This window comes from Andrena cerasifolii, chromosome 4 (genome assembly GCF_050908995.1).
Source record: "Andrena cerasifolii isolate SP2316 chromosome 4, iyAndCera1_principal, whole genome shotgun sequence".
NCBI lineage: Eukaryota > Metazoa > Arthropoda > Insecta > Hymenoptera > Andrenidae > Andrena > Andrena cerasifolii.
This window is the reverse complement of record NC_135121.1, coordinates 4322492-4457246: the sequence shown is the minus strand read 5'-3', so window position 1 is coordinate 4457246 and position 134755 is coordinate 4322492. Positions and strand designations below refer to the sequence as shown.

At 37.6% G+C, this 134755-nt stretch overlaps 17 protein-coding genes and 1 long non-coding RNA gene across 38 annotated transcripts; 8 read left to right on the top strand and 10 right to left on the bottom strand.

Annotated features, from left to right (window-relative positions):
- Positions 1 to 1589: 1589 nt before the first annotated feature.
- Clc-c (chloride channel protein 3) lies at positions 1590 to 12118 on the bottom strand. Of its 3 annotated transcripts, XM_076811539.1 has the most exons (12): positions 11909 to 12118; positions 11687 to 11742; positions 5625 to 5734; positions 5354 to 5534; positions 4918 to 5267; positions 4686 to 4847; positions 3687 to 3974; positions 3411 to 3593; positions 3125 to 3339; positions 2476 to 3036; positions 1997 to 2374; positions 1590 to 1886 (listed from the first exon to the last, which is right to left on the bottom strand). In XM_076811539.1, exons 3-12 carry the CDS (start codon positions 5721 to 5723, stop codon positions 1796 to 1798), a joined length of 2508 nt encoding a protein of 835 aa, XP_076667654.1. In that variant the 5' UTR covers positions 5724 to 5734; positions 11687 to 11742; positions 11909 to 12118; the 3' UTR covers positions 1590 to 1795. The 3 variants fall into 3 exon arrangements, with proteins under 3 accessions (XP_076667654.1, XP_076667653.1, XP_076667652.1); XM_076811538.1 differs by lacking the exon at positions 11687 to 11742 and having other exon boundaries at positions 11903 to 12118; XM_076811537.1 differs by lacking the exon at positions 11687 to 11742.
- Positions 12119 to 14655: 2537 nt separating this feature from the next.
- On the top strand, positions 14656 to 17173 carry LOC143368631 (exosome complex component MTR3). The gene is made up of 4 exons (XM_076811570.1): positions 14656 to 14984; positions 15110 to 15363; positions 16610 to 16756; positions 16825 to 17173. The coding sequence occupies exons 1-4, from the start codon at positions 14831 to 14833 to the stop codon at positions 17095 to 17097; spliced, it is 828 nt and encodes a 275-aa protein (XP_076667685.1). The 5' UTR covers positions 14656 to 14830; the 3' UTR covers positions 17098 to 17173.
- A 463-nt stretch (positions 17174 to 17636) lies between these two features.
- Positions 17637 to 20870, bottom strand: Tbp (TATA binding protein). Its single transcript, XM_076811567.1, has 5 exons — positions 20210 to 20870; positions 18915 to 19045; positions 18613 to 18856; positions 18342 to 18540; positions 17637 to 18260 (listed from the first exon to the last, which is right to left on the bottom strand). Exons 1-5 carry the CDS (start codon positions 20486 to 20488, stop codon positions 18184 to 18186), a joined length of 930 nt encoding a protein of 309 aa, XP_076667682.1. The 5' UTR covers positions 20489 to 20870; the 3' UTR covers positions 17637 to 18183.
- A 449-nt stretch (positions 20871 to 21319) lies between these two features.
- Positions 21320 to 23690, top strand: LOC143368630 (CDAN1-interacting nuclease 1). The gene is made up of 6 exons (XM_076811569.1): positions 21320 to 21602; positions 21687 to 21791; positions 21866 to 21996; positions 22076 to 22155; positions 23065 to 23114; positions 23186 to 23690. Exons 1-6 carry the CDS (start codon positions 21505 to 21507, stop codon positions 23553 to 23555), a joined length of 834 nt encoding a protein of 277 aa, XP_076667684.1. The 5' UTR covers positions 21320 to 21504; the 3' UTR covers positions 23556 to 23690.
- Positions 23691 to 24484: 794 nt separating this feature from the next.
- Positions 24485 to 34014, top strand: LOC143368625 (uncharacterized). Of its 7 annotated transcripts, none has more exons than XM_076811556.1 (12): positions 24485 to 24746; positions 24864 to 25285; positions 26837 to 27004; positions 27116 to 27478; positions 28320 to 28391; positions 28926 to 29288; positions 29400 to 29711; positions 31810 to 32492; positions 32570 to 32710; positions 32793 to 32873; positions 32968 to 33123; positions 33609 to 34014. In XM_076811556.1, the coding sequence occupies exons 2-8, from the start codon at positions 25270 to 25272 to the stop codon at positions 32214 to 32216; spliced, it is 1701 nt and encodes a 566-aa protein (XP_076667671.1). In that variant the 5' UTR covers positions 24485 to 24746; positions 24864 to 25269; the 3' UTR covers positions 32217 to 32492; positions 32570 to 32710; positions 32793 to 32873; positions 32968 to 33123; positions 33609 to 34014. The 7 variants fall into 7 exon arrangements, with proteins under 7 accessions (XP_076667671.1, XP_076667672.1, XP_076667669.1 ...); XM_076811554.1 differs by lacking the exons at positions 24485 to 24746; positions 24864 to 25285 and adding an exon at positions 25776 to 26778 and having other exon boundaries at positions 26858 to 27004; positions 31810 to 32293; positions 32379 to 32492; XM_076811553.1 differs by lacking the exons at positions 24485 to 24746; positions 24864 to 25285 and adding an exon at positions 25776 to 26778 and having other exon boundaries at positions 26858 to 27004; positions 31810 to 32293; positions 32376 to 32492.
- On the bottom strand, positions 29632 to 30955 carry LOC143368636 (uncharacterized). The gene is made up of 3 exons (XR_013085268.1): positions 30750 to 30955; positions 30254 to 30385; positions 29632 to 29816 (listed from the first exon to the last, which is right to left on the bottom strand). It is a non-coding gene; the product is annotated as an uncharacterized LOC143368636 (long non-coding RNA).
- Positions 34015 to 34800: 786 nt separating the features above from the next.
- On the bottom strand, positions 34801 to 46183 carry LOC143368623 (protein fem-1 homolog B). Of its 4 annotated transcripts, XM_076811546.1 has the most exons (10): positions 46007 to 46160; positions 45540 to 45932; positions 45113 to 45459; positions 41816 to 41976; positions 41543 to 41703; positions 41309 to 41452; positions 40970 to 41199; positions 38269 to 38385; positions 37947 to 38053; positions 34801 to 36007 (listed from the first exon to the last, which is right to left on the bottom strand). In XM_076811546.1, the coding sequence occupies exons 1-10, from the start codon at positions 46019 to 46021 to the stop codon at positions 35850 to 35852; spliced, it is 1833 nt and encodes a 610-aa protein (XP_076667661.1). In that variant the 5' UTR covers positions 46022 to 46160; the 3' UTR covers positions 34801 to 35849. The 4 variants fall into 4 exon arrangements, 3 of the variants coding, with proteins under 3 accessions (XP_076667661.1, XP_076667660.1, XP_076667662.1); XM_076811545.1 differs by having other exon boundaries at positions 45540 to 46182; XM_076811547.1 differs by lacking the exon at positions 46007 to 46160 and having other exon boundaries at positions 45649 to 45948.
- Positions 46184 to 53195: 7012 nt separating this feature from the next.
- Positions 53196 to 58483, top strand: Nmd3 (60S ribosomal export protein NMD3). The gene is made up of 11 exons (XM_076809919.1): positions 53196 to 53412; positions 53815 to 53949; positions 54037 to 54187; positions 54251 to 54385; positions 54478 to 54586; positions 54696 to 54846; positions 55152 to 55294; positions 55395 to 55546; positions 57266 to 57381; positions 57939 to 58118; positions 58254 to 58483. Exons 1-11 carry the CDS (start codon positions 53372 to 53374, stop codon positions 58447 to 58449), a joined length of 1509 nt encoding a protein of 502 aa, XP_076666034.1. The 5' UTR covers positions 53196 to 53371; the 3' UTR covers positions 58450 to 58483.
- A 1486-nt stretch (positions 58484 to 59969) lies between these two features.
- On the top strand, positions 59970 to 74617 carry Arr (low-density lipoprotein receptor-related protein 6). Of its 2 annotated transcripts, XM_076811524.1 has the most exons (11): positions 59970 to 61302; positions 61645 to 61807; positions 62545 to 63570; positions 64539 to 65469; positions 65603 to 65887; positions 66976 to 67256; positions 68890 to 69141; positions 69971 to 70826; positions 71361 to 71596; positions 71709 to 72209; positions 72963 to 74617. In XM_076811524.1, exons 2-11 carry the CDS (start codon positions 61660 to 61662, stop codon positions 73334 to 73336), a joined length of 4890 nt encoding a protein of 1629 aa, XP_076667639.1. In that variant the 5' UTR covers positions 59970 to 61302; positions 61645 to 61659; the 3' UTR covers positions 73337 to 74617. The 2 variants fall into 2 exon arrangements, with proteins under 2 accessions (XP_076667639.1, XP_076667640.1); XM_076811525.1 differs by lacking the exon at positions 61645 to 61807.
- Positions 70761 to 98703, top strand: Mrpl42 (mitochondrial ribosomal protein L42). The gene is made up of 3 exons (XM_076811574.1): positions 70761 to 70773; positions 98024 to 98151; positions 98245 to 98703. The coding sequence occupies exon 3, from the start codon at positions 98245 to 98247 to the stop codon at positions 98602 to 98604; it is 360 nt and encodes a 119-aa protein (XP_076667689.1). The 5' UTR covers positions 70761 to 70773; positions 98024 to 98151; the 3' UTR covers positions 98605 to 98703.
- Positions 75995 to 88633, bottom strand: LOC143368628 (protein decapentaplegic). Of its 3 annotated transcripts, XM_076811563.1 has the most exons (5): positions 88173 to 88633; positions 87830 to 88055; positions 82449 to 82807; positions 79143 to 79587; positions 75995 to 77882 (listed from the first exon to the last, which is right to left on the bottom strand). In XM_076811563.1, the coding sequence occupies exons 2-5, from the start codon at positions 87850 to 87852 to the stop codon at positions 77483 to 77485; spliced, it is 1227 nt and encodes a 408-aa protein (XP_076667678.1). In that variant the 5' UTR covers positions 87853 to 88055; positions 88173 to 88633; the 3' UTR covers positions 75995 to 77482. The 3 variants fall into 3 exon arrangements, with proteins under 3 accessions (XP_076667678.1, XP_076667680.1, XP_076667681.1); XM_076811565.1 differs by lacking the exon at positions 87830 to 88055 and having other exon boundaries at positions 88173 to 88631; XM_076811566.1 differs by lacking the exons at positions 87830 to 88055; positions 88173 to 88633 and adding an exon at positions 83239 to 83324.
- On the bottom strand, positions 91824 to 97747 carry LOC143368613 (uncharacterized). Of its 2 annotated transcripts, none has more exons than XM_076811526.1 (2): positions 97516 to 97747; positions 91824 to 97095 (listed from the first exon to the last, which is right to left on the bottom strand). In XM_076811526.1, exons 1-2 carry the CDS (start codon positions 97541 to 97543, stop codon positions 92750 to 92752), a joined length of 4374 nt encoding a protein of 1457 aa, XP_076667641.1. In that variant the 5' UTR covers positions 97544 to 97747; the 3' UTR covers positions 91824 to 92749. The 2 variants fall into 2 exon arrangements, with proteins under 2 accessions (XP_076667641.1, XP_076667642.1); XM_076811527.1 differs by having other exon boundaries at positions 91824 to 97089; positions 97516 to 97746.
- Positions 98674 to 104142, bottom strand: LOC143368618 (uncharacterized). 3 transcript variants are annotated; one of them, XM_076811534.1, is made up of 8 exons: positions 104019 to 104142; positions 103297 to 103464; positions 102092 to 102253; positions 101775 to 102004; positions 100265 to 101387; positions 99909 to 100016; positions 99788 to 99825; positions 98674 to 99704 (listed from the first exon to the last, which is right to left on the bottom strand). In XM_076811534.1, the coding sequence occupies exons 2-8, from the start codon at positions 103371 to 103373 to the stop codon at positions 98875 to 98877; spliced, it is 2568 nt and encodes an 855-aa protein (XP_076667649.1). In that variant the 5' UTR covers positions 103374 to 103464; positions 104019 to 104142; the 3' UTR covers positions 98674 to 98874. The 3 variants fall into 3 exon arrangements, with proteins under 3 accessions (XP_076667649.1, XP_076667651.1, XP_076667650.1); XM_076811536.1 differs by having other exon boundaries at positions 99909 to 100013; XM_076811535.1 differs by lacking the exon at positions 104019 to 104142 and adding an exon at positions 103599 to 103621.
- Positions 104143 to 105552: 1410 nt separating this feature from the next.
- LOC143368029 (putative ATP-dependent RNA helicase TDRD12) lies at positions 105553 to 113098 on the top strand. Its single transcript, XM_076810369.1, has 18 exons — positions 105553 to 106002; positions 106125 to 106312; positions 106629 to 106903; positions 106989 to 107188; positions 107996 to 108134; positions 108203 to 108353; positions 108418 to 108582; positions 109833 to 109985; positions 110057 to 110209; positions 110285 to 110525; positions 110599 to 110742; positions 111337 to 111518; positions 111591 to 111716; positions 111801 to 111949; positions 112024 to 112194; positions 112289 to 112457; positions 112539 to 112718; positions 112793 to 113098. Exons 1-18 carry the CDS (start codon positions 105975 to 105977, stop codon positions 113021 to 113023), a joined length of 3045 nt encoding a protein of 1014 aa, XP_076666484.1. The 5' UTR covers positions 105553 to 105974; the 3' UTR covers positions 113024 to 113098.
- LOC143368030 (uncharacterized) lies at positions 113097 to 124904 on the bottom strand. Of its 2 annotated transcripts, none has more exons than XM_076810370.1 (14): positions 124767 to 124904; positions 123987 to 124257; positions 121875 to 121996; positions 121697 to 121818; positions 121483 to 121625; positions 118857 to 119025; positions 118355 to 118784; positions 117922 to 118259; positions 117501 to 117847; positions 116119 to 116192; positions 115814 to 116042; positions 115557 to 115729; positions 114485 to 114757; positions 113097 to 113518 (listed from the first exon to the last, which is right to left on the bottom strand). In XM_076810370.1, the coding sequence occupies exons 1-14, from the start codon at positions 124902 to 124904 to the stop codon at positions 113333 to 113335; spliced, it is 3015 nt and encodes a 1004-aa protein (XP_076666485.1). In that variant the 3' UTR covers positions 113097 to 113332. The 2 variants fall into 2 exon arrangements, with proteins under 2 accessions (XP_076666485.1, XP_076666486.1); XM_076810371.1 differs by lacking the exon at positions 124767 to 124904 and adding an exon at positions 124422 to 124544.
- Ntmt (N-terminal methyltransferase) lies at positions 124824 to 127342 on the top strand. The gene is made up of 5 exons (XM_076810444.1): positions 124824 to 124965; positions 126380 to 126569; positions 126646 to 126832; positions 126896 to 127004; positions 127069 to 127342. The coding sequence occupies exons 2-5, from the start codon at positions 126405 to 126407 to the stop codon at positions 127295 to 127297; spliced, it is 690 nt and encodes a 229-aa protein (XP_076666559.1). The 5' UTR covers positions 124824 to 124965; positions 126380 to 126404; the 3' UTR covers positions 127298 to 127342.
- A 42-nt stretch (positions 127343 to 127384) lies between these two features.
- Positions 127385 to 131098, bottom strand: LOC143368058 (heparin sulfate O-sulfotransferase). 2 transcript variants are annotated; one of them, XM_076810428.1, is made up of 7 exons: positions 130817 to 131091; positions 130467 to 130696; positions 130313 to 130398; positions 130101 to 130239; positions 128083 to 128180; positions 127663 to 127820; positions 127385 to 127596 (listed from the first exon to the last, which is right to left on the bottom strand). In XM_076810428.1, the coding sequence occupies exons 1-7, from the start codon at positions 130926 to 130928 to the stop codon at positions 127385 to 127387; spliced, it is 1035 nt and encodes a 344-aa protein (XP_076666543.1). In that variant the 5' UTR covers positions 130929 to 131091. The 2 variants fall into 2 exon arrangements, with proteins under 2 accessions (XP_076666543.1, XP_076666541.1); XM_076810426.1 differs by having other exon boundaries at positions 127385 to 127820; positions 130817 to 131098.
- Positions 131099 to 131908: 810 nt separating this feature from the next.
- Ap-2sigma (adaptor protein complex 2, sigma subunit) lies at positions 131909 to 133038 on the bottom strand. 2 transcript variants are annotated; one of them, XM_076811418.1, is made up of 4 exons: positions 132648 to 133038; positions 132402 to 132551; positions 132159 to 132332; positions 131909 to 132086 (listed from the first exon to the last, which is right to left on the bottom strand). In XM_076811418.1, exons 1-4 carry the CDS (start codon positions 132720 to 132722, stop codon positions 131985 to 131987), a joined length of 501 nt encoding a protein of 166 aa, XP_076667533.1. In that variant the 5' UTR covers positions 132723 to 133038; the 3' UTR covers positions 131909 to 131984. The 2 variants fall into 2 exon arrangements, with proteins under 2 accessions (XP_076667533.1, XP_076667534.1); XM_076811419.1 differs by having other exon boundaries at positions 132739 to 133038.
- Between the last annotated feature and the right edge of the window lie 1717 nt (positions 133039 to 134755).

Here is a 134755-nt window from a genome sequence, read left to right as displayed (position 1 = left end):
GGCCAGCGAGCGTCACGATTCCTTCTCTTTCTCCTCGCGGCCGACATTTCCACTCGGCAGCACCGCGGACAATTTCGAGGACGGCCGACCGCGGTAGATGGTTTCGCGAGAACGCGGGGGGAAATCCCCCAGGCCCATGGGATCGTGAGATCTCACGTACAGCTAGTAAATCGGCTCTGTGCACACTTCTCTTTCGTCTCCCGAAGCCGTCTAGAAAATTGTACACCCAACCTCCTTCCCTTTTATTTTAGAGGCTTTAGTTCCTCCGTTATCCACGGCAGGGACTCATATCCCGTCGCGACAAGTGTAGTGGTTCTTCTATGGTTCTCTCTTTAAACAAATTTATGTCTGAAGTGGAAGGCCCCATTTCCTCGGGCTATGCGGCTTTCAATGTGGACTGGCTTCCAAATATTTATTGATTCGTCCAATGCTTTTCGTCGGGCGAAATATTTCGCTGGTGCACAATTTTCGCCACCATTGAGGCGATATATTCAATCACCCAGTGTTATATGTTAAATCGCCCATTGCCTATGGCGTGGAACATGTTTTGCTTATTCGGCAACTCTGAGATCGATTACGCAGGCAATTACTGTCTTACGCTTTACAGCATTCGTTTGTGCGTTTTTTTTTTTTTTTAAATCGAAATGAAAGTAAACACTCCGCATCGATGCTTTTATGTAATGTATTGTAAATTTATCACTGTTATTTAAACAATATTTAACTTTACATTGGTAGTCTGACATCGGTATATATTAATATTGCGATGCATGTGTGTAACCTCGATATTCATAAAATACTTGTGTGTGTGTACATATATATATATATATATATATAAATTGCATGCTCGCGCACCGTATTTCCATATATACATACCTATATTAAGAATCAACATCGTCGATTACAGATACAAATTTCCCTAATTGCCTGTTGCTAAATTTTTTTAAAATAATTATTCAGCTCCTTAATGAGCCGGAAAATAGATCGTGGACGATCGATCGTTTCATTTTTCAATTGAAATCTTTGTACAAACAAATCATAAATAGTAACTATCGTACGTACAGAGACCCGTGAGCGTGTGAATGTGTATGTATAATACGTGTTCGAAGTATTTTATAAGCTCGTGTATCCGTAACATCAACGATTTATAAAATAAAGTTATCACGATTCTTCGTATTCAAGTATCAACCATGATTACTGTTTTTTTTTTTTTTAATTTCTGACATTGAAAGTGGCTTTGAAACTATTTTAATTATATTTAACAGAATGTGAAGCGCGCCATTCTATGTGCACGACACGTTGTATTATATGCGTGCATTAGAGTTTGGTCTATTGCTTATTCAATAGATCCTCTAGAGAACAGTTACCTTGATTTAAACTTTACGATATGGATGTTCCTCCCCTTTCGTATAGTGAGAGTTAGTAGCCACTAATACTTAATAAGGTCGAACATTTTGCGAGGTGCTCGCACAGAATAACAATGAAAGCGAAAAGTCTATTCGGAACTACGAAAACGTTAAACGAAGAACTCGTTCACGGACACGCAGAATATACGAGTTAGGTCGAATCGTGGCGCAATAAAATATGCGGAATCAGCGTACTGCGGTTAGCTGGAAATACATTGGCTACTCGTTGGTTTATCCTTAATCATCTTATAACTTAAAGTACCTCTAATTAATAATTATATGAAAATATAAAAAGTCACACTGTCGGCACAGTGTGTCTAATTTTCCGGTCGAGACTACGCATTATAAAACATTTTCTCTATCTCTCATATATATTTGTTATATACATTTCTTTAATTAAACAATACAGAATTGGGATCTTCATTGTCAAGCTGCTTCACGTGTCTTAATACGTCCTTTTTCGTGATGACTCCCAGAAGTCGACTGTACGGACAAACGTGATAATGAAATTAGGCAGACGTAAATCAATGAGGGGGGAGAATAATTTTGCACACGGAGGGGGATAACGGGGCTGAAATATAAAATGTACGTACCCATTATGCGTGACAAGTGTTTGCCTCAAACCCAGCTTCCTGAACATGTCGACAACAGTCTCCATGGGTGTTTGGTCCGTGATTGTGATCGGGGCCATGTCCAGAATCTTTTTCAACTTAAGGGGCGGCGGGGAATGACTTTGAATATTATTCCCATTTGTGAATATAACCAGCGACTGCCCGGTGATCTCTTCTGTCATACGTTTGGTATTTGCAATAGCAAGGTTCAGATCTCTACGAAGGACAAAACCAACAAGATACTGCGATTCTTTAGAGACTATCACAGGAAAACCATTGTGTTCTGTTTCTTTTAATAAATTCTCTACATCCTCCACTGTCATCGAGTCCTGAGTAAGCACATGAAGAGCTTCGTTACGCCTAGAAGAAGAAAGTTAAGTTTGTCAGCGAAGGATTGAGCCAAGAGGATATAAGGCGGCGAGAACGTCGGGATATCTGAAGCAGGTGAATAAGGTAATTACTTAGGCTGCATGACGTCAGCCGCTAGAGTGGTATGTTGAAACTCGTCTTTGCTGTCGAGGAACGGATACCCGTTCAGGCCTATGTGGGCGTCGTAGATACCCTGCTTTCCAAGGGCATCGCCGACCCATTTACTCGCCATTGCGGCCGCCATCAAGGGCACGATGTATCGCACTCCTCCGGTTAGTTCAAACATTATCACGACCAGAGAAACGGTCATTCTAGTAACACCGCCGAGGACTGCCGCAGCGCCGACCATCGCGTATAATCCGGGGGTGATGCAGTCCACGCCGGTTGAACATTCTTCGCTGAACATCCAGATACGTGGATAATTGTACGCAAGCTGTTCCATTCCGATGCCGACAATGCGGCCCATAATCGCCCCCAAACAAAGGGATGGAATAAATAATCCACAAGGTACTTTCATACCGAACGTGAATATTGTCAACGCAAGCTTTAGAATCAACGCCAACACCAGAAGGCATATCGCCTTGTAGACCCCAGGCCCAGCTGCTGCGATCTCGATCGCTGACTTTACAGCGGTGAAGTTTCTATTATAATCGCTGCACGGGAGAGAAGCAGAATATTTCTTGTACATCAGAGGAGGAGTACTTAAGTAAGAAACGAGAAACAGGTTGGTTTCTTACGGACCATAAAATGTCTGCGTTGGATCCCCCGCACTGACTGAATAATAGATATATGAGTTGACTTGTACTCATGCGTGTGTACGGGTTTGGATATCCAATGACGGCAGTTGCGACTGTCACTATCAAGACTTCGGTAACCGGGTACTGGCCTAATTTGGAAGTTTTACGATATCGGCACCAGAACAGATTTGCTTTGATGAACAAAGTGGCAATTACCCCCTAAAAACAAAAGTGACATCTTAAAACGGTCCTTTGATCGCGGAAGAAAGGTTAGAGCGAAGAGAACTTACACCAATTATTCCAAGCATAACGAACGGTATTAATTCAAAAAATATCCAAGGCTTGTTGTATTCCACGTAGAAAAGCACCGAGTGCTCATTACCAAAGGGATTTATTGACCGCAGAATGAAAGCAGCTATCAGGGCACAGAAGAACGATCGCCACAACGTCTTCAGGGGAAAGTAATAACTTACCTGTGGAACAAATATTGCAAATTTTTATACAACTACTGGCACTTCGTTCTCATTTTTTGACGTTTCTAAAAATTCCTTTCTTCCACCACGCACCTCTTCAAGACTGAACAGCACACCTCCAATTGGGGCACCAAAAGCTACCGAGACTCCTGCAGCGGCTGCTGCCGATAATATCTCTCTTTTCTTCGCCTCATTTCTACCGTATTTTGGAAAGAGATAAGAAAATATATTTCCAATACAACAGGCTATGTGAACCATTGGCCCTTCCTTGCCCAAGTTCAAACCTGCAGAGACTGACAGAATCAGGCCTACTGATTTAATGATCAGTGTCCATTTCCCCAAATATCCGCGAATAATAAATCCACTTAAAATGGTCTTTATCTAGAAAGCGATTTCAAAGTATGATGATTCAGAAAATATTATGGATATTATTCCGACAGGAACCGGTGGCCGATCGAGATGAAGTTCGGGGGGAGGGGTGGGGAGGGGGTGTGGACTCTAAATCTAAAATTGTAGCTTCGGGTATTTATTAGTTTCCGAAATATTAATAAAGAATATTGTTAATTTTTTGGGAGGGGAAATTTTTTTGGGTGTTAGTGCAGGCCCCCTTACCCGGGAACCCTCCCGTCCCCCAATTTTTCCATTTTTAAATTTTGTAGCCTCAGTCTCATTTTTAGCATCGCCAAACTCACTCACATTCCAAACTAAATTTGAACCTGACAAGTACGTAGCATTATGCAAAAATGTCCGCTGGAAGACTACATAGGGGCGCTGGGTAGAATAGATCCCGGTAAAACAGCTTTTTCAGCCAAAAACTGACCTCCGTGTACTGAGTACACACGCGCGCTTGCCGGCGGGTTAAGGGGGGACCGTGGTAAAGTGATTAAACAAGATCGGTAAGGTCTACCCTTTTATACACAATTACCCCTGTATCTTTTCAATGCATTAATTACCGAAGCTAAAATTTTATATTTGGGGTCTTTCCATACCCCTCGTAATACCCACCAAGTTTCATCCCGATCGGCCACCGGTCCCTTTCAGAAGTAGACCCATTATTATACTCCTCAGTTTTGATCTTTTTCCTGTACGTACCTCAGGTATACCAGAGCCACAAGCATAAGGAGCAAACATTCTTACTAACGAAGCAGAGAGGGAAGCAAACAGAAGAGCCCAAGCGATGTAGAACATGTACGAGATCATGTAAGGCCCTGCACCTTCTTTCGATTGGCTGAATACTTCGGGCCATGTCCACCACTAAAATAAATAACGAACGGCTAACATTCAGGCGGTGTAAACATATTAAAAAAAAATAAACCGGATATACCTGAGAACAGTTACCACCATCAAAAGTTGTCTCATTGTAACTCCAGCAGCATTGTTCTTTATTTAGCCAAAAGGCTTGAGGACATATGCCAAATTTCAGATCAGTCATCCAGGAAGCCCCAATGTCTATGATACCTGCTGCGACTCCTGTAAAGAAGCCAACCAACAAGACACAGAGCCATCCAGACCATGCATCGTGTGCCCCTTGGATTAAACCCCAAATAGAGTCATGCTTTTTCTTCACGATATACCGGTGTCGCATTCTATCCCGGGCAATATCTCGCTGCCAATCAATAGTGTGAAAGTCATCGTATTGACCGATGCCAGGGATATCATCGGAATCAACTGAAACTGATAATACAGAGAACCAGATGAAACACAGACGTTTGGAATCTTTACAAATGGCGCAAGGAATGGCGGCAGGACGCATTACTCACTGTGAGAGGAAGCATCGTCGATACGAACGTGTTCTGAAAGAACAGTATTCTCGCCGTGATGAGAACCTACGTTATTAACTTCCAGCATGTCGTCGTCACTGCTCAAATTGGTATCGCGTCCAGCAGTTCGATTCCGCAATCGCGCATCCTCTACGAAATATGTATCATCCGAATTTTCCACCTGCAAACATCCACAGTGATGGATATAGTATTCCTTTCTATATTCGGTGCTTTATCATTACACTGTTCTGTAGTCCAGCCTTAATCTTACTTTTCTATCAACTGACTGGTATGTTGTTAAAGTATTCTGATAATTCTGTGGGATTGTATTGTTCGACAAATTTGTACCCTTCAGTGGAAATTTCTCCATGGCATCGGAACCTGCAGAACAACATGTTGTATTTAGAGTACGTTCGAGTATAAGCCTTTATAGTTTTCTCCTAATTACTAATTCTTTAGTGAGGATTAAAATTACAGTAGGTCGCACTTCAAATTCAGTATCTGGTAATTTTAGAATAATAATGTACACCTGAGAAGTGCGCAAAGTAATTTATCTGAAATTATTACAGAACAATGCTCTTCTCATTTAATCAAAGTGAAAAATGAAACAATGTTGAATGTGCTCCCAGCATTTTAACACCTGACACTCACAAATCCCACACACTTTCACCCCTACTGTTTTTACAACTTTGCTGTATTTCTTCCACCAACAATATACTGACCGTATGAACCAAACCAAAACTAAAAGAACATTGGGAAATCAATCACGATATACATCATCCATCAATTATTTCAGATGATATTTGATAAAACTCAAAGATAATATTTAATAGGATAGCCTTATCTCGCCTCAATACTTTCAACCTGAATCTGTATCGACTTAATCAATACAAATATACAACCGCTTTGTCCATTTCTCTTGAAATGTTGTCTTTAATTTTCCTCATTATGAATACTAACAGGATACAAATTTTTAATTTAATCTACAGAATTTAAATCGTATTCATTAGGGGTGATTAGAAATCACTTGGTTCCTCTACGAGCTTTTATATAACGAGATAAAATTTGTATTCATCTATGTCGACAGTGCTCTTTCAGAAAGACATATCTTTCCGCAAATATTTTAGTATAAATTCCATTCCGAGTTTCATATTTTTCTCAAGAACGCATGGCTTCTTCCGTGGCTCTTAAAATCTAGCTTATATTTTCAGGTTGAACACTTTTATTCAAACAGTCTTCTTATTTGTGTTTGGCTGCATTTATTCGCCATAAAATTCAGTCTTTGTTATGATTTATCAATGTCTTTCTTGGACTTGGCGTTACAACAATTTTTAAATGTGACTAATTTTTCAAAAATTACTTTAACTTTGTTTAGATTTACTGTGTTCCAGCTTTTACAACGATTAAGGGAAAGATATTGGGATTAACATTTTTGGACTTTGGACTTGGCGTTACAAAAATTTTTAAATGTGACTAATTTTTCAAAAATTACTTTAACTTTGTTTAGATTTACTGTGTTCCAGCTTTTACAACGATTAAGGGAAAGATATTGGGATTAACATTTTTGGACTTTGGACTTGGCGTTTCAACAATTTTTAAATGTGACTAATTTTTCAAATTTTTTTTTAACTTTGTTTAGATTTACTGTGTTCCAGCTTTTACAACGATTAAGAGAAAGATATTGGAATTAACATTTTCCTCCTGTAACTTGAGATAAATTCTATTCTATGCTCTATGTACACACATCATTATTCTAAAATGACCATGCAGAAGATTCTTACTGCGAGCAACTTTAAGTTACCTGTAGAAAATTAAATGTCTGTGTCGATCAACTTTCTTCTTATATAAAATATGCTATTAGTAAGATAAATATGTCTTATATAATTAGTAATAAATACATCACCACGGGTGTGACAGTGGCGATCAAAATAATGTGTTTATCAAATTTAAAAAATTGTTGGACCAATTAATTGATATTCCATGCAGCGCAACAGAATCACCTCCACCCGCGATACTATTAAACATATTGAAACAGTATTGCCATATAAGAGATTCTCTTGCTCTCAAGCTGTACATTGTGTTGGATTATGTTGATGAATAATTCATAACTGCTGTCTAGAAAATTAAACTGTAATTTCTTTATATAGTACTGTCTTACAGTCATTGTACTTTATTTCTAACTAGCTGACCCGTTACCCGGTTTCACCTGGGAATTATTTATGTTTACAAAATAAAAAACGCTAAAAAAATAGTCTATAATCTAATCTAGGACGCATGTAATATATATTCAAAATTTCATTGAAATCCGTTCAGCCATTTAGGCGTGAAAGAAGAACAGACAAACAGATACCGTTTCACGTTATTGTGAGGTTTTATTATAGATAAGAATTGTTTAAATGAAACGAATGTGATTTTACTTAAAATAAGAAATTGACTATTAAATTATTTTCCCTACACCTAAATGAACAAAATATCTACTATTAATGCAGAATATTTGATTGTATGTCTTTTAGCTTAAAAAAAAATTCCATTGCATTTCATTCGCATGCTATTTTGTGTGCATTCAACAATTACAAAAAAATCTATTTCAAATTAGGCTTAAAGAAAAGTCGAAATTTAGGAAGACTAGGACCATTTTTGAACAGCAATAGTATGATATATTAGTATTCTTTTTTTGAATGTTTTTTTAGTATTTCCAATAATTAGCTTCAAATAAAACTATTTTTCAAAAGTTTTAATAATTTTGAAATAATAAATATCCAAAAATAATGAAATAATTTTACATGGTAATGTATTTCAAATATTTTTTTCATTTGAGTGAAAATTTTTAATAAACCTAATATAGGATATCACACAAATTTTATTAATAAATAATTAAACTCTGTTTTGTCACTGCTGTATGAAGAAGTATTTTATGTAAAAGTTTAAAACAGAATTTAAGTATAATAATGACAAAAATGCACTCCTTCCTATTTGATGGAACATGAAACTTATAAGTGATGATATACAGAAATACAAAAATACTATTTTCCCGAGAGTTACAAGGAATATCCAAAAACAATAGTTAAAAATACTTCAAAATTACAAATTGAAGGTGTTGAATGAAAAATGTTGTGGGAAAACAGGGCCAAAGAATTTTAAAATAATCTGGAATCTTTAATGAAAAATTTAATGTACTCAAACATAAATAAATGAACGTATATACATATCATATATATTTACACATGTATATGTGCAGAAGAGTCATCTTGGCTATATATGGTAAAAATTTCTTTCGCGAACTATTTTCGTTTTACCCCATCAGAACAGTTCCAATTCCAAAAAAAGCCCTTCAAGTTTTACATGTAAAGCCATAAATGTGCATGCAACTCATTATCAGCAGCCACTTCTTTGAGTCCTATTCCAAGATTGTACACCTGAAGTACTTAGCTACTTTATTTTTTCTCTCATCTGTAGGTATGTACCTTCCCAAACCCTTTCTTGCGGAAATCGCTTTAGATAACAGAAGCTCTTGCAGTTGTTCTACCTGAGACTACATGACCTAGCCTGGTCGGTTGTTCAGTCTTGGTCTTGATGTTGAAGAGTTAATAGAATAAAGTAAATATCGTTGCACGATTTAAGTATTATTACTCTGGGGCAACGGATTTAACAAATACAATTACAAAACTGTTTTCCTGTTGCAATCCATATTTATAAAAGAAGAAGTCCTGACTAACTAACTGACTCATCAACGTCCAGCTCAAACTAGGAACGTGATGTTTGGAAGGTACATTAGTTTCATGGCGTACGCACCCACTAAGGAAAGATTTTAAAATTCCATCCCCAAGGAGGTGAAAAGGGGTAATAAATGTATTTTCTCGGATACCTCAAAATCTCTTAGGCCCAATATATATGAATTTGGTTTTTACTTCAAAAGGTTACCCACATAAATGCCTAACAACCAATTTCAGGATTTTGTTCTAATCAATCTAAGGGGGTGGTGAAAATGGGTGAAATGTGTTTTCATGGAGTCCTTAATATCTCAGGCCCTAAGCGAAGCGCAGGTGTATTTAGCTAGTTAAGAATATGGAAACGATATTCTTTTACTATTTGTGATAAATACAGCTTCTAATCATCATGAGTTGTCACAGTCCGGCTATTGTGGTTATTTGTAGGAAGAATATAATAGATGCATTGCTCGTTATGTGTTAGAAGTAAAAAATGCATTGAAGCATAAAATAAAATGAAGACATCCTTCTAATATCTTAACTCAATTGCCTGACCCGACATGCCGCTGAATGGTCTTTCATGGAACTATTTAAAGAATAAACTCTATATAAGGCCCGGTGCAGACGAGCGGTTTGCGGCAGTTTGCCGCTGCGTTCGTTCGCGGTGAAGCAATACGTGCGTTCGTCAAAACGAACGCAAACATACCGCCTAGTAGCCGCAAAACTTTGCGTCCCGTGTGAACTGCTTCATATGAATTTATGTTCTGCTGAAATGCGCGCGGCAGACTGCACTGGGCCTTACAGTATTTATTCGAATGAACTCGAATAAAAATTTCGAATAAAGTGAAGTTATTCGAGAATAACGAATAAATTTGTATTCGACTAAATTTTTAGTCGTTATTCGTTATTCGAAGGACTGCCCCGGGGCCCTAGACCTCCGGCCGGGCCGAGGGGGGTATCATGAGGCAAGGGGAACACTCGAGCCGAAGCGGCTTATTCGTGACGCTTAGTCGCCACGGCGGTCCTTCGAATAACGAATAACGAATAACGAGGAACGAATAACTTCACTGTATTCGGAATTATTATTCGAAGGTTAGTCGAAGAACAATTTAGTCGAATAATGCCCAACTCTGCCGTTACGTAGCCGCTCACTGATTCTGCGCTGAACGCTACCGCTAGGTTGCTCACCGCTCAACACGTTTAGTGAGCGGTCGTCATTTAGATAAACTCCGCTACTTTTACGGAACGTGTCGAGTTGCTACAAATATCGCTACCCTCCCAAGTGTCGTTCAGCGGAACCAGGGCCGATCACCGTTGAGCTCAGTGAGCGGCAACTGAGCGGCTACGTAGCGGTTGAGTCCGCTGAACGCACCCAATAGTATGAGTGACGATGCGCTTCAGAATAAAGTAATCCATACAAGTCGCTTACACGTGAAGTGGATATCTGCTATTTTTTTATTAGAATATCAATGTAACATCAATGTGATACTACCACTTCCATTGTTATCTGATACCTACCTACGATTGTTTACATTATGCTATCATGTTCAAACAGATTAGAGCGATGTTTACATACTTGATATTCCATTTTAAACATTTATCGAATTTAAAACTTTGAAGGACTACAAGCCAGAAATAAAGCATTCGTGAACCTACACGATCCACTTTTATCAATGCAACAAATAGAATATTTTCTTAAAGCAGGCCTGCCCTTTACGGTGCAAATACCTCCTGAAGTTCTGGGACCCGGGCAACAGCCCAGCGCGGGACTGTTACTTTGCTAACCACAGCATGGGCTGCGGGAGAACTGCATGATTGTGCGGCCGTCCATGCAGTTCTCCCACAGCTCTCGCAACGGGTAGCATTGGAACAGTTACGTGCCCGGGTTTCAGAACTTCAGGAGGTATTTGCATCGTAAAGGGCAGGCCTGTATTAAAGTCTGATCGTTTAGGAGTACCCTATATCAGGGAATTAAGTGAACCCGGCGGCCGACATTCAGAGGCAACGCCTCCCCTCTCCTGCCACACGTCCCGGCCCCCGTGGCGGCCCAGGTGCTGGGGGCGCCTCAGGCCCGTACCATATGAGCCGCCCGTGGTGCATTAGGGTGACATTGTATCAATAGGTATCCACATCGTCCCAGAGAGCATGATTTTCGATGCGTGTTCATTTTGTCAACGCGCCACGCGCGGTTCACGTGATGCGGACCTGAGGCACTCCAAGCACCTGGGCCGCCACGGGGGCCAAGACCAGCAGTGAGAGAAAGGTGGCATTGCCCCTGAAAAACCTCTGCCATGGCATCATTTAATTCCCAAGCCTACAATATACAATATGCATATATATATATATATATATATAATAAATAAAATTTATTATTAGTTCCTTAAGAACGATTTGTAACTGAGAAACATTGAACGAAATCAATTAAGAGAATAATGAATGGTGAGGGGAAATGTTAAAGGATGGGACAAAAATTAATTAAAGATACAAAGTACTTGATATAATGATTGCTTGGCAGCCTATGGTTATCGTGCTTTTGCAATACAGTTTAGTACATTTATTTACGATTTTTAGAGGTTAGGGTAGACGACAAAGAATAATAGATGTATAAATTGGAAAGTTTGATTACTTCAAATGAATTGGAGGAGAGGTTATCGACATCCAGGTAAAGCGTGGAAAAAGATTCTGAAAAGAAAATGAAATTGAACAGAGCTTTAAACGGAACATTAGCGGAGGTTAAATTGGTTTTAATGCCCACAACAAAATCGTTTTCAATTGATTTTGTCGTCGCAAGGTTAGAGTTAACACCATATTTTCCAGATTGAGATGCTTAAGTACAACTCACACTAACCATTTTTTCCGCTGGTATGCCTTTCAGCTTTCCGTTCATGAATCTTCTTTCCCCTCCGTATCACGTCGACATTGAATCACACCATTCACTTCTCTCGAGGTGGCAATTTCACTGTAAAAATACGAATATTCCTTTTCTGATCGGGAGAAACTGGAAGGATAGAGAGAGCGAGGGGGAACACTTGTCAAAGTGCTTTCTTTCTCTCTCATTCGCTTGGTCCTACTTTCTTCTTCCTTATTTAATTAAAATGTGTCATCGTGCGCCACCTTACTGTGTCCCATCGAACAAGTGGTTCGTTCGAAGCTGTTCGAAGCTTAAAATGTTGCAGGTTTACATACTTGAAAGCGAAAGATACATGTCCAGAATCTATCATGAATAAAAATGTATTCAGGATAAAAAAAAGTTGTCTGCACGATTTCATTTTAGAAATGATAATAAATCAATTTTATACCAAACATAAGTAAACATTTTAACGCTGTTAAGTTTATATATTAAAAAAGGAACGTCTAATACGTACGTAGCATGGCCACGGATGTGTTATAGGATAGATCTGATACCTTATGGGAGTTTGTGACGTACAAACTAAAATACCGACTTTGTGAAAAGTCAATGGTTTTGTCTGGGAACATGTTTAACTTACGCCCGATTTCTTCATCTCTGGACAAAGGCCGGTATTCATAGTCGCTACTTATTCTTAAGCAAATGATTGACTAATCGTTGGACTAAATAAGTGACTCGATTGAAATGCCATCTGTTGGAATGTACGTGCATTCAGAGAAAATAAAAACCTTAACCTTCTTAAGCAAATGCTTAAGCATGCGGCATCCTCTACTAACCTAGTAGCTAGTAAAGGATGCCGAATTCTTCAGCATTTGCTTAAGAATAAGTAGCGACTATGAATACCGGCAAAAGTCGTGGTTAGCTAGCGGCCAGCTATCTGCTATCTACTAGATGGCAGTAGCGCTTGTTTCTTCACGCTTTTGGATCCTATGGTTAACTGACTAAAAGGTTGACACGGCAACGCCGCAAAAAAGGTAAAGCGACAACTTCATTGTGAAGCTGTCATTCATTTTTGCAGAGTCACGTGTCGAAGGATCGACGGCAAACAACGCTAATATGGGAAAAAATTGTGAAAATTTATTATAGCTAAAGGAGGAACTATTACAATTGCAGAAGCAGTTAGTAATCGATGAATCGGAACCAAAAAAAGTTATTCATAAATTGGCATAAAAAAAAAGAATAAACGAATTAACCATTAAAAATTTAGAAGCAGAATTAAAAATAAAAGAGTATAAACTGTTAAAAATAAAGAACCATGGTTCTTAATAATGACATTTTCCTTTTATTTTCCCCATGTTACTGTTAGAAATTTAGTTTCAGATAAGTAGGAGTAAAGTAGGCCTCTTCTTCCTCCAACTGTTCGAAAACGTTAATATTCATGATCACTTCCATTTCTAAACAATTTTTTCGTCGAAGCGCCTTTTTCAACAAAACTAAAATCGCTTGGCGTCGCAAAGTATAGAATGGCGTCCAGAACAGTCACAACCATAACTCTGTTCTCTGTTACACATTTCCTACTCCCCCCCCCCCTTCTGCAAAAACGCACTAACTGGCAGTTCCAGCAGTTATCCGGTGCCCGGACCTCTAGTTAAATTGACCGTAGGATAACTGGCAGATAACTCGAGACTGGAGGTGAAGAAATAGGCATGTGCCAGATATCTGCCAGATAACTCTGACTGGCAGATATCTGGAAGTGAAGAAATCGGCCGTTAATCACGAAAGTCAGTGCAGTTAATAAACTGCTCTTTTCTACCATGTATACATATATGTTGTTCGTGCTGTAAACACTATATATATATATAAATGCATACATATATCACTGGTACCGCCTCCAACGCAGATAGCGCACGACCGTTAACGTGACTGGTTTTGACGATAGAAACGAGAGTCGAGCGTCAGCATGAAATCGCATCTCTACGTTTAGAGGACCGGGATGTTTTCATTGAAATTGTAAATTTTATTTACTTAAAATTTATGCATATATACTACCAAAATGACCGGTAAAGTATCCAAATTCTTAGGTGACCACTATTCAGGGGTACCAAGCCGTTTTTGTTTGGCTGAAGTTTTCCCGTTTAGTTAGCACCGCATTGGTAGGAGGCGCTAGGTACATCACGCACACATACCTACGTGTATCAGTGAGCACGACACACAACCTTTCGCCGTTGGTGAAATGTTACCATGACGACCGTCGTCATTTAGAAATGTTTGGCGCAGACACGAGGAAGTGTCCTCACTTTCCCTGGTTTACCCTTTCTAAGGCCGTCTGACCATGGATTGTCGCGTCAGTGACGCGTATGCAGCAGATAGAAGGATATACAAAGAAATTGAATATATTTTCTTTTCCTAAGAAAAGAAGAAATATTCAATTTCAATGTTTATCCTTCTATCTGCTGCATACGTGTCGCTGGCGCGACGATCCGTGGACAGGTTTTAAAGTAAACGGTGCATTACACGTATACACATACACATACGTCCCGATTCACACCAATTCATACATTCACAGTTTAGTACGCACCTCATTGGTAGGAGGCGCTACAAACTCTGCTTCAACTTTCGTAAGAGGGAAGCTTGGCCCCCCTGGAGTCTATGCACTCAATGCGCGAAACGGAACGCACCCCAAAACGTGCGTCGACGCTGAAAGTTGCTGAAGTCACGTGAACCGATCACGTGACTGGTTTTAACGCTCACAATGCTTACGACGAGTGTCAGCATGAAAATGCACCTTTAAGTTAAATAATTTAACCATCTCTCCACGTGATCTCATATAAGCTTGTTTGTCAACGATATTTAAATATTATACCTTTGTCTGTCTGCCACTCAAAGATACTTTAGGTGAATAATAATCGTTTTCTACCCAAAATGCCCATCGATCAAAGGCGAATCAATGGTCCGGAGGTATCCATACCTTATCATATTTATTCTAAAAATCCTGTCAACGACAAAAGGGGCAAACTAAACTACGATGTCAGTAAAAGATGTGACAAACGTACCCAGAATGAAATGAGAAAAATATGTAAGATTATAAATGACACAAATTCTTTACACTGTTAACAAATATAACTAAGATATTACAAGAAACTTATCTACGCAAGTTCATTAACTTGTTCCTATTATAATAACAAAAACAATTTTTTGCAGTTTTAAAAACTGGTGTCGTCAGTAAAGCTAAAGGTTCTGCATATATAGAAATGGGCGATACAAAAGTAGTTTGCTCAGTGTTCGATCCCAGAGAAGTACCAAATAAGAACGGATATTGCGTACAGGGAGAAATTTATTGTGAGTTCAAATTTGCTCCTTTTTCTTGCCAAAAGCGTAAGATTCACCAGCAGAATGCAGAAGAAAAACAGTATAGTCTAATTTTACAAAGAGCATTAGAACCAGCAGTGTGTTTGGTAAATATACATATATATACGACACATCATAATTTTTTAGCTACTTCTAATAGTAAAAGCACTGGAAATTGCAACAGTATTACTATAGTATTGTTATCATTTAGCGTTGACTTACAAGGAAGGTATCCCAGGTATCCGCCTCTGATTGCTTTGATTTTTGCATATGTTTTAAAGGGCCGAAAAATAAGATATACGTGTTTTTTTATAGCGGTCCATTTGCATGTTTAGGGGGTGAAACCACCCACAAATTTCATGAGAATAGGTGGTGCCTGCCAATTGCTTTGGTCAAAAGCCAAAGCAATCGGAGACGACAAGCTGAAAATTTTATAATTTTGAAGGGTGGTTTCACCCCCTGAACATACAAACAGGCCAAAATAAAAGGACACCCGTTTCTTATTTTTCTGTTCCCTAAAACATATCCAAATACCAAAGCCATCGGAGACGAACACCTGAAAACGTTTGAGGGGTGGTTTCACCCCCTAAACATGCAAACGGGCCAAAATAAAAAGACACCTTTTGTTATTTTTCTGTCCTCTAAAACATATCCAAAAACCAAAGCAATCGAAGGCGGATACCTGGGATACTCGTTGTTAGTAAGACTGAAATATTACGCATCTTGTAATTTGTTATATAAATACAAAGAATGCTCAGTGTTACAATTCTTACAGAACGAGCTCTATCCAAATATCCTCAAATACCATGACATTTTATTCATAAAGTCTGTTTATTGTAAAATTGGAGCAGCTCAGAAATTAGGACAATTAGTACAACTTGTATACACAAGAATGTCGAATAAACTTTGATACTGTCGGCGATGATATTACATTTTACGAAGTAATTTATAAAGTATATAAAATGTAAAACATGAAGTTACTATGGATTTATTTAATTTTTGTACTAAATAATTTTACTGCGATTGTGTTACAGACTAGTAATGATATTATTATAATGTGATATGCAATTTGTAACGACATTACATGTATTATAAAATATTGTAAAAAAAACTAGTGCTGATACATAATATCAGGAATAATACGTAATAGTCAGGACAGTAAAGTTTACAGTGACTTCGTGTTGAATACAGTTAGTTTTAATAAAAAAGATTTATTTTATACTTTTCACTTATCTCTAACAATAAATTCTTAATTTGGCACTTATCAGTTTTTTTACGAGGGGTGAAAAATAAACATCAACTAAAACTCGTACTTTTAAAAGAAAGTGGTGTGTAATTATAGTATCTTTTCAGCATGAGTTCCCTAATTTTCAAGTAGACGTGTATGCAATGGTCTTGGATAACGCTGGATCTTCTTTAGCTGCTGCAATCATGGCTGCTAGTATTGCCTTAGCTAATGCAAGTGTTCCTATGTTTGGTTTAGTCACAGCTTCCACCATTGTAAGTGCATCGATAAGAGATAAAATTAAAAATACTTTGTTCTAATCATAAAATTAATAAAAATGCAGGGCGTGTACGGTAAACACTTCTTAACGGATCCTACGGATGTAGAAGAAGCAATATGTAACACACAACCAGAGAAAGAAGGTGACTTTAACCATGGGATAATTACGCTAGCTAGCCTTCCACAGCATGGTCAAATTTCAGAAGTGTTTTTAGTCGGAAGTGTCGACGCAAGCTCTGTTGTGCGTGCAACAGAAGTTTTAACAGCTACTAATAAAGACATTTGTCCTGTCCTTGAACAATGTTTAGTGAAAACTATTATGAAGCTGCATAATTAGGCAACTAAAATAATAAATATTTTAATCAACAAACAATTTCTTGGTGCAATTAAATATATATTTTTACAGTAGAAAATTTGTATAATTTTAAGTTCTGCTTATAACAGATGTTTCATATACAATGTATCAAAATGCTTTCTAATTTTGACAAGATTGCAACAGTTTTCAAGAATTCAGATAGTCGTACATGTATAAGTACAGGTAGTCCCCCTTTCACCCTTTCTTTCGTTATTTGTGTACACGTAAATTTAAAAAGACATGAATCGCGCTTGGCGCACTAAATAAGACGGAATTCGTTCTAAGCTGATAACGCATAAATTACATAAATACATAAATTAAGAATAAATTCTAGAATGACGACTACCCCTCGACCAAGGCACTACATTATCGAGAAGACACAACGGTTTTTCAAAGTAGTCGATGTACTAACCAACAAGGGGTTTACCTTTATAGGTGCGATTTCATGCTGACGCTCAACGCTCGTTTTGAGTGTCAAAACCAATCACGTGATGGGTTCACGAACTTTGAGCGTCAAACCCAGTCACGTGATCGGTCCACGGAACTTTGAGCGTCAAACCCAGTCACGTGATCGGTCCACGTGAGCTTCAGCATCAAGCGGAAAAGCTAAACTCGGTTTAGCTTTTCCGTGTTTTTCCGCTTGACGCTCATTCACTCTAACTCGCTCGTTCATTGGTTGAGCGTCGGTCACGTGATTGGTTTTGACGCTCAAAGTCCCGTGGACCGATCACGTGACCGATTTTCACGCTCAAAACGAGCGTCAGCATGAAATTGCACCTTGAGGTTTCGAAGACCGCGTTTTCAAAACTTATCTGTTATACTCGCAACTACTCTAATGTACGATCGTCTTTTAGAAATAACTTTAACCAAAACATTTCTTTACGTATACAATTCATGTCATTTTCAATTGCATTTCTCATCGCATGCTTTAATCCCTTTGAGAATTCATTAATACTATACAAGCTTATAACAAAAATTATTCTGTTAGCCTTCCAGGCAGAAACCAAGATATCTTACCTAGGTTTCATTCGAGTAAACTGTAACTGCAACGTGTATTGCAAGATAGAGTCACTGCTTTTTAAAACTCTTTAAAATTGGATAAATATTGTCAAATGCTTCATAAATCTCCTGTCGAACTTTGGCTCCTATTCAAACATTAATTAGCAATAAGTAATTTCTTAGATAAACTGTACATATCGATCAACGTATACATAATAAGTACCCACCTGTTAAAACTACTTTTCCGGAAACAAATATAAGCAGAACGATTCTAGGTTTCACCATTCTGTATATCAAGCCAGGAAACAATTCTGGTTCGTACGAGGAGAACTGTCCGTGCGTGAGCACTAAGCCTTCTAATCTAATTGGAAACTTCACGTCGCAGCTGCCTACCATGTTTTGTATCTTGAAATCGAGGAACTTCGCCTTTATCCAAAAGAAATTATATTCATAATAATAAATCACAAGTATTTAAATAACATCGAAAGTTTTACTAACAGGAAAACCGAGCTTCTGAATAATTCTGGCATACTTTCTTGCAGCCAAGCGAGAGTCCTCTTCGCTCTTCGCTCCAGTGCATACCATTTTCCCGCTACTAAATATCAGAGCGGTAGTCCTCGGTTCCCTTATCCTCATAATGACCGCGGCGAATCTTTTTGGATTGTACTCCGCATTCCTCGCGTGCAGGGCTATTTTCTTTAAATCTAATTTACAGTTTAAGTTGACTGTAGAGACAATATTCCTGCAATGTTAATGCAATTTACTTGTCAGGCTACTTTCCGAATTGATTTTCCACTTACTGAAGTTGCGGTAAGATCCCTGGATCTGCGGAAGCTGGAGTCATAGGTGTCATAGGACCGGGAGTGGACGGTCCTATCGACGGCGGTGCTATGTGATTATTATTTTGTACTAGCGGAGACATCATATTTTGCTGTGAACAAAATAATTCTACGTGAAGCAAAATGATAACTCAATGGAGACATTTCACACCATTTTCTACTTTCTATATACCTTGGGAAAACTCATTGGGAAAATGATAATTTAGTTTAAAAACTGTGATATTTTCAAAAATCGACAAATCGGGTAGTGCCATGAGGATGAAGATCAGGAAATTAAGACCTACACATTTCAGTATAACTTTCAAACATCAGTCCCTTTGAATCTACAGTCGCATCGGAAAGTAAGTTGACACTCTTTAAAATCGCATAACTTCTTTAAAAGTGGTCAAAGCGACTTGAGATTTTTTTTTTAGAAGCTAGCGGAATTAGTTTTCTAGGTGACGTGTTTCGTCATTTTGAAAAAAATTGCAACTGGTCGGAATAACGATGAAAATAGCGAAGGTCGTTTTTTTTCAAATTTTCTTCTGAGCCTGTAATGGAAATTCAAAAAACCCGTTTGTAGTTTGAAGTAAGTTGTATACATGCTGAACATTTCATCTAAATCGGTTAACGTTGCTCCGAGCTACACACGTTTAAAGATCGCAAAATAAGGGCGAAAATCGCTATTCTCGAGAATTTCGCGATTTTCGCCCTTATTCTGCGATCTTAAACGTGCGTAGCTCGGAGCAACATTAACCGATTTAGATGAAATTTTTAGCATGTATACAACTTACTTCAAACGAGTTTTTTGAATTTACATTACAGGCTCACAAAAAATTTGAAAAAAAAAACGATCTTCGCTATTTTCATCGCTATTCCAACCAGTTGCAATTTTTTTCAAAACGTCGAAACACGTCACCTAGAAAACGAATTCCGCCAGCTTCTAAAAGAAACTCAAATCGTTTGGGCCAATTTTAAGAAAGTTATGCAATTTTAAAGAGTGTCAACTTACTTTCCGATGCGACTGTATGTATGTTAAAAGAAGCAAACATTGCAAGTTAAAGTGACCCAATGTGATAATAAATTTAGTAGCTTATATTTCTAAGAATACAACTTACAATCCACTCGAGTGTATTTCAGGTATAACATAAGAATGGTTCCAACTGATTTTTAAGTTAAAACTAATATCGTACGTCTTTTTGCGAGGGTTTCCCAAGGATATATAGGCGTCTAAACGCAGTGCCAGATGGAGAAGAAAGCCTGTTACTTCAACCTACTGGCGTTTGAGGCTGCATAAGGCTCTGAGGTGTCGCGAAAGTAGGCGTTGTTGCATATGCGTGCATAGTTTTTTGGGGGGTTCCGATCATAAGCATTCCGCTTTGCATATTTGAGCTCATGGTATGTAATTGCTGTAGTTGATATTGCTGCTGTTGTTGTTGCTGCTGCTGTTGCTGTTGTAACGCATTTGGTAAAATTTGTTGATCCTCTTCTGGCTGGTGCAAAGGAGTCCCTATACTGGGTATGCTAAACCCAGGACTCGGTAGCATCTGATCCATTTTTGTGTTTTTCTTTTAAAGCCACTCAGCACGAATAAATGTCCTTAACTAATATAGCGCCTATATTAATTTATAATTAAACAGAGAATTCTTTAAGTGGTGTAGGCTCGGAACAACATTTCATGATTCCAGTAAAACCCATATTTTTACGAATGTTGAAACAGTAACATTTGTAGGTTACGTTCTATATAACGCGAAACGTTTAATTTCTGTTGTTGTAACAACTGGAATATTTTAACAGTACACTTCCTACATAAAAATAATTATAAATATGTTTAACGTAACTTAACCGTTGTTTTTACTTTTATACATCGTTCTTCTTGTTTGTTTACAATATTCTGCTTTATAAATAACCATAGACTTTGGAATAGTACGTGATAGTAAGGTTCGTTACTTGTTCATTGGCAAAGGAAACTGCCACCGCGGGAATGGTGGCGCTAGTGTGGCGTAACATGTAGGCGCCAGTAAGGATATGAATATGGGCTCTGAGCAGGCCTACTCTGCTCTAGGTTACAACTCCACTTGTAGGCGAATAAATGACCCACCACAATTAGTAACAAAAATGGCTTTAATAAACTTAATAGCTCCAGGTACAAAATGCTCTCTGAGCGATGCGTGCAATACACGTGACGCCAGAATGGCGTTCGGCGCCTTCTTTCCTACCCGTTAGTTCTAGGGACTTCCGTGACTCTCGCAGCGCCCGTCCCTACAAACAAACTAGGGCGGTATTGTCGGTCGCTACTTATTCTTAAGCAAATGCTCAAGCATGCGGCATCCTCTACTAACCTAGTAGCTAGCAAAGGATGCCGAATACTTAAGCATCTGCTTAAGAATAAGCGACGACTGAAAATACCGCCCTTAAAGCACTGGAGTGCCCACCCCCTGAGTAACCCATTTCCCCACAACGCTGGCTAGAACATCATTATAAAGTTTTGTTACTTATGATTGAAACGAAAATTTGTGGCAATCTAAAAAAACTTATCGTCAACAATTTGAAAAGAAACAATTAATTAACCATGAAGCTGGAAGTATACAACGACATCGTGACAACAATACGAAACTTCCAAGGTTTACCAAAGGACTACAGAAATGCGTTAAAACAAAAATATAGGGAGTAAGATTATTTCAGTTTGAAAGCATATACCTCAGTTTAATTAATCGTCACGATCGAACGCATACTTATCATCCGTCTTTTCAGTATTCCAGTAAATACACTGTACAGCATACTATCCTTAGAAATACAGCATAAAATGAAAGTCAATCACAGCAAATTGTTGGGAAACAACAGGGATTATTATGCCATGTAAGTGTGCATCGTGTCATTTCTTTTTATTGTCTTCAACTCTACGTCATATTATTGCAGTATTTAAATAATAGTTACACGGAAGCTGTGCAAAATGGGAAGCGTATGGGAGTTATAATGGGTATGGCGAAGGACAGTAGTCTACCACCTGCATTATTAGCTAAGCATATTCTTGAGAAACATTGCGACAGGGATGATCCAAACGGTACCATATATTTAATTTCCAATGATTTCTGTGAAAATATGATTTCTCCAAATTTATGAGGCATAATATGTTTTTTTAGTCTCTCGGAATGAAGTTAGTAAATTATTTAAGGATACCACCCTCATTCAGGATGCTCGCCTCTCATGCGAAGTTCAGCTGGTAATAATATGAGATCTTCCACTTACCTAAGTTATAATCAGGGGTTTAAAACAGTTATGATATCGGTTTCGGTTCTTGAAACAGTTATGAAAAATCGATATTCTGGATAACGGCTATACTTCCGAATGGCCCCAGTGGCCGATTGAGTTGAGGTCTGAAGGGAGGGGTGGGGAGGGTGTGTGGACCCTAAATCTAAAATTGTTGCTTCGGGAATTTATTAGTTTCCGAGATATTAATAAAAAACTTTTAGTATGTCTGTTAAGTTATTCCGACATAACGCATTTCATTTTTCAACTTGTTCCGGGTTTTAGCATTGGTTCGGGCTAGATTAGCGCGAGGGGCGCGCGCCCGCCTGAGAAGGTGTGACCACGAAGGGTTAATGATATATTAGTATTACACTTAAACCGTAAGAAAATTGTAGATTATTGAATTTCTTAGTAATATTTCTTCAAAATAAATTCTTAATATACAGTAATCTGCAAGCGTAATATCTACTTATTTCAATTCCTGTAAAATCGATGCGAGAATCAATTCCAGAATCGATATAGAACCGAAAAAATAACAGTTCTAGAACCGTTATAGCCGATACAATATCGGTTCTGTAGAACTGTAACCAAAATCGATATAGTCAGAAATTTCGGTTCCTTATAACAGATATTCAGAATATCGGTTCTTCATAACTGTTTCAATCCCTGGTTATAACCTATACTTACATTGTACTGTGCTCCGATGAGAAGTTCCAAATGGTATTTACAACGTCGACGAATACAAAGTAAGAAAACGGGACATGGGCAGCAGGAGCCAATGTAAGCGAAGTTGCCCTTCTTGCCTCTTGTACCGTTCGGCCGACTTCTCGCCGGAGCACAGTAAATATACTTACATCAACTAGATACACACTTTCGTTTACAGTGTATATTGTATGATGATTTATACGGGCCTCTGGCAGACTCTATGGGAGTGTATGTATCCTGCTATCGAATGGCAAACACAGTAACCTGTTACACATGATCTTATAAGCCGCATTTTTTAGTTCCATAGGTAAGGTGCATGAACGGAAGCTACAGGATTATTTGACAGAACGTGAGATTGCATTTTGTACCGAGGAGCACTTACGATCAAGAGGATATGACAAAACGCCAGACTTCACGCTGGAAGTGCCAATTGCAGTAAATGGTTTTGTAATTAATTGGATAGAGTCTAAGGCACGATTTGGCAACACAGAGATACATCAGAAGTATATTAAAGAACAATTTCTAAGCTACTGGAACAGATTCGGTCCAGGGCTGGTGATTTACTGGTTCGGATTCTTAGACAACTTGAGCGAACCTAGTGAGAAGAGATTCATAATTATGGATCACTTTCCCGAAAACATTACGTACATGGACCCTACTTGCTTGTAACCTGCGGCACGATTGTAATAAGCAGGATTATCATCTACAAGTAATAGTAACAGTTATAATATTAGTATTAAATGACCCTTATACAAAACAGATTGTTAAATACAGAACAGTATTTTTGCTTTTTTATATAAGCCATCAACAGTTTTACATTTTTTTCTTCAAATGAGTGGCCGTTTGTCTGTGTCCTTTCCATTCGTTTGACATGTTCTGTGGGTGTAAGTATTAAGCGGTTATACCTAGTCAGGCGGCCGAAAAGAGGCGAATATTTGTGAATTTTTTTTGAAGAAGCGGAAGCATATATTTTTACAAAACTTTTTGCGCTTGAAAGAGCAACATTTAAAGAACATTTGGTATTTTTTTCGTAGAAAAATATTTCCGTTTATAATAAAGTAACAATCCACATCCAAGAAGCATTTTTATAAATTTGGTTTTGCGGTGAGCACTGCCATTCGGTACCATATTATCTAAAATCAAAAAAACAAACAACATTTCGTTAGTATATTAATGTATCCTCAGTTTGACGGAGAGAATTTTCTGAAATATTAATTTAAAACAAAATGGCGGCTATTTAAAGTTGAAATCCTGATTTTTTTCGTGTGATTTTTGCACGAACAACTTATTTTTCAAAACTGATCTATATTAAGTTTATACTAAAAAAGGGAATATTTTTAAATTTCGCTTTTAAATTTTTAATGAAATTAGCACTATGAAGTGGGTTAAAAAAAGCAATAGGGGTATATTTTTCCTTACCACCCCTCCCCCCTGAAAAAAGTCTCCGGACGCCCTGGATTGCGATATTGCGAAGCAACCGAAATCAATATTTATTTAACGAGTGTCTCTAAGTAGTTATTGGAAAGCTTTTGTTCGTAGTTTCGATTGCTTCACTCGACAATTTAAATTTGGCGGGTTTAAACCATGGACCTAAAAGACGGTGCCCCTCAGAGGAGATATAATATGAGGCGTCATTCCGGGCGGAACCTTTGAAGTTTTTTATTACAGTTTCTTCTTTCATTTTCACTTTCCCCTCTGTTTTTCCCTTTGTCTTCATTTTTTTTACAGCACTTATTACACCAGTGTAATGAGTTCCAAGAAGTGGGGTGGGATTGTATGCTCTTACAAAAATTGTAATTATGCATTTAATTGCCAAGAAGAAGGAACTCATTTTTTTAGATTTCCGTAGGATGAGAATTTGTAAGTATTATAACAAAATTTCTACATGACTTATAAAACATTTAATATAGAAGTAAATATTAAGTGTATTCTGGTGATTGATTTATAGGAATTATGATATATTTGCAATGATTTTAGATGTAGCTTGTGGCTTCAAGCATGCGGCAGAGGGGGCCCTTCAGCATCAGAGTATTTACATTATTATAAAACGTGCAAAGTTTGCAGCAAACATTTTGAGGACCGAATGTACATACGTTATTTCCGCCCCACACTGGTAACCGGTTACGACAGGTTACGCAGTTTGTAGTGGCGCGGGAAGTTACACACGCTACGCATGCGCGCGATGCCACCGTGACGTCAAACCAATCAACGACAAGATGAAAACGAACCGACGCCAGCGCCAAGCCAAGCCAAACCAAGCGACGTGAATGCGAAGCGGATCGAGTGACGCCATCACACTACGCAGGCCACGCTTTGAAATCGCGGTACGTGTGTGAATTGTGCAATTTCTTAGAGTTGTTTTGGATTTTATTAAAGTTCCAGTATGAACAAAGAATCAGGTAAGACAAATATTTAATACTTTCGCATGAGTATAATTATAGAAATGATCATTTCATGAAAAATTAAAGTATCTTCTTGAAAAGGAACATTATGCTCATTACTTTCTTCTTTTAGTATTTATTTTTTTCAATTCTTTTAGTATTGTTGCGCCGGGGTGTTTCTCCGTTGACCATCCCGGCGCAAAGGGTATAAGGGTCAATGCACACGAGCGGTACGCCGTCGTTGCGGTTTCACACCGGTACATAAATGTATAGAGAGATCACGCATGTCGCAATTTTTTGCGGCAGTATTGTGATATCACTCTGCCACAAAAATTGAGTCACGTGTAAATGTCTCTATATACATATATGTACCCCTGCGAGATCGCAACGACGCCGCATTGCTCGTGTGCATTGACCCTAAATAGTGTAAGTTACAGTAACTATAAATTTATACAGTGTTGGGACTAGGGTAGTTGTCCCAATTACCGTGCTTTGACGCCAATTTTCTCGCGGAGGAATTCATTACTGACTTCTCTTTAATTTTGCTTGGTGAAAATTTATATTGGTGTTTTGAACTTTTCTCTTTATTAAGGCATTTTTCGGGTTGAAAATGTTAATTTTTCGTATTTTTTATAATTGAAATAAAAACACACGTTTTTGTCCCAATTACCGTGCCCTGAAAAATGCGTTGTCCCTATTCCCGTGCCCTTTCTTGAATAGCGTTCCCGCGGTTAGGTTGTCTTTGAACTTTGAACTGTTCAAAACAATTTTTTGCTCTACGAGAGGTGTTTGTATATAATTTTAATATTACCTTTTCATTACAATAGCAAAATATGCAAATACAAATTTCTGTTCATCCGTTCTGAGAAAGGAAAGTAAGGTTAGGTTTAGTAGTTACGAAGGGAGCCAGTGGGCACCGAGGGGCACGGTAATAGGGGCAAGCGTTAAATTCCTGTCCCAATTACCGGATTCACTTTAAAAATACGAAAACGTTTCAAAAGTGCTCATTTTGCTATTTTTTCATAAAATTTGAACGCTTTATGATATAATAAACACTTTACATAAGTGCAAGTCAAGATAATTATCAATTTATTCACTTCTGTAAAGTACGTGTTCCTTACCGTTTCCGGCAAGGATTTAGGTAAATCCATCGAAATCTTCATATGCATTTTTGAAATTTGTTTACTATGCTTTAATTGTTTAAAAATGCAACCTTCTCGTTTGTAACACATACATTAATAATTTAACTTAATTAAAAGAATTCCTTTCCTTATTTATTCATGCGGGTTTTTTGTACGCTTTGAGCATAAAGGCACGGTAATAGGGACAGGGCACGGTAATCGGGTCATCTACCCTAGCTATTCTCGAACGACCGGTCGTACTAATGTTTGGCTGAAGATAGACGGATGATAGATAATCGATATCCAGAACGTAGTTGAAGGAGATTGACCGTCTTCTCTCTTCAGATGCGATGCAGGCCATGAACAGGCCTATACCCGGTGCTCGCACCGGTATATATTGTTTTCATGTTAGACATGTACTAATAATGGATATTTTACCTTTATATAGGAATTAATAACAGTTTTGCAGGACCTGGCAATGTAGATATTACAAGCATCGATGCCAGTGTTGCTGGACCCACTGATACAGCTAATATAAACAGTGATACCAGTGTTGCTGCCAGTCTTGTACCTGGCGATACATCTATTACAAGCTCAGATACAAAGAACGATTCAAGTAAGATATATCTTCAATTTAACTATCTTATTTACTTTGTTTTTTCAGTGATTATTTTACTGAAATTGTTTTTTAATAGTTTATGAATAATAATTAGTATCTTCTGAATAGGCAGTGCTGGCAGCTACAGCTGCACCCTTGCGAAAAATCCAACATGTGCAAAGAGATTGAACAGGAATCCATTGAAGCAAGCATTTCGCAAAGCCTGGCTAAAAGACCCACAGTTTCAATTGTGGCTTCAAGAAACTGAGGATCCGCACAAAGCGAAGTGTACAGTTTGCTTCAAATTTTTAAAAGCTGGCAAAAGTCACCTACAGCAACATGGCAACACTGCAATGCATATCATGAATATGCAACGGAAAGCAGGAGCATCAATTGCTGCAGCTAGCAATGCAGCTGCTACAAGCATCGATACCAGTTTTGCTATACCCAGCAATGCAGCTATTAGTAGCTCAGAGGCAGAGAGTGATTCAAGTAAGATATATCTTTAATTTAACTTTCCTTTTTTACTTCCTTTCTTACTTTCTTTATGCAATGATTATTTTCTTGAAATTGGTTTTCAATATTGTATGAATAAAAATTAGTATTTTAATGATCATTTGTTGAAAAATTAAAGTATGCTTTTTAACAAGGATATGCCAAACACTATGTTCGTTATGTTCTTCGTTTAGTTCAGGTTTGGGAATTAAGTGAACTCGGTGGCCGATTTTCAGAGGCAATGCCTCTTTTCTCCCGCTGGGCATCTTGGCCCCCCCCGACGGTCTAGTAGAGACACTATGATAAGAGTCTGGACACGAGAAGGCCACTTTTTGATTGGTCCGCCATTTTTGATCGAAATCCTGCGAGTGAGAAAGAGATATACACCATTTCACTCTTAACCACTCAAGCACCACCTTTCCGCGCGGCTCGTAGAAAACGCTATGGATGCTCGGGCCCTCGGACCGCCCATCCGGGGCATTGCTGGCCTAGGTGCTTGGAGTGCCTCAGGCCCGTACCACGTGAACCGCGCGTGGCGCGTTGACAAAACAAAAACGCATCGAAAATCGTGCTCTCTGGGACGATGTGGAAACCTATTGATACAATGCCGCCCCAATGCGCTACGTGCGGTTCATATGGTACGGGCCTGAGGCGCTCCAAGTACCTATGCCGCCGCGGGAGTCAAGACGCGCGGCGGGAGAAAGGAGGCGTTGCCTCTGAAAATCGGCCGCCAAGTTCACTTAATTCCCAAGCCTGTTTTAGTTAATTCTTTTAAAATTTTGTAGTATGTATTGTTACGTTATTAGAAATGTACTAATAATGGATATTTTATACACAGGTGTTGTCAGCATTGCTGGACCTAAAAGTACAGCTGCAGCTATTACAAGGCCCGATACAGAGAATGATTCAAGTAAGATGTATCTTTTATTGGTAAACTTGCCGATGGACTGGGCCCTTGCCGATTTCGATGACCTTCACATATGTTGTCAAAGTCGTCATTCTGAGCAACATTTCCCTTTAAACTTTTTTGCGGTCGGCTTTAGTTTGCGAGATATTCGCAAAAAAACTTTACTTAACACTAGAATTACCGAGTATAATACATACATCGGTTCGCTACCATGCTTTACGCGCCCCCCGGCTCTATCTAGCACTAACCAATGCTAATATCGTCGGCTGTGAAACAGATTTCAATATATTATGCCGAAAGTTTTTTTATCCATATCTCCGAAACTAAGGCCGACCGCCAAAAAGTTTAAGGGGGAATGTTGATCAGAATGATGACCTTGACAACATATGTGAAGGTCATCGAAATCGGCGAGGGCCCAATTCATCGGCAATTTTACCCTTTTAATTAACTTTCTTTTATACTTTCTTTTTTCAATGATTATTTTATTGAAATTGTTTTTTCATAGTTTATGAATAATAATTAGTATTTTATAAATAGGCAGTGATAGCACATTTGTCGCCCCCGCTGCAATGGAACCAAAAGCAGCAAAGACATTAAACAGTAAATCACGGAAGCAAGCATTTCGCCGAGCTTGGCTGGAGGACCCACATTTCAAACCCTGGCTTGAAGAAACCGAGGACCCGCACAAAGCAAAGTGTAAACTTTGCTGCAAATTTATAATAGCTGGCAAAAGTCACCTACAACAACACGCCATTACTGAAATTCATATCATGAAGATACGACAGAAAGCAGGAGCATCAATTTCTGTACCTAGCAATGCAGCTGCTATAAACATTGATACCAATTTTGCTGGACCTGGCAATGCAGCTATTACAAGCTCAGATACAAAGAATGATTCAAGTAAGATATATCTTCATTTTAACTATCTTTTTTACATTCTTTGTTCAATGATTATTTTCTTGAAATTGGTTTTTAATGTTGTATGAGTAAACAATGGTATTTTATGAATAGGCAGCGCCAGCACCTTCGTTGTCCCCGCTGCAAAGATAGTAAGGATGCAAACATTTCGCCAAGCTTCGCTGGAGGACCCACATTTCAAACCCTGGCTGCAACAAGCCGATGACCCGCACAAAGCAAAGTGCACAGTTTACTCCAAATATGTTAAAGCAGGCAAAAGTGACCTAGAGAATCATGCAAACAGCAAAGCGCATGACATGAACATGGTACATCAAAAAGAGGCACTAACAAGTACAGTTAAAGGGACTTTTGCTGACATCGTAAATGTGACAGAAATGACAATATGCATTGATGCAGTAGAGCATGGTAGATCGTTTCAATCATACTGCCATTTTATTAGAATGCTACAGAAGGCACTGCCAGACCCAAATTTACTCTCACACATGTCTCTGGAACGAACTAAAATGACAGCTATTGTTAACCCTTCGTTGACACACCTCCTTTTTAGATCAACTTTGACATACCTGGGTGGCTCACACCCAGAGCAATTTTTGAACCACTGCCATTCTCCTCTAAGAAATTCAATTTTTGTGAAAAAAATCATGGGTAAATTTCGGAGTCTCTAGAATGTATTCCAATAGATTTTTTATTGAAATTTTATTACCGTTTTTGTAAAAAAAAATTCTAGATTACCACATGTCGAGGAAAAACAAGGAAAATCTTTAAAAAATTGTAACTTTTACAAATTTCAATATTAGAAGCTGAAAATCTACAGAGTTGTTGTTCGGATATAATACTTTGAGAGAAAAAATAGTGTGCAAGTCGGCTTTGGAAAAAAACTATTTTAAATATAGAAGGTACAGAGCGTCAACATCAGTTTATGGGTGGCTCACACCCAGAGTGTCAACGAAGGGTTAAAAATGTTATAAATAATTCCATTATTACAGAAAGATTACAGGGCAAATTCTTTTTTGTTGTGGTAGACGAAACCATAAACGTATCTGATACGAAAATTTTGTTTTTTAATAGGTTATGTCAGGCTTGGGAATTAAGTGAACGCGGCGGCCGATTTTCAGAGGCAACGCCTCCTTTCTCCCGCCGCGGGTCTTGGCCCCTGTGGCGTCCTAGGTGCTTGAAGAGCCTCAGGTCCGCACCACGTGAACCGCGCGTGGCGCGTCGACTAAGCAAAAACGCATCGAAAATCGTGGTGTCTGGGACGATGTGGAAACATATTGATACAATGTCGCTCCAATGCACCACGCGCGGTTCATATGGTACGAGCCTGAGGCGCTCCAAGCACCTAAGCCGCCGCGGGGGCAAAGATGCGCGGCGGGAGAGAGGAGGCGTTGCCTTCGAAAATCGACCGCCGCGTTCACTTAATTCTCAAGCCTGCGTTATGTTTACAACGACCAGATATATACATATTTATTAGATTTAGTTAAGCTTTCGGCTGTACTTCCGAAAGGGACCGGTGGCTGATCGAGATGAAACTTGGTGGGTACTGCGAGGGGTGCGGAAAGACCCCAAATATAAAATTTTAGCTTCGGCAATTAATGCGTTCAAAAGATACAGGGGTAATTGTGCATAAAAGGGTACATCTTACCGTTTTTTTTTAAATCACTTTACCACGGTCCCCCCTGTTAACAATATTTCTGTTGACTTATACCGATACAACGCATTCCACTTTCCAACTTGTCCCGGGTATTAGTATTGGTTGGGGCTAGATTAGTGCGGGGGGCGCTTGCCCGCTCGCGGGCGCGTAAAGCATGGTAGCGAACCGATGTGAGTTTGGCGATGCTAAAAATGAGACTGTGGTTACAAAATTTCAAAAATAAAAAATGGCAGGACGGAAGGGTTCCCGGGCAGGGAGGCCTGCACCAACGTCCAAAAAAAATTTAAAAAAAAATTAACAATAACTTTTTATAAATATTTCGGAAACTAATAAATACCCGAAGCTACAATTTTAGATTTAGGGTCCCCACTCCTCCCCCAAACCTCATCTCGATCGGTCATCGGTCCCTTTCGGAATAATATCCAAGCTTTTCGGATGCTAAAACAGAAAACTTATACACTTGTTTTCTATATTCTTTAAAGAAATACAATTTGTCTCTAAGCAACATAGTTGGGGTATGTGTTGACAATGTCAGTGTCATGGTGGGAGTAAAGAATGAGTTCTTTACTAACCTAACCCGAACCTAACCCAGGCCTAGTTTAGTTTACCGTGCTGGTGGGGTGGCGTGATGACGTCAGAGACCATAAAGGGAGGGGAATGTCCTATCGGACTAGCTACACTCCCGAAGGAGTGCTTCCATTACCCAACCGGGGAGTTTTACCCCACTTTCGGGCGGCAACTCGACTTTTTCTTAACCCAGACCTAACCCAGCCTTCCCGTTTGTTAGTTATGTGAATATGAAATTCAATTCAAATAACAGTGCACAAATAACTAATAATATATTATGCGCAGATAAGAGGCAATGTCAGGTGGATGAAGTACCTTCTACGAGTTCAGCAAGCGAAGCGGCAAGTACTCGTACGCGCAGAAACGGAGAAACACCGGCTACTATACGTCGCATTCATCCGATCGTCCATGATCATCGATATGCAAAAATACCGCGGTCGATGTGGAAAAAGATCCTTGTGCAGAAAAAGCAAATACAAGCGATGAAGCGGGAGAGGCATGTTGACAAGCAGCACATTCTTCGGTTGAAGAAGCAAGTAACTTCTTTAAAACGAATTGTGAATGAGTTACGAAGAACTCGAGCTCTTCCAGACTCGGGACCACGGGACTTCTTTCAGAAGCGATTGCTGATTAAAAATCAAAAAAATATAAGACAGAAACAAATTAGTAAAGACAGTGGAAATACTATATAGAGGTCAGTGCCCTGGGCCCACTGTGCTGCAGTTTTTATTTTACAATATATTATTGTTTGGTACGAGTTCGAAATTACGTTAGTATCAAAGTGCCAAATGAAATAGTGAGAATACTATATTCTTGAAGCATTAAAAGTGTGTAGAACTATGAATTGTTAGTAGGCGTGGTGATACCTGAGTAAAAATGCCTATCTGTATTGTAAAAGACTGCAGAAATAGAATTTCCAGGAAGAATTGTAGGCAGTTGGGAGAAACAACGAAACTAACTTTTCATATGTAAGTATAAAGAAGAGAAAGGTTTCACGCAAAAATATTGTATGAGAAAGCAATTCCTTTTATAATTCATTTGTTAGGTGTCCAAAAAATGGTATGAGACGCCAATTATGGATAAATAGTTTGGAATTAGATGAGTGGTCTTTACCTAAACACAGCATGGAATGTTTCGTTCATTTCAAGAGTGAGGATTTCGATAGGACCTCCTCATCGTGCATAAGGTTAAAACCACATCATGAGTATGTTACATTAATAAATTTTTCTGTTGTAAAATGTTTTAAAGTTGGTTTTGTATAATTAAAGGTACAAACTCCACAAAATACAGAGGAAGGAACCAGCGAAAAACACACGGAAGTATCAAAGGAAGAGAGTTCATCTTCTTCTGTATGTTTCTGTAGCTAAAATACATTTTCACGTTACGTTATACTTCATCTCAAATAGGAGAATCATCTTAGGAAAATATTGCTATTATTTGTAGTTACATTTGGCATTAACGCAAGAGACCAATAATGGTTCAGATATATTTGCTGAGCCAGTGGAATATCGAGTAGAAAAGTATTCTATGTATAGTATTTCCTTTGATGAACCATTGGGAAAAGTGCTAAGAGTTGTATCTCCATCAAAAAGTGAATGCGTAAGTATGCGCTGTGTAGTAAGGCTGTTCCGAGTACATTGTCGCACCGCGCGACGAAGAGAGCGAACAAAACACATCGAGGTCGAGTGGAATAGAGCGATCTGACCGACGAGCGCCAAAGCAATAGCGTAGGCATCTCAGACGGTTAACCATTAATATATAATAACATAAAAATTTCCTTATTTACCAAATAATCTGTGCGAGATTGCGTTTGGGCTTATTTTAATCAGAAAAATCTAACCAAACCAATGATAATACTTTCCTGAATATAAAATAAGGAAATTTTTATGTTATTATATATTAATGGTTAACCGTCTGAGATGCCTACGCTATTGCTTTGGCGCTCGTCGGTCAGATCGCTCTATTCCACTCGATCTCGATGTGTTTTGTTCGCTCTCTTCGTCGCGCGGTGCGACAATGTATGTGCCTACTTCAGTCAATAACCAAAATACGTGTGCCGCGTTTTTAAAAGTGTGCCCAAATAGGTGATTCGACCAATCGTCATAGCGACGGACTGTATCGCCCGAGTCCGCCTCTTGGGGATCTTCTTAAGGCCGGGTAATAGTAAAGATGTCGTTTGTACACAAAGGTGAGGTCTGTGTCACTGGTGAGGATATTCCATTCACCCACAAAACCAGAACTGCGTAAGGAGGCAGCGAGCATTTAGAGGAGGTATCAAACGAATTAAGAGGACTGAAACAGAAACGCAGAAGGTGTACCAAAAAAATTGCAAATCTAAAAACAATGTTGCAATTATTAGGAAGAAAAAATCTATTACAAAGCGAACACGTTGAAATATTGACAGGTATATGAAATTGTAATTCTCAGCTTTTTAAACGCATGAAGGAGCACAGTTATATAATAAATTTGTTATATTTTCTGGAAATTAAATATACTGTGTTTTTATTCGCCCAATATCTTAGATTTTGTATACAGGTAACTCTTGTATAACGCGGATATTCCGTTCCATAAAAATGTCGCGTTATATAAATCGGGTTATGGGGCCGCCCTTAAATTAGGTAAGCGTAATTTTGGCGAATGCTTACCCTCTCCCTGCCCCAGTATAAGAATTCGTAAAATTTGATATTCCAATCTCCTGCTTACGTAATATTTTTTACATGTAATTTTTTCAGTTATTAAAATTCTTTTAAAGGTTTATATAATTCATTTAACTCGGTTTCGGGAAATTTAAACCTAAAACTACTTTTTTGAAAAAATAATACGTAAAACGCTACCCTTGTAAGAAAACGTAAGAAATTCGCCTCCCCCCGTAATGTAATACATAATTACTATCATTCTAAGGTATACTCCGTCTATATATGTCTATGCGTTGGACAGTCTTCTGTCCCTTTAAACGCCGTGTTGTGTTTGTGAAAGTTCATGGTATGTATATAACAAGCGGTAGAGTAGTGGTAGGCCCATACCTTACGTGTATATAACGACTATACGTATAACTCTGTACAATCAAATCGCTGCGAAAACTATAACAATTTTTCCTGACGAAATGGTTCGTTTGCGACATATGGTTACTTTCAAATTTGTTCACATTGCAATAAGCAGAATATGCTGATGTAAAAAAGTTTTTTTTCATTCGCCCCTGAAAGCAGTGATCACCATTTTTTTTAACACTAAATGGAAGCCGAAAGGTTTATATTTATGAATATGGTCGAACAAATATTTAATATTTACAAGATTTCTAGACAAGTTTATTTAATCAAAACATTTTACAATATTTCATTCACAAAACATTTTATATCTTAACACAGCTGTTTATTTGATCAAATCGTTAGTTTATAAGAAAAATCTCAAGTAGAAGATTTCATTAGCCTTTGTAATCAAATGCTAATTTTGGTAATATACATAGAAAAATATAAGTTCAAATATCAGTTTTCATTCATTTAGTATGTACATTTTTATGAAGGAACAGGATGTACAATTGCCATATACAAATAGTGAATTAAATACAATTACGTAGCTAATTATTCATTTAACGCACTTTATTTAGAAAAAAAAAACATAATCAGTTCACGACTTACGAGCAGTTCACTGCTATTGCGTTATTTTTTTCGTGTTTAATATTATAAAATTTAGCTGAGCTAACTAAAATGACATTAATTTCATTTTTCATTTGCCTTCAATTGTCACCGAACTAATAATCAATGTACAGGTGAATTTTATAATAATCAAGTATTGATTAATTGCTGCAAATTTTACTTTGGTTATTCATCATTTATAATATCTGTTTGTACAAAGGACGTTTTATTTAAAAAAAAAAAACAGCAATCACACAATTCATTATTTGTAATGAAGATAATATAAACAAACTTCTAGTGCCCTCAGCAAGAAATTCGACTGTAAATCAATCAACAGATTATCATCAGGCAGTTCTGTCTGAAGAATTGATAAAAAATATTTGTAAATAAAATTTCCTAAATTTAAGTCATCAACAATAAATACTTTGATTTATTTGTTAGTTACAACATATCACTTAGCCTTACAATTACTTAAGTTATAATTTAATCACGTGTTTAATTTGTTTATTAAAAACTAGTATTCAATCTCGCCGTGCCGATGTCTATATAGCATTCCACCTAAGAGTAGACCTACGCCCCTACCGATATGCGCAGCTCCCACGGATCCGAGCCACGCGATTGGTGGTAGTTCTTTCCGTGCTGGTTTCTTACCGATCAACAATACTTACATCCCTGCGCGGAACGGGTCTACTCTTAAGTGGAATGCAGTATAGGTCCATGCAGTTCGATAAATCTTTCTAAGGAACGTGGCACTTTTTTCAAATAAGGCAGGTTATAAGTCTTTATTACCCTTGCAGCTATACATTTTAATGACATTTCTGCCTGGATCTTTAATATTTGTTGTGCCTCACCTATATAAATAAAGATAATATATTCAATAATAATCAGGATAATGTTAAGCTCTAAAATATAAATTATTGTTTTAATTAAGAAAACATAGTAATTAAATTCAACTGAATTTAGGAAAGTTTCTTCGTAAATTCTTTGAATTCTCTGTAAGACCAAGTAGGAAGCAAATTTTCGAAAGTTGTTCGCTGCTTGTGTAGCGATATTTGATATTTCATCAACATACGTATGATCCATTAGAAAATCTTATCATACTATTTTATAAAAGTTTTCACTTATTAATATGTGCCTTTTCTTATTTTAATGTCAAGTTTCTGTTGTATCGACGCACGTTACGAAGAGTAACATGTTTCATTTTTTTCTTACATACAACTGCATGTAGAAAAAATGCAACGTGCTATTTTTTGTAACGCGCGTCGATATGATATATACAAAAGTAAGAAAGAATAAGCAAAGATTCTTCATCCTTGTTACAGTTATAAGTTGTATCTTCTTTACATTCATTTTTGTAAAGTATTCTACTAAATACACATTTTATATTTTAGTCTTCCCTGGTGCTGATTCTACAGTGAAATCTTTGTACCTTTCTACGATTTATAAATTACTAGCTTTACTACTCGGCTTCGCCCGAAATTTAGATTTTTATTTATAAAAAAATGTTTTTTAGTTTTTTTTTGTGAAAATGGTCATAGTCATCTGAATTAACTAGGCATGAGCTAGGACACATTTCGTGACCCGAGAGTTTACCGTTCGAAAGTTTTTAGGCGACAGACAAACACATAAACATATATAATTTTAATTTTTACTATTTCTATCGTAGCACCATGAATTCTGCTAAGAATATAAATTATGTTTGTCGTGTTCAACATTAAATAAAAAATGAACAACAGATAGATTCACTCTGTTTACAGTACGAATAATTTTATGTGACAAATATATTTGCTTTCTTCACTTAAGGGGTTATACCTAGTCAGGCAGCCGGAAAAAGGCGAACATTTGTGAATTTTTTTTTAAGAAGCGGAAGCATATATTTTTACAAAACTTTCTGTGCTTAAAAGAGCAACATTTAAAGAACATTTGGTAATTTTTTCGTAGAAAAATATTAACGTTTATAATAAACTAAAAACTCACATCTAAGAAGCCTTTTTAAAGTTTTGCTTTTGCGATGAGCACTGCCAGTGGGAACTAGATGATCTAAAATCAAAGTACAAAAAAGATTTCGTTAATATATTAATGTATCCTCACAGGAAATTTTCCGAAATAATTAATTTAAAACAAAATGGCGGCTATTTAAAGTTGAAATCTTGATGTTTTTGCGTGATTTTTGAATAGCCGCCATTTTGTTTTAAATTAATATTTCAGAAAATTCCCTCCCTCGATCTGAGGATACATTAATATATTAACGAAATCTTTTTTGTATTTTGATTTTAGATAATCTGGTTCCGAATGGCAGTGCTCACCGCAAAAGCAAATTTTTAAAAAGGCTTCTTGGATGTGGGTTGTTAGTTTATTATAAACGTAAATATTTTTCTACGAAAAAATTACCAAATGTTCTTTAAATGTTGCTCTTTTAAGTGCAAAAAGTTCTGTAAGAATATATGCCTCCGCTTTTTCAAAAAAAATTCACAAACATTCGCCTCTTTTCGGCCGCCTGACTAAGTATAACCCCTTAAGACAGGGTTGACTAACTGGTGGCTCGCGAGCCACCGGGGGCACCTCCGCCTTGCTGCCACACTGAATGGCCCCCTCCATACCAAACAGACTCTGACAATCGCAATCGAATCCTCTTTCTTTCCTTCTCTTTTCGACTGCGATCGTCAGAGTCTCTTCGGTATGGAGGGGGGCCGTTCAGCGTGGAAGCAAGGCGGTGGTGCCCTCGGTGGCTCGCGAGCCACCAGTTAGTCAACCCTGCCTTAAGATATTAAAATCACTTAAATATCATACCTATGTTGTCAGCATCATATGGCGTCATTCCTATATTGTTTACAATGTCCACATGTGCTCCAGCGTCTACAAGTTCATGGATAATAGAGCCAAATGTTATAACGTCACTGTAAAAAGTTATAACTGTTTATATTATTTATTCAAGAAATAACATAAATTTTTTTTAAAAGTATAAAAAATCAACCAGTAAACGCAAAGAATTATAAACTTTCTTTTGAACACATTAATCTTTTGTTTTCAAATAAATTGTTAATAAACTTTGGACCTTAAATAAAATTAGTTAATATTAATAAGAGCAAATAAAAAATACATAGACACATACATAGCCGATCGTCTGTATCTAACGATTGTGTGTAACGGGGTATTTCTTTTATTGTCCATGGCATTAACATCAGCTCCACAAAAGACAAGTAACTTCGTAGTTGTAGCACAGGGAAATCTGCAAAAGTCTTACGTTAAAAACTGTATTAAATGGAAGGGACCAAAAATAGATTCGATTTAATTGTATTGGAAAATCTCGCCTGCAAACCAGGGAACCGAACCCGTACCCAGTTCGGTACGCCGTATCGTCGAGTAACCCGCCTAACCGGGTAACAGAATTCATCTGTAACCCAAGCAACCCGGGGTCAAAGATTAACTTGACCGCGCCGGATTCGCGAGCGTTCGCCGACGCACAGTGTGAGGTTTTCAACAAAAATCGCTCGACAGCGCAAATCTTGACCAATTTCAATAATTTTTTTTTTAAAATACTCGTAAAGGACTCAACAATAACGGAGCACTGTAATAAAACCAGTCTAATCTATAGAAAATACTATTTAGCATAACATAACATAAAAACATAAATGAATCAATTTTGCAGATTAAAGATATTAAAAATTAGTTTTTTGTAACTTTAATATTAACTATAAACTAAAAAAATTACTTTAAATTTATCAAATTTATGTTGCAAATAAACTGTATAGCTGATTTAAATCTTATATCTTTAAATTATATTTTAAAATTAGTTGCCACGAAATATTCGATTATAATTACTCCAAATTACAATTATTAAAAAAGTACTTTTAAAATTTATATATAAAAAATAAAATCAAAACTAATCAAATTGAAATATAATTTAAAAATATAAGATTTAAATCAGCTATACAGTTTATTTAAAACATAAATTTTGTAAATGTATAGCAAAGTTTTTATTTTACAACTAATATTAAATTTACAAAAAATTAATTTTGAACATATTTAGTCTGCATAATTTATGGTTTTATGTTATGCTATGCTAAATAGTGTTTTCTATAGATTAGACCAATAGATATGGTTTTTATTGCAGTGCTCCGTTATTGCTGAGTCCTTTACGAGTATTAAAAAAAAAAATGATTAAACTAGGGCCGTTCCTGGGTTTTGGCTGCCCGCCAAGGTGCAAAAGCAATATTGCCGCCCTTATTAATTTAATATTTTTTAATTAAGAATTTGATATGCAGTGTTTACTTATATATCTATATATACATAATTTTAAACAGTTATCGTGCAAAATAGTTTTGGTTATTATTCTTATTAGTCAAAACTTTACATATAATAAACGGCCTGCGACCGCCTTTAAGTTTGGCCGCCCAGGTGCGGGGGCACCTTCTGCACCCCCGCCAGGAACGGCCCTGCCTTTGCCTATTGTCTAAGGCTTAGGTGTCGATAATATTCGAATGCTAGAAAATATTAAACAATGGAAGCTATAAGGCGAAACGCGTACACGGCTGTAGGAGATATTGATGCTAAAAGATATTGGTGCTGGGTAATACTCGAAGTTTAAGAAATAAAGTATAAATTCCGTTTCTAACAACCCTCTAAAATTAATCAATCCTGCATGGATTATATACTCGTATATTGTAAACATTGTGTGTTTCATTTGATCTGAATATGTATTGCCGGTAGATTTACATATCACTGACTTGCCTTAAGGGGGCAGACCACTGTAATGGTCCGAAATGTAAGGGTGTTTTCGGGAATTTATTTCAACCAAACAACGCAAGTAAATCAATGTATTGTTTAGTATAGTTAATAATGTACGTATCGAAGGGTAAGAAAATTTTTTTTCAACCAAATTCATAAATCCGTTTCCTGTATACTCTTCGTCAAAATGTGCGCTGCGGCAAAATCGTGCTTGTCGCGTTGGCAGTACCCAGGTCATGTGGTTAATCCGAATTCAAAAAGACAAAACTATTTAGAAACTGGAAGCCTACCTCTATTACATGACGATAAAAAAAAATCAAAATCGCAAGGAATTACAAAATGGCGGACCACTGAAAAAATCATGTTTTGGGGGTGCAAAATTAGAGATTATTGATAAAAAAATAGGAGGCCGTAATTAAAAAAAAACTGATCTTCAGGTAATAGAGACGGGTTTTTCGTACAATAAATACCCTTGCTCGTGTCAATTGGACAGTTCACAGACACATTGGAAGTTCCGCGCGGCTCAGTCGCTTCACAGAACATACTATATCTCCGTCAATTTTGCGAATTTCTTCATAAAATTTGCAGAAAATGTGAAAAAGAAAAAATCGATTTTTCCGATTTTTTACAGTGGTCTGCCCCCTTAACTGATTGTCTAGACTAGGCTATATTGTCTTATATTACTAGTAACCTGCTCGTAGCGGGTTAACCCGGTTACTTCGGTTCTTTCTAGAATTTAAGAACCGTTCCCTCGCGGTCAGTATGGGTTACAGAAACCTTCCTTGGTTAACCGGGTAAGGGTTAGAACAGGCCTGTCCGAGCATCTGCTCGCACGAGCAGCCGCGACTATCCGCGAGTTGCTCTTCGCTCTCGGAGGCACCGAACCAGGCCCAAGAGCGAAAGGTCTTCTTGGTGGGGAAAACTGTGAACGCCACTATCCCCACTCTTTTACGGCTTGCGCTCGCTCTTGCCTTCGCTCGCAACCACCCGCGCACACACGTGGCTGCTCTTCCAGGCCAAGAGCAAAAGTTGGACAGGCCTGGGTCAGGGTTATGCGGCGGTTCGGATACTTGCTGCAAACTTACTTGCAGATGCGATGAATATAGAAACCATCCACAGGCGTCTTTTCATTTACAGCAAGATGGAGTAATGTCTGCCCATCACTCAAGTGTAGTTGTAGAGCGCAGAGTTTATGTACCTGATAATATGCTCTTTTCTTTTCCTGTTCCGTATATCCACTCTTATTTAAGTTCAGAAGTTTCGTTAATATTGACAACATATATAGCGTACTTGTGATATTCGATTCCATTTCCTCCTAGAGTTTTTAATGTTAATGTTCTTAATTGCAAGAAGATTGATAAACTAAAATATATAACTGCATCAAAATTAATACCATTTCTACAAGTTCTTTTGTTTCGACTTACAATATGTTTCTTAATGTCTTTCTTCGAATCCGGATTATTGATTTTAGATTTGTTACGGGTCAGTTCTGTTACACTAGCTTCTAGAACGTTTAGAAGCTGAGAGAACTCGAGATTCACTCCAATATGTATCATTTGCGCAAATACCTGTAAAAAAAAGAGGAAATTGAGAATATATTAAAGTATAAAGAATTTTTTAGGGAATATCATTCGATACATGAATATTTGAAAATATACCTGCGCAAATCTAAGAAGATCGTTTGCAACTGACACATTATTTAACTGTTGCAAATACAGGGCATAAAACCATAAATCTATTGATCTGTCGAATCTGCCATTGTCTGCGAAGATTGCTCCCCTGAATATTATATGATATGCTACGTCTGGATTATGCTTTCCTAATGTTAAAATTTAGTTAAAATACATATTCTAGAAAGGAACTTAAAACATTATTTGCACTATGCTTTACGGTTGTTATGTTTTCATTATTTGTGAAAATACGATACAGACCTAGTATTCTCTCCTGAATAGCCAGTGCTTCCATATGAATAGCATTTTGATTGTTCTCGATACTTTTCAGTTTCTCTAGCGTCTCGCATTCTTTCCAATGGTCGTATGCCTTCACCGTTTCACCTAATTTTTTGTGGATAATGTTGTCAGGATCACTGAATCTACAGCATCCAAAAATTATCTAGATGACTCTCCAAACAAAATATTAGTTTTTATTTTACGATACTATACATACAGTGGCAGACGAAAGAAAGTTTACAACATTTAAAATCGCATAACTTTTTTCGAATTGCTCCAAACGACATGAGTTTTTTTGAGAAGCTAGAAAGTTTAGTTTGTTAAGTGGCGTGTTTCGTCGTTTTGAAAAAAATGCAATTGGTCGGAATAGCAAAAAAAAAATAGTAAATGTCGTTTTTTCAACTTTTTTTGGGAGCCTGTAATGAAAATTAAAAAAAGAAAACAGTTTGTAGATTGAGGTAACTTGTATACATGCCTAAAATTTGAAACTCTGAGCTATAAAGTTTAAAAATCAATGATTTCGGAATTTCGCGATTTTCGACCTTTAAGCGCCTATAGCTCAGAGCAACGTTAACCAATTTTTATGAAATTTTAGGCATGTATACAACTAACTTCAATCTACAAACGGGTTTTTCAAATTTTCATTACAGGCTCACAAAAAAAAGTTTAAAAAACGACGGTAATTATGCAGAACATATGGTTCCTCATCGATTTTGACGACCTTGAAATATGTTGTCGGGGACATGATTCTAAACAACTTTTTCCTATACATGTTACCGCCGTTCGACCTTTGTTTCCGAGATACCTATTTGCGAAAAACTTCTTTTGACTTATTCCGACGGAACGCATTCCACTTTCCAACTTGTCCCGGGTATTAGTATTGGTTGGGGCTAGAGCAGCGCGGGGGGCGCGCGCCCGCTCGCGGGCAAGTAAAGCATGCTGGCAAACCCATGTGAGTCCGGGTATTGACAGGAGTTCCCACACATCCAACAGGTGTTCTCGAAGGCACCCTCTTCCTAGCAAAAAAATTATGTTTTAGAACCAGAGTCATACTAATATCCAGCGGCGTCGGCACGGCCGAACAGAGTCCGGGTGTTGACGGGCATTCGCAAGTTTCTGGTTCAAATCTCCAAATTCGTATCAGTTCGCTACCATGCTTTATGCGCCCGCGGGCGCGCCCCCCGCATTCATCTATCCCCAACCAATACTAACACCCGGGACAAGTTGGGAAGTGCAATGCGACAATGCGTTGCGTCGGCATAAATCAACAGAAGTTTTTCAGAATGTTATTCAGAATGTTGAGTTTTACAACATATCTAAATATCATTGGAATCGGTGAGGAAACATCTATTCTGCATAATTACCAAAACGACAATTACTATTTTTTTTTGCTATTCCAACCAATTGTGTTTTTTTCACAACGACGAAGCACGTCACTTAATAAACTAATCCTAGCTCCTCAAAGAAAACTCACATCGTTTGGACCAATTCTGAAAATGTTATGCGATCTTAAAAGTTTGAAACTTTCTTTCGTCCGCCACTGTACATATACTATATGTACAGGGTCATCCGTTAAAAGTGCAACCTACGCGCGCGCGAACAGACGAAAATGGCAACACCGCCTCACGGACGCATTCCACTACAACCATTCACTGGCCCGGCGTTCGGTGTACTGCCAGCGACCGCTGAACAGCAGTGATGCCCGAGTTTCGAAAATTTTAGGATGGTCTCTTTCAAATTAACGTCGCAAAGAGCTACTTGAAATTTCCCGGCCCGGGTTGAAGAATTTGGGGCCTTTTTCGGATAACTGTTGAACTATAAAAGATATCGGAATGCAATTTGCGCCGAAAAATGAGGGAAAATTATTCCCTCTTAATAATGAATAATTTAAAATATTTTACGTTTACTTAATTTATCTTCTATCAATTTTTTAACCATAGTTATTGTGAAAAGCTTTTGCAAACCTTTTAATGCTCTTTTTTAAAATGCATGGTGTTGATAAACAATAGGCTAGTTGTTTCTGTATCATTACTTTCATAAATTGAGAAGTTAAATTTTTATTCAATTATGTGTTATTTCTGCAAACCTCAGAATCTATTGTTCTGGTTTTCTTTTTTATAATTTTATCCTTAATGCAGTGCATGCATAGATCGGAAGTCACGGGTAACTATAGTCTGATTTTCGAGAGTTGAGACCTGAGGCGGGTCCCTCGGGCGGAGGGTGGTTAAGGAGGAACCAATGGGTCGCTACGCCGCACGCAATCCGTAGCGCACCATTGGTTCCTCCTTAAGATCTGCGCACACATATCAGTTCCGTATCCGTACCGTTCCAGTGGTAAGAAGAAGAGGGGCGTAGAGGGTCTCTTCCTCTTACCACTGGCACGACAGAACGGTACTGACACGGAACTGATATGTGTGCGCAGACCTTTAACCACGCTCCATCCAAGAGACCCGCCTCAGGTCTGAACTCTCGAAAATCAGACTATAATAGGACGTGTCTTTGATTGTAGCGGTGTTTGAATGTTTTTCTACATTTTTTGTGTCTGAATGTTTTAACCTTTTAGTTACTCAACGCCACGCCTATACTGGCTTCCGTTAATATCATCTTTTGGAAAGATGCACCATTACTGTGGCTTTTACACGCAGGTGGCGAAAAATCACTCCGTACATGGGTATAGCGCCGCGGTCAACCCTGTCGTAGCTAAATTTTTTTAAATTAACCCTTTCGTTAGGGCAGTCTGCTCCGCTGGAGTGACGCCACTGAACGGGGCACCGCGCCGCAAAGTGTGCACGTCGGTAATCTTCGGTGTTCGCAGGTCGTCGCATGGGTGTCGACTATAGTCGAAAGGGTTAAGACTGGTACGAAACCAGTCGACATTGTTTTCAAACCTCATTACAGTGACCTGGGGTGCGACTGATAAACCGATCATAAAAGTGGAGCGCGCGGCTCGCTTACCTGGGCCGGGAAATTCCGCGCAGCTCTTTGCGAAGTTAATTTGAAAGAGACCATCCTAAAATTTTTGAAGCTCGGGCATCACTGCTGTCCAGCGGTCACTAGCAGCTCTCTGAACGCCGGGCTCGCGAATGGTTGTAGCGGAATACGTCCGTGAGGCGGTGTTGCCATTTCGTCCGTGAGGCGGTGTTGCCATTTCGTCCGTGAAGCGGTGTTGCCATTTCGTCCGTGAGGCAGTGTTGCCACATCGTCTGTTCGCTCGCGCGCGTAGGTTGCAGTTTTAATGGATGACCCTGTATACACATGCGCACACTGACGCTCGCATACCTAAGTTTCATTGCTTTCCACAAATATCTATATGCCACTTTCAGAAAATCATCATTTTTATTGGCGGTATTAACATAAGCAGCTCCAAGAAGCTCATAAGCATCGATTGTCTCCTCTTTAGAAACTTCTGCCCATTCGATTAAGCATTCTACAACTTCTTCCTTGGCGCATTTCGCTGCTGCTAGTAACGGTGTCATTCCGCTAACATCCTTTGTGATATTTGTTCCGTATTGCAATAATGTAAGTACTATATCTGCATGCCCACCCTCGGCAGCAAAATGCAATGCCGTGGCACTGCAATTTGCCTTTGCATTTTGCTTCGCACCTCTTTCTAACAGTAATAACACCTGTTTAGACAGAAAATGGAATTAAAGTCCTGTTAATCCTGTCAATCGTTTCGAGCTCTTAAAAATCATATTGTACTCACCAAATCAAAATAACCTTTATGCGCAGCAAGCATTAGGCATGTATTATTAAGATAATTTGATATATTTACATCCGCATTATGTTCTATTAAATATTTAACTATATCTAACCGTCCGATAAAACACGCTGCTCTCAAAGGTGTGGAATTTTGTTCCGTAGTATGGTTGACGTCTGCGCCTGCTTTTACCAATGTCTTTACAACTGGCAGGTACCCCGCGGCAGCGGCACACCAAAGGGCGGTTGCCCCCTTCACGATACATTCCTCAAATTTCACCGTCCCTTCTTCTTCCAGATTAGGTTTAAACTTATTAAGCAACATGTTAACGACATTATCGTGGCCATAGTACGCGGCTATTATTAGAGGTGTACAATGATGACCATCTGCTCCCAATATCTTCTGATTAATCAGACAATTGGCTTTGTCACGACGTCTGCTGTTGAGAAGATTATAAACAGCAAAGGGCATACCGTCTTTCGTAGCATAGTAAATACGAGTTAGAAGTGACTCTGGCGGTGACACTTCTGCTAGACGTGCATGGAAATAGACGTCTTCCATTCCGTTCACTACTTCTTGTATATAACAAATATTTTGTAAAGCTACAGACAACAGACAGCTCAAGACAGCTCGTTTGATTGCGACCGGACGCTTTCGATTAGCGCTCGACTTCGCATGGTTCGTCTTTTTGTTCGGCGAGCATTTCTAGGATATTTCGTGAACGTGGTCCGGAGCATCACCACGCCTTAGGTTCCCGTCTAGAATACTTCTATTTCGTGAGGAAATATTTGGGCGAATTCCACTTACGCCCAAATCGCCCGTGAATTTCATTAGGGTGGGTTTCCTTATACGCATCTGGACTCATCGTCAAGAATTTAAAAGTCGTGTTTCTCGAAAATGAAGCACAATATCGAAAAATTTTATTCCTTTTTCTCGACTTATTTACTTGTTATAAGTCGAAAAGAAAGAGTAACTTTTTTTCATATCGTGCTTCATTTTCGAGGAAATCGACTTTGAAATTCTTCACGATGCGTTCAGTCGCGTACAGGAAAACCTAGCTTAATGAAAATCACGGGCGATTTGGACGTAAGTGGAATTCGCTCATTACTGTCTCGAAATTTATTTCTCATCGCTTCGGTTATGGTTTACTATTGTTAACATGAAATAACGGATGGTAGATTTTGAAATGAATACGTATTCCTTTGCCTTACAGGATTTTGCTAAGCGCGATACATTGTTTGTGATGATTGCTACGAATGAAATATGTTGAGACTGTAAATTCATATTGACATAACACTAGGATTCAAATACTCTCGCCATATCTTATAGGCTCCGCCCATCTTCACTTTCATACCAATGCTGTGATAAATGAACGCTCACTGAATTCCACCTACGCCCAAATACTAGACTAGTAGAGGATGCCGCATGCTTAAGACGATCTTATTGTTAGTCTTAAGCAACGACTAATAATACCCACACAGCACAACGTCCCAAATGGTCCCAAAGACGTCCCCAAGACACTCTTTAGACTAACCCAGACCTAACCCAAAGACGTCTAAAGAGCGTCTTGCGGACGTCTTTCGGACCATTTGGGACGTTGTGCTGTGTGGGTACCGCCCTAAGAAAATCATAATAGTTTGATGCTCATCACCAACCACAGCCCAGATAGCACACAGACGTCTAAAGACGCCCAAAAGACGTCCTAGAGCCGTCCAGACGTCTGTGCTATGTGGGAAGTTGATGCATTAAGCTTATTAATAAGATTTAATATTGCATATGCAGTTGAAAATCAAATATTTCTGCATTCAATTTGCCTACGGAAATTCTACTAGCACGTAATCCCATTCATACATTAGTGACCTCATTGGAATGAAAATAAAAAATGATGAAATGATTAATTTAAAATATCCAAACTCCAAATTAAATAAATCATCGAAATAGAAATGTTCTAGACGGGAACCAATGCCCTGAACCATGTTCACGAAATATTGTAGAAATGTTCGGCATAAAAAAGGCTAACCATATGAAGTCGAACACTAATCGAAGGCACACAGCCACAATCGAACGAGCTTTGTATTTCTTGATGAAATTTGGCGTAGTCATTCTAACCTCGAATTGTCCATAACTGGTCCGTAACATACGTCGCATTTGGGACAAAGCTCTGAAAGTTATTTTGAGAACTTAGAAAAACATATCGATATTCTTGCGTAAAAATAACATTTCACGTCGTTTAACCTTATTTAGCGTGTGTTGTTGCAATCCTTGTTATTTTTATTGCTGATGGCTGGTTATTTTCAGGCTTGCAATATATATTGCGTTATATGTTCATATAATGCACAAGTTTCATTCTTTACTCTGTTTTCATTCCGAAGGAGCATTCACTGGAAAATTTCGTGCAATATTTCTGCTCTTTCCTTTCTGAGTATTTTTTATATTACACAAATCATAGTCCACGAATTTACATAAAAATAAATTCATAGAAAGTTTGTCAGTTTAAGAGTTAATATCGTTAATATAGACGTAATGTGGGATGTTATCTTCTAATGTATAAACTATAAATGGATATTAATTTTAAAAGCATAAAAACTTTTGCTGGAAGCATCAAGAGTTTTTAGAGATGGCTTGTATTTTTCAAAATGGAATATATCTTTTGTCTTCAATGCTAACAGAAAAATTAGCAAGATAAAACAAGGAAACTGATGTAACTATTTAAATACTGCATTTGCAATTTTCTTATTGTTATTTCCGCAATTAAGAATAAAAGAAATAGATGTGACATATATTGCTTGATTTACATATTGAGAATGTAGTGAATTCTTTGGAATTCTTGATTCTACTTCCACGGATGGCAGACTTTGAAACAAATCTAGGATATACTTCCGAATGGCCCCAGTGGTCGATCGACACGAGGCTTGAGGAGATGGGTGGGGAGGGGGTGTGGACCCTAAATCTAAAATTGTAGTTTCGGGAATTTATTAGTTTCCTAAATATTGATAAATAATTGTTAATTTTTTTTTACAAATTATTTTTTTGAACTGTATATACGTAGCCCTAACGGGGTTTCATCCTGCCCCCCCCCAATTTGTCCCCCGGACAGCTGGACGCGTTCCCCTTACCTCCGCGTGCCCCTCAGGCGCCTAAATGGCATGCATATTTAGCTGAAATTCAAAGCCAATTTTCTCGAAAACGAAGCGCGATATTAAAAAATTGTATTCTATATTTTCGTCTTATTTTGGCCTGTAGAATCACCCCCCTAGAGTATTGCCTATCAATAAAGTAATAGGTATCCACCCTTTATAATAGGATGGATCGCATCTCCAAGTTTCTGGTTCAAATCTCCAAATTTACATCGCTTTACGCGCTCCCCGCACTAATCTAGCCCCAACCAATACTAATATCCAGAACAAATTAGAAAGTGGAATGCATAATGTCGGAATAAGTCAACAGCAATACTAAAAGTTTTTTTTATTAATATCTCGAAACTAATAAATTCCCGAAGCAACAATTTTAGATTTAGGGTCCAAACACCCTCCCCAACCCTCCCTACAAATCTCGTGTCGATCGGTCACTGCGGCCATTCGGAAGAACAGCCCAAATTTATGCCTCTGTAACTCCAATCCGGGGAATGAATGTGCAAGAATATTGGAAGAGGATTGAAGGAAGAATGTAGAACTTTTAAAACTTTATACTTTCATTTTTAATTGAAACTATAAGAGGAAAATAAGATATACACTATACACAAGCCACCTTATATAGCATTTGTACTTTTCAGTTGCACTGAAGTACAAAAGTTCCTAAAATTAATGTAGAAATATGCAGCATCTTAAAGCCATTTGAGAAGTGTTTTCATTTTTTGTTCTTATTATTTATTATTACTTTTTCATAAATTCAAAAACAAGGATATTCAAGGGTATAGTCAGATATACGTTTACATTATAATTTGATACAAATATATTTAATACATGAACATTTGTAAATTGTAGTTACATATTTAATGAAAAGTACTTAAATGTTAAACAGCACACATGTTTGTTTGGTGTTTATTCACGGTATGGAACATTTATACCCGATATCACGTAAAAATACAATTACTATTTGTATTATTCCGCCCATGAACGCTTGACCAGAATGAAGGAGCTGGCCACGTGTATATATATTGTTTTGTGCAAAGTAATTGCGTACAAGTTGTACCAATCTTTCTCTTTGTTCTGGAGTGATATCGTAACGAAGTATATGTGGTACAGATTTTAAGGTTTCATTTGTCATAAACGTGGCTATATAACCGCAGATTATACCACCTAAAGATGTAAACTTTTTCATTATGTATATTTTGTAAAATAAACTTCCCTGATAGCCAGATCTGGGCAGCAGAATCTGACATCAGAACCGTAGTCGTCTGTGTCCACAGATGGCTGCGTTCTGAGGCGCAGAGCCTGATGTCAGTGCCTGATGTCAGATCGGCAGCAGATTCGCAACAGATTCTGCCGTCTGCTACGGTTCTGATGTCAGACCCTGCGCTCTCATGCCAGAGCCAGACCCTGCTACCAATCTGATATCAGACTGGAGACAGATGGTTATCAGGGTTTACATCAAAGTATTTAACGCGAGCGATAATTACCAATTGCAAGTGCCTTAGATCCACCGAGAATACCGGAAATAATAGTTGTGACTCCAACTATAGCTTCATATGCAAAATTAGAATCAACCGAGGCTTTCATCGCTTGAACAGGTTCAAGCTTTAAAATTTCCTAAAACAATATATCTTTTGATAAAGACATAGTATTTAAATTGTATATAGAACAAAATTTAAACAAATTTTAGTAACTGTGTATAATGGTTTTTATAAACACTCAGCGATAACAATATCTCGAAGCTGGGCGACAGGGTTATGACTCAAATGACTCAACCCGGGGCGTGTAGAAAGTTGCAGGGAATCGGGATTCACAAAGCTGGAGCCAGGATGCAGTGATGCCAGAATTGTGGAACGTGGAGAGGTTGTCACTTGTCAGCAGGGTTACCACCTTATCACCGTATAAATCCCGGAGTGCCACACATTCAAACTCGGAGATTCGAATATAAATCCGGAGATGGATAAAGCAAAAGAAAAGTTTTGTTCTCGAATATCCGGAAAACAAATGTGCAATGCTTTTAAGCTCAAACAATTCAGAATTTAAAAGTATCTGTTTTTTTAAATAACTTTTATTCTGCATAAAATTGATACCATTTCCTATTGTCACAATTTTTCCAGTAAAACCGGAGCCCGGAGATTTGCTTCGAGTTGCGTTATGCGACTCTGATTGGTCGATTATCACAGAGCCAACGAGTCATATCTTCGGCTCTACCAGAATCAACCAATCAGAATCGTATGAAGCAACTTCGCCCCATCACTAGTCTCCGAGCGAAAACCGGAGAGATGGCAACCCTGCTTGCCAGGTTGTAGGAAACAAAAATCCCTATCAAGTAAGTTGTTATCATGGACATTGGAATATAGGGACGGAGGAATAGTTGCGACTTTAGGCAAGGGGAGTCACACGTATTAGTGGAAGGGGGGGAGCACCTACATCTGCCTGGATTTGATTGGTTGCATTCTACGCTCCGAACCGCTAATTATGAAAAAGTGTTTGCTACAGATTAGTAGATACAGACGTCTAATTGTAAGTATATACTAACGAAGTGATTATTCACGAATATAATTTGTACAAATAATGAAAATTGAAGAGAAATATGCATCTGTAATTATTAAAATATATGAGGCGAATACGCACTGCATACCACACTACGAGAAACGCTTCAAATATGGCTGCCACTATCCCTGCCATAGACATATATAGACGGAGCAGAAGCTGGGACTATCGGCGAGGGGAGCGGTAGGTTTGGAGGTGAAAAGGCAGAGGTCAGATACAGGCACGTCGGGTTAGCTTCGGAAGCAATCGGCATGCATAACCACTGCGTTACCCGATTTGCCTGTATCGCTCCCCTTACCGCGAATCTTACACCCCCCTCAGCTTACGCTCTGTCTATATATGTCTATGATCCCTGCTTGCGACGCGACAAACGTTCATCATTACACATCTTCGAGCATATAAACATGGAGGAAGCATGCAATGAGCGAAAATGTAGACGGCGGTAGAAAGAGAAAGATTGGGGACACCATAGCCTAGGTTAATCACTGAATGGTGGGCGTAGGGGCCGTGTATTCGACCTGGCGAACCATCCTCAGTGACTATCAAAATTGTCATTTGAATATTCGCGCCTTTCTCTCTAAGGCTCTTACTAGTGATCATCTAGGGAGTGATCGGAACAACTTGTATCGTCGGTGATTGGTTGCCGCGATTTTGGAACAAAAGCGGAAGTAGACAGAGAAAGAAACTGTAAAAAAGAAAGAGGCAGTAATACTGATAGAAAGAGATACATATGTTTATTTAAAAAAATAAATGTTTTTTTAAAAAATTTAAAAAAAAATTAAAACCGACTTCAAATAATAAAAATGCACTAAAAAGTAAAAAATAATTTGTTCTCTTATTTAATCTGCGACTCTCATATTTTTTAAGTCGACGCCAGATTTACACAGTGCAAATGATGAAGCGCCGACTTAAAAAATATGAGAGTCGTAGATTAAATAAGGGAAAAAATTATTTTGTACTTTTTAGTGGATTTTTATTATTTTGAAGTCGGTTTTAATTTTTTAATATTTAACTTTTTAGTTTTATATATATTGACACAACATGCTGAGGAGATATGCGCGTACGTACATAAAATAATAATAATTATGTGACAATAGTCTTTATTATTAACCAGAACTGGCAAAATATCGGGTCAATGTTGATGCAGTGTAGGATGGGACCACCGGGGCATCGCCCTCTTTCGAAAATAAAAAGAAAGATCTTCGAAAACGAATAATTTTATATTCGAATATTTTACAAGTATTCGAATGCTACGAATAAACTTCGAATATTATTATTCGAATATTTAAGTATTCGAATACTATTAAAATAATATTCGAATTCAAACCGACTTCAAAAAGGAAGAGGTTAATAATTTCGACCCGTATGTATTTTTTTTTATGTTTGTTCCTGCATAACTCCTCGGCATTAGGGCTGGGACTATTTATCGAATTTTTCGATATTCGAATATTCGAATACTTCAGTTGCTCAATTATTTGGCGAATATAATTCGAATATTGATGTATTGTCATCGGAACTATGTATGTGTGCACAGTTTCAAGTCGATCGGATATGTTGAGGTGGGTCAGAATTAACTTACAAGATTTCACCCTGACAAACCAACGAACTCACAACTGAAACTAAATAAAAGCTTGTAAAGAAATGAACATGAAGAAGTCGAATTTATAACCTCCTCCTTTTCGAAGTCGGTTAAAAAGTAAACAATACTTTACTAGTCACGCATTATCGAAATTGATCATAGACGATTAAAAATCGGTCGTTATGTGGAATGTAAAGTACGGGCTTTGCCGATCCCGTTCCACTATACTATTCGCCCGCGACGCTCATAAGCAAGTGGAACGGGAAATTTCCTGTCGTCGTGGGCGCGGTCGATTTGGGCGTAAATGGAACGCGCCGTAGATAATCAAAGATATGTTTTTCTTAAATCATGAAACTTTAATATTTTGAGTTGGTTTGATTAATGCTGTGCCACCATACCGCCATCTATCACTACTTGACATTACACGTGCTGGGAATTTTATGGTTAAAGGGCCGATCATATAGAAAGATTGTAAGTTACATCGTATAGTACTTTTATATTCGTTCATTCAATTCTATTATATTTAACAAAAATATTTCGAAAATATTTTAAGGAAATATATATTCATATGAATAATGGAAGTGCTAGAAGAACCTATCAGACAGCAGGCGATGGTGTAAGTCAATATAACCTAAAAAATTATCACTAAATTTAATTATTTTGTAGTTTAAGAAGTAATTATTCTCTTGTGATCCATTAAGCAAAATTATTTTTAAAATATTGACCATACTCAGTTATTCCTTTCTACTTTATTCAGCACACAATTAATATCCAACAATAATATTTTTGTGATGGATAATATTCCTCGTTCTCAAATGTGAAGGAACCCGTTTCGCGCATGCAGACTGAGCTCATTGGCTCCGAAAAAGCGTTAGTGGGAGTACAGCCAATAGCGGCTTCTCCCGGTACCAATGAGCGTCAACCTGCGCAGAACCGATCTAAACTCGTCGGTTAGCAGGTTCCTTCGCATTTGAAACGGAGTATATACATATGTTACAAGTGATGATTACATTTGTAGGTTATGTTGCCTCTGCGGCATTGGTATTGAACCGAATCCAGCAAATATGTGCGTGGCATGTTTGCGAACACAAATTGACATTACAGAAGGTATCCCAAAGCAGGCAACAATTCATTTCTGCAGGGGATGTGAAAGGTAATATAAATGGGACCAGACTTGTGTAATAAAATTTTTCCTTATTACTTTTCTTTACGAGTGACAATGATTAATTCTTTCATTTAGATATTTGCAGCCACCCGCTGAATGGATACACGCTGCATTAGAATCTAGAGAACTGTTAACACTGTGTTTGAAGAAGTTAAAAGGTTTGAGTCGTGTAAAATTAATTGATGCAGGGTTTGTATGGACCGAACCACATTCAATGAGACTAAAGGTACTCCTCATCTAACAACTTCGTTGCAGAAAAACTGTTTCCTTACAATGTAATTTGCTTTAGGTAAAACTAACGGTACAAGCAGAAGTAATAGGTGGTGCAGTTCTCCAACAAGTATTTATAGTTGAGTACACAGTGAACCATCAAATGTGTGACGACTGTCATCGAACGGAGGCAAAGGATTATTGGCGTGCTCTGGTGAGCCTCGTGCAACAATAATCTGCTTGTCAGAAGCCCGATCTATAACGAAAAAAGTTCTTTCTCATTTTCTCTACAATTTTGTATTATAGGTACAAGTACGACAGCGGGCAATAAATAAAAAAACGTTTTATTACTTAGAGCAATTGATATTAAAATATAAAGCACATGAACAAACTTTGGGCATAAAACCTATCCACGGTAATGAATCTGTTTGAATAATTCAAGAATATTGTGAAGTAGATTCTAAAAAATAAACTTGTATTTTAATCTGCATAACCAATTTTTTAATATATTATATTTTTCGCAGAGGGATTGGACTTTTTCTATGCAAACGAAGCAGCAGCTCGAAAAATGATTGATTTTCTTTCAAGTGTCGTACCTTGCCGCTACGATCATTCCAAGAAACTGATATCTCATGATATTCATAGCAATATTTACAATTATAAATTCACATATAGGTAAGGCATGATATTTATATATTTTTACATAAAAAAGCAGCTTATAATGTGTTTAGCTGAATATGGTACAATACCTCGTAAAAAGTTACATTTCATTAAAAAATAGTGCCTTGAAAATAGCCTCTATTTTCGACCATCACAGTGGCTCCCCCGCCCCCACCTCCTTCGAAAGCATATCTACTTGTAATCATATGTTCACAAAAAGTTAAAATGAATTCATATAATTTACTCATGTACATGATATAATCGAACATTATTTTCTCAGTGCAATTATTTCGTTTTGTTATAATATACCTCGTTTATAGCGTGGAGATAGTTCCAGTGTCAAGAGATAGTATAATATGTCTTCCAAGAAAATTAAGCCATCAACTAGGGGGAATAAATTCCATTTGCTTAGTATACAAAATTACAAATTCTATTCACTTAATAGATGTGTCGAGTGGACAAAGTACGTGTACTTTTTTAAAATTGTATTATTTCATTTGCCGATTTTTAAAGATTGCTCTAGTTCTTGAAATTTAATGAATTAAACAATATGCCTAATACAGTTGCAGAAGTGAGTGCTACATTCTACTGGAGACACGCTTTTAATAGTATTTGCGAGCCAAAACAGTTAATTGAGTATACAGTGATGGATGTTGAACCAATGAAATTCAAGGACAGGAAATTCTTTCCAGGACAAGGAGCCATCTCCAATAAAGTAAGTATTACTACATAATGGAAGAGTCCTTGTAGAAAACACTGTAAGTGTTAAAATTAAAAAAAAAACTTTTTATCGGAAAATGTTCTACGTGCCAATGGTAATACTATACAGTCAACCCTCCTATAACGCGATTAATTCGAACCGCGTTATATGGGAACCGCGGACTGTCGCAATTTTTGCGCCGCGTTATATGGAAACCGCGTTATGAGAGTACCGGCGTTATAGGAGGGTTTACTGTAGTATAGAATTTGATTTCTGGCACTTATAGTGTTTTCTATACGGACTCTTCAATTCTAATACGAATGTATCATTTAGAACAGGCCTGCACAACTTGCTGGCCCCAGAGGCATCTTGTAACGTGCTCGGGTTCGAGGACATGCCTCAGCGGACAACAGTTCTCCGTGTTGGGTGATTCTATGAATGTAGAGACCATAGGTATCTGATAACCGATAACAGGTCCGCAAAGATCGTGAGATGCTCCCCACTGCTCGTTTATTGCTACAAACGTCATTTGCCCATGGCTTTGAAAGCGCCAGTTGTGCAGGCCTGATTTAGAAGATATTTACAAGTGTTAAGTCATGCCATAAGAAATGCAGCTTTTCGCGCATATTCAAGGTGCAAATGAACTCCCTGTCAGTGACTAATCAAATATACAAAATGTTTTCACACATGTGGGCGTAACTCGAGGGGTGAATTGGGGATATAAAGTTAACGAATCAAGTTCGTATAAATATTTGTCCTATTTCACCTTGTTTCCGAGTTACTACACAGTCTTGTATTTCACTAGAAACTGAGCTAACTAGTGTAACCGATCTCGCTCAACTGTGTCAACATGTATTGTGAATACTTGACCCCACTGACTGTGTGATCTTCCTTTTAAGAACTGAGTCCTATGAAAATGTTAGACTAAAGCCGGGAATCCACCGGGAAGCTAAGCTATGCTATGCTATGCGCTGTTATGCTATGCTATGCTAGGCTACGCCATGCTACGTTTTAAAAAGAATTAACTTCAATACATTCTTATGGAGCTGTTTCCACCAAAAGCTACATTAAAACATAGCATCGCATAGCTTAGCTTCCCGGTGGATTCCCGGCTTTAGTGTAACATTTTCAAAGGACTCAGTTCTTAAAAGGAAGATCACACAGTCAGTGGGGTCAATCATAGCTTAGCTTAGCTTCCTGGTGGATTCCCGGCTTAAGGTTGTGTTCAGATATATTGGTCGGTGAGTTCGGTTTCGCGAGCAGCGCGCGAGGAGAAATCAGTCACCACCACCTGGCGATCGTGGATTGGCAGTTGAAGTTACTTGGGGGGGGGGGGGGCGGCCACCCGGGGCACCGAATTTGTAGGGACGCCGCTGTATGCGTTTATTCATTTATATCCGTTCTGCTAATTGATTTTCGTGCCCATGGAGGGGCGCCATGATAATCTTACTAAGGGGTGCCAAGTATGCTAAAGCCGCCCCTGGCCCCCCCGTGCACCACTCAAGTTATGCCCAGACGTTTTGAAACATTCCGTATAATATTCCTCATTTCCTACAATTTTTTCTAATCTTTCTACAATTGTTTGTGCGTCCTCCAGTATGTTCTTCCCAGACATATTTCCTAACTATGCTTGTAGTGACTGCAGTAGTAATGTTGAGTAAGAAAATAATTTACATACACTATATTGTAATCGTCGCATATACCGGTTTATAATTGTTCTCCTTTTATTTTTAGCATGTAATCGCTGATGTGTGGTTGGTTAAAAGTTCTGATTTAGGAACAAATGATAACCTGATTCATACACGTACTCATCTTGGCCACGTGTTAAAGCCAGGCGACACTGCTTTAGGGTAACGAAGATATAATAACAAAGTAGTAACCATTTGCCTTACACCGGGCTCGTAAAAATACTGTTGTAAAACACTAAAGTCCTTTCCCGCGGTCGCTTTTGGCAGAAAAGTTTTGTCCAACTCGTTTCCAGGCTTTGAAAACACGCCGACACTAATGAAAAAGATGTCTATAGTGTATATCTTCTATTAGATCTTCATGCGAGTACTACCAATCGAATGAAAATAAATTCAAATACGGCTTCATTCGGATTAGTTTTAATTTCCGAATAATTCCGTAGACTAATCGTGCATTGTGTACAATTGAACTTATTAGGCTATCATATAGAAATTTTCCTTAATGGGCGATTCGTTATATACGCAGATTCTATCGTTCTAAGCTGCCAAGTAATATCAATGGCTGCGCAAAATAATGTCTGAGCTCGCTTTGTTTTCAAAGTAAACATTCTGCGATTGTGGGACAATACTTTGTACCACCGTAAAAACACGTCACTGTTAGGCAAAGTGTTGACTAAAAAAATAATAATGATTGAAAAGTGAGAAAATGATTGCATTTCTAGGTACGCTCTTAATGATACCAATATCAATGACAAGAATTTCGAGGTGTTGAATAAAGATTTAGTGCCGGATGTAATTTTAGTGAAAAAGAGCTATACACACGATAGAGTGACACGCCGTAGAATGAGAGCTTGGAAACTAAAGCACATGGTAAAAGATGGAGACAATATGAGTGCAGACAAGTAAGTGATTTTCTTATTATCCTTCTAAAATGGATGGGATAATATATACCTATTTTTAATGTTAATGATTTAAATTTTTTTAAACAATGGTCGATCAATTAGTTCATTTTGTTTATTACTCGTTTCTTCTTTCAGTGATTACTGCGAGTTTTTGGAAGACATTGAGGAAGATCCAGAAATGAGGCAAAATATAAATGTATTCAGAGATCGCGTGAAAACAATTCCTGTAGACATTAATGAACTATCTGATCCCAGCTGTCCACAGATTACCCTCGAAGAAATGCTTGACGATCTTGCGATCGATGATGTTGAAGTACCCCATGTTTTGTAAAACAAACTTTTAATAAAAATATAATATTAGCTGTGTAGCATGCAAAAACGAAAGTTGCGAGTAACGCCGACCATCGAGAAGTTTCACGAATATGCTTGTAGGCCGCCCGCAAACAGAGACATGCGGGCGCGGAACCGCGGCTCGCGATGCCCGCGCTCCGCGACGGGTCTGTTCATTTCTGCGGCCGCGGATAGCAACAATCGAGTATAAATTAGAGTCCCGCAAAGGCATTTCCTTCGCTATTCTGAGGGAGAGGACGAGGCAAGACCAATGGCCGCTCTCAGACAGCTTAGGGATTCCGGCAGAAGAGTTCGGCGATAATATCTGGACGCCTGCTTGGAGAGAAAGCGCGCTAGGGTCTGTTCCTGGATGCTCGACCGATCTGGAAAATTTGGTGATAATACCTGGACACCTATTGCTCGAGAGAGTACAGGGCATCTCTTTAAACGCCCGAGTTAAGAGAGGAGAGTACGGAAGCTTATTCCTGGACGCCCGTTCGATATGGAGAGTTCGACGACAATACCTGGACGCCAATCGAACGGGAGAGTACAGAGTAACTCCTGGACGCCTCAGTAGAGTAGAGTCGAGTCGCAGCTCGCTGTATATGCTGCGTATAGGCGGTATTCATAAACGTTTCTTAAGCTTAAGATCCCTTAAGCATTTGCTTAAGAATAAGTAGCGACCGAGAATACCGCCCAACAAATATTAGCGTTTCGTAGCGGGGAAAAGTTGAACTAATAAATTTGAATTTATTGAAAGACATCCAAGGCTCACAGTAACGAGCCCATAAACTCCAGGTATATTTTCAAATTCAAAGTAGACTTACTATATATAATATATATATTTTATTGCGGTAAAAAAGTTATAAGTTAATATTTATAATTTTTTTACCGTTATAAAATATATACTATATAAAGTAACTCTACTTTGAATTTGAAAATTTATGGGCTCGTTATTGTGAGCCTAGGATTTCAATAAATTCAAATTTATTAGTTCAACTTTTCCCCGCTTCGAAATGCTAATATTTGTGTCCGGTTGCAAATTGCATCACGATCTTCGCTGATGTAATTTGTGTATTACGTGAAGTTAGCTATAAGACAATGTTTTTCATACAACAGCTGTTTTTCTGCACAGAAATGGTAATACCGATAGATACACGGCTGTCTGGTGAACGGGAGAGGGTGGGAGAGGGATCACTCCCTAGAGGATCACTAGACTGCTGACTGTTCGTGGCGCGCGAGATTTATATATATCGTCATATCTTCTACTATTATTTATTAATCAGCGTGAAAATTGGTGAAAATCTTTTTTGTATATTAAGGAAAAACTTTGTCGCTGCAAGTTATATGTACCTCAACATTGCCTCGATACTTTTTAACGGCGAAAGTTGAAAAACATGGGTTATGTCCAGTATTTCTTTTTAATTAAATATTATTACATTTTTTAACATAATTTTTTGGGCATACATTTTACGGCTTCGCTAGAGTTTTCTGAAGTTATGTTTTAAATCTCACAACGATCCCTTAATATTTACTCAAGTTATCGCAATTTATGTTTAAAGAAATAATGATTTTGGACGATGAACAATTTTTTGTTTATAATTTTTAACTCGAATAGTAATGATTCGATAAACAAACTGTAATTAGAACAATGTGTGTCGAGACGAGCTTTACGACCAGGGTTGCCATATCTTCGGCATTCAGCCGGAGTCTCAGGTTTTGAACCGTTGTCACCGGCCTCAGGCAGGCACAATAAAAATCTCCGGCAGAATAGAGAATATTAGCGAATTTGGAATGCACGCACTTGCACTGGTGTAGTAGCTTGCCATAAAAAAGTAAAAAACTATTAAAATCTGTAACAAATTCGAATAAATATTCATAATACTTTTATTATTATTATTACTCCTTTATAAGAAGTCATTATTATAATGAATTTTAGATGTCTGTTTTCTTATTGACCCTTTTTTTCTCACTCCCCCCCACCTGACTGCAATACTCAACGAAATTGAAATCTCCGGCAAAAGATCAGGCCTGATCTGACAACCCTGTTTCCAACACTACATTTTTTAAAATACAGTTTAACATTTAATTTTCCAACAATTCTTAGCGTTTGGACAATAATTTTTCCCATTTTCGAGCACTAGTCCCCTTATTGCATCCGAGCCCTCAATTATGGTTGGAATTATATTTTAGAGTACTAGGAATAGGGACAGATTAGAAGGATAAACAGAAAAGAGAAAAATGTATATTAGAAAGGGAGGATAGTTATAGTGGGGACGGGAACAGGGCGTAATGTGGGGAGTTATGAAAAGGAATCAGTATGTGAATGAATGTGATAAAATAATTGTATTTAGAAATAAGTATAAGAGACTAGCCTATAGTTGGTTGGGCAGAATAAGTTATGACTTGGAACGCCATCTTGCAGACTGTAAATTAACCTGTAAGAAAACAATAAACCTAAACCTAAACCTTATATCATTTTGGGGGCCAATTTGATCGAGAAAACAACGAATCGATTGACGTCACTTTCGCAAAGATCTGATTAGAAATGCAGAACTCCAGATTCGCCACTGCTTAGTGCGCATCCTATGTGCTTAGTGCGCATCCTATGTGCTTAGTGCGCAGCATTGTAAGTAATATGGCCCCGCTGGTTTCGAGCGTCGAAGACCACGAAACTCAGCGAGGCGCATGATTGCTGGCGGCATCGCCTTTGACCACCCTTCGTAACCGAGCGCTCGACACCCGAGAACCATGGGGCCATGCGATGTTGGGCATGTTGGACTTCTCGCTCGGCCCCAGCCTGTCTGCCGGCATGGTCCTCGATCCATCCACGACGTCATAAGTTTCATTGGCTGTGAGTACGGCCGTTATCTGGAGCTTCCATTATTGGTAGTTTGTACCATCCATCGAACCGTTTCACCTGCTTCGACCAGATATTGTCCGAAATGTGAAATGTCGCAGTTTTGAATAATGAATAATGGCGTCTCCATATTACCGCACGTTTTTCCTATTCGTGAATTACTCGCGAGCCGCGAAATTTCTTCTCACGAATGACTCGCACTTGACAATACTCTGCGCAGTTGTTGCGGCCTGGGCCCATAACCTGTTAAGGCAGCAGCTTATTATAAAGACTTGGGTGAACAATGGATCGTACTTTATTAGATAGACTGATATGCACACTGTTTGGTATCTTCAGGAAGACTGACTACGCATGGTGCGACTAGCGTCGCGCTTCCGTTTGAAAAAAAAAAACAGTCGGATATATCGGAGCGCGACATCTAGCCTCAACAGAATGGCTATCATCAATTTAATAATTATCCTGACTGCGTGTTTTTTCACCCTTGTTATTTTCTCTAACGGTAGGTCATACTTATTCTCCTATTTTCAGCATGATTGTAAAAGATAAAGGTTATGTTACACCTTTGTATTTCCTCGGAAATTATTACGAACAATGCGATTATACCTGATTTCTTACGCTACAATGTTGTAACAGAATCTTATTAACAGTATAAGCGAAATGATAGACAGTTCTAATTGCCTCGCAATGATTTTAAGTCAATTTCTTCTTATTACCTTCGATTGTTTTTCAACAACTCGTCGTTACTTTAACATCTATTTTTTCCCAGTCTATAAGTTCAATTTCGAAATTTTCGTCTCTCATAACGTATAACTGCAAATTTTTAGTATAACAGAGATAGAGGGCAATTTCCCGCGCAGAAATAAACTAAAAGTACCCAACAAAATATTTTCTCACAAATTTTATTTTCCCGAAAATTATCAGATATTCATATATTTGTCTGCTTCACAAAAAACAGTATAAATGTTACTTGTTTTTATAGTGGTTACATAATTCCACAGATAGCAAAGTTAAAGTAATTATAACAGACACTTAAATTTGATTTATTTTATTAACTCGAAAATTTCTTGAAGAATTCTCATTAATTATAAATTATATTTTAGCCAAGAAACATGGTCTCGAGAAAATCTTTGCATAGCAACTTAATTCCTTTCCTGTTGCACTACAAATTTGCCCTTATCCCGTATAATTCTTTAACAACAATTTTACCGTTTGGAGTAACAGACACAATTATTCTAGGATCGCCGACGCTTCTCTTCGTGACGCAAAAGGATATTAGAATGGCTAATGCATCTCGCACTAACAAAGTAGCTACCATTATAAAAGACCTCTCCGAAGGCGCGGCTTTGGATTTTTATTTCGAGCGTGAGCTAGTGTGCTGGTCGGACAGTGGCCTAGAAATAATCCAATGTGTCCAAACGAATGGCACGCACACTGGCGAAAGGATGGTCGTAGTAAATTCTAGCTTAATCTCCCCCGACGGCTTGGCCTGCGATTGGTACACAGGGAAGTTATACTGGACGGACGGGGAGAAGAATAGAATAGAGGTGACTAGCATAGACGGGCGTCACAGGAAAGTTCTTTTCTGGACGGATATTTATCAGCCCAGAGCTATCGCTCTCGTGCCAATGAAGAGTATACTCTTCTGGACCGACTGGGGCGACGTGCCCAAAATAGAAAGAGCCGCGATGAACGGGGATCCAGCGACGCGAGAGGTGATCGTTTCCGACGATATATTTTGGCCGAACGGTTTGACGGTGGATTATGAAAACGAGTTGGTTTATTGGGTGGACGGAAGGCTCAGGTTCATCTCGGTGATGGATTACTATGGTAAAAATAGGCGGAAAGTGGTGGAGCAAGGATTAGATTACCCTTTCGCGGTGACCTTTTTCGATCACAAATTATATTGGACGGACTGGAAAACATGGTGCGTGCATTCGTACGACGTGCGCCAAAGTCTGGCGCATCCTAGGGAATTACTGCACGGAGAATATATTCCCGGCGATATAGAGGTTTGGGATGTTAGGCGACAACCGCGCGGGACTCATCCCTGCGAGAAAAATAATGGAAATTGTTCACACTTGTGTCTTCTCAGTATGACGGAGCCTGGGTACACCTGCGCGTGCCCCACGGGTGTTAAGTTAGTGGATAATTTCACTTGTGCCGAAGGGCCGGAAGAATTGTTGTTAATTGTTCAAAGAAATGAAATTTGTCGAATATCTTTGGATTCGCCCGATTACACTAACTTTGTGCTACCATTAGCAGGTATAATTATTTCATTCTTATTCCTTACTAGCTTTACTAATCGGCTTCGTCCGAAATTTAAATTCTGATTTTATGAAAAAAGAATTTTTAAAATTTTTTTGTTCTGTAAAGATGGTCACATTCATCTGAATTAGGGTACGTTTATGTTGGAGCTGCGATAAACGATCAGAGCGACGATAAGAGCGAGATGAGTATATAGATGACCAATGATAAAAGCGTCGAGAAAGAAATATTTCTCTTCGCTATTATCGCAGCTCCAACATAAACGTACCCTCAGTCAGGCATAATGAGCTGAGGCACATTTCGTGATCCCAGAGTTCAAAAGTTTTTAGGCCACAGACAAACATACAAACATATAAAAGCTTTCTGCTTTATATATTAAGATATTCCAATAATAATATTCTACAGTGGCTCACAGCCATAATTGTATACTCTTTAAAATCGCATAACTTTTTTAAAAGTAATCCAAACGACTTGAGTTTTTTTTAGAAACTAGAAGGTTTAGTTTGCTAAGTCACGTGATTCGTCGGTTTGAAAAAATGGGCTTGGTCGGAATAGCGAAAAAAATAGAAAGGTCGTTTTTTAAAGTTCTTTAAAAAATTGTAACAAAAACTCAAACAGTCTTCATATTTTCGCAACTAGCGCCTCTGTGGTAAATTTTACCCAGTAGCGCCTCCCACCGAGTTAAGATTTCTTTTATTTCATTTTTGTATTTGCCATGTTTTTTTTTTCACTGTCACACAAAAATTCAGAACAATAGTTCAAGATACAATAAAGCAGCCTGCCAAACCTCAAATTAATTTGTCGAACCGTTTTTGTAGAAAAAATTCGCATAGGATTACCTATTTTTCGGCCCAACAAGGCACAAACCCCCCTTAATACAACTTAATATAAACCGAGGTATCGTTAAGCCAACCATTTTAAGATGAGAATTGAATAATTTAACATCCTTTTTTTCACAAATTCAGGGATTAAACATGCAATAGCGATTGACTTTGATCCTGTGGAAGAAATGCTTTATTGGACCGATGAAGAGGCTTGTGCAATTCGTAGAGCCTCCCTTGACGGTTCCAATCAAGAGAACATAATAACAACCGAAGTAGAAAATCCTGACGGAATAGCTGTTGACTGGCTGGCTCGCAATCTTTATTGGACTGATACAGGAACGGATCGAATCGAGGTAGCCAGATTAAACGGCACGAGTAGGAAAGTGCTAATAAACGAAGACCTAATCGAACCTAGAGCAATCGCCCTTGCTCCGGAGCTCGGTTGGATGTTTTGGACCGACTGGAATGAAAAGCGCCCGAAAATAGAGCGAAGTAACCTCGATGGGACAGAACGTGTTCTTCTAGTAACTAAGGACATTGTTTGGCCAAACGGAATTGCCTTAGATCTAGCAAGATGGAAAATTTATTGGTGCGACGCAAAGACGGATAAGATCGAAGTCTGTAATATGGACGGCACGGACAGAAGAGAAGTAATTACGGATAATCTGCCGCACCTTTTTGGTTTAAGTTTGTTAGGTGATTATTTGTATTGGACCGACTGGCAGAGACGAAGCGTAGATAGAGCGCATAAGCTTACCGGTGGCGAGAGGGAAGTTATCGTTGATCAGGTTCCAAATGTTATGGGTTTAAAGGCAGTCCACTTAGGAAAAGTTAATGGTACGAATCCTTGCGCGGAGAATAACGGAGGATGCAGCCATCTGTGCTTGAATCGGCCAGAGAACAAGTATGTTTGCGCTTGCCAGATAGGATACGAGTTAACGAAGGATAAAAAGACTTGTGTTGTCCCAGATGCGTTCATGTTATTCGCAAGAAAGGAAAATATTGGGAGAATTAGTATTGAGAACGCAAATAATGATAATATTATTCCATTGACCGGAGTTAAGGATGCAAGGTAAATTTGATAATTTTTAATGCAAAATTTGATGAATTGAATTATTACTAACAGTATTACCAGAAGTATTAATATTTTTAAAGTTTTGCTTTCACAAAAATTTATTCGTTTAAATATTCTTCACTTGTATCAGCGCCTTGGATTTTAACATAGCAGACAATCGCATCTATTGGACGGATGTTAAATTGAAAACAATCACGAGAGCCTTTATAAATGGTTCTGATATGGAAAGAGTCGTTGATCTTGGTCTGGAAACACCCGAAGGTTTAGCAATAGATTGGATTGCTCATAATTTATACTGGAGTGATACAGGAACTCGGAGAATAGAAATGGTTCGTTTAGAAGGTTGTAGTAGGAAAGTTCTTGTATGGAATAATATTATTGAACCTAGATGTCTGGCTCTTGATCCTGGTAGAGGGTAATTATATTAAATTAATTTTCAAATTTAATTTTTATACATGTGCACAAAAAGGACAATTCTTTTTAACGTTAATGATTAATAACACAGTTCGACAAAATTTGACTTCTTTCCGGACTTGTCATATTCAATAGTTGTTTCTTATAGGTTTTCGCGTGCTGAAAACGAATCCGCAAACCGTTTGTCGCCATCATCCTCAGCTTTTGAGTAATTCGATTTTTAAAAAAGCTGTAAATTTTCTACTTTGAACATCTTTTATGTCGAAACGGTAATAGTTATTCGGTTGCTTGTTCCATCAAATTCTATGAACCCTCCCGAATACAACGATATAAGATATTAGTGCATTATGAAAAGAAGTGGTAAGACACATTTTGTTTTCAATACAGAAGCGAAATAGGTTGGCGAAAACAATCGCTTAACGCGTGTGACTACCACTGTTGGCGCCGCACGTTTTGCCAAACTATTTCGCTTCTTTATTGAAAACAAAACGTGACTTACCACTTCTGTTGATGCTTTCCGAAGGAAAAATGTCTGCTGCATCTCGTGGAGTAGTCAGGGTTACTCCTAGACCCTTAGTTTTGGAAACAAATTGAGAAATATCTGCAAAAATGGTTGCATATTGGGTGGTTTTTTCCCTTTGATCGTTACTTAAACGTATTTAAATGTTCACAATGCATTAATAACTTGTATTGCTGTATTCGGGAGGGTTCATAGAATATTTTGACGGAACAAGCAACCGAATAACTATTACCGCTTTTTTTTTCAAAATCGAATTTCTGAAAAACTGAGGATGATGGCGACAAACGGCTTGCGGATTTGTTTTCAGCGCACGAAAACCTATAAAAAACGGCTGTCGAATGTTACAAGTCCAGTTGGCTGTCGAACTGTGTAATTGTGCATGGTAAAGACTATTTAGTACATTAAGTTTTTCAAGTTTTCCATACTTCCTCTACAATTACAACATTTATTTTGGTATCTAACATTTCTCGAAAGAAGTTAAATTTGTTGCTAAATATTGACCAAATGAATATTTTGTGTAATTTTAAGTTTTAATTATTTCCAATACTAAAAATCTGATTTCTTTCCAGCCACATGTATTGGACAGAATGGGGGAATTCCGGTAGTATAGAAAGATCATTTCTAGATGGTACCAATCGCAAAGTAATACTTTCTAATATTGGAAGAGCAAATGGTTTAACAATTGATCATTCAGCACGGAAGTTATATTGGGCAGATTTACATACTCCAGCTATCGATAGCTTTGATCTACGTACAAAGAAGAGAGATGCAATTATAACGGAAAGTATTGGGTATCCGTTCAGTATTACTCAGTATCAAGATTACATTTACTGGACAGATTGGAATACAGGTGAAAACTATACACAAACATTAATTAATGGCTAACTATCTATTTCAGGGTTGACTAACTGGTGGCTCATCCGCCTTGCTGCTACGCTGAACGGCCCCCTCCATACCTACCAGACTCTGAAGGTGCAACTTCATGGTGACGCTAGACGCTCGTTTTGAGCGTCAAAACCAGTCACGTTATCGGTCCACGTGACTTTCAGCATCAAGCGGATAAGCTAAACTCGGTTTAGCTTTTCCGCTAGACGCTCGTTCATTGTTTGAGCGTCGGTCACGTGACGAAACGAGCGTCGACGCTGACAGTTCCGTGGACCGATAACGTGACCGATTTTGACGCTCAAAACGAGCGTCGAACGTCAGCATGAAATTGCACCTTTACTCTTCAGCTTCATTCTTCATTCAGGCAAAATTCAGACTGTCACTGCTAAAGGTGCAATTTCATGCTGACGCTCGACGCTCGTTTTGAGCGTCAAAACCAATCACGTGACCGACGCTCAACCGTTGAACGAGCGTCAAGCGGAAGTTTAGCTTTATCGTGTTCTTCCGCTTGACGCTCATTCACTTTGACTCGCTAGTTCGTTGGTCGAGCGTCGGTCACGTGATTGGTTTTGATGCTCAAAACGAGCGTTGAGCGTCAGCATGAAATCGCACCTTGACAATCACAGTGGATTCCTCCTTGTTTCCTTCTCTTTTCGACTGCGATCGTCAGAGTCTGGTAGGTATGGAGGGAGCCGTTCAGCGTGGCAGCAAGGCGAAGGTGCCCCCGGTGGCCCGCGAGCCACCAGGTAGTCAACCCGGATCTAGTTACTATTGCCAGATGAGAAGAAGAAAGACTACCCACAAGCTGAAATGTCACAGGGGCAAGGAGAATCGTCCGCTCGCTCCACTCTATCTCCTCCAAGAAATCCTACTTTTAGGTTCTTAAGGTGCGATTTCATGCTGACGCTCGACGCTCATTTTGAGCGTCAAAACCAGTCACGTGATCGGTCCACGGGACTTTCAGCGTCGCCCCTCATTTTGAGCGTCAAAACCACTCACGTGGCCGGTGCTCAATCAACGAACGAACGTGTCAGAGTGAACGAGCGTCAAGTGGAAAACCTAAATTGGGTTTAGCTTTTCCGCTTGACGCTGAAAATCACGTGGACCGATCACGTAACTGGTTTTGACGCTCAAAACGAGCGTCGAGCGTCAGCATGAAATCGCACCTTTAGGCCCGGTGCAGACGAGCGGTTTGCGTCAGTTTTAGCCGAACATAAATTTATATGCAGCAGTTCACACGGGACGCAAAGTTTTGCGGCTACTAGACGGTATGTTTGCGTTCGTTTTGACGTACGCATGTCTTGCTCCACCGCGAATGAACGCACCGGCAAACTGCCGCAAACCGCTCGTCTGCACCGGGCCTTAGCGATTGTCCATATCCGCGGGTTGTTGTAATACGTGTCGTTCGCGTTCTGCGTTACGCGGCGTACTTTGTTACAAGGAATTGGGTGTAGCGAGTGGGCGATTCCCCTTGCCCCTGTGACATTTCAGCTTGTGGGTAGTCGTTCTTCTTCTCATCTGGCAATTGTAGTTTAATACGTATATTTCTGTATTATTTTATGATTTGTAAGAATATCAAATTTTCTTTCAATCAACAGGCGACATTGAAAAAGCTAATAAAACTAACGGAGCAAATAGAGTGAAAATACATAACAAATTAGAGTCTGTAACAGATTTGTTGGTCTTCCATGCTTCCAGGCAAACGGGGTGGAATCCCTGTGCATTAAACGGTGGGAACTGTAGTCACCTATGTATTGCTTTGCCAGAAGAAAATGAAACTCTATCTAATTCCTTTAAATGCGGATGTCCCACTCATTACAACTTAGGAAAGGATAATAAGTCATGCATCGGTTGGTACATTTGAATTCGTTATAATTTTAAGTATTATTTGGAAAATTCTATACTTTGCGCAATTGTATTAAAAATAATTGTAATATTCAAGCAATGAAAGATTCTGTCAATAATTACTCGAGACAAAGAGTGACCCAAAAATGAAGCCTTTTTTAGCCTCGTTTTGGTCCCACGATTTTGGAACGGAATTTTGTGCCAAATGATACCTTATGATGAGACATCAATCACAACAAATTTTCTAGTTGAGGTGACCATTAGTTTCTGAGATATGAAGGTCAAAGAAGTGAAAATTCGTTAACGCCTCAACCCATACGCTTCGATGTACGAACTTCTATGTCAGTCCGATAATTTAAACAATTATTTCCAGGGGTTTTGCTGACTGCTAACAAGGAATTTCAACTTAGATTTTTAAAATGCACGAAAAAAAACTCAAATATAAATGTCTGTGTAGTGGCTGCTTTTTCAATATATCACCCACCATGTTGAATCGGTCACTTTGAATTTTGAAAATCTAAGTTCAAATTTGTTGTTAACACTGTTGTATGGGCTGACGCGTTAGCGAATTTTCACTTTTTTGACCTCCCATATCTTAGAAACTGATTACCACCTCAACTTGAAAATTTCGCGTGATTGATCTCTCATCATAAGGTATCGTTTCGCATAAAATTCAGTTCCAAAATCGCGGGACCAAAAAGAGGCTATTTTTTGGGTCACTCTTGGGTCACTCTCAAACACTGGATTACTATATACTAAATTATTACTTTACTTTATACAGAAATGTATATAGCAACTTAATTTAGACATAACGATGCATTATTCATTTTGCAGCGCCAAAGAACTTTATGATGTACAGCTTACGCAACGCAATTTTTCGGTTCCTTCCTGATACTAGCGATTGTCCAGACATCGTTCTTCGAATTCAGGGCCTAAAGCACGTACGCTCTATAGAATTTGATCCCATAACCCAGCACATTTATTGGATAGATGGCCGGACATTGTCGATAAGGAAAACCCTGGAAAATAAAACGCATTCCAGTATAATTGTTTCTGGGGGCTCTGGACATCCCGTGGATCTTGCTTTGGATCCCCTAGGGAGATTGCTGTTCTGGTCTTGTGCTGTAAACGATGCGATCAATGTTACGAAACTTGACAACGGCTCTGCTTTGGGCATAGTAGTAAAAGGTGACGGGGAGAAACCAAGAAATATCGCAATACACCCGGAAAAGAGATTGCTTTTCTGGACGGACATCGGAAGGAAGATGAGGGTGATGCGTAGTAAAATGGATGGAAAAGAGAGGGTAATGATCGCGACTGATCTCGAGCAACCAACAAGTATCGCGGTCGATGTAGCTTCAAATATTGTGTACTGGGCGCATGGGAATCGGATCGAGTGTACAGACTTCGATGGAAACAATAGAAGAATCCTAGTTTCCCCTGTCTTACAGGGGTCAACTGTTTATTTAGCTGTATTCTCCGATTTCGTTTATTGGTTCGACAGAGAAACATCAAATTTAGAGCGCGTCAACAAATCCGGGAATGGAAGGAAAGTGATTATGAATAAAATGCTTACGGATTTAATTACAGTGAGCACTCCACAAGATGACGCAATGAAGACCCATATCTGCAGTCCATTTCGGGATTATGGAGGGTGCTCTCATTTTTGTATCGGAACCACTTCGTCCAAGTAATAATCAGATTTAAATTATTTTTATGCCTTCATTCCTATTTCTATTGCATTTCGAGTTATAAATAGTATATATAAATATGTATATATATCTATATATATCACATGGGTAGACCCCGAAGCCGAAAATTCAAAAATTCTGTAACTTTGTGAATATGTAAGGGATTTCCTCCTGATTACAAGGCAATTTTTTAAATTAACCCCCGAAAATTCGGCTATTTTCCAATTTTGTGTTATAACTCGCCAAATGTAAGAGATAGAAAAAAGGTTCAAGACAAAAATTACTTATTTTAATTAGATCTATCATTTGGTAAAAAAATTATTTTACAGTTCATGAGTTATAACAGAAAATCGGAAAATAACCGGATTTTCAGGGGTCAATTACACCCCTTTAGAGTGAATTTGGGCAGCAAACAATAATTGCGTTGTAATCATGGGGGAATTCCCTACATATTCACGAAGTTTCAGAATTTTTTGAATTTCCGGGTTCGGGATGTTCCCTTGTTAGACAAATGTAGAAAATACTTCTTTCAGATGCTCCTGTCCAAAGTCTTTGGTTCTATCCGAAGATGAAAAAACTTGTAGAGCTCCACCAGCCTGCGGTACCGATCATTTTACTTGCGCTGCGCCCAGTTCTGCTGTGGCAAAAGACTGTATACCTGCAACATGGAAATGTGACGGTCAAACAGACTGTCCCGATGGAAGCGATGAATTAGGCTGCCCAGCTTGTAGCCGCGATCAGTTCAAATGTCAAAGTGGTCACTGCATTGGTAAGAACATTAAGATGTGAAATTAATAAGAATGGAACTGACTAATTTTTAATTATAAATTAGAAAATGAAAGGATGAATGATAGCTTCTAAAAGACTTTTGAACCTGCTAGATATGGCCTGGGTGTGCGATGGAACAACCCAGTGCCACGACGGCCTGGACGAGCTTCATTGCTGCCGACCAGATCAATTTCGGTGTACCGGGAACGGTGTCTGTATTTCCGGCTCAGCTCTCTGCGATGGCTGGGAGGACTGTGCCGACGGCAGTGACGAACTTACGGCGTCGTGCATACCTGCAAACAATCCTCGGCAAGAAAATAATTCGCTAGAATCGGGAAAGATCACCTATGTCATTGTTGTACTTATTGGACTGATCGCAACAATTGTTGTGGTCGTTTTTGCGTTTTATTATCGTAAGAAAAAGTTTATCAACAACGAGGAATTGCCTGATTCCGCTGGAGATCCTTTGTCGCCGAAACCAGCGAGATTAGCAAAGCCAATGTTCGCACAGAAAAACTGCAGAAAAGATTTAAAAATGGGAATGGAGACTGTAAGGATGTCGATGCTAAATGGCAGCAGTATTGGATCGAGTTATGACCGAGGTCATATTACTGGTGAGTGATATCCAATGTACTAATGAAGTTTAGTGTGAATAATTTTGGTAAGTGGTATGTTTAGATATTAATGCTACATATATAATCGTAACGATTATTCTCAATTTACATTTAAAAAACTGCTGTTTTGTATTCTTAAGGGGGTAGGTTATCCTCGATAGCCCTAAAAGGGGCCTTTTTCAAACGCAAATTGTAAAGTGATAAATAACAGTAGAGAGAACGTTTTGTTCCAGTTTTAATCGTTATTCTATGAGCTTTAACAACAAAAAAAGAAGTTTAAATATCTCTATGTACATTAAAGTTGGGAGTAAAAACGTAAAGGCGTGTACCCGGTGTACCGTTTGATGGTGAACATAAAATCTCGAAAACCGCTTCAACGTTATGCTTGAAAATTTAATGAGAGATGCAGAAAACCATTCCCTACGATGATCATACACACACACACACACGCACACACCAGCCCCAGAAAGAACAGTCCGCCGAAACATTGCCGAAATACACTTCAGGAACAAAACTGTTATGCGTCGCCCGTCCCGCTCAGTGAGCGCGCCATATACCTACCTATTCTGCACCCTGCAGCTCTGCAAATAATACGAATTGGAAAAATCCTTTTGCTCGCGTATTACCCATATAATGTACCTATAGAAAATGCAAAAAAAAATCGATTTTTTTCGCCCGTCAGGCCAGAAATACCCCCTTAAGTATTCTACAAGAGTAGAGGCGAAATGAGTAAAATATAAATTGTAATTTAAGGTGCATCGAGTTCAACGCGCGGCAGCTCTGCTGGAGGTTATCCTCAAGAAACACTGAATCCACCTCCAAGTCCAGCAACGACAGCCAACTCTACCAGGTGCTCAAGCAGTAACGCATCTAGATATAAACCTTATAGGCATTACAGAAGTATTAATCAGCCTCCACCTCCAACTCCTTGCAGTACAGACGTTTGCGATGAGTCGGACAGCAATTACCCAGCGAGATATAGATATGAAAGTGAACCATTTCCTCCACCCCCGACTCCAAGATCTGTTTACCAGAGCGACGCAGGGATTAGTTGCCCTCCGTCTCCTAGTTCAAGATCTTCCACGTATTTTAGTCCTCTTCCGCCACCTCCCTCTCCTGTTCCGTGAATGTGTTCGAATGTTCTGATATTTTCGTTCTCAGGAAATCATAATTCGCTGAGCTCGCAAAAACTCTGGAAACGTCTGGTCGTTTCCTCGCGGTATTGATATTTTATTTGGAATAGGAGCGATACGATTTTTCTTAGTGCCGAAAATTGCAGAAAATACATACTGGACATTTCTTATTTATTCATATTTATAAGGTAAACGAAACAAGAAAATAAGTCCATCGTTTCATAATGAAATTTTTTCTTTTTTTTTTTTTGTACATTTTACCGGATACTTGTCTCTTTTACGCTGAAGCAACAAAAATGAGAAATGAGCATTTCTTTTGAGGGTGCCTTTTCTAACAATTAAGTCTGTTATTAATATTATTTAGATACGAGTAAGTTTGTTCGATTATTCTTGTAAAAAAAAAATTCATACCATTGTGCCTATTAACTTTATAGCGTAACTGTAAGTGATTTAATCGTAAAGTCTTGTAAATATTGTAACAATTGTGTAAAAAATGTATATGATTCTTAGTCTGCGATAGAAGTCGTTTAAAGGGAGATACCTTTCTGTATCTATACCAGTTTTTAGATTCTTCACTACTGTACTCTTGCTCTAATTCTACGCATATAGTATGCTATACGAGAAAATTAATTTCGTAACTACAACCAAAACATATCAAAATCTATATTACAAATTAAAATAAGCATAGTAATTGTTAAGAGAAATCATTTTAAATAGGTAAAAGGAGATTGAAAATTATTTCGAACAAGGTTGAAATCAAAATCTTAGTAATGGGAAAGCATAGTGGTTAAAGTAAATAGACTAAGAATATTTAAAATATGTATTCGTAGGAAGTGTAAAATCCTTTAAAGTTCTGCAACGAAAGTGAAAAATACTCGCATTTATTTACATTTCTTTTGTGAATGCCAATGAGACTGTGGGAATTAACGAATTGCGGATTTTAAAGTATCGCGTAAGGATAAAACGATACTGTTCCTGCAATCTGTAATCTGACTGTGCCATAAAATATTCAAGGTGATTAACGAATGGAATGCAAAATTCAAAATTATTGTATAGAGAAAGCGTACGATGTATCATACTCGTGGAAATGACTTTTACCTCGCACTGCCATTATACGAGCCTTGAAGAAATGCATCTTCTATTAAATTATTCTCGTTTAGCATTAAAGACTGAAATAATTCTTCTATATTTTTTTTACATTTGCAACGAAAAGTGCATTGTCCTATGTATGTAGTATAATTGTATAAAGAAATAAAATTTTTGTTACATATTTTATATGCCACTTGTTATTAAACGCCTCTAGAACGCTGAAAGGGGGAATATACGTTTACGGTGCTGTCGAGAAAGTGAATTGTTAATTGTCTCATTGAATTCGGTTCATTCCTCCATTTATTCCATCCTGTTTCTGCGTGACTGTCGTTTATTTCTTTCTAAGTACAAAAATGTAAGTGTAATTTAACATATTTATTTATTAAAACTTCTTTACTATTTACACACGCAATATCTGTGTACAATCGAAGAACGTAGAAATAGCAATAAAAACATCGAATAAAATACTACGCATACTAATGCACTATACAGACGCACTATTTACATTGGTCCTTTTTTTATTTCTACCTATTTTACAGATTTTACAGGCCGACGCGCGCCACAAACACGAACGATTCTTAACATCTTTTCCTTTCGTTTTGTACAAATATACATATGCTTAGATTTCTTTGCTAACAGAATAAATAATCGTTCCTTAAGCAGATGCGGTCCGTTGTTGACGGCAGGAGTCGTTAATTTAATCTGAAGATTCTTGCGTTTTCGAATCTAACTTCTCATTCAAATAAGTTTGAAAACTCCCGCGAATCCAATTCAAGACAATTGACAGGAAATTGGATTAAGAAACAATTAATTAATGTGACACGATGAGATAGAGAAACGAAACTTTCGGGAAATATTTTATATTCTGTCACAGGATGAAACTCAAATGAACTGGTGTTATAGTTAATCGCAATTAGATTTCCATTATATTTCTAAACTGTACTTTTCGAACTAGACAAATAATGCTTAACTATGGGCGCATTCCACTTACGCCCAAATCGCCCGTGATTTTCATTAAGGTAGGGTTTTCCTGTACGCGACTGGACGCAACTTGAAGAATTTCTAAGCCGATTTTCTCGAAAATGACGCGCGATATCAAAAAATTTTATTCCTTTTTTTCGACTTATTCATTTGTTACGAGTCGAAAAGAAAGAGTAACTTTTTTTGACATCGCGCTTCATTTTCGAGAAAATCGACTTTGAAACTCTCCACGTCGCGCCCAGTCGCGTGCAGGAAAACCTACCTTAATGAAAATCACGGGCGATTTGGGCGTAAATGGAATTCGCCTTATATGTAGTATGAAGGTTGTTCTTAAAATTGTTTGTACAAATGTTGGATACGCGTGGTATTCATTAAAATGAATTAAAAAAAAAATGATAACTTGCGCTGTTTTCAAATTACGAAGCAAATTTAATTTTGTATATTGTATAATATATACAAGTATAAATTCTATAAATTGTTCTCCTGGCCCATTTTCTCGGTCGATTCGACTTTGTAGTTTATGCTCTAAAGTTCCAAATTCTCTTTCGTCTCTGAATCATGATTTCTAACTGAATCGCCGAATGAGTAGTTTCATGATTTATTAGTACATCTAAATTTATAATTCGAAAACAGCTTAAGGATCTATGCTTGGTTACAATTTTTTTGTTTATTTCAACAAGTTCCGCACATATCCACAGGCTGAACTAACAATTGAAGAACTCTGTACTTATATTACATTCATTCTTTAACTGTTGGCTCTGATAAGACGTGAAATCGAAAAATGTTATGCATAACTGTTAAAGTATAATAATACATCTTACTGCCGCTAATTCGTTTTAATGTAAATTAGCTGATATAAAATGGAAAACATATTTTTTTTTCTGTTACAGGAAAATAATTGACAGAGAGCACCTTTGAGTAACTGTTTCCGCGTGCCCCCTATCAAAGATCGTGCAATCAATTATTGAAACAACTTTCGATACACGTAATGCGGGCTCTTTACTCGATATAAGTCCAAATTTAATTATATCAGATAACACTTGACCCATTTAAAACAAATGAAGCCATTCACTTTCGCACGAGTATTATTTAATGCAGGGAATGTCTGGCGGTACCGCAAACGTAATTAAACGCGTAAAAGATTTAGAAGGATAAAAAGATCACAGAAAAATTACTAGACGATTACCTACAGTTATTAAACTCGATGTTGCGATGTAACTGGTAGGTAAATGTTTAGAATTTTTAATTAAACTTGCATTTGCGCTTTTCCTTGCCGTCAATAAAAATCGATCGCATATTTGTTCGAATGAAAATCTTTTCTCTTTGAACAACTGCCAATCGACGGATCAGTTAATTAATAACCAATACCAACAACAACAAAAATTGTAGATGATCAATTGTTTCAGAAACTTTCCCAGCAAGAGGGGGGTACTTTAAAGTTCGGCGCGCGTGTTTACCTCGATTTAAATCCTTGTTCGAAAATGTTTGTCTCTTCGCGAATGTTGACTAAGTACTTCCAAGTAAAGCACAAGTACAAACAAGGAACAAAATCTTAATTACCTAACAGTTTCTCTTCAATTCCTTGTAATCAACCGTACAGATTGATTACGCGTATAACAACAATAATGTTGCGTTTTAAAAATAGTCGTTTGATATATTTTAATGTGTATAAAATTTGGAAGAACTTGAAATATTTGTATAAAAATTTTTTGTTATTAATATCTAAATTTTGTGTCAATTAATTGATCGATCAAATCCTTCGTTATCTCCTTTCATCTCGTGGATAGAGAACAGGTTAGGCAGTCAGGACTATCTGAATCTCCAACGATTAATTACTCGATCGAACTTTTGCAAATGCGTATGATGAATTTAAATCCGTGAATTATACAAACGCTCGTTAAACATCTCGATGTACCCTCCAGAAGTGGCATTGTCTACTATTTATTCAATCGAACAAAAGCTTAATTCATCGTTCTCTCATTTTACTAATATCTTCCTGACCATTCTCATTCTTTACTGCTCATAGATTCTTCACTGTCAAAATATTTAACTAAACCAGTCAGCGAATGGTTAACGACACCCGCACCCAAGAACAGCCATATCCTGATAATTCTTCAGGACCACTTTATTCTCTTCATCGAGATAAAGCATAGATATTGAACTGAGTGCGGTAGGTACGCAGCAAGCTTTCGGCACCATGCTTGGTTTCGTCGAGTAAACCAAATTTTGAACAATCGCGTGGTTCGTAGAATTCAAATGATCTGCCAGAGGGAACGGGCAATCGCCATGGCAATAAAAAGCATCGTAACCAGGAGGGGCAACGATCCAATCGTTCCAACCGACGTCTGCAAAGTCGACGTAAAGTGGATGTCGCCTGCAATTCTCACGGCCGTCTTTCCGACGGTTCTTCCGGAGTGCCGCTCTTCTAGCACGGCGGTCCATTATTTGGCGCGCAGAGGACATCTTGTACCTAAACATTTAGCATTCGTTGTATTAACATTTTATTTATATACTGCAAAGGTACTTTAATAACGACAGTAGTTTACAAAATCCAAAAAATTATTTTTGATCGAGACTCTACTATGAAATTCTTATGTAAGGAGGTGCCCTAAACTCAAAAATCGACATCAGACGAAATCCTATGGTTTTTGAGATATCGCCCGATGAATATTTTGGTAATTTTTTAAGAAGATGACCCGACGTTTTTGGCCATATCTCGCGTTAGTGTTGACCGATTTGATCGCGACAACTCTTAGATTAAAGATAATCAAATTGCATACAACTCTTTCCTACAGTGTTTTCCAATCCGACCAATAGTTTAGGCGGAATCGAGCGAAACTTAAGAAAAATGTAATGTTTTGGGGCCGAAATTGAAATGGAAAATTCACTAGTTTCGAAAATTCCAGTTTCTTATTTTTTTACGTAGAGTGCACCTTTACAAAAGAAACAGAAAGAGCCAAAATTATTTTTCAAAGCTAAAATTTAAGCTATTTAAATTTGTTTTCATTGAAGACAAATTCGTAATTTGTCAAGAAACAGCAAAAATAGGGAAAAAGTTGAAAATAGGCACTCCCACTCTATCGCCCATAACTTCCTTATTTGTGCGTGGATTTTGCTCAGATTGAGTTTGTTTTCTTCGAAAAGCTGCGCACTCTACGTAAAAAATAAGAAACTAGAATTTTCCAAACTAGTGAATTTTCCATTTCAATTTCGGCCCCAAAACAGTACATTTTTCTTAAGTTTCGCTCGATTCCGCCTAAACTATTGGTCGGATTGGAAAACACTGTAGAAAAGAGTTGTACGCAATTTACTTATCTTTAATTTAAGAGTCGTCGTGATCAAATCGGTCAACTCTAATGCGAGATACGGCCAAAAACGTCGGTTCGTCTTCTTAAAAACTTACCAAAATATTCATCGGGCGATATCTCAAAAACATATCCATAGGATTTCGTCTCGTGTCGATTTTTGAGTTTAGGGGCCACCTTATATAAGAATTTCATAGCGGAGTCTACATCAAGAAATGACTGTAAACTCGTGTCATGGCAGTTTTAAGTATAAAATTGTGCACGCACATTGCACAGAGGTGTCTAAGATGACGAACCACATAAACTTTATAACGAAACAAAATTTTAAATTTAAAGATCAATACTCCTAATATAAGGAAAGTAACAATATTTATTTGCTGTTTGTCAGAAGGCAGAAGAAAAAATAATATAAAGGCACTATATACCTGCCATCATCGGTGTAGGTAAATAACATTGGTCGACTAACAACCCACGTATCGTTTCTCTCGCTTATATTCCTTTTTAAGCGTACATGCTCCTGTTTCGTTCCACGCACGTGCACCAGGAGCCCATGGTTATTCGTAGGATCCTTTATCCACCTCTCCACAGCGGGATGCACATCTACGCTGACTGTACCATTCTTTCTAGTATTTATTGGCTTACTATCGATTAAACGTAGCAGTGGTGCTCTATGTCCTTTTGCACCAGGACGTAAAATGTCATATACAAGTATTCTACCCAGCTTCGGGGCCAAGTCTTCTTCGTTTAAAATTGGTACACGTGAGAGACTCAACTCTGCGGCTTGTAATTTTTCTCTTGTGGGTATACTACTTAAGTCAAACGAAAGACGAAAACGATTTGGAGATTGAAACTTAAGATCCAGGTCACTTTCTGTGTTAAAAAAAGAATATTCTTGTTATTAGTAATTGTAGATTATATAATAATAGAATTAACCCTCCGTGGTCAGACCTTATAATCATTCTGAATCTTTGAACTTTCAAGCGATAATTGTGCAATCATGCTCTAATAGTCTTTTTCTAGAAATATGAACTTTGATGTGATGAAATTTCTAGTCCAAGAAGAGCGATTTTCCGCGGTTGTGGAAACAAACGATATTTCTTTTTCCGGTAAACCCCCTTTGGAAGTTGTATAGGCGCGACAGTTGAACTCGAAAATTGCTCTTGGGGTGCGGTACATCCCATGTGACCACGAAGGGTTAAAATAAAAAAATCATATACTATGTAATTAAATCCAAATATATTAATTATGTATCCTAGTTTCATTAACCCATTAAGCATTTAAAATGGATATATAATCTTATAATCTTTATGCATATGTGCATTGTATGTATAGTGCTTAACACGGTGATCGCCTAAAATCCGCCACTGAACACAGTCGGTACAGATCGACTGCCTTCCTTTCTTGAGGATCGCTGTGAGTAACTATTGTAAAGTCTGTGTTCGCAATATCAGCAGTATCAGGCCCCCTCTTTCAAAGAGTACTCATCTCAATTGCAAATATTGTGAACACGTAGTTTCAAGAGTTACCATACAAACTATAATGAACTGGACTTTATTTGTTCTGATTACTCAGAACTCAATTTCTTTTACATAGAGCAGGCCCTCCTTTAGACCTGTAGAACTGTTACCTTGCTAACCGCTGCGTGGGTTTTGGGAGATCTGCAGGACTGTGTGTGTGCCCATACGCGTGAGGCCCAGCTGCATAGACTCGTGGTACGAGGCAATATGGACACACGCACAGTCTTGCAGTTCTCCCGTAGCCCATGCTGTGGTCAGCAACGTAACAGTCCTGCACTCAGCTGTTGCCCGGGTTGCAGAACTTGGGGAGATATTTGCACTGTAAAGGGCAGGCCTGACATAGACTCAATTGCTAGCATATATAGTGCTCCGACCACAAAGATAGATACTGCAACAGTTTCTATTTCAGATGTATGTGAAATCGATGCCTGATTCTGAGTGCATCTACCAAAGTCCCCTTTGGTGTTTATGAAATATTTTATGGGTTTGTCACAAACATTTTATCCAGATTAACAAAATACCGATGGCATAACACAAAATAGTGAAACTCATTGATCTCAGAACCACCTCTCGACCAGATGCGCTCTTTCAAATTAATTTGGCAGAATACTGTGCCCTGTTACCCAGAATGCTCAGCTCTGAACCGCTCCATATGCATATGGTTAATGTGCTTGATAGGTTAATTACTGTAATAATTTGGTGTCTAAGTATTTTGTACAAAATTTGATTTGTTTATTTTGCAGGTAATATACATATAAGATACATGAGAATTATGTAACTTATTAATTGTCGAGCATAATTTAAACAACAACTGTAACAGTTCTTTTATAATCCTCGTACAGTTACTCACAAAATTGAGCGTACACCTAGGTTGATAATGAAAATTGACGAAAAAATGAATACAACCATTCGTATATTTTATATACATTCTTCGTATATTTTACTAAATAATTCGTAAAAAAAATTCTAAATAAAATTGACTATTTGTCTATATTTAACAGAAATTGTAAAAGCATACGTATTTTAGTGACACAAAATTGAGCGTACATGTAGGAATTTTCACATTACGCAGGTCTATATTGGTTAAATGTTGGTACTATTGAAGGGGAAGTCCCGTGAAATATCTTTCAAAATTCGGTTGCTCAGGAACCAGCAACAAAAAACTATCTGTTATCCGTAGATTGACGATTATAGTAGCAACATGGCTAATAAGAGGAAGCAGACAGACATTTCAATACGAAATTTTATTGTAAAATTATATTCGCAAGGTAAATACTTTCGTCAAGTCAGGAAAATAGTCGGCAGAACACATTCTACCGTACAAAAAATTATGAACAAACGGTACGATGGAACAGTCCGAAATACACCTGGCTAAGGATGAAAGAAAATATTGTCGAATACTGATGAACGATTCATTTGTCGACAAATTGAAAGAAATCCGAGTACAAGTGTGCGGAAGTTAACGTTAGATGTTTCCTCACGTATAAATAAAGACATCTCGGTTGAAACAGTTCGTAGAACATTAAGAAAAGAGGGATATAATGGCCGAGTCGCACGAAATTTAACTGTTTTCGTTTATATGGAGAAACAGTAAATAGTTCTGATACAACCAAATTGATCGTCAAAATAACATTTTTTCATTCATTTTGTACTTATTTCCTCAAGTTTTCGTTTACTATATATTAAGGAGGAAGGATCAAAGTACATTTTGGCATATTTGTTATTAAGTAATTAATGCAAACAAAAGTTTAAAAAATTGAAAACTGAAGAACGTATCAACTACCCCGGTCCCCTGTATATTGTGTTTTCATTTTTGAATATGTGTGTTTGTATTCATTTTCGCGCTAATTTTCGTTACCATCCTAGGTGTACTTTTGTGAGTAACTGTATATTAAGTTTATTTAGAGCACTAAAGAGGTCCGTCATATTGGGTCCTCTAGAGAGAGAAGATTATTGAGTACCCGCCTTTTTGAGTATCGTCAGATTCACTTTATGAACCAAATATGCGTTATTGATATTGATGCATGGTAGCACGACACATTATTAGGGTATTTTATTACATTTTAGTTTATATTTGGTTTATAAAGCGAATTTGACAGCACTGAAAAGGGCGGTAACTCAATAATGTTCTCTCTCCAGAGGACCCAATATGGCGGATGCGCATACTCACCTCTTTAGTGCTCTAGTTTATTACGAAGAGAGATATATACTTACCAACATGAGAAAATGACCGAACTGTATTAGCACACCTGGTGTGAATCCCCGGTTTAGCAATATCGGCCATGCCAATAGTATTTTGTTTAACAAACAGTTTTTTTAACGATTCTGGTACATAAGCTGGCCCTTGGGGCTTTGGTCTCTTTGCAAAGCCGAGAAGCGAAAGAAGGCTAGCCTCCATTCCAGCGATTGCTTGTTCACGTTCCCCAATGGCAAAATGTTTGGCAGTGTCAGAGTACAAGTGCATATGAACGGTTGCTTGGGTAGTTGCCAGCAGCAAACCTGCTGCGACTAAAACCAATCTCAGCGGCAGCAACATGCGCATTGTGATGTCGTTGCTCACGGATGTTGCCTCCCTGGTAAAGAAAAGAAAACGGTTTAATTTATAAAAATAAGTAACAGGACGCATGTGCAGCGACGGAAACAAGTTTTTTTTCTAAAATTTAAAAAAAGTGATAAATTGAGGCAATTACAATCCTTAATTTATTACAAACATACATAATGATTTGATTAATCTGTGTGCTCGTGCGTCGATTCACGACTAAGTTGTGTGGTAATTTACCGGAAATAGAAATTAAAGAAATTGCTATTGTTGAACATAAGAAATGGTACACAGTGGTTCTCAAAAGCATAATGTAAAATTATTAACAGCTTCTCCATTCACTAATTATTTATCATTTACGTGTATCGTAAAAACTTGTAAATGTTTAAATTCTGTTAATCGAAAGAAATGGGGTTTAAACTATTCAGTGATGGAAAAGTAAAGTTGAGAACCACTGAGACGGACCTGCAGTCTCAAAGATGGAGATGGAAGCAGAAAGGCTTAGAGACTAGTGCCAAGCTGTCTGCTGCCGAATGATTGTGATTGTCGGATTAATCTAACCGCGGATTTCCAGCGCATGCGTGTTTAAGAACCGGACGCTGAACGACGTACTTACATATGGCTGGTCCCGCACGACAGAACCGAATTATTGTACGAATTAAGGATCGTTTAACTACGTGCATTTATTTTGCACATAGTCAAAAACAATGTTTTGGTAAAAAAAAAACTTTAAGAAACTTAATAAAACATTATTTCCATGATTGTTTAATTATCCTTTCTACAACAATAAAATATCTATTTATGTACATATTCAGTTAATTCCTTTCTTCTGTAATAAATTATTTTTAATAGCATTCAAAAAGTGCTGGATAGTTTTTAACAATTGCATAGCAAAATACGTTAAAAATAATTCACCAAATTTTGGATTCCTTTTTTTTCAGTTATATGTAATCATTTTTCTGCAAACCAATAATGTACTACTTTTCGTTTTAAACAAATCGTTGGAACTAAATGCCTCGCATCGATGTTTCCTAAATTATCCAACTGTAATGCAATCTGAACGAATCTGAAAATTAGTGAACGATTCCAATAAATAAAAGTCAAAAGCAATACGAAGAGAAAAAGCTGCTGATAATTTAGCGTTTTCTTAATATATAGGGTGTTAACAAAACTCAATAAAATATTTTATTCTTTATTCACTAGTACCCAATGTTTCCGTTGTTTTTATAGAATTTTAAAGGGAATGCGTGTTTCAAAAGGGTGCATATGAAAAATCACTTTTACCTTAAGATTATAGTTTTTTAATATTTCAATGTTTGTATTTCAAAATTTGTTTTTTATTTCAGTACGGACTAAATTGTTGAATGATTTCAAAATAAAGCACTGAAAACTTAGCGGTTGAGAGGGAGGGGGGAGGAGGTCCGTAAAACTGAACCTTGCATGAGCTCTCTCTCTCTCGCCGGCATGCAAACTAAAAGCTACAATGCGGAAAAATGTTCAAAGCTGAATTTATTTCCGTTGCAACGCACGTCGCTACCCGAGATAGAAAATGCATTTGCTCTTGTCTCCGTTTTCGAATCGCAACTTTAAACGTATACTTTTCTCATATTTATTAACAAAATCACACGGAAAAAGGTAAATTCCAGTAAAGAAAGCTATAGTAACATTGAACTCTCGGAAACTGACTTTGAGAAAAAATGATTTCTATCGTTCGAATGCTCGTTACGATTCGAATTGGATACTCCTTTTCATTAACTTCTGTGGTACGAACAAAATGACGGAAACATTTGTAATTGTAGTTTCAACTTAGTCTGTATACGAAATTAAACATTTTTAAATGATCGAGTAAAATGTAAAGAGTGACAGTTGTATAGGCACAAATAATACTTAAGTCTTATACATTTACGTTTCCTTGAGGTTCGACACCGTTTAAATAAACTAATTGTTAGATTTTCTGGCACCATAACCTGCTAGATTTTACTGGGCTTATTTCTGACAGATAATAAACACTTTGTACTGAAGAATCAACTTTTTAATATAAACTTGATACGCATTACAGCGGTACATAAAACAATAGAAAGAACATGAAACACAAACCACACACACATACGCACATTAAGCAACAGTCAAGCATTCATACCAACATAACTATAGTGAAAAATAATGTAATATAGAATACAAAGATGAATATTAAATGAACATAAGAAAGAAAAATTAATCAACACTAATTATGTCCTTTCATTTAATAGGCAATAATATCAACACAAATCAGCATTAAAAGCAAAAATAATTCCTACGATTCACAATGAAACACTTAGGGAAAACACTACTGTGACAGCCGTAAAAGTAAGCCATTTTAAAGAATTTTTTTCAGGAATAATTTACAGTTTTCATAGAAAATTTTATTACCTACCGTTAGTACAATGTTTTAAGGGACTATACAAAAAAAATAATAGAAAAACATGCGTAAATTGTTTAATATTAATTAATCTTCTAGACCCCCCCATGCGCGCTGGTCGAATGTGTAATTATGAAACAGTCGGTCCGAAATCAAATTTTATTTTTTTTTATAATTTATATGAGTGTAGTTTCTGGTGTAAGTACCGATTTCTTAAACAAATTATTTTTGTAAAAATGGTGTGCTTTAGAAGAAAAGTTTCGAGAATCCACACTCATATAGTTTATAAACAAACAATGAAATTTGATTTCGGACCTTCTGTTCCATAGTTACTAGAAGATTAATTAATATATCAAAATTGATGCATATTTATATATTTTTTTTTTGTATAGTCTCTTAAGAAAGTGTACTAAAGGTAGGTACTAAAAGTTTTCTATGAAAACTGTAAATTATTCTTGAAAAAAATTCTTAAAAATGGCTTACTTTTCCGGCTGTCACAGTGCTGTTCTCCCTTAATAACACGCATTCCTTCGCAGTGTAAGTGCGATAACGTTGGTGTCTGCTTGGAATTGACTTTTGTTTAAAAAGTGAAGGATGCGTGAATGTATAATCGAACAATACTGAAAGGAATTTGTGTGATTCTGTCACGTTCGAAGTAGGACGGGAGAGGTACACATGTAATAATTCTAAACCCACTGCAGGAATGCACGACCACCCAAAATATCCCTGCATACCCAACGCGTAGCTAACTGAAAGCTATTAGATTTCTACTTAGGAAACGGTCATGCTTCCAGGAATCGAAGTTTCTACCTGCTCCCTACCCAGGGCATTATTCTACTGCTGTATCTGTGTTTCGGTCCGACCCTTCAACTGTTTTCACAGATAGCAGAATATCGACAAAAGAATAGTAAGGATGAACAGTAATATTTCAATCATCGATGTTTTATTGGGATAATACAATTTCCGAAATTATTATTGGTAATCATTTCATTCGAATAAATTAAAATTGAATATTGTTGGTAGTTGAATGCTCTTAAAACTCTTTTATAACTAAGCCTTTACAAAAACAGTGGGATCCATTTTGTAAATGCTCGAAATATTTCGAAAAACCGAAGACGCATGAAATGAAGAAAATTCAGAGTGGTTGAAACATTCCCTTTCGATCGAGTAGCATTTCAAATATTGTTAAATATTAACAAATATCTGTAGCCGAGTTTCTGTATACCTTACGCGAATGCATGTAAGAACACGAAAAGAAACACGTATAATCGTTCGATATTATTAAACGGAAATCGTTACGTTAATCAAATTATAACTGTAGAACAAACGAGTTTTGACAGAATAAGAAAGTATACGCATTAAACGAAAATTGTGAAAAAATTATACCAGTGGACCATATTCGGCAAAACGAATTGAACGTAGCAGGTGCTTTATAAAATAAAATAATTGCACTAGTAACATATAGGTTCTACCATGAAATTAATGTAACATTAATGATGTGCATTATTTAAGGAGAGAACAATTTAAAATCTAATGAAGAATTTCGTAAAGTCTAATCGAAAAAGTTCTTGAACATTTTCCATGTAACATAACCTTAAATTATGAATAAGACAAACATGAAATGTCTGTAATAAATTTTGTATTCTTATTTATAACAATTTAAAACTTCTCAAATTCGTTGATCCTATGGTTGGAAAGGTTTTGGAAGGTGAAAAATTAAATCGCTAAAATATACATATGCCGAATTCGGCAGACAAAATTCGATTGGGTGCTGGTCCGATGCAGCGCTAAAAAAATAACGATTCGGCTTATTCACCAAAAATTACGACTCTCAAAGGAATTTTAGAACATTGAAACCGCCAATAGAGACAACTATGTTCAACCGAACAGAAAACGCAATGAAATGAAAATAAAATGAGAGTAAAATAATCATTTTCTAACTGTTTGTTCCTTAACCGTAGTAATGCGTTCGTGTGTTGCTGTGATTTTAAAATATAAAATGAAAATCAGCAATAGGTAACTTAATAAACAATGTAGGTGTTAACAATATAAATATCGTATTTAACCTAGTAATTTACGATTAAAAAATATTCAACATGAGATATTAAACTAATTGTAATTAGATTTTTACACTGTTGATTGAAAATTGCGAACTGTAATTAATTTCATAACCTTCTTTTCAGCCAACATTCGGTAATTGATTATATATTGCTGGATTTAACGCGATTGCGCTTGATTTTTTCAATGTCAGTTACAGACGTATTTAATCTAACAAATATCGAATTTTAAATGGTAATTTATGTATGCCTTTTTAGTTATCGGCACTTAGCTGCAAGTAAAATTCTCGGACGTAAACAATACGATAATCAATAAGAAATATCTGCAAAAAGTATCATTCGATATTAACGTTTCCGTTATTATATAGAACAATAAAATCGGGCGATGCAGACAAATTTTGTATGGTCTTTTTCTTCCAAGTAAAATATTGTGGTTTCACGAAAATTTTGTAATTTTAAGATTTCAATTATTCCAAAGCGCTAAGTACATAATAAGTAATTTAACGCATCGTTCTATCGAGAAGCAGGTGTTCTGAATGTCACTTAAAATGAAAATTATTTCGAATAATGCATTAAATTATTTCGTATTATGTTTATATACTTGTTATTCTGTGTTTCTGGCATTGTTGCGCCTATAAGGCGGTTACCGAGCGATTCACATTCGTTCGTATCATTTTCCACGTATCGAAGATTGGAAAACACGCACCAGTGAGTGTTAGCGCTGGTATCCTGTTTAACTCAAATATCGCACAGCTAAACCGAAGGAATGCGGCACGGATAGAGTAAGGATACAAGGTGTCGAGTGTACATAAGCAGCACGTCATCGTCTAAAATAATCGGGCCAGCCACAATCAGGCAAACCTACTCTTTCGAGCCAATGGAAACCACGCGTTTCCCGTTGTAAAGAACCTATCGCGATTTAATCCCACGAAAGTTAAACTCACCTGAGCTAATCGTAAGTCCGTCGTTTGAGGAGCCACGACATTTCAACGAGTCCATGTAACCGCAGTCGGGAACTATTGTCTCAAAACCTCGCCCCCGGGCTCTTCAGTATCGATACATCGATGCTGGAACACTGTTGCGCTTGCCTGATATTTTCGCACTCGCGCACCCAAAGAGAAAGAGGAACTGAGATAAACAAACGGCGGATGGAGAGAAAAAGAACTTTGGAAAGAATTCCCAGTTTAAGCTTGCCAGGCAGTTTACGAAAAAGCATGAACGCGATCTACGTGGGGGGCTAGTTTTCCAAAACGCTGTGGTTATCCGTGGAAACAGAGGGAACGTTTAGGACGGCACGCACTGATGTTGGGCTCGACTCGATACGCGGAAATCTTCGAGAAGTCGGGAGGAAGAGTAGAACTGTAGCGTACCGGGAGCGGAGAGTGAGAGATTGAGTGAGAGAGGGAGGGGGGAGCGAGCGGGAGAGAGAGAGAAAAAATATGTAAAAGCACTATCTCCTAGTACTAGAAGACGCAAGTTTAGCGCCGCGTGCGAATAGTTTGTAAACTAAACTTAAAGCATCTGTAACACGGCTACACGGGCCACATTTTAAATGTTTGCTACGTTTGCTATTGCGTTAGTCAGTTAAAGTGCTGGTGCTGCGCTTCAACAACCGTTTTATTGAATTTTATTTTCACTGACATTTACTGAAATCTCTATGTAGCGGGTTGCAATCAATTTTACCTACTGTGAATGCGAATTAAAGCAAAAAGAACGAAAAGTTTATTTTAATATTTTTTGGATAACCTTAAAATAGTTTTAACGAGAGTCATTTAATACGCACATCTACTTAATTATTTAATTTTAAATGAATAAACGTGTCTAACTTACTACACGATATTTATTTTAGTTCATTAATTAAAGGATAGTTATACATTACTAGCTTTACTACTCGGCTTCGCCCGAAATTTAGATTCCGATTTTATAAAAAAAAATTTTTTTTTGAAAATGGTCACATTCATCTGGATTAGTCAGACATAATAAGCTGAGGCAGATTTCGTGATCTCAGAGTTTATCGTTCGAAAGTTTTTAGGCGACAGACAAACACACAAACATATAGAAGCTTTCTGCTTTATATATTCAGATATTAATTTATGTTCATCATGCATTGATCAGTTATTATTGTAGCGCTTTAAAATGCTCACTCCATGAATGAACACAATGTTTGAATTTGAAAACGAAACTGCAAAACATTAGAAATTTTAATGTCAGTTCGTGCATTTCCATATTGGTTAATGTCTAAAGCCAGGGCCGTCCCTGGCGGGGGTGCAGAAAGCGCCCCCGCACCTGGGCGGCCGCAGGCCGTTTATTATCTGTGAAGTTTTGACTAATAAGATTAATAACCGAAACTCTTTTGCACGATACTGTTTTAAATGATGTATATATAGATATAAAAGTAAACACTGCATATCAAATTTTTAATTAAAAAATATTAAATTAATAAAGGCGGCAATATTGTTTTTGCACCTGGGCGTCCAAAACCCCGGAACGGCCCTGTCTAAAGCATAATTCTTTATAGTCCAGAAGATTGACGATCAGTGTACATTTGTAATAGTTCGTATTATATGCATACGATCACAAAACTTACGAGTTTATTGTGTTTAATACTAAACTTTAATGTGGCAAAAGTGAATAAATCAGTAATAACTGAGGAATGCAGAAAAAAATGTGTGCAAAAATGTAATTTTATTTTTAGAGATCCTTCTTCTGCAAAAATGTTTTATAATACTAAACATTCTTTATATGTATATGACAACTTCTAAATAGAAAATATATCAGTCATACACTCAGTCTACATTTCTTTCAGGCAACCACATAAGCACAATGCAGAATTCTATGTTAATGCCAATGTGCATATTGTGACATAGTAATAAGTTAGGATAACTTAGATTAATTGGGTGTGATTAGGTGGAAGAATAAATGTTGCCTTGTAAATAAGAATGAATGTGTGTATGTCCTTTGCGTGTGATTCCTCCCTTTTGTATTTCTTATCAGCAACTATGGAAGGAACAGCATTTAAAAAGGCTAAGGTAAAACCGCATAACTCCGACGTAACAATAACACTGAAAAAGAATTACATACAAGGTAATAACTGATAGTAAATTTACGCCAGTAAACTGTATGCCAACTGCACGTAGTAGCAATTATGTGCCGACTTTAGTTAGTAAGTAGATTATAGTTAGGACTAACATTTTAACTAAGAAAATAACACTAAGACAGATTCAATTTTTTCCTCTACATTTTTGGGGAACAATACCGCTACAGTCACAACTACAGCTAAAACACTATTATAACAATAGATTCCTCTATTCCCGTGATAATAAAAACCGAAATGTAAAAGACAAATGTATGGAGAAAATAAGTCTACACAACTCGTTAAACGGAGTAATTGTTTATTTTTGGTTAAAATTTTAAGGACACATGCCCTAAATAAACATCCTACAAACAAATAAACAAACGTTTGTAAAACACCAGTTCTCGTCCGAATGGAAGTTTTGATTTTCTAACCACGAATAACTACATTTCTCGACTTCACAAATGGATTTTGTCAGGATGTTCTAAGTCATAAAAAGTTCACAAATGTAGCGTACAAGAACGAAATAGCAACTAAGCATTTGTTGTCATATGGTATATAGGTTATAATTTATATGTTCCCCTTATCCGTCACAACATCGAGGAGCGGACCTCGCATCACGCGCAGCCAGCCTGCGCATTTCCACTTATAGCCCGGTCGGCGCCTAGGAAGGTGTAGGTATCTTCTCCCATGGAAACTAGGCGCAAAACGGCTTCCCTTAACAAATTTGGCAACGTTGTATGTCACTAGAACCGCTGAGTTATGCCTAGTGACATGCAACGGCATAACTTAGCAATTCTAGTGACGTACAACGTTGCGAAGTTTCAGAAGGGAAACCGTTTTGACGCCTAGTGGGCATAGGAATATAGGGACGGACTAATAGTTGCGACTTTAGGCGAGGGGAGTGAAGCAGCTTCTGGGGAGCGGGGAACACGTTTACGTGTTACTCTGGTGTCACATTGGTGATTGATTCTGTCTTTCACCCTGGTTCCAATTGGTTCTGATTCACGGATACTCGATGAAAATAAGATTGCGCTCGCGCGATCACAACCAATCGCCAATGTGGCACCAGAGTACATACCACGTGACCATAGTTCCCCGCTCCCCGGAAGCTACTTTATCCCGTCAAACATTGCTACGTCCCTATATTTCTATGTCCATGGAATATAGGGACGGAGGAATGAGGGTATATCGCAATGAACCTCGGTCGAGGTGGCGCTCTGATCGTAGTGCTTAAGATGGCGTCTGTCGATCATGTATGCGTGAGTCCATGCGTGTATCCGTGTGTTGGCGCGCGCAATTTGTAAACAAAAATGGAAGAAGAGTACGGTGCAATGACTGTTGCTCAGTTAAAAGTGTTACTGAGAATTCAAAGTGCATCATTGCGAGGGAGAAAAAAGGATTTAATAGATAGGTTACTATTTTAATATAAACAATTTTTAAAATGTTTTTCATATTATTTATATATATTGTAATTTAATTATTTTCTTTTTTAATAGAGTTTGTTGTTAAAAAGTAATATTGTTTTTAGATTGATATACTATAATCGCAATAACCATTTTATTAATGAAGCAATAGTTGAACCGGAACAAGTTATTAAAACTCCAGCGCCTACTTTATATAAAGATATTAATGCATCCACTTCAAAACCAAATATCACTGCATATTGATGAATATTTAAATAGGTATTTCAAATAATACTTAAAAATAATTATGTAATAATTATCAATCGCGTGTGTCAGATCCGTGGGAGCTGCGCAAATCGGTAGAGGCGTAGGTCTACTCTTATATGGAATGGAGGATATATATCTTCTAAATTTTCATCTGCTTTACAATCCATTTTCTTAAAATCTTTAACTTCGGGGTTCTTGTCTGTTTATGTTCTATTAAGGTTTTAAACTTCCATTTCTGATCCTCTTTCTTCTTCTCCTTCAAGTATTTCTCTATAGAGGAACAAACTCCCCTGACTCTGAATCACTTTTATACTTCTTTAGAGATGGAAAAATTTTACGTATACTTTCCTTAGAGCAGAGCCAACCACCACGGTTCCCCCTCTTAACAATATTTCTGTTGATTTATACAAACACAACGCATTCCACTTTCCAACTTGTCTCGGGTATTAGTATTGGTTGGGGCTAGACTAGGGCGGGGGGCGCGTGCCCGCTCGCGGGCGCGTAAAGCATGGTAGCGAACCGATGCGAGGTTGGCGATGCTAAAAATGAGACTGTGGTTACAAAATTTCAAAAATAAAAAATGGCAGGACGGGAGGGTTCCCGGGTAGTCCCCAATGTTAAAAAAAAAATTCAAAAATAAAAATAATTTTTTTTATTAATTAGTTAATTTAGTATCATATTTTATTAAGAATTTAAACAATACAACCATTTCCAGTGCCCAAAACCAACTGTTGCGAGAACAATTCTTTTTGAAATCGTGTGATCTACTGTAAGATCACCTATGTTTTATTATTTTGCTTCCCTTTATCCCACTAATATTCTGTTGTTGAAGTAATGTAACATCCAAAGAAGTAGAAGGAGCATTTCTGACTTTTTTATACAATATATCAAGTATCTTGTTTGGCGTATTACTTTTGATAAGATTGTTTAAATAATTCGTTTTGTTTCCCGCCTCATCAAAACAAAGATTATGCAATTTTCCGAAGGTAGGAGAAATCTTAGTTCCTATCCCATATAATATCTTGGATAAACCTTTTGGCGTAAAATGATTATCCTCAGCTAAGAAATGATATAAATAATTTTCTTTACTAAAACACAATTCATGAAGATCTCTTAAAATAGAAGCAGCATTACTTCCTGCCATGGATAATATATCAGATAAATCATTGGACGAAAATCCTACTTTATAGAAATCATCTAAAAGCTGCATTTCGTTTCCTGCCTCATCAAAACAAATGTCATGAAAATCTTTAAAAGCAGAACAAATATTAGCCCCTGCTCCGTGCAATATATTACATAAATTACTTAGCGTGAAACATTTTTTCCTTTTTAAGAAATGATTTAAGTACTTTTTTGTTTCCCCTACAAAACAAAAGTCATAAAAATTTTCTACACTATCTACTGCTCTACTCAGCATATTGGATAAATCATATGGTCTAAACCCTGCCTTATAGAACCCATCTAAAAGTTTTGTTCTTTCTCCTTCGTCGTTAAAAAAAATATTATGCAACCTTTTCAGGATAGAAGAAGCATTAGCTCCGGCTCCACATAATATGCAGGATAAGTTGCTTGACTTAAAACCGGCCTTATAAAAATCATCTAAAAGCCTCGTTCTTCCTCCTTCGTTATTGAAACAAATACTATGCAATTTTTCAAAAGCATCTTTAGCATTAGCTCCTGCTCTACCCAATATACTAGATAAGTTACTTGGCTTAAAACCTTTTTTTCCGTCTATTTTCTTAGTAAAATGCTTTAAACGTTGCGTTTTATTTCCTTGCCTATCAAAAAAAGCATCGTACAGTTCTTTAAATGCTTTTGCAGCACTAGCCCCTGCTCCGCTTAAGATACTGAACATATTAGATAGACCTATACCTTCTTTCTCTAGAGTTTTTAAATATTCACTTTTATTTCCTTGCTCATTGAACGAAAGATCATATAAGTCTTTAAAAGCTTTTGCAGCATTAGCTCCTGCTCCACCTAAAATACTGGAGATATTAGATAGATTTATTCCTTCTTTTTCTAGAGTTTTTAAATATTTCGTTTTATTTCCTTTTTCATCAAACCATAGATTATATAGGTCTTTGAAAGCTTTTGCAGCATTAACTCTTGCTCCATGCAAAATATTCGACATATTAGATAGATTTAATCCTTCTTTTTTCAGAGTTCTTAAACGTTGGGTTTTATTTCCTGTTTCATCAAAACATACATCATACAAGTCTTTAAAAACTTTCGCAGCGTCAGCTCCCGCTCCGCATAGAATACCAGACATATTAGATAAATTTATCTCTTCTTTTTCCAGATTTTTTAAATATTCGGTTTTATTTCCCTTTTCATCGAACCATAGATCATATAAGTCTTTAAAAACTTTTGCAGCATTAGCTCTTGCTTTATTTAAAATACTGGACACACTAGCTAGATTTATTCCTTCTTTTTCCAAAGTTTTTAAATATTCGGTTTTCTTCCCTTTTTCATCGAACCATAGATTATATAAGTCTTTGAAAGCTTTTGCAGCATTAGCTCCTGCTCCACCTAAAATACTGGACACATTAGATAGATTTATCCCTCTTTCTTCCAGAGTTTTTAAATATTCGGTTTTATTTCCTTCTTCATCGAACCACAGATTATATAAGTCTTTGAAAGCTTTCGCAGCATTAGCTCCTGCTCCACCTAAAATACCCGACACATTAGATAGATTTACCCCGCTTCCTTCCAGAGTTTTTAAATGTTGGCTTTTATTTCGTTTCCCGTCAAACCATAGATCATATAATTCTTTAAAAGCTTTAGGGGCATTAACTCCTGCTCCACTTAAAATACTGGACATATTAGGTAAACTTATTTCTTCTTTTTCCAGAGCTTTCAAATATTTCGTTTTATTCCCTTGTTTATTAAACCACAGATCATATAACTCTTTAAAAGCTTTAGGAGCATTACTCCCTGCGCCATTCAAAATACTGGACATACTAGCTAGATTTATTTTTTCTGTTTCCAGAGTTTTTAAATATTCGGTTTTATTTCCTTGTTCATCAAACCATAGATCATATAACCCTTTAAAAGTTCTAGCAGCGTTAGCTTTTGCTCCACATAAAATACTGGATATATTAGGTAAACTAATTCCTCTTCTTTTCAGAACTTCTAGACATTTTTGTCCTTCCCCTTTAGTTAAATAAACTAAGAACCGATCAAACGCAGGTGTTCCTTCTTTACCAACTACGCTTTTAGCAAATTTAACTTTTTCAATATCTTTGTTTCGAATCTTCTGATAACTAGATCTATTATCTTTTATATCTTCAAAAAGCTTTTTCATTATGCCTTTTGTTATATGGTTCAGTTCGTGAGATTCTAGCCAACGTAAAGCTATTTCATGTAGCTCTTCTCGATTATATGGAACATTAGATTTATGTATCTCATTTCTAATCAAACTATTCAATTCTTCCCTATCACACTGATTAACTGCAAATATTAGTCTGTCTAGAAATTTCTCTTTCATTTCTTTTTCATCCTCATTCGAAACTCTTCCTTCTTCGTTTTCTTTTTGTAGAAAAGACGGAAGCTTTAATAAACCTAAAATTTTCGCTCTTGTTGCTTGTTCTTGTGCAAATTGATAGAGACCATTTTCATTTATACATGAACAATCTCTTAAAACTTTATACCTTTTCTTTTGAATATCTATACTATCAAATTTTAAAGGATAAAACTCTCTAGATTGTCCTTTTTTAAGTCTCTTTTCTTCTGTAAGATTTAGATCTGTATTAGTATAGATAATAAAATATCTTATATCATCTCCTAATTTCTCAACAAAAAGAGCAAAATGTTTATTAATAGAAATTTTATTCTTTCCTTCCTGTTGCCTTGAGGGAAATAATTGACCGTAATCGATAGCACTAGCTGCATCATGAGCCTTTACGTAAGTAATTCTATCTTTATAATTAATACTAATGTCATTAGATATACAATGGCTTTTTCCTTCAAAATTTATGGAAAATATGTTTTTATGCAAGAACATGGAATGCAAGAAGGACATTAATAAATTGAATTCGTATATGATCCCAGATATACAGCTGCCAAATTTTGTATGCTTTTCTGAAACTGTTATATCACGTAATATTCTTTCTTGTAATGCTATATAATCGTCTTGAACTTCGCTATTCTTTTCTATTTCACTTTTTACAATGCTGTTCAGTTCCTCTCTATTAGGCTGATTAACTGCAAATACTAATTTATCTAAAAACGCTCCTTTTATTTCTTTTTCAAATTCTTGAGAAAAGTTTCTTCTTCCGAATGCTTTCCGCATAGCAGACGAAAATTCTAATCTCTTTAAAACTTCTTCTCTTCTTGTTTTATCTTGTGAAAACTGATAAAAACCACGTTCTTGTACGGTATCGTTTGTAAACAAGAAGTCTTTTAACATGTTAGATTCCTCCATATTTATGCTATAAAATTCAAAAGGATAAAATTTTTTAAATCGTCCTTTCTTTAATTTCTTTCCTTCTGTGAGATCCAAGCCTGAATTAGTATAGACGATAAGATATTCTATATTTTTCGATACACCACATGGCTTAAAGATTAGATGTTTAATAAAACTATCAAAATAATCGTTAATAGAAAAACTTCGTTTTTCTTTAGTAAATAATCTAGCATAACTAATAGCATTATCTGTATAATATTTATCTACGTTTTCGATTTGTACATGAATAGACTTCCCTTCGTAGAGAAGAACTATACTATTAAACTTATCATGTTCAGAATCTTCAAATGTTAATGACAATGAAGGATATTTATGTTTATACGTCAACTTTCTAATCGAGCAAAGCACTGACAAGTCTAATTGATAAATAAGTCTAATCAAAGTATGAGGAAGATTACTTCTGTATTGACTAGTTTGACATGGATTACGTAATTCGTCAGACAAGTCCTGTCTAGATTGACCTTGTAAACTGCTATGCAATTCTGAATCTTTGCACAGCCTCTTTGATACTGCATCATCTGTATCTATAACAGAACGTTTCCGTTTTCTAGAACAAGTACAAGCTCCAGGATTTTCCTTCGCTGAGCTTCTTGAATGACAACTTTGTTTGGATGGTGTGATTCCAACATCTGTTAATGGCTCCAAAGGCTCTTTGGCTAACATAAAAATTACGTACCATTTTCATTGTCTTTCTTTTAATATTACATGGTAGTACAAAAAATGCCAGTCATTTTTGATGACTCACTGTATGAGTTCAGAGCATTAGATATATAATATGTTAAGTGTAACTACAAATTAAGTAATAACTACAAATTAGCAGTCAGTATAATCCAATAATTTTATGTTATTAGCAGCATATTAATATAATGTTCAGGTAAAATTTTTTTTTTTATACTATTCTAAATGCAAATTATAATTCGGTGACTTGATTTGTATTTCTTTAAGCCAAAGTCTGTATTTACAAAAATGATTTTTAATAATGTCTTTGCTATAAGTTCACCCTGGTTTCTCTTTACTACCTTCAAATAAACTAACAATAACTTAGCATTAATATATTACTAAGAACTTAATAATACCCTTTAAAAGCATCATCTGTGAGAACATTTCGTTTTGAAATTATGTGGTCTACCCGCTGCATGGAGTCAGGTCCATGACCCGCCGCAACCTGCAACCCGCTTGAATCCGCTGGTAGGTGCTGATGTAATTACATACACTGTGCTCAGAAATATCGTTCCACATACACTGCCAATACCGAATACTACACTGCTGTGCAAACACGTATGTACACCCGGCTCAAACGATTGTGGCCGATCGCAAGGCCAAGGACATACGCATATAGTGAAGGAGGAATAGTTGCAACTATTCCTCCGTCCCTATTGGTCCCTATAATCCTATGTCCATGATTTATACAATTATGTCTATCATAGTACGGTAGATGGCGTCACAGTAATGTTCCGACTAGAAGATCCCTATAGAAATATTTCGCGACAAAAAAAAAAGGCCAACCATGTGAACATAAGAACCATCCACTATCGAACTCGTCGTCCGTCGACAACAAACAACAATACTTAGTTTGTAAGCTATCTTCAGTCTGAATAAGTTCATAGTTAACAGTGGTTAACAGGATCCCGTGTTTTTGTGTATACTTGTAACATTTACTTTCTCTGTACTCTTATTGAAAAGTATTTGTAACTATCCAAAACATATTCAAAGTACGAACATATAAAGTTTGAATAATTATGAGAATTTTCGTAATATTTTAAGGTTATCTTTTAGAAATATAATAGTTTTCAATTCTTTAACAGATGAATGCTGCGTTACGCCTTACACGTTCTCTGAATCTACCCTGCAAACGATACTTGAGTTCTAATAAACTACCTCCTGAGATTGTTATGCCGATAAATAGAGAAATGATCGTTTGTTGGCATCCGAAACAAGACTTTCCCTACGAATACTCATTACCATTACCCGAAGAGAAACAAATTCCGTCGAACACCGTTCTGTGTATTGGCAAAAATGAAATCGCCGAAGTCTTTCAACACAAGAGAAGGGACGTGGTCATCGAAGAGCTTTCCAAAATTACACATACCACAAAACATAGGTGGTATCCCAAAAACAGGGATAAAAAAGAAAAGAAAACACTGCCGGATAGGCCGTATTTATAAACACAACCTTGTACACTTAGATATCTTAGTTTAATAAAATAATATTACGGCCAAAATAAACTACATATATTACGGTAAATAAATTATTGCAGTCCTTTATTCGTTTGCGTAATATTGCACTTATTTCCATACTGTTATTAGCACAGCTAAAGAATTAATATACAGAGAACCAAACGCACGTATAGTAGTCATTCGTTAAAAAAAAAAAAATATATATATATATGTATATCTATGCGAGCTTTGGTCCATTTTAGAAACTGAATTTAAATTTTATAAATTTTGAGGGAATATTTGTCTCTCCCCCTCGTGTAAAAAGATTTGCATTGCTTGGTACAGCAAATATCTTCCGAAGTTACGTTTTTCTTCCGCGTTCCATGTTGCCGCTATTCCGTAATAGTCTCCGCTTTTGCAGTTTCTTAATGTCTGTATCCCCATTGCATCGATCATGGCAGCCTCGCGTGTGTAAGCTTCCACTGGTATGCTATTCTGGAAAATATGGAGACACACGACTCCGCACCCTCCGTTCCAAATATTCAAAATATGCTGGATTTTTGTACTTCCGGGATTTTGGTTCGAAACCCACGCGTCGAATGCATCTTTAAGATGAGAATATGGTCTGTTACGTGTTCCTTTGCCTACATAAAATATGGCGGAAAGGAATGTAGACCAAGTGGTAGACTTCGGCAGATTTTCTGCACACGAAGGCAAATCCTTAGTTACGCGCGGATCTAAGAGTAGATAATTAAAACACGTCTTGTTCATGCCTTCCCTCCATTTTCTAGAAGGATCCACTAGCGAGAATTCCTTGAAAATGTTCTTTTCAATAATTCTGAATCTCCCCAAATGATTTACCCAGTCTCCATAAATTAAAGATTTTACTTGAAAGCTGCAGCAGTCTGTTTTAGAAAAGGCTCTAGAATTAATATTTTCGCCTGACAACGGCTTACACATTCCGTTTTTTAAATTTACGAGCCGTTTCAGATATATTTGCCTTGTCGTGTGGGTTATTGGTCCTGGATTGTCGCCTAGATTAATTAACTTTCGTCGCAATACCTCATTTGTCATCGATCTATCAAATGATAAATTTAACGACTGGGGCCCTGAAAATATTGGCAAATCGTCAAAGTTGATAAGAATTATATGAATAAGCATTAGAAGATTAGATAATTTTGACAAATCTTACATAATTGATCAGCCGAGGTGCAATTCTCTGTGGATTTGCTATAAATAATTGAAAACGAGGACACTCATTAGCAATTACAATCACTATCGATCAAATCACATGTTTACTTGCAATATCTTACCAGGGTGTTAGTGTATAAATTCTACGTTCTAGGAAGGCTATACCTTCATCAGGGTCTTCATACTTATACTCCTCTTGCACACTAATATACGATTGCGATTTAAAACTGCTAAAATACATAGTTTGGTAATTATCGAATATTAAATTTTAAGAGAAATCATAGGAATTATAATAATGCAAAATATTATAGAAAATAGTTACTTGTTACGTTAGGTGAATACAATATCGTAATAGATCGCAACAGTGAATTAGTGAAATTAAAAAGTACATCTGGTAGTAACATGCAATTATGTAATATAAATCAAATTCATATATGCTTCAGACAGCATATACTTAATTTGGTGATTATTAAATTACCTTGAAAGGAGCGTGCTAAAATTTTCATTAAAATTATTTAAGATATTGCAATTTTTCATTTCTTCGTCAGTCTTCCCTTGCAAAGCATTATCTCTTAATTTCTTTCTTTCTGTACGACCCACTGTTTTTATTTCTAGATTTTCCAAATTGCTGCTGAATCCTTCGATTAAATCTTTTGTTAAATTATATTTCTCAACGGAATTCATTGGCACGTCGTCGTCGTCATACTTGGTCTCGTGTAATCTTACTGCCAAATTTGTATTAAATTTATATTTCTGTTTTCGTACGTATCTTTGATCCGGTGATAAGGAACTCGTTGAATCGGGACTTGTGTTTTCTGGCGACGTAAGTCCATCATTTTTCCTGAGTTTTCTGAGAGACGAATATTGCCTGTACAATCGTTTCCTTCTTCTTGGCGTGGATCTCGCCACTTCTTTTCCTAAATTAAATTCGTCTGATCGATATGCTTGATTTCTCGTCATACAAGGCGTGAAAGTTCTGAATTTCGATTCCTTGTACGATAGTTTTGGAGATAGATATCTTCGATCTCTTTCTACTGCTTTGCCTATTATTAAATTTGGTGATTTGCTTATGATAGAATCATTTGGATTATATACAGGTATCAATGAAGTTTTATTGTTATTGCTCTGTCCAAAAATCTTGCGCCTGTATCTCGGAGTAACAGACTGTTTTTTCGTTCTAGTTTTTAATGAAAATTTTTCCATTACATCATAAGCCATACTATCATCCGTATTTAATATAGACGATGGGCTTATATCATATTGATTTTCTTCAGATCTTTCGCAGTCATCGCTAATTTCTGGCTCTTTAGAATTGGATTTTAAGGAACTAGAGAGCTGATGAATAATTTTATTTACAAGGCACTTCTCTTTATCTATTTCCTCTTGAAGCCGAAGTTCTGCTGCATTTATATCAAACTCATTGTCACTGTTTAAACTGTTGTCACTAAAATCAAAGAAATATTTGTCTCCAACGTTAGGAAATCTGCTTTCCTCATTTTCGTCAAATCTATTTTCATTTAGCAAATTTTCTCCGGTCATATGAGAAGCTTGTAATGCAGCGTATTCTGCTATTACCTCTCCATTGTTAATTAAAAGTTTATCTACAAAAAGAAATATAGAAAAAAAAACTCCAGTCTATAAGCTTTTATAAATCAGGGGTTTAAAACAGTTATGATATCGGTTTCGGTTCGTGAAACAGTTATGAAGAAGGAACCGAAGTTTCTGACTATATCGAATTGATGTGTACCCATCGAGCGCTTCGACTTTCCGCCACCAGATGTCATGGTGACGGATGTCAGATCCCAATATCGGTTCTGTAGAATCGTAACCGAAATCGATATAGTCAGAAATTTCGGTTTCTTATAAAAGTTATTCAGAATATCGGTTCTTCACAACTGTTTCAGTCAGAACCGATATATAACTGTTTGAAACAGTTATTTTCGAAACCGTTTCAATCCCTGTTATAAATACATTCGTCGATTACATACCAAATGTTATTTTATGTTTAGTTGGTTTATCTTCCTTTGTAATACTTTCGCAATATTTGCCGAGTACCACAATCGCTTTGTAATACTTTCCATCGAATGCATAATGGAAGGGATTACGTCCTTCGTCGTCCAAATAATGAGGATCTCCACCATTCGCTAAAAGTAATTCTAATACCGGAACTCTTCCCCATGCTGCTGCCACGTGCACCGGAGTCAGTCCATCTACTGATCTGTGGAATAAAATATTCATATATTCTCTTAGCATTGTGGAAATTTAACACTTGTTCCGTGGGAACTAGTTAATCTAAATTATTTACCTAACATTTGGGTTTCCTCCATGGCGTAAAAATAACTTAGTTACTTCTTCCGCGAAGGCCTCAGAGTCATTACCTATCACTAAGTGAAATGGAGTCACTCCGTATGTGGGAAGTAGCGTATTAGGATTCGCTTCTTTATTTAAAAGTAAAGTTGTTACTTGCCTGTTACGAAGTAACTTATTTAAAATAATAAATTGATACATATATATATTTTAAGATTAATATTTTCTAGATTCATGTAATATCGTTTGCTATAAGGAATAGAAAGTCACAATGCAAACAGTAATCTTTTTATGCGTTTAGCTGTCTACGAAAACAGTATTGTCAAGCTTGTCTCTGCGTTTATAGTTATTATTCTCGATTCCGCCTAAACTATTGGTCGGATTGGAAAACACTGTCGCAAAGAGTTGTATGCAATTTAATTATCTTTAATTTAAGAGTCGTCGGGAACAAATCGGTCAACTCTAACGCGAGATATGGCCAAAAACGTCGGGTCGTCTTCTTAAAAAATTACCAAAGTATTCATCGGACAATATCTCAAAAACGTATCCATAGGATTTCGGCTCAAGCCGATTTTAGAGTTTAGGGGACCTCCTTACATAAGAATTTCATAGTAGAGTCTCGATCAAAAATAATTTTTCAGATTTTGTAAACTAGTGTATGTTCACTTTATGTTCATTGAATAAAATATTATTAAGCAACTAATGTAATTTTGATTTTCTTCTGTGAGACCTAAAATTGTCCAAATTTAGAGGTAAAACAATGAGAACTCCGATTGCGGTGTAAAAGCCGCAACGCATCCGCTCATGCAAGTCTGAAGAGCGTGCCCACCGAAGAGTTAATAAATAAAAAAAAAGCCTGAATGTTACAGAATTTCGTGGCATGATTACCAGAACGACCCCTTAAGAAAGCAGCAAGAGCAAATTCTGACAATAAAATTAACAACAAAGTTCTTTATATGAAACATCTTGATAACTGTTATTATTAGAATTATTTTTAAAAGATAAAACTATTTGCAGCGAAAAGCTTTGCGTATATATATATATATATATTAATATATATAAATTAAGGAACATGGGAGTTCAAATTTCAGTCACATACGGATATATGATTTCAATTTTTCTGTGGCTATTTCTAAAACGAAAGACCACGAACGTGTTAATATATAAAATACGTATTATGAAATGTAATTTCAAAATCCTTGCCTTATGTCATTATCTTCTACGCCATCACAAAGAGAAGAAGCCAAAAATAGGTGTCCTTTAGATTTTAGAGCTGACATCGTGATTTCTACTGTTCCAAATATGATTTACTTCTTTGGTTACTGTAGCTTAATTATTCTACGAATTATTATGGTCGTATGTCCCTCGTCACTGTCATGTATAAAAGTAAAAAATTCATTAACCAATTTCGACATGATCTCTGAAATTTTAAACGCGAGAAAAATTATAACGCATTCGAAAACTTTATTACGATTCATTTTTATAAATATAGTACATATAATTACATTATTTAAAGTAAAGTTCTCGTATTGTTTATCTACCGAGTGTTTATCTAAGAGAAATATTTTCTCACACAAATACTTCGAAATTTGTGCTTTAAAACTGTATTCACATGTACATTTACAACACAGTGTTTTACGAAATGTTTGATAAGTGACTGGTACTCTTAAAAAACATTAAATGAATAATAAATGTCTAATGTGCGTATCTGTTCATGTGAACGACCATTTCGAAAATGTAAACAAAACCTTTCGAAAGGAACGATTCAATAACTACGGATCACAATTACTAATTACTTCGCGTGTCGTTGTAAAAATGTTATGGAAAATAAGGTACAGTTATATATCTCATTTACAACGTATTTTTCGGCATTCATTTTTATTTTACATGCGAGATTTTTAATTATAATAGTTTAGGCTTCTTACCCCTTGTTTACTCGTTCACTGTCATGTCATGGTCGCCGCCAATAGGTGGAAACTGGTCGCCGCGAATGGTGGCGCGAATTTCTTAGGGTGCGATTTCATGCTGACGCTCGACGCTCGTTTTTAGCGTCAAAACCAGTCACGTGTTCGGTCCACGTGCTTTCAGCATCAAGCGGGAAAGCTAAACCGGGTTTAGCTTTTCCGCTATACGCTCGTCACAGAAGACTCCACAGAGGGGAGGGAGTGCAGTATTTAAATATATAACATAAAAAGACAAAAGAAACACCCTAATAGCGAATTCGGTAACTCGCACTGACTCTGAGCTGGTGCCAGAAAATGAGTTGGATTGGTTGTTTCTGATAGAGACAAAGATGGCTCTATAAGAATCAACCAATTCAAGTCATTTTCTGGCACCAGCTCAGAGTTAGTGCGAGATACCGAATTCGCTATAATACTAGCCGTGCTATGGAACATGGCAACACCGCTCATGTGAGATCGGGCAAAGCGGTGATATAATACGGCGTCAATCGACAAGGACAGACATAAACACCCGAATTCCCTAGATAAACTTCCCTAGAATTTCCCTAAATCACTAGACAACCAATTTAAATGTCCATTCGGCAATGATCGGTAAACCACGGTAAACTTCGGCAATAATCAGCAAATTGCGATAAGGTACTGTTGCGCGGCCGGCTGAGAATTCTGACTATTTGAGGGAATTTCAGTGTGATTCCGTGTCCGTGGAACCCAAACGGGTTCTACTCGCGAATCATGCGAAGTTGATTGAACAAGACAATTTGTAACGAATAACTTTGAACGAAATAAAGATTATTGAACTGAACTAAATTAAATTATTGAATATTAACCAGAATTATTAAGAAACGAACAAAGATATTTAAAGATTGATCAAAGGTTGGACTTTATTATAACACGTCCGTACTTTTACAACGTCGGTGATTAATTGCGAGGCGAAGAAACAGGTTTCTTCGTACGTTCGTTCCTCTTTTTTTTTAAATTAATACATTGTTTTCGAGCGATAAGGAAGGAGGCGAAGACAAATTTCAAATGTAATAAACTTCATCCTTAACTCTTTAAAGTTCGAACTTCGCGCTCCAAGAGCTTGCGCTAAACGCCGCTAGAGCGAGAAGGATTTAAATATCCCGCTCGAATAGACAACCAACAAGTAAAATGAATATCATAAATATATTCCTGTTTTCGAGTGACAATTTATATTTAAAAACCCGTATTTTCCGACAATACCTTTTTCACAGATTTCTCTTCCATATTTCAGGAGATTTTCATAAATTTTGAAACGAGAACCACGGGCGTTGCGGGCGATTTAGGCGTAATTGGAATTCGCCCGAAGAATTATGTACACTAAGCGCCAAAAGGGCTTCTCTTCGGAAATTCGGAATATCACTAGAACCGCTGAGTTGTGCCTAGTGACATGCAACGTTGCCAAATTTCCGAAGGGAAGCCGATTCTGGCGCCTAGTGTATGTATGATGTAATAAATGTAGGGTGGATGTACCAGTAAATGAACACGTACCAGTGAATGGACATTTTTTATTAAAATGAGTAAAATAAGTTATTAAAAGAAGCAACTAATTAATTAGAGACTTCTTGTAATTTCTTGCTTCAGATCCAAACAATTTTTGCAGCACGTGGAGTCAATCACGCTGCAAACATAATTTTATAATAGTGTTCATTCATTAGCCTTAAGTGTTCATTTATTGTTGCGTTTACCCTACTACAAATTTTCAAGTACATATTATAGCATAAAAATGAAGAGATGTACACAATTAAATTATTTCTTTATATATTACTTTAGGTTATCTTAAATGAAACGAATAGAATATACATAGCGAGTTCTAAGAGAGTAATATTTCGAGCCATTAAAACGGACACGATGATATATATATTGTTTTTCCACTAATCCGATCGCTACTAAACAAGCAGAATGAACATTGAAAAATTGGATAATGGAGGTGAAATTCTTTTAAGTTCTATTAAGACCCGATACTTCTATTTCTACGAAACTTACAGTATAAATTTATTTTTTTCAAAGTGTTTGCTATTACCGAATTTCATTATTGCTTATTCTTCGCAGATATTATCCTACCTCCCACAGCGATGGCAGTTAAAGTAACAAATATTCTAACGCCATATATTATACGAATCTATCCTACCAAAGATTACGAGGAGAAATTAAACTGCATTAGTAATAAATTGTTGTTGTCATTAACAAAAGGGAAACTTGAGACAGCTGCAGAGCAGACAGAACTAAGAATAGGAAATGTAAGGCTTCGGATCGATGAACCATATAAATGTAGCTGTTACAATACCTGCAAATATATAAAAAAAAAATTGAAACGTCTGTTTGCCCATCTTTCACGCCTAAACGGCTGAACGGATTTCAATGAAGTTTTCAATATTTGTTACATACACCATCGTAAATAATTCCAGGGTGAAACTGGGTAACTGGTCCGTCACGAGTGGATCCTATAAGCAACAGAGTTCACTTACGATTTCTATGAAACAATTTATTTCTATTACGAACTTTAAAATCGAAAGAAAAATAAGGCGTACATTGTTTTGTTCTTCATTTTCTTAGACTGTGATAGTAGATAACAAATGTGACGAAGATGTTGATCTCCCTTCCTGGCTGTGTCGAGGGAACATTTGCAATGACGTAGATAGCTCGAAAGATACATGCAATGTTCTTTTACCCGACTATGGTATTTCCATTGAAGTACAAAAAGAGGTTTTGATCCCATGTCCAACGGATTTAATTTCGGAGGAATACTTGAGCTTCACAGTTGGTTTATATAATGCTTTACCCGTTGCCGCAAAATATAACTCTACCACGCACGAGGAAACTTCGATACTGTACGATTAAATGAATATTTAATAGTCAATATTAATACGCCTGTACACCGAAAGCCAGTGGTACTGATTTTATATGTATTTAAAGAATTCTAGACGAATGGAGCGCGTCGGCGATTCGGTACACAAAAGAATTAGTAGCTGCGTCCAGCGCAGCCTATTTTGACCATTTGGTATCCGACGAACATGGTAGACGCTACGGCGAATTTTATCTTAATATTCAGAACACTATAATAAGTTTAAGCAATGCCCTGGTTCTTAATAATTATGCCGTTTATTTACAAAAAGGTGAACCGATTGATTCTTTCTATTTTCGTATTAAGGGGATATTCTGGCAATCACGCCGCAAGATTCGGCAACGTTCAGGCTTTTTTTTTCTCAGTGAATACAACGAATAACAATGTCAATTTTTTTTTCATTTATTAAGCTACTTGTAATGTACACGGAACAATTTTTTAAATACACTTTTAATTATGTTTTTTTCAGTGTTATCTGGAGTTCAAAATTGCGGCTTTGAAAAGAAATACCTCCCTGGCGGGAGTGATTTAAGCTCACAGACTCTTCTGAAACAAAAAAACCAAGCTGATTCTTAATCATTATGAGTAACGCTATCGCAGGTGCCGGAATTAGCCACGTAAGTCAAAATTTAACAAAATTGCGCGCATTCGAACTTCAAGTTTCGAAGTTTTCCATTTTTACTTGAAGTTTGATTGCGCGCGATTTTGTTACATTTTGACTTTCGTGGCTAATTCCGGCACCTGCGATAGCGGTACTCGTAATGATTAAGAATCAGTTTTGTTTTTCTGTTTCAGATGAGTGTAAGCCGAAATCACTCCCGCCGTCTTTTCAAAGACGCGATTTTGAACTTCAGATAACATTGAAAAACACAATTAAACGTGTATTTAAACAATTGTTCCGTATACGTTATAAGTAGATTAATAAATGAACAAAAAGTTTGACATTATTATTCATTGTATTCACTGAGAAAAAAGAGCCTGAATGTCGCCGAATTTTGCGGCGTGCTTACCAGAATGACCCCTTAACTTCCTTTGCGTTAAGTACGCGTAATAATCGATGTGTTTGCTTTCTACGTAGAATTGCTGAAGATTATAAAAACTCCAAGAAGCTGTGAAAAACTGCGTAAAGAAGTAATTAATAATAATGAAACTACATTCTACGCGAACATTCCGAGGGAGTACAAAAGCAATAATGAATTTCATACAGAAGACAGAAGGTTCGTGAGAAGTAACGAGTAAATAATTTTCTTTTCTGAATTTGTTAATAATCTTTTATCTATAACAGTTATTTTAGAAGTTCGAATAAGTTTCAAGGCAGAAAGCGTTCACATACTGAATTCCAAAAGGAGAAAGGGAAAGTATTAATTTATGGAGCAGTTGAATATGAATGCTTGGACTCGATTCTAGATGCAAGATTCCCTACTAATATTCACGAGGTATGTATAAATGTATAATCACATTATTAAGTTTCGAGGTATTAATACATAGTATGTGTTCCAGGCTTGGAAGTCATTGGTGCAATCATCTAGACCAAAAAACATTCAGTCGTACATTTGGCCTGCCATAAAGAAGGGTTTGGATGTAGTAGCAATCGGACCAGCGAAATCTGGCAAAACTTATGGATGTGGATTTGCTCTTTGTGGGCTTCTAGCTAGGAATCTAAACGTAATAATTAGAGATGTACCGACTAGTGGCCGACTAGTCGGTTAAGGGGAGGTTCCGGTCTAAAAATCGATGTTTTTTATTTCATTTTTCGAATGTTCAACATTTTAGGAATACGCGTTTAAAAGGATTTGTTGAAATTCGTAAAATTCCCGAAGTTGTAGGCATTTGAGTAGCGGCAAATGCATGGGTAAACCCGGGCACTCGGCGCCCACGTAAAACTTTAAACGCGTTTTTCTCGAAACAGAGTTCTCAAAACGGTGGGACCTGTATCTCCAAAAGTTATTATCCGATTCGACTGAAGCTTTTTTTATTTTGAAGAATATACTTCTGGCTAGGGGGGATACCAGACAAAATACAAAAAATTGAAAATTTATAATTTTCAAAGGCGTTGAAAGGGTGAAAATATAAGGAAAAAGTGATTTCAAACTTCAAGTGTCTATATTTTCTAAAAAAATTTTATTTTGTGATTTGTTCTGGTTTCCCTCCTAACCAGAAGTATATTCTTCAAAATAAGAAAAGTTTCAGTCGAATCGGATAATAACTTTTGGAGATACAGGTCCCACCGTTTTAGATCAATTTTTTAACGCCTTGACTTTAACGACTCCCCAGTGCCGTCTGCAATGATTAATTATAAAACAAAAAATATATTTCTATAGCTTAAGACATCCTTAATACAATGCAAAACGTCCCATTAAATTATATATAGTAGTTTTCCTTTAATTAATTCCTAAAGATCACCTATTTTGTTGGGCTCTAGACCGGAAGGTCCCCTTGAGGGGTTATACCTAGTCAGGCGGCCGAAAAGAGACGAATGTTTGTGATTTTTTTTTTGGAAAAGCGGAAGTATATATTCTTACAGAACTTTTTGCGCTTAAAAGACCAACGTTTAAAGAACATTTGGTCATTTTTTCATAGAAAAATATTTACGTTTACAATAAATTAACAACCGACATCCAAGAAGCATTTTAAAAAATTGGTTTTGCGGTGAGCACTGCCATTCGGAACCAGATCATTTAAATTCAAAAAACAAAAAAAAGATTTCGTTAGTATCTTAATGTATCCTCAGGTTGACGGAGAGAATTCTTCGAAATATTATAAAAGTGGCCGGATAGTCGGCCACTAGTCGGTACATCTCTACTAGTAATAATATTATACTTGAAATAATCATGCGTCAATATTTACTGGAACTGGATGCTTTTTCATCGTTAGTATACTAAATTTATTTGTGTGTTTCGCGTATTTTGAAACAGCTTCCTCAAGGAGTAAATCCATCTGCGGTGATTTTGTGTTGTTCCTCGTCCGAGGTGTTACGGGCTCATTCTTTGTGCACGGAACTTTTACAAACCAGCAGCACTATAAAATCCGTCGCTGCGATTAATGGTAAATGTGAACGGTCGTTAGTGGTAGGTGAATTTCCAAGGTAACAGGTAGCAAAATAAGTAACTAAGAATACATTTAAGCGATAAACTTTCAGGCGGAAATGTTTAATGGATGTCAAATTTTAATATCTACGCCAAGATTTTTAGTTCGTTTTATGGATCGAAATAGGAAATTATTGAACTTTGAAAGCCTTCAATATTTAATTCTGGACGACGGTGATATTATTCTGGATAAGTACTTAAATTCTGTAAGTTTCATAGCTTTTGTAATCCACCTTTTCTCCTTTATCCGTAAAAATACGAAAGTGATCTTTTTTTTGCAGATAAGTAAACTAATTAAAAAATATAAGATTCTTAATAATAGAGAAGTAAAAAATAACAGTACAATATTACAAATAATACTGACTGCGAAGCATTGGACGCCACAGTTAAAAAAAGTTTCTCGTATTTTAATGGACAGTCCATACATATGTATAACATCTTTCATCGAAGCTTCAATTTTTAAATCCATACATCCGAAAGTCTACATAATGAATTCGAAGAGTAAAGGAGGAAAGATTCTAGGTAAAATTACTTGTTTAAAGGCTTTCACTTGACGAAGACGTGCGATAATAAACCGAATATCATTTTATTACAGAACTATTAGGTGACGAGTATTCCACATTAAGAACTGTGATTATTTGTCTAAATCACGAAGAAGCCGAGGAGTTACATACATTTCTAGGAAAATATAAACAGACTTTCCTGGCTCATGAAAATATGAATTTTCTGGACCTGCAAGGTAGAAGAATATAAATTTGGTAATTATTTAGAAGTTTTCCATCCTCACCGATTTCAATGATTTTTGGATATGTTATCAAGATTAAGATTCTGAACAACTTTTTCCTATACATGTTACCGCCGCACGACCTTCGTTTTCGAGATATTCGCGAAAAACTTCGGTTGATTTAGATTAGCGCAGGGGGCGCGCGCCCGCTCGCGGGCGCGTAAAGCATGCTGGCGAACCGATATGAGTTGAGGTGTTGACGGGCATCCGCAAGTTTCTAGTTCAAATCTCTAAACTCACATCAGTTCGCTATGATGCTTTACGCGCCCCCCGCACTAATCTAGCCCCAACCAATACTAATACCCGGGACAAGTTGGAAAGTGGAATGCGTTGCGTCGGAATATATCAACAGAAGTTTTTCGCAAATATCTCGAAAACGAAGGTCGTGCCGCGGTAATATGTATAGGAAAAAGTTGTTCAGAATCTTGATCTTGATAACATATCCAAAAATCATTGAAATCGGTGAGGATGGAAAACTTCTAAATAATTACCATAAATTTTAACTACAGTGGCATTGAATCGTATTTGAAATATATTTCTTTCATTTAGGCATCAAGCAATGTTGGGACGCCTGCATAAATGGAAACTATCCAGTTTTAATATGCACGGACGACGTTTTATCGGACATGCATATTACAAATGCCAACTGGTTGATCCATTACTCGATCTCGTTACGCTACAAAACCCAATTTAACTTTCGGTTTTCAACACTCTTCGATAACTTACAAATGGTATATTGTTTTAGAATAGGAAGATTTTTAAAGAATTTGCTTGAAAATAATCACTTCTTTCAATTTCTTAAGGAAAAGCCTAAGTGTAGAGTAACGATTATAGCAGATGAAAATAGCGACATACAATTTCTAAGCATAATAAAGACAATGCAACGTATGAATGTATTAATTCCTGAAAATGTGTTGAAATTCATCCAGGTAATTAGAGAAATTTCTGAAGCAATTAATTTGTCTATTCTCCGAATGAAACTAACGTAGGAGTCACTTTCAACCATTTTTTAGCACATAAAAGCTACTTTAGACAAGGAGAAAGAAAATCATCCTATTTGTAATAACATAAAGATGTGGGGATTCTGTCCAGAACCAACTTCTTGTCCATTTAGACACGGAATAATTCCAAAAATTGACGCGCCAAAGCTAAATATCCGAATGCAAGTAAAACTTTTGTTTGGTTCGTAAAGCAATCGGAGAATTTGAATTGAAACATTTTCGTCTGTTGTTTTAGAAATGATAAGGTGAAATTTCGAATTATTAGCGTGAACAACGTGAACCATGTTTCTGCTAGAATGATATCGTATCTGAAATTTGATACATTGGAAGAAACGGAGTTCTCTAACGTAGATTACGTGCAAGTTACTATGAAAATTCAAAACTTCTATTCGTCCATAGAGAACAGGTAAATATATTTAATGGATAAAAAACACTAACTTGAAATGTTACGTCGATATTGTTCGCAAATGAATTACGTATTCACTTATTTTTACACACAGAAAGAGATGCGAAACAATAGATGTGGGAACTATATGCGGCTTAGAGGACCCGGTTGACACTTTCAAGCGAGTCGAAATTCTATGTATCGAAAGAGAAGAGAAGACAGGCACCCCAAAGTTTGTTGAAGTACGATGTATCGACAATGGAGCAATTTTAGTCAAAGTGAATGTTCGTAGTAAAGTATAATGTTGAAAAGAGAATTGTAAGATCATATACTTCTTTATTGTACGCACTGTCTTTTTTCATTAGGCTCGTAGATTATTACAAATATCGGAAGAATTAATTAAACATCCATCGCAAGTTATCGAAGTATTTTTAGTCGGCGTAGCTCCTCACGATGATGAGTATATTTGGAATAATTGTGCAACGGATGCTGTGTATCAGTGGTTCAAAGAAAATGTTGATGAAAGATCCTATGTGATTGGAACGGTAAGTTATTCGCGCTTGTCCTGTTATTCTTACGATTAGAACTTAATGGAAATTAAGTTAATAAAAATACATAGGTAAATCTACATCTGGGAAATACAATATGGGTTGACACTTTGGAAATCGGGACGAAATTGATTGGATACGACGATTTAATTGCATCCTCTCTAAAAGCAGTATTGCTGAAGGAGGACCATGCTATTGAAAATAATAAACATTTAAGTCAGATGTATCAACTTTGCAAAGATGCTGGCTTCCCCGAAATTAACGGGTGCAATCTGAGCGTTTTATTAAATGAAATGACGTAAATGTATTTCAGTACTTAATAAGTTCTGTACATTTCTCTCCGATACATTAAAGATGAAATTTAGAAAAGATAGAAATATTTTACAGGTTTATTATTTTTAAAATCTTACACATAATAACTGCAAGTCATTTAATTCATTCGGTAAGTATCATTCATAATTGCTAGAATCGGAGCGTTCTCCTTTAAAATCAGTTTATTAAATAGAAACGAAGGAGCGTAATCTTAATTCAGTATAAAAGACAATTACATTTGAGAAAACTAAACGTAGAAATCGAAAACTTGATTTATGTGGATGTATAATATTCAAAATTTATACAATAGTCAGGTACTCGGAGGCAAGTTGCATCGGATCAACGTGATAAGAAGTAACTAAACGAACTTTTTGGCCATCTTGCGTTGTAAATTCGATAGCCTGCTCGTTGCCGGTGATCTCTTGTTGCTCCGACTCTTCCATTTGATTGATCGTCGCGACTGCATTAGCATCCGTATTTTCATCCTGTTGCATAATGAATTTTACATAAAATAAACGAAACATTTGATAACATACAGTTGAGTTACATAACATTAAGTTCATGTGACGAAATATCGAGTACATAAACTTATTGTAATAGTCAGGCCCGCTTTGGGGGAGGGGGGGCAGGGCAACCACCCGGGGCGCCAAATTTGTAGGGGCGCCACTGTATGCGTTTATTCATTTATATCCGTTCTGCTAATTGATTTTTGTGCCCTTGGAGGGGCGCCATGATAATCTTGCCCGGGGGTGCCAAGTATGCTAAAGCCACCCCTGGTAATAGTAAAGATAGTTTCGTTCGATTTAGTATAATCAATTTGCATTCTTACTATGGAGACCGACAGGGGTGTGCGGGTACCCGACATTTCGGACTTGAGACAGACCGGAAACTTTCGGGCGGGATCCCGATACTTTCGTATTGCTCGAGATCCTGAAAGTTTCGGGATCACGTGACTCGATTCGGGCTACAAGCATGACCGCCATGAGCGGGCAATTTGATTTCAGGTCGGCTCGGTAAAACTCGGACGCGATCGGCTCGAAAGCCAGCTATTAAGAGGAGACCGAGACGGAAAGAATTATGTATATCATTTATATCACTACCAATGATAAGTTTTTACCTTTTGTCTCCTGTTGAATCATAATTTGTATCTTATTATTCATTTACATATGTATTTTCATTGCTACCGAATAGTTTTTGAATACTGAATATGTCCATGTATGTAGTTAAATAAATACAATGTTCAAAGCTTAGGAGGAAGACTAGTTTTGGTTCGACAATATTTTAAAATCTTAATAAAATAATATTCTATTAAATGTAATTTTATACGCCTTATTTAAGTATGTATTGGGAAATACTGTGAGAGCGCCAAATAAAAGTTACATTGCGTTAGCAAGAGAAACTACGTAAAAGATTATGCTACGGATTGGAAAAGATTTATTTAAAGATATTACCTCTAACGCTTTTACAATCGCTTCTGCGTCTGTCTGCACGGTTGAAATATTTTTTACTTTCACTTCCTCTGCATTGGTAATATCAACGGCTTTCATATTGGAATCCGGACTGACATGCATGCTTAGCGGTGCAGCTAGTTCGTCTGTAATCACTCCCGGATGAACTCTAATCTCTTGACCTTCGCTAAGTTGATTCACAAATTGGCTGTGAGACAAGAGCTGCCGAGCGTCTTGAATTGACAGAGGAATTGGATTGCCTTCTTCATCTGTAATCTGTAAATATGAAGATTATTTATTAGCCTGTTTATTACCGTTAAAAATATTTCAGCGGTAATGCCACTGTAGAGCCCGGAAAAGCGGCCTGATTTTGAGATTTTTTTATGCGAGTATAGTGAATGTAATACAAAATCTGTTTGAAGGCCTTTATTGTACATACCTTGAAGTATGATCACAATTTTTTAAAAATATTTTTAATACAAAATGGCGGTGCCACAGCTCAACAAAAGAAGCTTCTTCTGAAAAACAGTGTTCCGCGGCCGGAAAGATTTCTCATTCAATTTTTGGCCTAGAACAAAAAACCAAACTTTTTTTAGTTCTATATAAGATTATGTCGGGAAGTACACGAGGAAATTAAAAAATACTGTTTTTTGTAAGAGTGGTGCGTGATTGAACAAAAAGTGACGCGAAGAATTGTTGAAACGTTTTGTTCAATCACGCACCATTCTTTCAAAAAACAGTATTTTTTAATTTCCTCGTGCACCTCCCGAGATAAGCTTATATAGAACACAAAAATATTTGGTTTTTTGTTCTAGGTCAGAAATTGAAGGAGAAATCTTTCCGGCCACGGAACACTGTTTTTCAGACGAAGCTTCTTTTGTTGAGCTGTGGCACCGCCATTTTGTATTAAAAATATTTTTAAAAAATTGTGATCATACTTCAAGGTATGTACAACAAAGGCCTCCAAACAGATTTCGTATTCCATTCACTATACTCGCATAAAAAATTCTCAAAATCAGGCTGCCTTTCCGGGTTCTTCAGTGGCATTACCCCTTAATATGTCGTTCGTCTTTACCTGCAGTTGAAGATCTGATTCTGAGAGTTCAACATTTATTCGTTCGTTCGAATTATTATTTCCATTGGCATGTGGCGGATTAGAAAGGAGTCCATTGTTCTCAACATTCAGGTGCGATAATGATTGGCTCGTATTAGTTTTCTCTTCCTTGTTTCTTATCGTTCCAGCATCAACTAAATTAAAACGTAAAATGGACAATATAAATTATACATAAAGAACATCGTACAATTCCATATTAAAAAATTATGCATTTTTACCGAAATGCAAAGTTCGAGATTGGTTAGGATCATCTGGATCTTGGTAAGAAACGTAAATTATTTGCTGAATACCATCTCCAGACGCGTCGTCTGTCGCAATAACTTGTGCCATTTGATCGGTCAACGAGTGTTCATCAGACTCCTGAGAACTCGGCAAAATTTGCCAAACTTCTCCAATTGGTGAGCCTTCTATATCATCTATCCCAGAAACTTTGGCCTCTCTGTGTACCTAATAACAGCTCGATAATAATTCCATGACATTGAATTTTAATGGCTTGACACACGAGTGAATTTTGAATGCTTACCTTTTTATGCTTTGTCAAATTTGAACAATCCGCAAATGCTTTCCCGCAAACATCGCAGGAATAAGGTTTTTCTCCTAGGAAATAGAAGAGTACAGGGTATGTTCAAAGAGTGTAATAAAACTTGTATGTAAAAGGAATAAAGGCAGGCTCTCACTATGCCACGCCTGGCCTTGGCTTATTTTATTCTTCCTATGCTCTTCTTACGTAGTTTGACAATTTGACTCATACTGCGCTTCGCCTCAGCGCAACCCCGAGCCCCGTATTCTTCCTCGAGAATATTTTGAGGAAGAGAGGCGAGGTGAGGCGTCGAGTGTGAGTCTACTGAACTGACAACTGTACAGGAAGAGGTTCTCTGAGTATCTGGCCAAACACAGGAACCGAGGCAAGTACAGATAACTTCAGCTACGGAAAAAGGGAGGCGACGCGAGCCTAGATGTGAGTGCGAAAAGAAGTTGCGTCGAGCCGAGGCGTAGCGAGAGCACATCTTAAGCCGGGTCCAGACCTGAATGAGTATACATTGAGCAAAGCTGAACGCGCACAAATATTCTGATGTGGACGGGTGAGACGGTAGCCAGGGCCGCATGCTTCCTCCTTGCCCGCCAAACGGTAGCCTGAATGGCGCTGCTCTAGGGGGTGATTATACAGGCAAAATAAAGACGAAAATCAAAACTGACGAAATTGCGGTAATGGCTTCGTTTTCGAGAAAATTGACTTTGAATTTCACCTAAATACGGGTGCATTGTAGGCGCTTATGCTAGGTCTACAATGCACCCGTATTTAGGTGAAATTCAGGCTACCGTTCGGCGGGCATGGGCGCCCGCCACTGCCCGGGGCAAAGCTCCGGGCAGTGACGTCAGCTATCGTTGCAACGGAGTGGGAGGAATGGTTGTGGCGGGAGTATAAGCTCGTAGATGCGTAGGCAGGCAACAGTGTTGAGCCGACGCGACGATCCTTGTTCATCCTGGCCTCTGTACCGCATTTTCCGGGGAGGCATGACTTGTTCGCCGCCAAAAAGTGTTTACCCCGGGCAGTCTGATCTGTTGCCCGTACGGGCAACTCCTGAACGGCGCTGCCTTAGAGTATTAACCCCATAGGTAGAGGAACATTCGATTTTCTCGAATTAGGCTAAAAACCGCGCCTTACTGCTTTGAGAAATTAATGTCCGAGTGAAGACCTGCAAGTACGCTGTTTCAAAATTTTCTGAAATTGCCAAGCCTGAAGGTCCCCTTGTAAGCGCAGAAGTTGGCGAAGAAAGACACATGACACTTTCAACCCCTCCGCACGCGTCATTCGTGCGCGCTCAGCCTGCTCAGCGTATGTACGCATTCAGATTTGGATCCGGCTTTAAGTCATTAAAACATTGTACATGTGTATATAGATACCAGTGTGAAGGCGAAGATGTTTTTTCAATGCCCACTGTTCCGTGAAACCGCGATTACAATGCGCACATTGAAACGGACGTTCTCCTTTATGCCTACGCACATGACACTTCCAAGTGTCCTTGTGCAGAAAGCATTTCGCGCAAAATTCACATTTCCAAGGACGTTCGCCGGTATGCCGTTTAACGTGAAGTTTGAATTGCGAGGAAGTAGTGAATTTCCTTCCGCAGTAATCGCAACAGTACGGCTTCTCTCCCGTGTGTATTCGCATGTGTTCTTGCAGATTACCATTTTGTGAGAAACTTTTGTGACATACCTCGCACGTATATGGTTTATGTCCTGTGTGCCACCTAAATGTAAAATTATTCGTTTATTTGTTTGTCGACAGAATCTCGCAGCCGAGTTTATCTGCTCTTGTCATCACCTGTAATGCAGCGTGAGGCTAGTTTTGTGCGCAAACTGTTGCCCGCAGATTTCGCAGAAATATTTCTTTTCGCCAGTATGTGTAGACTGGTGGTTGATCAAGTTTGCTTTAGTTTTGAAACTCGCGTTGCAGGATTTACAAATATATGGCCGATCGTCCGAGTGTACAAGTTGGTGGCGTTGCAGCAGTTGCTTATGCTTGAAGCTTTTCCCGCACTTATTGCAAACAAATCGTCGACCGTTATTGTGCTCTGCTTCTTTGTGGTACACCACGGAACTAGGATGATTGAGAACTTTTCCGCAAATATCACAAGGATACTCTTTCTCCAATTTATTTCTCTAAAACATAAGAGAAACATATTTAATTATCGTTTCCTTCTGTACCGCGTACACCAATCCTGTTCAAAGTCACTTAACAATTTTTGGGTACGTACTTCGTGTATCGTCATATGAGTCTTCAGCGTTGTTTGTTGGGAGAAGCTCTTGCTACAGATAGTACACATAAACACTTTCTCACGCTCGTGAACCATTTTCAGGTGGAGTTCGTGAGCTTGCTTCGTCTCAAATAATTTATCGCATTGATCGCATGGAACAGTTTGTTCAGAATCATTAGAGTTGTTTGAAAATGTATTTATATGTTGTTCCTCCGACACCGCCGGTTCAAGAACGTCTGCTCCGTCGTTATTCTCTTCAGGTACAGGGTATTTTGATTCAGAGCTTGAATCTTGAATATCATGTTCCAAACTCTGATTAATAATATCTCCGGTATGATGAGTGGTCTTCTGATGCAGCGCCAAATTCTCTTTACTTGTAAATAACTTTTTGCATTCTAAACACTCATATTTTATCCCTTTGTGGAAACTCCTGATCATAGGGAGTGATTTTCATTACTTTTACTTAAGTTCTTTAAAGCGAAAGATTGAAATCGTTACCTACTTATGTATAATGTATCTGCTACGTTGTAGAAAGCCTCGTCCGCATAATTGGCAAGTGAATTTATTCTTTCTACGGCGAAGCTTCGGCCGGCCACGACCTCTGCCACGATTTACTATCACTAACTCTCCCAGATCTTTACCCTCCTCAGATTCTAAGTGACCAATTATTTCTGAAATATGTAAACGATTGGCGAATTGCTCAAATTTAACACAATATATTAACGTGCGTTAGGAAAAGTAGCACGTTCCATCATTTCTGACGAATATTAGCACGTTTGGTCTTCCGCCGTGAAGACTAACATATTCGACTGCTTCGCCACGAAGAATAGCACATTTCGTACCAGGGGTTGAAAACAGTTATGATATCGGTTTCGGTTCCTTAATATTATATATCGGTTATACAGTAAACTCTCGCTATGGGCTGTGCTCGCCTCAACCAAGCGCCTTTTAAATTATGATTAAATAATAAATCTATGAAGAATGAATTGATTCTCAAAAGTAGTTTAAAATAATTTTTTTTTTAAGTTACGTTTAAGTTAAACCTTTATTAATGTGGCGTGCCCCCTTAAGTGTCTAAAAATTTTAACAAAGTAAATTGTATGTACATACCGAAATTGTTGCAGAGCAACTTCCAACTATACATCGCATTTTCATTTTGTCATCGCACGTTTCAAAATACTTACGAACAATGTCGCATTTCTTTCGGCCCATTATGTCGATATGTTCTTAAATATCACTAATAACTATTATACACCACGACTAATATTAATTTGACACTTAATTTAAAGTATTGCTAACACTAACAGCAATAACTTTCCTAATATGTACAAACTTACTACTAATTTTATTTTAACTATGTAGATTATTAACTGTTTTTTGTTTTAATAAAGACAGTGTCTCGAAGACGAAAACGTGTCTTGCTGCGAAATATAATACTTTTTGTATTAAATTCAACGTGCTCGCCACTAGCTCCGGAATACAAGTGACTCTGGCCAATTGGTCTTAAAGCCTCCGACCCAGAGAATCGCTCTTCGCGTTTGTTTATAAGATCCTGCATCGCTGAGCCTCTCTATCTAGAATCTCTCTTTTCAATACTTAATTTACAGATGCTGTCTTTCATTTCGGCTTTTCCTGCATTGATGGAGTTTTGAAAAGAGAGACACCAGATAGAGAGGCCTAGCGATAAAAAGACTTACAAACAAATCGAATTTCCATTAAAAACGTGTGACATTATTCATAAATATTTTGATGCGTAACCGATGCATAGATTACTCTTATAAAACCGATATATAACAGTTTGAAACAGTTATTCTCGGAACCGTTTCAACCCCTGTTTCGTACTGTTCCGGCGAAAGCTAGCACGTTATACTGTTTCGCCGCGAAGAGTAGCACATTTGAGAATTTGCGGCGAAGACTAACACATTATCCGATTGGCCACGAAGAATAGCACGTATTGAATTATATTGCAGACTGCAGAAACTATCGCGTTGCAGCGCGTGGTCAGTTTAAAAGAATTCAATTGTTGAAACTAGATCTTATTTGATCATATCTGACTTACAGTGGCGGACGAAAGAAAGTTTACAACTTTTAAAATCGCATAACTTTTTTAGAATTGGTTCAAATGACATGAGTGTTTTTTGAGAAGCTAGAAGGATTAGTTTGCTAAGTGACGTGTTTCGTCGTTTTGAAAAAAAAATGCAATTGAATAGCAACGGAATAGCAACAAAAATAGTGAAAGTTGTTTTTTTTTAACTTTTTGAGCCTGTAATGAAAATTCAAAAAACCCGTTTGTAGATTGAAGTAAGTTGTATACATGCCTAAAATTTCATCAAAATCGGTTAACGTTGCTCTGAGCTATAAACGCTTAAATATTGCAGAATAAGGTCGAAAATCGCTGATTTAGGGAATTTCCGCGACTCTCGAGCTTATTCTGCGATCTTTAAGCGTTTATAGCTCAGAGCAACGTTAACCGATTTTAATGAAATTTTAGGCATGTATACAACTTACTTCAATCTACAAACTTTTTTTTTAAATTTCATTACAGGCTCAAGAAAAAAGTTTAAAAAACAACCTTTACTATTTTTGTTGCTATTCCGACCAATTGCGTTTATTATTTCAAAACGAAGAAACACGTCACTTAGCAAACAAATCCTTCAAGCTTCTAAAAAAAAAACTCATGTCGTTTGGACCAATTCTAAAAAAGTTATGCGATTTTAAAAGTTGGAAACTTTCTTTCGCCCGCCACTGTACATGGACCCGCAAAAATCAAATCGTGTTGACTGCTGCGGTATAATTTTTTTTTTGTAGTCAACCATTCAAATTTGCTTCTTTTCATTGCTAAAAATGGTAAGTACATGCTACTTTTCGTGACAAATCACTCAAACTTGTTAGCTTTCGTAGTGAAAAACGAAACATGCTATTTTTCGTACCCAACCATCCAAATGTGCTGTTTTTCGTCGCTACAAACGGAACATGCTGCTTTCCGTGGCAAACCGCTCAAACGTGCTAGTTTTCGCAGCGAAAACCGAAACGTGATAGTTTTCGTGAAAACGAAGACAAACGTGTTGCTTTTCGTAAGAAAATTGAAAGGTGCTACTCTTCGTAACGCACGTCGAATTATCACTTACCTTCCTGACCGTCAGGGACAGATATATTCAATTGTTCCTCTGAATCTTTAAAATTATCAGGTTCGTCGTCGTCTTCCTCATCGATTACCCCTTCCTCCTTATATATCCTTTCCAATTCCTTGCCTTGAACTGCTTCCATGTATCTAAGTCATTCCACATTCTATTATAAAAACAATGGCAATCGCACTGAATTCTTTCTGCTCCCAAGAAATACCTTTTGGGGACCTTTCGCTTCCTACGACGCCTTCCATCTCCATCTACATCGTCGATGTCCTCTTCTTGTTTATCTTCTTCCCCTTGACTCCCACCTTCCATTACTTCTCCTCTCGTTAATTCCTGAAATGTAATATTTAAAATATCGCGGGCCAAACGAAGATGTCGCGTTTACCAACCATAGATATATTCTCCGTATGAGCTTTCGGCGGGCGTCCTCTTTTCCGTTTCGGTTTACTCAATCCCTCCATTTGCAAGCTCATTTCATGTTCCGCGGCGTACATGGAACCGTCTGGCATAACTGTCGAAGGAAACAGCAATTAGTAATTTATTATAGTTACTCGATTAAAGCTGTAATTACAGAATAAGGATATTATTCCGAAAGGGACTGGTGGCCGATCGAGATGAGGTTTGGGGAGAGGGGTGTGGATCCTAAATCTAAAATTGTAGCTTCGGGTATTTATTAGTTCCCGAAATATTAATATAAAGTTATTGTTAATTTTTTTTTTTAATTTTTTTTGGATGTTGGTGCAGGCCCCTCTACTCGGGAACTCTCCCGTCCTGCCACTTTTATTTTTGAAATTTTGTAACCCCAGTCTGATTTTTAGCACTAATCTAGCCCCAACCAATACTAATACCCAGGGCAAATTGGAAAGTGGAATGCGTTGTGTCGGTATAAATCAGAAATATTGTGAATCTCTTGCCATACCATTTAAATTCCGACGGCCGGCGCAAAATCAACACCAGAGGTGAGGCACGCGTCGAGCCATTTCGCGGTTCGGCTCAGCGTCTGAAGATGTCAATCGCACACGTCTTAACCCCGTTAAGGCGGTATCTCCTAGCCGCGATCGACCGCGGCGGTCCCATAAGTGCAAAGGAGAAGTATGCATCTGTGTGCGCCTAGGAAATCCCGCTTTTACGCAGTTGCAACAAAATTGCGGGCAACTTGGCTAACGGGGCTTATGATGTGTAAATACATGTGTATGCAGCCAGGAATAACTGAGATGAAAAGACATCGGCGAAGAGGTGAGTCGTGGTATCTACTAACCACGAGCCTCGCCCTTGTTATTTACATATCGCCCGATCGGCATACCACGGGTCTCATCCGTGCTTTCCATCTTTGGCCCGATCGAGGTACTATAAGTCTCACACGATGTTGTATGCCAACGGGTTAAGAGGGGGGCCGTGGTAAAGTGATTAAAAAAAATCGGTAAGGTGTACCCTTTTATGCACAATTACCCCTGTATCTTTCGAACGCATTAATTGCCGAAGCTAAAATTTTATATTTGGGGTCTTTCCACACCCCTCGTAACACCCACCAAGTTTCATCTCGACCGAGTCCCATATCAAAACTACACAGTACAATAATACACATGCAATTTAGGACACATTAGAATAGTGCACATACAATTTAGAACACATGCAATTTATAGTGCACATACAATTTAGGACACATGCGATTTAGGACACAGAATATAGTGCATATACAATTTAGAATACATGCAATTTAACGCACATTTTTTTAGTGCACATCAGGATACTGCACAGCAAGATTTCACGCAGAACCATCTTCTCGTCACCATCGACTGTTTTACAGCTGATGGTATTAGTATTGGTTGGGGCTAGTTTAGGGCGGGGGGCGTGTAAAGCATGCTGGCGAACCGATGTGACTTTGGGGATGTTCAAAATGCGACTGCGGTAACAAGTATCGCGCAATGGGGTCAATATCGCTATTGTTGTCAAGGTCAACATTCCGAACAATTCCCTTTAAACTTTCGGGCGGTCGGCTTTGGTTTACGAGATATTCGCCAAAAACTTTACCTAACATTAGAATTATCGAGTTTAACACATACATCGGTTCGCTACCATGCTTTACGCGCCCGCGAGCGCCCCCCCCCCCTCCCCTAATCTGGCCCCAACCAATACTAATACTGTCGGCTGTGAAACAGATTTCAATATATTATGCCGAAAGTTTTTTATTAATATCTCGGAATCTAAGGCCGACCGCCAAAAAGTTTAAAAGGAAATGTTGTTCAGAATGACGACCTTGACAACATATGTGAAGGTCCTCGAAATCGTACGAACGCCGAGTTCATCGGCAAGTTTACCGTGCTTTACTGTTGTGCACTAAATAAAATGTGTGTTAAGCTGCATGTGTTCTAAATTGTATGTGCACTATCTTCTGTGCATTGTTCTGATGTGTCCTAAATTGCATGTGTATCATTGTACTGTGTAGTTTCGATATGGAGCCTCGATCAGCCACCTCTTGGAAGTACAGCCCAGAATAATACTTTTTATTATAATTTGTTGCTCGAACTGCTCTTCCTCGTTGTATCGAGGCATGTTGTCCAACTCCGATGTCTCCGCTACGACCTCGGTGTTATCCTTTTCAGCGCGAAGGCGCTCTCGATCGGCTTTGCGCTGCTGTTCTACCTGATGCTTCCACATTTCACGAATCTTTCTCTGACCATCCACCAGTAGCTCGAAGAACTGAATCGTCGCCTCCAACTGAATGTTACAACCGGGGCAGATAGTGCGCGGCAGCTTGCCATCGTCTCTGATCTTAAATCGAAGCGATCGCGTTATCAAATGATTTTCTTGTGAATTGCTAAATGTATTTCTCTGTAACAACATAACCTCGAAAGGAACAACTATGTTTATGAATTTTTTTTTGCTACTTTTACGTTATAAAAGATCGTAACTGGAAATTTTCAAGTCCTGCGCACTTTCGCATGGAGTTAATTTCGAGCGAGTAGTTGATACGGAAAAATACAAATAAATCGTTGGAATTATCGGAATTAGTATATAGAAGCATAAGTGGCATTTGGTAATTCACTATAAACGTAATAACAGCAATTAAAATACTTATTATCGTACGCACGGTTGTCGTAGTAAAGAAACCCTGTATCGAGATATAAGATGTTTCCGTAGGGGCGGTGCAGGGTGCGGAGTAAATAACAGTGCAAGAAATATTGGAAGGAAATATCGGACATTTGATTCGTGTAGTATATTAGCGCAGAAGGCAGGAAGTCAAGTTGGAGTCTGATGTTTCGAAGGCTCGTGGCTCGTACCTTAAGCGGCAAGTACCGATTGACCATGGAACTTAAATCCGGATCGTCGCTGTCTCCTATATAAAGCAATTCTCCGTTTCCATTATCTTCCGCACACAATCGACAGATCGTCGAGTCGTAAAGCCGCACTTCTGCCATGACTCCGAGGGAACTGCTTCGCTAACGACCAGCATCGATTTTATCCTAACCAAACTGACGAGTGAGTGCGTACGATTTCTCCATGACATGTAGCTTGGTTATACTAAGGTTATCCTTTACTTCGAAATTCTACACACGAATCCTTCTGTCATGAATAAATTGTATCTTTCTTGTGCGTAAAATGCTTTAATTATACATCTGTGGCTTGAGAGGCTTGGCGAGGTGAGAGGCTCGCACGTGCGATAATCGATTCATTATCGGTATTTCGACTACGGAATAAACAGTGGTGCATCTCGATTTTTCATAATCGATAGATCGATATTCCATCGGGCATCGATAATAACATATTTGTTATTCGTTATAGCAGGGTTGCCAAATCTTCGGCATTCAGCCGGGGTCTCAGGTTTTAAACCGTTGTCTCCGGCCTCGGGCAGGCACAATAAAAATCTCCGGCGGAATAGAGAACATCATGATGTAAGGATATAAGATGTGCTCGCTGAGCGGCTGATTTTAATTTTTTACTGCGCATTCCTAATTTCCGCCATATTAAAATATTGCATATATGACGCATATCGAAATGTCGACAAATTCATTCTATCCTATTGGTTGACAATCCAATATGAAGGATCTTGGGAAGAGCACGTTATTGGCTAATTTGAAAAGGGTGCGCAAGAGCACACCTTATATCCTTACATGATGAAGAATATTAGCGAATTCGGCATGCACGCACTGGCACTGCACTGGTGTAACATGCCATAAAAAAATAGAAAACTATTAAAATCTGTAACAAATTCTAATAAATATTTGTAATACTTTTATTATTATTATTACTCCTTTATTGGGCGAATTCCACTTACGCACAAATCGTCCGAGAGTTTCATTAGGGTAGATTTCCTTATACGCGACTGGACGCATCGTCAAGAATTTCAAAGTCGATTTTCTCGAAAATGAAGCGCAATATCAAAAAATTTTATACCTTTTTCTCGACTTATTTACTTGCTATAAGTCAAAAAGAAAGAGTAACTTTTTTTTAAATCTCGCTTCATTTTCGAGAAAATCGACTTTAAAATTCTTGACGTTGCCTTCAGGGAAACCAAGCTTAATGAGAAGCACGGGCGATTTGGGCATAAGTGGAATTTGCCCTAATGAATTTTAGATGCCTGTTTTCTTATTGGCCCTTTTTTCTCCCCCCCTCTCCCTCCACCCTACTGCAATCCTCAATGAAATTGAAATCTGCGGCAAAAGATCGGGCTTGATCTGGCAACCCTGTGCTGTAGGAATATGGGATAATAAAAGAAATTGAAATTTGTATCAAACAAGGACTATAATTTTATGTATCATAATGCGCTCTCTCCCGAGTAGAAAATATATTTTAATAAATGTTTTTATGAACTCGTTCGTATGCTAATTATCAGCACACACTCGTCCTCTCGCGATACTCTTTTTCGTTTTCTAACAATTAATTTATTAGGTAGGGCGTATTATTTAGCAACATTGAAAATGGAGAAGGAAGAGAATGTAGTCGAGCAAAATGAATTTTACACCGCTGCCGCCAAGTATTGGGAACATATTCCACCGACTGTGGACGGAATGCTCGGTGGCTTTGGATTTATTTCTCAAACCGACGTAAAGGGTTCGACGATATTTTTGAAGGCTCTGTTTGAGGTCTGGTAATTTATTGCGACTTAATAATTACTAACTACTGAATATTTAAGAGTAACGATGTTTTGGTTGATTTTAGTCAAACAATCCTCCATCCAGAACATTTGCATTAGACTGCGGTGCGGGCATAGGAAGGATAACTAAGAATCTGTTGTTAAATCATTTTAAGCACGTCGATTTAGTGGAACAGAACACAAGGTTCCTAGAAGTCGCTAAAACATGTTTGAGAAACTACTCCACAAGAATCGGCGCCTATTATTCAATTGGTAATGTTCGATTGGTCTATTAATTGTTTGAAGAACGTCCAGTTAATCGGGTCACGTTTCAAGGGCTCCAAAACTTTTGCTTCACTACCAAGAAGTACGACGTCGTTTGGTGTCAGTGGGTTTTGGGCCATTTAAAAGACGAACATTTAATTCAATTTCTCAGAAACAGCTCGTAAGTATTTGTTCCTCCGCTGTAAGGAAACATAAACGATTCTTCTCCAACAAGATTTTTGTAGGTCCGGCTTAAGGCCGAACGGCTTAATAGTAATCAAAGAGAACGTAACGAGTACGAAAAATATAGAGGTCGATGCGAAAGACTCGTCCGTAACACGACCCCTCTGCGAATACTATCGCATATTCGAGGAATCTAATTTAGTTTGTATCAAGGAAGAACAGCAGCATAAATTTCCGCGGGGGTTATATCCCGTTTACATGTTTGCTTTAAAACCTGCTAACGCTCTTTGAGCCGGCCGAAAGCAATTATAACTAAATAAGTTGTTTCATTACTTGTACGTTATTTGGAAAAAAGTTTGTTTATTTGAGAAATTAAATTCACTTCGGACGTATCTTTTCATACACAAATCGTTGATTCGCATCTTGAGGAGAAGCATTTATAAGACGTTTTTTCACTGCGTGAAAATGCGTCAGAGCAAAATTATACAACTCGTTTTCCATTTTCCAAACAACAGACTTTTGAATCTTGTCTACGGTTTCAGGCCGTGGATTTATTTTCTGCGTAGTCTGGCGCAGATGTGATTTGTTATCTGAAATACCATGAATTATTAAAATCTCAAAGATCCAATGCCGAAAGTTCTTTCTTTCTTTCTTACTGTGTAGAAAAGAGTTGTGCGCTCCCTTGAAAAACCGCGGGAGCACGATTTGCAAAATCTCCACAAATTCTGTTAATTCCTCTGTCACTCCTACGAGAAGATAATGTTTCTGCAAGTTTCTCTTTGCTTCTTCTAATGCCCAGCTATTTCCAATTTCCCTATTAAACAGTAACATTTATTTACGCCCTGGTCATGAATTACAATAATTACCAGATATTTCTAAGGAGGGTATTCACAAACGTGTCTTAAGCTTAAGATCGTCTTAAGCATTTGCTTAAGATGCCGCCTAGATTCATAGACGTGACTTAAGATAATCTTATTAGATATAAGCAATTGCTTAAGTGAAATAGGATCGTCTTCCAGAAGATGATCTTAAACATTTGCTTAAGAATCGTTTATGAATACCGCGCTAAACCTTACCAACAAGCAGGATCATGTCCGCATAAAAAAGGTATTTGTAACCACATGTTATCAGGATCACAATCTGGTTGACCAGCATCGATGCATTCGTCAAACGTCTGAAAATGTACAAAAAAAAGTGTGACTTGTGGATGAAATTTAGACTTTAAGGGGTCATTCTGGTTAGCGCGCCGATAAATTCAGCGATTTTCCGGAATTTATTGCGAAGACAGGAATTATAGTAATGGAATAAAACTTCTTTCTATTGATTAAACTACGTTTCTACAATAAATAAAAAATATAAAAGTAATAACATTATTGCTTTTAAAATGGTTTTGCAGGCGATTTTGAGGACGCGTTTAAAAATTCATGCCTCGCTTGTGCAGGTGATTTCAGCAGTTGGACTTATCTGAATCCAAAAGTACAAACAGATTCTTGATCAGTATGACTGTCGCTATGTCCCGAATTAGAACAGATGATTTATCCTTAAAATTAACAAAATGACGGGCAAAATACAAGAATCAATGTATTTCGGCTGTGTTTTCTGTGTCATGTCGATTTTAAAAGTAGGTGAGACTCAACAGAAATAGTTGGTTGTAGTACCGGCCAGAGACATAGGTGTGTAGAATAAGCAGGTCAATTTATAAAGCAATCGGTTCGATAGATTTTGAGATTTTACCTGCACCATGTGAAAAATTGACGTTTCGAGAAAAACGCGTTCAAGGTTTTCATCTATAGAGGCCCAGCCTCTGCGCTCCCTACAAAATGCCTATGTAGAAGCTAAAATAATTGGAATTTTTCCATGAAAATTTAACAGTACATTCTTAAGGATACGTACTTTTAAAAAATGTTTAAAAAAATCGATATTTTCAAATCGTCTAACCAGACTCAGGGGCGGATTTGGGATTTTTGGGGGCCGCAGGGGCGAATTCAAGATTTTCTTGAGGAGGGGAGGCGTAAATCTGAGAAATAAACCAGGGACCTTCCCGATAATATTTTCCTGCTAAATGAAAGTGTTTTTTTTTTGTATCAATTTATCATATTTTCTCCCACATTGCTAAGTTAAAATAAGTATTTTTCCCTTGAGGGAGGGGCGCGCGTCCCCCCTCTGAATCCGCCACTGACCAGAGTGACCCCTTAATCAAAGTCGGGTATTATTTAGATCAGGGTTGCACAGGGTGCTGTTTTCAGCGCCTAGCGGCGAGCAACCAGCCGTGCGTCGAGCTGTCCCGTTGCTAAGGGTATGTACCATTCCATACAAGAGTAGCCCTAAGCCCCCACCGATTTGGAACCGGTCTGCGCAGCTGCCACTGCGTGCGATTCTGAACAACTTTTTCCTACACATGTTACCGCCGCTCGACCTTCGTTTCCGAAATATTCGCGAAAAACTGCTGCTACTACACAATGTATTCTGCCATATACCTACGCGTCCGTGGCAGCGTATGCGCCAGCATGGGACAAAACAAATGACGAAGCCGACCTTTGTTTCCGAGATATTTGCGAAAAACTTTTTCTGACTTATTCCGAGGCAACGCATTTCTCTTTCCAACTTGTCCTGGTTATTAGTATTGGTTGGGGCTAGAGTAGTGCGGGGGGCGCGCGCCCGCTCGCGGGCGCGTGAAGCATGCTAGCGAACCGATATGAGTCGGGGTGTTGACGGGCATCCGCAAGTTTCTGGTTCAAATCTCTAAACTCACATCAATTCGCTATGATGCTTTACGCGCCCCCCGCACTAATCTAGCCCCAACCAATACTAATACCCGGGACAAGTTGGAAAGTGGAATTTTTCGCAAATATCTCGGAAACGAAGGTCGTGCGGCGGTAACATGTATAGGAAAAAGTTGTTCAGAATCTTGATCTTGTTAACATATCCAAAAAATCATTGAAATTGGTGAGGACGGAAAACTTCTAAATAATTACCGGAGAAAGTTGTTCGGAATCGTGACCCCGACAATATATCCAAATTTCATCAAAATCGGTGAGCAATCGCCAATCTAAATAATTACCCTCAATCCTGATTGTGGCCGACAAATACTGACCTTTGTATCTCCATGCTTCTTCCTAATCAAATGCGGCCTGAAATTATCTCCGTATCTCAGGAAATAGTAATAAGAAACAAACCTGTCTAAAGGTTTGCGTAAAAGATTTATGTACAAAGGCATTTGTTTCACTCCAAACCTAGAAACATAGACTTAATTTAAGGCAATAAGAAAATAAACGCTATTTACAACGAACACCTTCGTTTACTCACTTTTCGAAATTTAAGAACGCAACGTGACCGTGGTAAAATGCAGGTTTCTTTGCGTTCCATTTAGTTACGTTATTCGCAAACTGAATCTGTAATTTAATGGACACGTTATGAAACGAAATTTTTAACAGGAAAGGATTTAAGAGAAGTATATTACCTGATTAGGAAGCGTAAGAGTGTGCATGTTATTGGTAACGTTAATATGTAAAACATGATACTTATTCTGTTTGCACAGATCGTAGACCAAACCTACGAAGCTGGTCGACGCTGTTTTGGGCACTCTGTTGTAGATGATAATAAGATCATCGAAAGCTGACGATTTGTAAGTTTGCTCGCTGGCTTCGAGTCCAGTCTGAATATTGTTTTCTCCTTGCGCGACTGCATTGTCTGGAAGTACGATAGGATACCTAGGTTATTCCATCACCTTTAACAGAATGAAATATTAAAAGGATGACGCTCTCGATGCCACAAATTAATAAAAACATAATCCTTTATAATAACGCATACGCAATAGCTTGTAGTGGTCCTCCAGGAAATTTAGCTTCAACTTCAGGTAGATGATAGTGATTATGAATATCACCACCAAAATCCATTGCAGTAGAAGACTTCTATGTAACATTATTCCCTCAAGCAGGTCCTTCACTTCTCTTCATTACGTAGATTACAAAAACAAACTCCAGGAATTTCTAATACCCGTTAATACATACTCCTTAGATTCTAGGCGAACCGAGACTCGTGCGGTTGAAATCGTACGAATTCTACCCATATGTTGTAAGTTGTAAATATTGGTAAATTATGTAAACACGTCCAGCCTGGTTTGAACATCTAGTCCCTAGTGCGTGGTACACCTGTCACTGAACGACCGTCTTCACTGTTCAGGGCCTGAAGTTCAGGCGAATTCCATACTTACGCCAAAGAGTAGATATAATAAGAGGCGTCACTCCGGGCGGAACCTTTGAAGTCCTTACTTGACCATGGCATTTAAATTGATTGCCTATTCGAGCGGGATATTCAAATCGACTAAATGTACCTTACCACAATTTGCTGATTATTGCCGAAGTTTACCGTGGTCTACCGATCATTGCCGAATGGGCATTTAAATTGGTTGTCTAGTGATTTCCCTAGTTTATGTCTGCTTGCCGAGTGACGCCATAGACATATATAGACGGAGCAGAAGCTGGGACCATCGGCGAGGGGAACGGTAGGCTTGGAGGGGAAAAGGCAGAGGTCAGATACAGGCACGTCGGGTTAGCTTCGGAAGTATTCGACACGTTCGTTCTTTTGTTGAGCGTCGGTCACGTGAATGGTTTTGACGCCCGAAACGAGCGTCGGGCGTCAACATGAAATCGCACCTTAACATTTATTACCTTCGATTAATCAAACTCGAACATGATCGATTAATCGATAATAGAGTTATCGGAAAAACACTTCAAACTTAAGAAGTTAGAGATGTTATTTAACATTATTTCAATTTGAAATATGTATGACGATCGATAACATAATTACCATTACGTTTGGTAACACGATATTGATTTCAAGATTTTAAAGATTCGTTTATTACGATAGAAACGAAATATAGGTAAATCAGTCTACATGCTGTGTCATTTATAATATGATTTATTTTTACATCTTAGCGATGTACTCGGTTAACATAAGTAGATAATATCGTATAACTTTATTCTAACGAATTCAACATGAGAAGCTGCTTCAATACTTTCGTTTGACTTGTTTCCCTTATTTCGCCAGCCAAGAACATTTCATCTACAACTGTATATACCTGTAAAAGAAATTTATTATAAAACGAGACAAATTCGACACAAATTAGACATATATATATATTAATGATCACCTTATAAAAATTAAAGACCAGATCCAACTCGCACACATTATGGAAGTATTCATTTAATACCTCAACAAAATTATGTATTGCCTCTAAATAACACAGATTATTGTCATTAACGTCGACGCATATGCAAAAATATAAACCAGCATATCGTCTATATACAATCTTGAAGTTACGAAACTAAAACAATATTAGGATTAAATTGCTTAATTATTTGTACAATCGTTACGATCTATACAAGCCGCTCACCTCGACAAAGTTGGTGTGTTTAGCATCTCGCACAGTCACCACCGCGTGAACTTCTTCTATTAATTTCTGTTTCTCATCGTCATCGAAATTCATGTACCATTTCGCTAATCTGGTTTTTCCAGCTCTGTTTTGAATTAGAATAAAGCGAATCTGTGCATCGAATGAAACCATTTCAAAATTCACTTTTATTTACGAAAATTTTTTTCCGTATAATTGATAAGTAGTATCAGAGAAAAGTAACATAACCTTTAATAAATTTTGTAAAAGTATACCCGTATATTTCTTTAGCGTAATAATAAAAGCAAATCTATTCAATAACATTCCGCTAGCTACTTGCCATGATTGATCCGATCTAACGCGTTCGCTGATATTGAAAATTCTGCACTTGACAGCCGCTGATCAACAAGAACGAAAGAAGTTAGATGACATTTGTTGCCGCCCCTGAGCTATCAAAACCACAAATCGACTTGTCCGTAGTATAAGGACTTCGTGAGAAAATCTGTGCGCGCGTCAATGAAGATCGGTAAAGTGGAACCAAATCAATTTAAACATTCGAGCAAACTCACTTGCATTCTATTTTTTATAGATTCTTTTCAGTTCTTTTGAACGATGTTTTGACCAGGGTTCACAGCGATTAATTGCAGCGAATGGAGGGGGAAACACCTACAGTAGTAGTGGTAATGTGTGCGTGAACTGACGCCAGCGCCGAGCCAGACAAGTGGCGCCAACGCGAAGCCAGCCACGGCCAATCAGTGTCGTCGGGAAATAGATTGTCGACGCTGATTGGCCGTGGTTAGTTTCGCGTTGGCGCCACTAGGGTGGCTTGGCGCTGGTGTCAGTTCATGCACACATTACCACCATTCCTGTAGATGTTTCCCCCTCCATTCGCTGCAATTAATCGATGTGAACCATGGACCTAAAGGACGGTGCATAAACTTGACTTATGAACGTGGAGGGGGTGAAGATTTCCGCGGGGAGGGAAAGAATACTTTCTCAGCCATCTTGTACCGGTTAGTGATCTTCTAGGGAGAGATCGGTATAACCGCAGCCATCTTGGAGCAAAACCGGAAATAAACATATCTATCCCTTTCTATCAGTATTTCTCTATCCCTTTCTATCAGTATTTCTATCTCTCTTTCTGTCAGTATTTCTGTCTCTTTCTTTTTTACAGTTTCTTTTTCTGTCTACTTCCGCTTTTGCTCCAAAATCGCGGCAACCAATCAGCGACGATACACGTTGTTCCGATCACTCCCTAGAGGATCACTAGTACTGGTGTTGCGAGTTGCGATTCTCGCTCTAGCGGCGTTTAACGCAAGCTCTTAAAGCGCGAAGTTCGAACTTTAAGGAGTTAAGGATGAAGTTTATTACATTTGAAATTTGTCTTCGTCTCCTTCCTTATCGCTCGAAAACAATGTATTAATTTTAAAAAGAGGAACGAACGTACGAAGAAGCCTGGTTCTTCGCCTCGCAATTCATCACCGACGTTGTAAAAGCACGGACGTGTTATAATAATGCCCAACTTTTGATCAATCTTCAAAAGCGCGTTTTATTATCAAATTTTTAAACATGTTTGGGAAAACTAGATTTTCGCGCACGTTTCGACGTGCTGGGTAAATCTAAATTTTAGATAAAACGCGTTTTTCCACTCTATTTTTTTATCACGCGGCACAGTGGAATAGGCCTACAGGGGATACCACTGACAAAAAAAAAACGCATCGATAACAGTACCCCGCAGCACAAGTCGACCGGTATAAGATGGCTGAAATTATTCCTTCCCTCCCCGCGGAGATCTTCAACCCCCCGCAAATATGCACCGTCCTTTGGTTCATGCCAAAGAGGAGATATAATAAGAGGCGTCACTCCAGGCGGAACCTTTGAAGTCCTTAGTTGACCTTGGCATTTAAATTGGTTGTCTATTCGAGCGGCGTATTCAAATCGACTAAATGTACCTTGCCGCAATTTGCTGATTTTTGCCGAAGTTTAGCGTGGTTTACCGATAATTGCCGAATGGGCATTTAAATTGGTTGCCTAGTGATTTTCCTACTTTATGTCTGTCCCAGGGGGGCCAAGCTTCCCTCTTACGAAAGTTGAAGCAGAGTTTGTAGCGCCTCCTACCAATGAGGTGCGTACTAAACTGTGAATGTGTGAATTGGTGTGAATCGGGACGTATGTGTATGTGTATACGTGTAATGTACCGTTTACTTTAAAACCTGTCCACGGATCGTCGCGCCAGCGACACGTATGCAGCAGATAGAAGGATAAACATTGAAATTGAATATTTCTTCTTTTCTTAGGAAAAGAAAATATATTCAATTGCTTTGTATATCCTTCTATCTGCTGCATACGCGTCACTG

Bases quoted from the DNA above. Each gene is read 5' to 3' on its own strand.
- LOC143368630 (XM_076811569.1), top strand. From the start codon at position 21,505: ATGAAGCTGGAAGTATACAACGACATCGTGACAACAATACGAAACTTC. The intron at 21,603-21,686 runs GTAAGATTATTT...CCGTCTTTTCAG, and splicing joins TTAAAACAAAAATATAGGGA to TATTCCAGTAAATACACTGT. The intron at 22,156-23,064 runs GTAATAATATGA...TTTCGTTTACAG, and splicing joins TCTCATGCGAAGTTCAGCTG to TGTATATTGTATGATGATTT.
- Arr (XM_076811524.1), top strand. From the start codon at position 61,660: ATGGTGCGACTAGCGTCGCGCTTCCGTTTGAAAAAAAAAAACAGTCGG. The intron at 65,470-65,602 runs GTAAATTTGATA...CACTTGTATCAG, and splicing joins ACCGGAGTTAAGGATGCAAG to CGCCTTGGATTTTAACATAG. The intron at 65,888-66,975 runs GTAATTATATTA...ATTTCTTTCCAG, and splicing joins GCTCTTGATCCTGGTAGAGG to CCACATGTATTGGACAGAAT.
- LOC143368058 (XM_076810426.1), bottom strand. From the start codon at position 130,928: ATGTTACATAGAAGTCTTCTACTGCAATGGATTTTGGTGGTGATATTC. The intron at 130,697-130,816 runs GTATGCGTTATT...TCGTACTTCCAG, and splicing joins GGACCACTACAAGCTATTGC to ACAATGCAGTCGCGCAAGGA. The intron at 130,399-130,466 runs GTAATATACTTC...ATTAAATTACAG, and splicing joins CTCTTACGCTTCCTAATCAG to ATTCAGTTTGCGAATAACGT.
- Ap-2sigma (XM_076811418.1), bottom strand. From the start codon at position 132,722: ATGTTATTGAATAGATTTGCTTTTATTATTACGCTAAAGAAATATACG. The intron at 132,333-132,401 runs GTGAGCGGCTTG...ATATTGTTTTAG, and splicing joins AACACACCAACTTTGTCGAG to TTTCGTAACTTCAAGATTGT. The intron at 132,087-132,158 runs GTGATCATTAAT...TTTCTTTTACAG, and splicing joins TGGTCTTTAATTTTTATAAG to GTATATACAGTTGTAGATGA.
- LOC143368618 (XM_076811534.1), bottom strand. From the start codon at position 103,373: ATGTCAGCTCTAAAATCTAAAGGACACCTATTTTTGGCTTCTTCTCTT. The intron at 102,254-103,296 runs GCAAGGATTTTG...ACTTCGTAACAG, and splicing joins GTAGAAGATAATGACATAAG to GCAAGTAACAACTTTACTTT. The intron at 100,017-100,264 runs GTAATTTAATAA...TATGTATTTTAG, and splicing joins TTTAGCACGCTCCTTTCAAG to CAGTTTTAAATCGCAATCGT.
- LOC143368625 (XM_076811554.1), top strand. From the start codon at position 26,739: ATGCAGGCCATGAACAGGCCTATACCCGGTGCTCGCACCG. The intron at 26,779-26,857 runs GTATATATTGTT...ACAGTTTTGCAG, and splicing joins TATACCCGGTGCTCGCACCG to GACCTGGCAATGTAGATATT. The intron at 28,392-28,925 runs GTAAGATGTATC...TTTTATAAATAG, and splicing joins CGATACAGAGAATGATTCAA to GCAGTGATAGCACATTTGTC.
- Tbp (XM_076811567.1), bottom strand. From the start codon at position 20,488: ATGGATCAGATGCTACCGAGTCCTGGGTTTAGCATACCCAGTATAGGG. The intron at 19,046-20,209 runs GTAGGTTGAAGT...TTTTGTTCACAG, and splicing joins TTATGCAGCCTCAAACGCCA to CAAAATATGATGTCTCCGCT. The intron at 18,541-18,612 runs GTTAGTAAAACT...TTTTGGATAAAG, and splicing joins TTCAGAAGCTCGGTTTTCCT to GCGAAGTTCCTCGATTTCAA.
- LOC143368613 (XM_076811526.1), bottom strand. From the start codon at position 97,543: ATGTTCTCACAGATGATGCTTTTAAAGG. The intron at 97,096-97,515 runs GTATTATTAAGT...TTTTTATGTTAG, and splicing joins ACAGATGATGCTTTTAAAGG to CCAAAGAGCCTTTGGAGCCA.
- LOC143368628 (XM_076811563.1), bottom strand. From the start codon at position 87,852: ATGCCAGAAACACAGAATAACAA. The intron at 82,808-87,829 runs GTATATAAACAT...TTTCTTTACCAG, and splicing joins CCAGAAACACAGAATAACAA to GGAGGCAACATCCGTGAGCA. The intron at 79,588-82,448 runs GTAAGTATATAT...TTTTTAACACAG, and splicing joins TCGGTCATTTTCTCATGTTG to AAAGTGACCTGGATCTTAAG.
- LOC143368030 (XM_076810370.1), bottom strand. From the start codon at position 124,904: ATGGCAGAAGTGCGGCTTTACGACTCGACGATCTGTCGATTGTGTGCG. The intron at 124,258-124,766 runs GTACGAGCCACG...CTTCGATTTAAG, and splicing joins ATCGGTACTTGCCGCTTAAG to ATCAGAGACGATGGCAAGCT. The intron at 115,730-115,813 runs GTAAAAATGCAT...GTTTTAATTTAG, and splicing joins ATCTCGAACTTTGCATTTCG to TTGATGCTGGAACGATAAGA.
- LOC143368029 (XM_076810369.1), top strand. From the start codon at position 105,975: ATGAACATTGAAAAATTGGATAATGGAG. The intron at 107,189-107,995 runs GTGAACCGATTG...CTTTCTACGTAG, and splicing joins TGCCGTTTATTTACAAAAAG to AATTGCTGAAGATTATAAAA. The intron at 111,519-111,590 runs GTATATTGTTTT...CAATTTCTTAAG, and splicing joins TCTTCGATAACTTACAAATG to GAAAAGCCTAAGTGTAGAGT.
- Mrpl42 (XM_076811574.1), top strand. From the start codon at position 98,245: ATGAATGCTGCGTTACGCCTTACACGTTCTCTGAATCTACCCTGCAAA.
- Ntmt (XM_076810444.1), top strand. From the start codon at position 126,405: ATGGAGAAGGAAGAGAATGTAGTCGAGCAAAATGAATTTTACACCGCT. The intron at 126,570-126,645 runs GTCTGGTAATTT...GGTTGATTTTAG, and splicing joins TTTTGAAGGCTCTGTTTGAG to TCAAACAATCCTCCATCCAG. The intron at 126,833-126,895 runs GTAATGTTCGAT...TCACGTTTCAAG, and splicing joins CGGCGCCTATTATTCAATTG to GGCTCCAAAACTTTTGCTTC.
- LOC143368623 (XM_076811545.1), bottom strand. From the start codon at position 46,094: ATGGAAGACGTCTATTTCCATGCACGTCTAGCAGAAGTGTCACCGCCA. The intron at 45,460-45,539 runs GTGAGTACAATA...CTGTCTAAACAG, and splicing joins ATAAAGGTTATTTTGATTTG to GTGTTATTACTGTTAGAAAG. The intron at 41,704-41,815 runs GTCTGTATCGTA...TTTTAACATTAG, and splicing joins TATTCAGGAGAGAATACTAG to GAAAGCATAATCCAGACGTA.
- Nmd3 (XM_076809919.1), top strand. From the start codon at position 53,372: ATGGAAGTGCTAGAAGAACCTATCAGACAGCAGGCGATGGT. The intron at 54,188-54,250 runs GTACTCCTCATC...AATTTGCTTTAG, and splicing joins CACATTCAATGAGACTAAAG to GTAAAACTAACGGTACAAGC. The intron at 58,119-58,253 runs GTAAGTGATTTT...TTCTTCTTTCAG, and splicing joins GACAATATGAGTGCAGACAA to TGATTACTGCGAGTTTTTGG.
- LOC143368631 (XM_076811570.1), top strand. From the start codon at position 14,831: ATGCCCATCGATCAAAGGCGAATCAATGGTCCGGAGGTATCCATACCT. The intron at 14,985-15,109 runs GTAAGATTATAA...AATTTTTTGCAG, and splicing joins GAATGAAATGAGAAAAATAT to TTTTAAAAACTGGTGTCGTC. The intron at 15,364-16,609 runs GTAAATATACAT...GTATCTTTTCAG, and splicing joins TAGAACCAGCAGTGTGTTTG to CATGAGTTCCCTAATTTTCA.
- Clc-c (XM_076811538.1), bottom strand. From the start codon at position 5,723: ATGGAGAAATTTCCACTGAAGGGTACAAATTTGTCGAACAATACAATC. The intron at 3,037-3,124 runs GTCCGTAAGAAA...TCTCCCGTGCAG, and splicing joins TCCAACGCAGACATTTTATG to CGATTATAATAGAAACTTCA. The intron at 1,887-1,996 runs GTACGTACATTT...TTGTCCGTACAG, and splicing joins ACACTTGTCACGCATAATGG to TCGACTTCTGGGAGTCATCA.